Source organism: Bubalus kerabau, chromosome 10 (assembly GCF_029407905.1).
Source record: "Bubalus kerabau isolate K-KA32 ecotype Philippines breed swamp buffalo chromosome 10, PCC_UOA_SB_1v2, whole genome shotgun sequence".
Taxonomy (NCBI): Eukaryota; Metazoa; Chordata; class Mammalia; order Artiodactyla; family Bovidae; genus Bubalus; species Bubalus kerabau.
The window spans coordinates 82,207,355-82,345,320 of NC_073633.1; the positions used below are offsets into that span (position 1 = coordinate 82,207,355).

Here is a 137,966-nt window from a genome sequence, read left to right on the forward strand (position 1 = left end):
CTGTTGGGTCAGCAGTTGCCTTGGCAAATTAAATTCTAAAGGGACTGATTTCCTTGTTTGAGTCCATACCAGGGGAGGGAACAAAACAGTAGTCGGGAGGCAGGGCTAGGAGGAGACTCACATTTCAGCATAAACAAGAAATTGGACCAGAGGCGGCCGTGAGAACACAGTCCCACTGGGAGCATGCGGACATTTTTGGTTTCCAACCATGCAAGTGACCAGAGCCAGCTGGAAGGCTTGGAAACAGCCAGATGGCCCACACTTGGGTTTCCCATAGTATGACTGATGCTGTATGGGGAACATGGTGAAAATATGTAAAAATCATCTGAGGATACTTAATAGTCCATTTTTCACTGCGTGCATTTCCCTGTGCTAGAAGTAAATCTAACTGTGGTCTTGTGCTGCCTGAATTTATCACTATTAATCACTAGTGACAAAAACCAGCAGCAAAGGATGGTGATAGATCTTAACTCAAGTTCTGGTTTCTGCTTCATACCTCAAGTCCCATGTGACTTGGGGGAGAAACTGGCCATAGGCCAAGACATACTCTTAACAAGTAAAGAATATATAATGCATCTTTTCCAGAAAAAAAAAAAATTCAAAGCAACGAGGAACAGAGCTGCTTCTGCCCAGCCAACCTGGCTTTGATCAGAATTGAGTGATAGAGAACATGGGAAGACAAGCAATGACCATTATTTATCTCACCTGACCAGCTGACAACATTGAGCAAATCAGGACTGACTGATAAGTCATTATTTATTTATTTTAATTGGTGGCTAATTACTTTACAATATTGTGATGGTTTTTTGCCATACATTGACATGAATCAGCCATGGGTGTACATGTGTCCCCCCATCCCAGCCCCCCTCCCACCTCCCTCCCCATCCCATCCCTCTGCGTTGTCCCAGTGCACCAGCTTTGAGTGCCCTTTTTCATGCATCAAACTTGGACTGGTCATCTATTTCACATATGGGAATATACATGTTTCCATGCTATATCTCTCAAATCATCCCACCTTCGCCTTCTCCCACAGAGTCCAGCTTTATATCAGTCACTATTTATTGAACACTTGTCAAATATCAGACATTCTGCCAAGCCACTCTCATGTACTATCTCACTTAATAGATTCTACCAGGTCATTATCCCCTGTTTTACAAATTGAGGCTTGGAGAAGTTACACTTATGTACAATTACACAGCCAGTAAGTGCCAGAACTCTGATTTAAACCCAGGTCTGTGCTTGTCTAGCCCAACCTAGTCATGTCTAAGAAAGTCAGTCATGTCTAAGTCAGTCATGTCTAAGAAAATGAATTTCTACTGGCCTTTGCTGAATAGTAAAACTTGTCTTACTCTTAAATGTCCATATCCAGAAGGTACTGAAGCTGCTTAGATATTTTGTTAATTATAGTAACCTAAGATAAATCACTTTTCCAAACAGGAGATGTAAAATAGTGAAGGGGACTGATGGCATGATATCTAATGTTATTCCTTTGTTTTGAAATGTTTTACCTCCAAGGTTAGGGCTTCCCGGGTGGCGTTAGTGGTAAAGAATCCACCTGCCAGTGCAGGAGATGCAAGAGACAGCAGTTCTGGGTTCATGGGTGGGGAAGATCCCCTGGAGTAGGAAATAGCACCCCACTCCAACATTCTTGCCTGAAAAATTCCACAGGCAGAGGAGTCTGGTGGGCTACAGTCCACGGAGCCATCAAGAGTCGGATGCAACTGAGCCCATACACAAAACCCTCCTAGATCGAGGACTGAGGTCGTCTCTTTCATGCCTCATTTTATCCTCAAGTTCTTACGTATAGCTAAGTTAGCTAAGTCACTTTAGTCGTGTCCGACTCTGTGCGACCCCATAGACGGCAGCCCACCATGCTCCCCGGTCCCTGGGATTCTCCAGGCAAGAACGCTGGAGTGGGTTGCCATTTCCTTCTCCAATTCTTACGTATAGCAGTCACTCAATAAATGCTGGAGAACATAATGCTTTGAGGAAAATCTTGAGATTGGTGGTCAGCTTCTTGAAACTTTAGGTAGCTAGCACAATAAACAGCTGTTTTAGGACAGGTAAAAATGACTTGAAAGAATAACCATTAAAAAACAAAAAACACATCTACCTCACCCTTGTCATTGTGTAGCAGTGTATCAATTCCAGAGGGGACAGGTAGCCAGTCTGAGTCTCCTACCTAAATCTCTGGGCTGACTTGCCTGCTGTTTCATTGAGGCTACAGAAGCCATTCACACTCAGCCTAGAAACTTGGGATTTGTCTTCCCCTTCAAGCTCCACATGCAGCCATGGTTAGGCTCTATCATTGAAGTATCTCTCAAATCTGTCGAATTTCTGTGTCCATATGTAAAATGTATTTGGAACACAGACACATCCTTTAAGTATTATGAAAATGAGTCACTCAGTCATGTCTGACTCTTTGTGACCCCATATACTTGTATCGGGCCAGGCTCCTGTGTCCATGGAATTCTCCAGGCCAGAATACTGGAGTAGGTAGCTATTCCCTCCTCCAGGGGAATTTTCCCAACTCAGGGATCGAACCCAGGTCTCCCACATCACAGGCAGATTCTTTACCATCTGAGCCACCAGGGAACCCCTTAAGTATTGTATGTAGCTGCTTTTGCCTTGTTTATGCAGACTTGAGTAGTTGTAACAGAGACCTTGTGGTCAACAAAGCCAAAAAGATTTGCTATCTGGCCTTTTATAGAAAAGGTTTGCTGACCTCTGTGTCAAAGGCACATAGGGATAGACTCAGAGCTGTTCCCCCTCAGAGTTCAGCCGCTCCTTCTCCAGTCTTTCCCTCCTTACCACCTGCTTCAGAGCAAGATGTGGCCCCGGGCTTGCGAAACCCCACGTTACAGATCCTCACTCTCTGTCTCCTCTAGTAACTTGGTCATCAATGATGCTGCTTTTTCTTTATCCTTGCTTTTTCTTGCCTCCCACTCTATGCTCCAGAAATATCAGATGGCTTAAAGTTTCCCCTAAACATGTATTTTTATATTTCCTGCCTTTCCTTGATACTCTTATATTAAAAAAAATTATTTATTTATTTGGCTGTACTGGCTTTTAGTTGAGGGACGCAAGAGCTTTAGTTCCGGCTTGGGGGGAATCTATTAATAGTTCCCTGCCCAGGGATCAAACCCAGGCCCTTGCACTGGGAGCACGGAGTCTTAGCCACTAGACCACCAAGGAAGTTTCTCCTTGATAATCAATACACAAGATTCCCCCTTTCCATCCTCCCAGTTATTAATCCTCCCCCACTCCACAAACTCATATACATCTGCCTAGGGATTTTGTGGGACCCAGAGCAGCTAAAACAAAACTCTAGGAAATCTTTTTCAATTCTACCCTCTCTTACATTTAATCACTGGCCCTCTGCACATTCAGACTCTTCACATACTTGCTCTAGTAAATATCATGTTACGTCCTAGTGAATAGAGCGACTAGCCTTCCCCACATTTCATTCATTAGCTGACTCAGGCGCATGTGCCAGGCAGTGTGCGAGGTGCCATGATTGAGTCAGACATGGTCCTTGATTTGTCTGGCTGGGTAGACAGTTATTAAACATGAAAACAAGTACATAATAATACGTTGTGAGAAATGTCATGGAGGGAAAACAGGGTGCTTTGAGGAGCATTATCTGGCAGGCATGTAAGAGACATTCAAACAGTTGGTTGGATTGGGCTGAGTAGAAAAAGATGAGCTAAAAGAGACAGGCTGGCCAAACCTTTTCCTTTCAAATGAGGATCTCAGGCACAGAGATGTTACACGGCTTTCCCAAAGTCACACAGCCCCTAGCCGTCAATATAGCCACATGCAGCCCATTCATTAAATTCGTTTGGGCCATTCCAAGTCTGGTGGTCTTTATGTTATCCTGTTTACCTTATTGTCCAATGAGTATTCTTATCAGCAGTCATCAAGTGCCTGTGTGAGAACTGTATATGTGTGTTTTAATAACTCACCTGAATTTGATCCCAGTTAATCAGGTATATTGATTAATTAATGAAAGGTGGCCCAAAACAGGGACAATAATAATTTCCGAAGACTTCAAAGCATTTACCAAGCTATCCTACATTCCCACAGCCTTTTCTTCCTCCCATATTGCCATAGCCCTCCTGGAAGCTGATGTGGGTATATTTTGTCATAGTATTTTTCCAGAGATGGTGCTGGAGAGAGAATAGGATAGCCCCAGAAGCTCATTCCCCCAGACCTCAGGTGGCTGGAAGATGCTGTTCCTATCAGAAGGCCTTCCTCTGACTCTCCCATGTGATGACAGTTTCCGTGGGGTCAGGTGGACATGGACTGATCAGCAGCTGATACTGAGATGCAACTAGATTGAGGCAACCAAAGCGGTTTTGAGCAACACCAGGTGAGCAGGCAGTGAAATGCAAGGCTGCAGAGATGCAGGACCTTGGTCTACTTAAAAAAATCTCTCTTGCAGTACACCCGCTATGTTCATAATAGTGTACAGTGTGGGGGCAAAAGCGTGCATCTGGGGGCTGGGATTGAATTCTGGGTTCTTTATTCTGAATGGGGTGACTTGGGCAACTCAGCTTCTGTGGGTCTGTTTCCTCAAATGCTGATTAGAAATACTAAGGGCTGGTGTGAGGGTTAAATGACTTCAAGCATGTAAAGAGATTAGCCTAGGGTGAAGGCCCAGTGGCAAAACCAGATCCATAGAGTATGATGCTCTCCCCTGCGCTGCTGCTGCTGCTGCTGCTAAGTCGCTTCAGTCGTGTCTGACTCTGTGAGACCCCATAGACGGCAGCCCACCAGGTGCCCCCATCCCTGGGATTCTCCAAGCAAGAATACTGGAGTGTGTTGCCATTTCCTTCTCTAATGCATGAAAGTGAAAAGTGAAAGTGAAGTCGCTCAGTCATGTCTGACTCTTAGCGACCCCATGGACTGCAGCCTACCAGGCTCCTCCATCCATAGGATTCTCCAGGCGAAAGTACTGAAGTGGGGTGCCATCGCCTTCTCCACTGCCCTTGGCACTGTCCTGTATTAACATACTTAATCCTTACAAAGCCCCTCAGAAATAAGTACCAATCCCCTCATTTTACTAGATGAGGAAACTGAAGCACAGAGAGCTTAATCACTGTGTCCAGGACACACAATCAGTAAGCATCAAAGCTGGGATTTAAACCCAGATGGACTGGCTCCGGCAACCATGCTCATCAGTGCTACACTAAACAGCCTCTCAATAAAGATGGGTTAGGGTTTGTTTTTACATTGACTATTCCTCCTTTTTCCTTTAAATTGCCAATTCCTTCTGTTCAAATATTCTATGATTACCTTATTATCTGAGCTGAAAATTTGAAATCTATGTTCAAAGAAAGGCTTCTGTGCTGCAGAAGGTAAGACATTTAGAGGAGAGAGGCAGTTTTGAAGGTATGGTTTAAAGACTGCAAAGATGGAATTTCTAAAACATTTGTGGTACCTCAAGGGGACATCACGATAGAATATTTGCAATCAATTTTATTGTTGTTTAGTCCCTAAGTCGAGCTGACTTGCAATGCCATGGACTGTAGCCTGCCAGACTCCTCTGTCCATGGACTTCTCCAGGCAAGAATACTGGAGTGGGTTGCCATTTCCTTCTCCAGGGGATCTTCCAGACCCAGGGATTGAACCCATGTCTCCTGCATTGACAGGTGGATTCTTTACCACTGAGCCACCAGGGAAGCCATTGAAATCAGTATTATCCTGAAAAAGTCAGCATAGTAGATGAAGATATTCTTTTCTTTGCCCTTTAAATTCTTTTAAAAATAGACTGTGTGAGATTCACAGCCTGCATGTGGAGACCTCTCGGAACATGAGTGATTGGTAGACTTCGAGGTAGGGTAGGGCCCCACCTGCCTCCCCCTCCTCCCCTCGGGAGTCAGGGCCCTCTCTCAGCACTCTTGTGGGCCCATTCATCCTACCAGGAGTTCTCGGTCCTTCACTGCTCCTCCCTTCTCAACTTCCAAAGCAGACAGAGTCTTTATTCATGGTATCCAAATGGTTCTCAACTCCATGGAAACACACGAATCCAAGATAATTTTTAAAGAATTTTAGTGCTTTTATTATTTTTTGTATTCCAAGATTTTCTGTAACCCAGGATTCTGCTGCTGCTGCTGCTGCTGCTAAGTCGCTTCAGTCGTGTCCGACTCTGTACGACCCCATAGACGGCAGCCCACCAGGCTCCCCCGTCCCTGGGATTCTCCAGGCAAGAACACTGGAGTGGGTTGCCATTTCCTTCTCCAATGCATGAAAGTGAAAGTGAAGTCTCTCAGTCGTGTCCGACTCTTAGTGACCCCATGGACTGCAGCCTACCAGGCTCCTCCGTCCATGGGATTTTCCAGGCAAGAGTACTGGAGTGGGGTGCCATCACCTTCTCTGAACCCAGGATTCTGGTCCTGTCCAAGCTTTAGTCTTAGTAGATACAGGAAATGAGGGGCAGGTGGTGTGAGACATTCTGGGATAGTTTTGGAGTGGAGGGAGAAGGAACTAGTGTCCTTGGTTGTCTCTGGGGAGGAAAGTCATGGCTGGAGGAGAGGATGAGAGAGGATGATGCAGTCCTTTGTACCTTTTGAATTTGTGCTTATGTGAATATATTACCGATTCCAAAAGAAATGGAGAAAAATGAAGAAACAAAGGTGTACCCCTCTTCCTCGGTGAGCAGGGTAAGTGGTGAAAGGCACTCATGTTGGAATGATAATCTGCCCAAGTAGATTGGGGGGGAGGGGCAGTTGTGATGGACTAGCTCACACACAGCCCCTTTTATGAGCCACATGACAGCCCTACCCCAAATCACTCTTCCTTATCTCTACCAAAGGAAGTACAGCATATAAATTTAAAGCACAGGCTCAGCTCCACCACTGCCAGCTGTGTGACCTTGGTCCTCTTAAATCTCTTTGTGACTCAGTTTCCTCATTTGTAAAGTGGGAACTAATAGTGGGAGTTAGGAGATTAGCCTACTAGGCTCCTCTGTCCCTGGGGATCTCCAGGCAAGAACACTAGAGTAGGTTGCCATGCCCTCCTCCAGGGGATCTTCCCAACCCAGGGATCGAACCCAGCTCTCCCACATTGCAGGCAGATTCTTTACCGTCTGAGCCATCAGGGAAGCCCTGAATAAGACCTGGTATATAACAAATTGTCAAACACCCATTGTTACTACAGGCAGTCCTTGCTTTGCATAGCCCCAGTATGTACAAACTTGTTATCACATTTTAAGAAACACTAGTCCCCTAGTAACACAGATCATATTTCAGTTACCATTGTATATTAAAATAACTGCATAAAGTACAAATTTGCTGCTAGCTCTTCAGTCCACAAATCACTACGTAAACAACAGATACACACCACGATCAGGGAATGACTAGTTGTGCCACTTATTTTAAAGCCTAGTGGGTATTGATAACTACACACCTGTATTGGGTTCATGCACAGACAGAAAAGCACTTGGTTATTTGGCTTCCTTGTCTTCCAGTGATAAACCCACATGCCATTTTACAGATGGTTAATCAAAAAAGAGGACTGTCCAACAAAGATGTAAGTGCAGCAAATAAATGAAAAGTGATAAGACTGGAAGTAGAACTGTGTGTGACCAAAAGATCTGAAAAATGGCAACATCAGAGCAAAGATACAAGATCTAAATGGATAGTCATGATGCAAATTGTATTGAAAAAGTCCAGTGAATATAAATACAGGCTCAAGTCCCTTCAACATCTTGTCATTTAAATTGCACTAGGAACAGAAAGCTGGTCATAGTTGAAATGGAGCATTTACTTCTGCTTTGGATTCTGTGCAGTATGGCAGTAACTTTTACTCCACTGTGCAAATAACCTTGCAGGATTTGAATCTAATGTAAATGAAGGTAGAAAAAAAAAATAGGTGGCCACAGGAATGTTGACACGGCTGCCATTACTGAGACTCTAGATGTATGGACAGAGGAATTTGGTGAAGGTGGATTTGTTGGTATAAATGAGGAAAGTGGTTGTGACAAAAAGGAGGAGGATGTCCCAGAAAAAGTGACATTGAAAAACATCTGACATTACAGAAAACCTTAGAGTGATTTCACAGCATTGAAAGTTCAGTGGATAAATGTTGAAAAGATCCAAAGGACCATGAAAATTCACTAAGGCATGTAAATGATGCTTGCCCTGTATTGCGAATTATGTGACGAGAAAAAGAAGGCAACACTGTTCAAACTACTCTTGATAAGTTTTTTTTTTAAACCAAGAAATAGAATACACTCTCAAAATTCCTAATGTTTTAAATAACAATGTATTATATAAATAATAGAGTTACTATTTTTTCCCTCTACCTTTATAACTGACAGTAAGAGGGTTTTAATTTTGACAACAAATTTAAAGGTCATGGAACAATCCTCATTTTTCTCTTTGACTATTTAGGTCCGTTTGAATGGTGTCAGCTTGCATGGTTATGTTTATGGTCCTGTGCTGCTGTGCAAAGCAAGATTACCTTTACTTCCTCCTGGAAAAGTACAGAATAGCATTTTTTGGTTGCTGTTTTACATTGTGGTAAAATACACATAAATTAACCATTTTAATGTTTTTAAGTACTCAGATTAGTTACATGAAGTACTTTCACAATGTTGAACAGCCATTATCTCCAGAATATTTCCATCATCACAGACTGAAGCTCTGCACCCATTAATAAGTAATGCCCCCTTCTGCCCCTCCCCCTGCCTCTGGTAACCACCTTTCTTTCTGTCTCTATGGATTTGCCTATTCTAGATGAGCTTATATAAGTGGGCTCATACAAGGACAAATCCTTTTGTGTCTGTTTTATTTCACTTAGCATAATGTCTTCAAGGTCGATCCATGCTGTGGCATGTGTCAGCATTTCATTCCTTTTTATCATCTAATAATATTCCACCGTACAAACATGCCACATTTTGTTTATCCACACATTTGTTGATGGACACCTGGGTTGCTTCCACCTTCTGAACATTGAGAATAATGCTGTTACAATCATGGGTGTCCAATAAGAGACTTTGAAGAGTAGTTATCTCTGAATAGTAGGACTTGGGCTTACTTTTCATTTCAGACCCTTCGGTACTATTTGATTAAAAAAAAAAAAACTATGAGAACATGATATATTTATAGTAAATAGATCAATAACATATAATACTGTGGAATTTGGAAAATCCTACCACGTGGGAGTGGGTTAAATGTATACAGTGTGTGTGAAGGCACCAAGCTTGCTGCTGGAACATAGAGGTAGGTACCTGGTAGCTGCTACTTACATTGGAGTTAGAATTGGATGCTTCTCTCTGGGCAGAGGGTATGGGGTGCCCTAGACTTGCAGAAGGGTGGAACTCAAAGGGCTATGCTAGAATTTGCTTTGGTGACCCATTTGGAGGTGGTTACCTATGTTTTGGTCCCTTCCCAAGAAACCCAAGGTCTGTTACTGCTCCATAGTCATTCCAGCTTTCCTTTTGTGCCCCCATCTGGGCTTGTCCTCCTCAACCATGAATACCAGGTCTCAGGCAGCATACCATTCTTAAATCCCCTCTAAGAAAGTCCGTGTTCTTAGACATTTCTCCAAACAAGACAGATGGCCAAGAGGCACATGAAAAGATATTCAACATCACTAATAGAGAAATGCCAATCAAAACTACAATGAGGGGATTCTCTGGTGGCTCAGTGGATAAGAATCTGCCTGCCAATGCAGGGACGGGAGTTCAATCCCTGGTCTTGAAAGATTCTACATGCCATGGAGTAAATAAGCCTGCATGCTACAACCACTGAGCCCATGCTCTAGAGCCCAGGAGCCAAAACTACTGAGCCCATATGTTGCAGCTTCTGAAGCTTTTGTGCCTAGAGCCTATGCTCCACAACAAGAGAAGCCACTGCAATGAGAAGCCCATGGACCACAAAGGAACGGTAGTCCCCACTGCCTGCAACTAGAGAGAGCACACACACAGCGATGAAGACTCAGTGTCGTATCTCCCTCCCAAAAGAAAATCATGTCTAAACAAAGCGTTTTAAAAAACTACAATGAAATATCACCTCATATCAGTCAAACTGGCTATCATCAAAAAATCTACACACAGTAAATGCTGGAGAGTGTGTGGAGAGAAGGGAACCCTCCTACACTGTTGGTAGGAATGTAAATTGGTACAGCCACTATGGAGAACAGTATGGAGATCCCTTAAAAAACTACAAATAGAGCCATCATGTGACCCTACAATTCCACCCCTGGGTACATATCTGGAGAAAAACATGGTCTGAAAGGATACATGCACTCCAGTGTTCATTGCAGCACCATTTACAATAGCCAAGGAATGGAAGCAACCTAAATGTCCATCAACAGAAGAATGGATAGGGAAGATGTGGTACATATATACAATGGAATATTACTCAGCCATAAAAAAGAATGAAATAATGCCATTTGCAGTAATGATGAACCTAGAGATTGTCACACTGAGTGAAGTAAGTCAGAGAAAGAGAAATATCATATGATATCCCTTATATGCAGAATCTGAAAATAAATGATACAAATGAACTTGACACAACAGAAATAGACTCACAGACTTAGAGAATGAATTTATTGTTACAGGGGCGGGGGGTGGAGGGAAGGGATAGTTAGGGAGTTCGGGATGGACATGTACACACTGCTATATTTAAAATGGATAGCCAACAAGGACCTACTGTATAGCACAGGAAATTCTGCTCAATGTCATGTGGCAGCCTGGATAGGAGGGGAGTTTGGGGAAGAATGGATACATGTATATGTATGGCTGAGTCCCTTTGCTGTCCACCTGAAACTATCACAACATTGTTAATCAGCTATATTACAATGTAAGATAAAAGTTAGAATGATAATAACAGTAATAAAGAAAGTCCCTGTTCCGCCTCCTATGCCCTCAAGGCCCTGATATGGTTGTTAGTCATTACAAGTTCACGCATTCTCTACTGGCCATATAGTTGCTCTGTAAATATAAAAACAAAGTGTTTTTTAAGGACAGTAATTCTGTACAAAACCATTGGCACTTCTTTTCCAGTGTCCATTGCAGACACTGCTAATTGATTGGAAACATCCCGCTGAGACCAGAAAAGGCCTGAGAATCTTTCTGAAACAAAATCTAATGTCAATAACTTGGAGTTGGCACTTGCAATAATACCTGTTTGCCAACCCTGTGACTCAAGGAATGACCTTCTTGGTCTAGATGTCAGGTGTTGGGACAGGGGTGTAGAAGGGAGATTTGAGAGCCATGGTTTGCAGCACATCTGAGCTCATGCCATGGAGCGAGGATCACACCTGGATAGCTCAAGCACCTGCCATCCTCTCCGATTTAAAGATTAGGTGACCTTGTGAAAACTGAGCTAAAATGTTGGCCTCAAGCTGGCTACACTTAGTCTGTTTCCTGACACCACTGGTTATGTCCTGAGATGTGGACTGTGTCGTGGCCTCTCCACACCTTCCATGCACACTCTGTGGAGGAGCAGGAAGGCTCATAGCCCAAGGTACAGTCAGGAACAGGTTGGGGGCCCTGGGCCATGCTGGTCAGTGCTCTTCCTGCTTCTTTTGGCCCCTCCTTGTGAATTAATAAGGTCCCCAGGTCTTGCAGATCCCATCTTGGAGGGAGGCAGACACAATTTTGTATAAGAAAAAGAAACAAGAAATAGGGAAATCAAATCGTCTGCTATCGTCACAGTGGAGCATGTCTACAATGAATCTGGCTACACCCTTCATAGATCAAGCCATAGCCACTGAGCACTACAGATGGAGACATTAGCACCCTACCACTGGCTATTGTGAAATTTGTTTTTTTTGTATCTTTGAGATCCTGGGGCTAGACATGCATCTTCCACAAGGTTTTGCTTCGGGAAACCTTGTTTATCCAGATGCTTATCTACACGTGTGACAAAAGTAGCAAGGGAAAGTTTTCCAGGTACCAGGCTCTGTGTTAAATGTTTTATAAACATTACCTGACTTAATTCTTACAACAACCCTAAAGGTAGGGACTTCTGTCATCATTTTATAGATGAGGAAATGGAGGTTTAGAGAAGTTAAGACGTTTATCCTGGTCAACCCCTGGGAGAAGAAGCAGAGCATGGATTTGAAACTATATGACTAACTCCAGATCCCTAGCCTTTAACTACCAGGCCATGTGAAAAAAATGACTTTCTCCTGTACAGCTTTTAAGGATAACTGTGTGAACGTGATGGGCAGCTGTGTGGTGGGTTACACTGGGAAAATATTCCCCTCCACTAAAACTAGGCACTGCCTTCCGGGTCCCCTCCCATCTCTTCCCTTCTCTCCTCCATCCTTTCCCCATCCCTCCCCCACTTCCCTGCCCTCTCTCTGTCCGTCTCCAGGTTAAACCCCCTTCTCCTTCCTCTCCCTTAAACCCACCAGGCCATGTGAGTGGGAGTCCTCAACTCGGCTCAGCTGTCCAGGCAAACCCAGCAGCGGATGAGCGTCCTGGTCCTTCTTACCAACGTCTTTCGTCCTCCAGGTGCTGCTGGCAGCCCTGAGGTTCAGGGGCCCTGCCTCCCACTCCAGGGCAGCCTGCTGACGCCCATGGTTCCCAGCTGCCTGTTGGCCGGCCTAGAAGCGGTGGCCCCACTCTGTGATTCTGGGTCTTGGCTGGAAGTTTCAGAAGCACACGCAGCAGTGACTTCCTCCTTGCGGTGGCGACTGGATCAGCAACTGCCAGGACAGGTTCGATTTCACCTTCCTTGACTCCAGTCTCTTCGTCATCTCCTCTGAGCTGAGAGCTTGGACGAGGGCCTCTTAGACCAGCCCCTACAAGTAATCTGAGCCTTTTGGCTTTTGGCTCCTTTCACTTTTCCAGTCAGAAGCTGCTTCCCTTGGTTCCGCAGCTTTCCTGTCAGCAGGCCTGCGGGACTGTCTGTATCGGGGGAAAGAGACGGTTTAGGGTGGGGAAACCAACAAGAACTTAACCTTAGTGACTGTTCCACGGGCCCACGGAGCTCCCCGTTTATCAGATCAGAAGGTTTGGAGAGTGCTTTGCTGTAACTTTTGTGCTGGCCCCAAAGATGTGAACCCACCAGAGATGTGATGGCTGGTTCCCATTGCGATCTGACTGCACCCACAGGGCTCCGGCTGCTCCCAGGGCTGGGGGAGGGGCCGGAAGTCTGGCTTCCTGAGAGTTAGGAAGGACTCTGAGAAGTTGGCAGGGAGACGCTGTCTGAGTCACATCTTGAGAGAATTTGAGAGAAGAAGTGCTTTTCTAAAACTTCTCCACATGGAAAATTAGGCTTGGCGTTCAACAGGAAATGGGGGACAGGGGATGGTGGGGGGTGTGCTTTTTCAGGGGTGGCCTCAGTGACAGGTGACATCTAAATCTTACAGTGAAGACAGTCAGGATCATGGAAGGTGTCCCACGTTCTGGTGGTGAGAGCTGAAGACCAGATAAAGCTATTTGGATGGTGTTAGGGCTTGGAGCTTCCACGTCTACATTGACTCCTGCCCCTGGAAGCGAGGCTGTGGACAAGCTGGTGGGTGGGTGGCGGGGGTAGCTGGAGAACCCTGCTTTGCAGTAGTTCTGGAACCCTGGACTGGAATCAGAGAATTGCTGTCCTTGGGCGCTGGGAAGTGAGCCTACAAAGAGGAGATCATAAATAGGTGATGTGCTTTCCTGAGAGCTGGAGAAAGCCCACCTTTACCTTTACCTGCTGAGGAAGGAAGTCCTGGTTAAGAGGTGGGAAAGGCCTTGGGGTTACCCACTCAGAAGCACAGCTCAACTGGAGAGAAGAGGAAAGCCCTGATTGGTTGGTGCTGACTTTAGAGGATTGCGGGGGAACTGAGAAAGTTCAGTGGAGACAGGCAGGTGCAACAGGCGTGTGAGAGCAGTGAGACCACCCTTGCTGAGCCTGCCCAGCGGCTCCTACTGCTGCAGCTGTGCTTGGGAGTGAAGTGTCGAGCTGCCTGTTTCAGGAGCCCTGTATCTCTCATCACCATTTCCTGCAAAGCAGTCTTTCACGAATGACCGCGGGACACACTCACAACCCCTTCTTCAAGCTCACAAGGTAGAGACCCTCTCCTGAGGCCAAACTCCCTGGGAAGTGGTGAAGACAGGATTCATGCCTAGGCCCAGAGCCCAGGTTTTTACCATGGACGCTAGGGGACCTCTCATACACAGGGACCCTGAAGGAATATGGCAGGACCTGTGCTCTGCGTGGGGCTACACATTTTCTTAGGAGACAGAAATCACCAAGACTTTTGTTGTGGCAGCAGCAGAAAGGACCAATGGAGGAGGTGTCCTTTGCTCCTTGCATTTATGTGTGTCTGGAGAGGAGCAGTAGCAAGAGGCTGCTGGGCTTGTCGTAGGCACTCAAGGGAAGAGTGCCTGCCCTGGATTTCACACCATCTAGCCTGAAACATCTGGAAATACTTAGTCATAAGCTCTCCTGGTACCTGCACGCCACAGAGAAGTGGCATTTGGGACGTGGCTCTTAGGACATATTCCTTCGTCTCAGTGCATTTACGTTGTGTAAGCATCTGAGGTCCCTCCCAAGGGTTCGGAGACTTGAAGTTACCTCCTGCTCCCAAGTGGATTGTGGGGCTTCCCTGGTGGCTCATATGGTTAAGAATCTGCCTGAAATGCAGGAGGCCCAGGTTCCCTCCCTGGTTCGGGAAGCTCCCCTGGAGGAGGAAATGGCAACCTACTCCAGTGTGCTTGGAGAATTCCATGGACAGAGGAGCCTGGTGGGCTACAGTCTATACAGTTCAGGGTCGCAAAGAGCTGGACACGACTGAAGGACTAACACTTTGGTTTTCTCAGTGTAATGTTGGAGAATCAGGATGAGGTGACTCAGAAGGCCCCGAGCATTATCATAACGGAGAGGGAAAGACCCAGGTTGCTTCTGACAGCCAGAGAAATACCTGTTTTAGGGCAGAAGTGAGGGATAGGATCTTGATAATATTGAGGAAAGCATGACATTTTGTCTAATACCGAGAGAGGACCCAGCGGAACAGATTTGCATTGATGTTCTACATGGGTTCCTCTGGTGATTCATGGGCCAGCCACAGAAAAACGTGTGAGGTTTTCAAAAGTATTTCCTACAGCAAATTCAGTTCCACATTGAAAGGCGCCCAAGAACGAGCATTTGAACAGCAGAGCTGCAGCAGTATATGCTTTACTAGGTGAAAGGCTTCCCAATTAAAAAAAAAAACTTAAAAAAATTTTTTATTGGAGTCTAGTTGCCTTACAATGTTGTGTTAGTCTCTTCTGTGTGGAAAGGGGAATCAACTATACCTACACATATATCCCCTCTTTTTTTGATTTCCTTCCCATTTAGGTCAGCACAGAGCACTAAAATAGCGTTCCCTGTTCTATGCATTATTTTATTCATTCGTTAGTTATCTATTTTTGGCTGCACTGGGTCTTCGTTGTTGCACATGGACTTCCTCTAGCCGCGGCGAACAGGGGCTACTCTTGATTGCAGTACACAAGCTTCTCATTGTGGTGGATTCTCCTGTTGCAGAGCGTGGGTTCCAGGGCAGTCCAGCTTCAGTAGCTGTGGCTCCTGGGCTCAACAGTCATGGAGCACAGGCTTAGTTGTTCTTCATCATGTGGAATCTTCCCAGACCAGGGATCAAACCCGTGTACAGTGGATAATTTTTAAAAATTGATTTTACAAATCAGGGTAAGCAGGCAAGGAGACCCCTAAGGGCATGTGGTCTTTCCAAAATGGCTTGCAGGGCAAAAAGTTTGAAAGCCTCTATCAGGAGGAACAGGTTCAGTTTCCGAGGTCTCCTTATTTGGGATCCCAGCAAGCCCTGTTTCTAGTGAGAGACTAATTGCCCTCTTTCCTTTTGCAGGGGTGGAGAGAAACACCGCTGTCAGGCCTGTGGGCTGGAGAAGGGAGAGATCACTACCCCTGAGTCATAAATATCTGCATCCTTTCTTTTAACAATGGTGTATCTATATCCACGTAGAAAAAAAAGACTTGGGGAAAACACCAAATGTGCATGGTGGTTCACTGTAGGTGATTTGAATTTTTTTTTTAATGCTTAAATTTTTTTTTTCTGAATTCCCGTAGAGAATATGTGTTTGTTTAATAAGGAGAGGAAAAAACCCACATAACTACCTCTCTCAGGTAGACAAATAACAAACATTTATAGAACACTCTGATTTGTAAAGTCCTTCTCACATACATTCTAATTTAATCCTCTCAACAGCACTCTCTGATGACGATTTCTATTTCAGCTTCAGAACACAAGCCTCAGGAGGTTTAAAAACTTTCTCAAGGACACATACAAGCCAGAGTGGAACCTGGCCTTCTTAATATAGGTTCCCTCATCTCTTAGGAGTCCAGAATTTTGGGATGAGAGGATTGAAAGGCTGCAGAGGGAAATGCTAACCTCATGGGAGGTGAAGATTGGCGGCTGCTCTTTGGAGAACTGGGGCCATCATTCTTCTGGTTTCATTTGGTGATGGTTTCTGAGCTGAGTAGAAAACATGCCTTCACGGTATTTGTCCTCTGGAGCTCCGAGCAGCTGGGTTTTGCTCTGCCCAGCTCACCACTCTAGTTGGAGACATTTAGGGAACTGCTCCCTGCAGTCTCCCATGGCCGCATACTTTCCTCCTTTCCTGGGCCCAAGGCAGGGCTTCTTCCTTGTGTTGGACAAAGTGAGAGGCACAAGATCCAGGGTTGGCCAGCCTCTTTACACCCTAGTCCTGGGCTCCTCTAGGAGCCTGGAGGTGCCCTCTGATGGAGTAGAGGCTTCCAGGCTGAGGCAGGGAGTTTAGAGATGAAGACAGGGAGGTGGAGGGTGAGGCAGATTCTCTTTCAGAGCTGGAAAGAGGGAAGGTAAACTGCAACCATTGGCAGAGCCATCAGAGGGTGCTCAGGGAACACTGCAGCTGGCAGTCTTCCTTCTCTGTTGGGTGTCAGCCTCGCTGGGGTGAGAGGCTGGTGTATCCCCGCTCATCAGTGTGGACCAGCTGGAAAAATTCTCAAGTCCAGTTGATTGGGAAGAAAGATGAGAAGGCCTGTTTTTTCGAGAGATAAAAGAAGTGGTGTGTTGGAGTCAGCTCCTTCCAGCTTTCAAGAGGCCAGTTGTTCTGTTTTCAAGAATCTTGTGAATCATCATGTTGATAACAGCTTGAAATTGGTCTTGGGGGAGTATTTCCACCATGAAAATGGACAAACACTACAAATCAGAGTTTCTCCCTGCCAGAGAATTGGTTTACCTGCATTCCCCTGCATTGGGGTACCGTTCACCTCATGGTTTTGGGCTTGCTTTGTCCTTTTAAGGGAGATAGTGACAGTGATGTCTGACTCTGAGCTTCTCTCTGTGATGTTACAATGGGACATGGGGTCACCCTTGACCTTGGCTTTCCTTTTCCTATACCTAAATCACAGAGGGAAGGCTTGGCTGGAAAGGGACCTCCTGTGTCCTCTATTCCTAGTCTCTCTAGGCCACATGGCAGCTAGCACAGTGCCTGAGGCAAAGTACATGCTCTGGAAACATTTGTTCAAGGGGTCCAAGGAAGTCACAATCACCTGTTAGAATTTCACAATTTTCCTGGCTGTGGTCAGTAGAGGGCACTATAGGACTAATGATGTTTGACCTATAGCTTCTGATTCTCTTTAAACGAAAAATCATTAATTTGAAAGAAACAGAAAGGGGCCCAACTGATTGGGTGAATTTTAACTTCAATTTTGAAAAAAAATTGCAGTGATCAAGTGATAGATAATAGTGAACATTGCTCTGGTACTTTACAGTTTACAAAAAGCACCTGGCCTACACCCTTTTGTATAATTCTCACGGACAACCCTGTGATGCAGGTGGAAGCATCACAGTGTAGTGGATACATGTGTGGGCTCTGAAGTCAGCGTCTGGGCTTCACATTCTGACTGTGTTGCTTATGGACTCTCTGACTTTGGACAGGTCATGAAGTTTTCCTGTGCTTGGGGATAACTCTGGGGCTTGACTTGGTGTGAAAATCAAGGTCGGTGTGAAACGGGAGGAGACTTATAAAGCACTTAGGCTGTTTTGCAGGTAATAAGTGGTTTATTACCTATTGATTTGCTTAGTAACTCATTTTTCTTAAGGAACTCACAGCTAACTTCAGCCCAGTGCTCTCCAGGCCTCATGATCTGAACCTGAGTGCTCAAAATCAAGGAGGTTTCCTGTCTTGAGCAGTTTAACCCTGGCACCATAAGCTCAAAAGACTTCAGGGCCAACAGGTGTAATAAGATAGAAACAATGGGGATTTCGGCCCTGATTGATGCAGGAATAGTATAACAGTATAATGCAGAATGAGTATAACCAGATCCTCTGAATTTTCAAGAGAAGCAAGGACTCCAGATTTTTATGTGCAGTATCCCAATTGATAAATCTTGTCAACTAATGTTGTTGTTCAGTTGCTAAGTTGTGTCTGACTCTTTGTGACCCCATGGACTGCAGCTTGCCAGGATTCCCTGTCCTTTACTATCTCTCAAAGTTTGCTCAGACTCATGTCCGTTGAGTCGATGATGCCATCCAATGGACATGAATTAAGTTTTTTTTTTTTTTAACTTTACAATATTGTATTGGTTTTCCCATATATCAAAATGAATCTGCCACAGGTGTACATGTGTTCCCCATCCTGAACCCTCCTCCCTTCTCCCTCCCCATACCATCCCTCTGAGTAGTCCCAGTGCACCAGCCCCAAGCATCCAGTATCGTGCATCGAACCTGGACTGGCGACTCATTTCATATATGATATTATACATATTTCAATGCCATTCTCCCAAATCATCCCACCCTCTTCCTCTCCCACAGAGTCCAAAAGAATTAAGTTTTATAAAAAGCAACACAAAACAAAACACTGTGGGAACCAAGTCAAACATGTTTGTAGGCTGCATCCACCTGTACTTCCAGTTAGCCATCACCGGATAAGCCTGAAGGTAGTGGCTGAGGGGGGTGGGCTGGGGTGGTTGTGGCGCATGCTCCTGGGGGAAGCAAGGGTAATCCCATGATCAATCCTTTGGAGAACCTTGTCAAAAGCCAGTGTATTTCGCGTAATTGATTATTTTCTCCCTTGGGCTGAGTTAAGTAGCAGCCTTTGCTCTTTCTATAAAGAATCAATTCCTCGCTTAAGTAGTGTTGAAAGTTAGAATGACTAGAATCTATCTGCAGCCCTGCAGTGTGACTCCTGGCAAGTTTCAGACTCCCATTCACCTCCAATACAGGCAATGCAGCAGTTTCCTTTAAGATCAGCAGTGGCTGTTGTCTTCCTTCTATTCAGAAACTTGCTCAGAGAAGGAGGCTTCACTTTTTGAGTGTCAGGTCAACAGCCCCCTTCAATGGTCTACATTTGATCTGCCCCACTCCTAACTTTGAATTATTCTTTTCATTGCTTGCTTGTTTCTTAACACTTGAGAATCTTTGGAAACGTGCATACCTGTGGTATAGCCCGTACAGTGAGTCAAAGCAGGCACAAGAGGCATGTCATTTTGGGTCCTTTGAGAAACAGACACCAGGATGGAATGAAGTATGCAATAGATGAATTGGGGAGGACACCTTTTTTTTAAACAAACAAACATTGATTTATTTATTTTGCTGTGCTGGATCTTAGTTGCAGCATGTGGGATCTAGTTCCCTGACCAGGGAGTGAGCGTGGACTGCCTGCATTGGGAGCATGGAGTCTTAACCACTGGACCATCAGGGAAGTCCTGGCAGGACACCTTTGAAGAATAAAGGGCAGGGGAGCAGAGGTTGGTGAGAAGAGCCTTCAGGCAACAAGGCAGGCCTGAGACTTGCCGAAGGAGAGAGGACAGGAAAGAGGATTTAGGTAGAAAGAACCTTAGGCTGGAGCTCAGCTCCAAGAAAGTCTTGGCCAGGCTGATCGGAAGCCCAAGAGCCGAGGCGTTTCCTGACCAGGCTGTGCTCCTCTTGCTGTTCTCTGGATAAAAGAATTATGTGCAGTCTCTTCTTTCTGCCTTGAATGTCTGGAACTGGAATTGTCCTCCTATGACTCTAAAGATGGTGGAACAGAAATGAAGAAAGAGGCTGAGTTCCTGATGATATTACTGAACTGTTGCTTGGTGATGTCATTTATGCCTATTCTGGGCTACTTACTAGATGAGAAAAATAAACCTATCTCCAGATTTCTCATATGAGAAAAACAAACCACACTTCCTTGAAGGCTCTATTAGCTGAGTTTTATGTTATTACAGCCAGAACACCAAAACATCAGAAGAACTTGGTGTGACAGAGAGCCCAGATGTTGATGATGTCATCTGGCTCCATGAGGACAGCTGTGCCTGAAGCTAGCTCAATGCCCGGAACTTTTTGATATAGAGACAGTAAGTTCTCATTTTGCTTCAACAGTTTAGGTTGGATTTTCTGTTGCCTGAAATGAAAAGACTCCTCATATAACTATTGACAGATAGCCAAGTAGACCAGTAGAGTTTTCCAGCTCCTCTCAGTCTCTCCTCTATAGTTTTTGGTGAGAGAGTGAGAACGTTAAAGGAAGGAGAGAAGGAAAGAATGACACACAGTAGTAAGGCTTGAGCTAGTCTGACAGAAGACTGGTATGCCTTTATAGTTCCATGTCCAGAACTTGCTAGCTTCCCTAGGGGTCCTAGCTTCCCTCCTCAGGGTTTTTGTTCCTGACTGGTAAAGGTTTACCCTTGACACCTTGCAAGCACCCTGACTACCGTGAGTACTGAGACTCAGTTTCCCATTCCAAGCAACCCAGCGCCGCATTTCTGGGGTCCTTCATTCTCCATGATTCTTCCTTAGACGTAGCATGACCCATGCCTATTAACCCAGCTCCTTAACCAGTCTGGCTGTCTCCCAGGTTTCCCTTGGTCTAAGGGCCATAACCCCCTGGTACTTATTGGTCTCCAGGACTTTCATCACTTCTGAGAAGGGACCATTTAGTCCAATCTTGGTGTGGACCAGCATTAATAGGCAATTGCCACAGGGAGATAATACAGGAAGAAAAATGGCTAAAAATACACAGTGAATCACAGAAAATTACATCTCTTAAACCCTACAGTGTATTCCTATTGCCATAGCAACCCCCGGCTAGTAAAGACAGAGCTGATTTATTGCTGGCTTTCCCCTGCACTCAGTTCTGCCAGAAGCACCTCCAGCCTGTGGTGGGAGTCCCAGTGAGGAGAGAGATGGGGACATCACTGATCCGGTGTTTTCTCCCCTCCATCCCTTCCAGTGTATTTCTGTAATGAAGGAACCTGAGTTGCTTCCATTGCAACCCAGATTGTCTCCCAGTGCCTTTTGTGAGATGAAGGTGACTGTTTCTAACCTCTGACAAAATATCCTGCATCTTGCCAACACGAATCCCCGTGGCAGCAGAGGGCTGACTTCCTGGAGGAGTCAGTATGGATGGGCACGTGAGGAGGCTGTTGGTACAAGGCTGGTCTGAATGGAGGAGGGGAGGAGTCTGCCTCGTTCCTTCTCTTTTCCTTTCCTTCACCTCTCCATCTGGCATTCTCTTTCCCCCACTTCCCTGCCCCTTCTGTCTCCTCTGCTATTTCCTCAGTAGGTCCACTGTGACATGGACTGCCTGGGAGATGGGAGGAGTCAAGCCTTGACTTAAAATATGAGTCTGGTACAGAGAGAGACAATTCAATGCACTTTAACAAACATTTTGTTATTCCATTGGCACTCTAAAATTCATTGGTTCATAATGTTTATTTTGTCATAATGTTAAAAACGAGATTCCTGATTGATATTGAAATTTTCATAGTTTGGAGGAATATTCTGGACAAGTTCTGGAATATCCTCTCTCAAAAATAGCCCTGCCTGGACATGTCAAAAAGACAAAGGAGAGAGCTGGAAGTCTCTCCCACTGGCCAAATTGCTATTTGACAACCTTCGTAGTAGTAATTGGTTCAGGCAAGAGCTATCAATGGAGGTATAAGCCAGTGGGTAAAAATTTGATGAAAAGCAGTATTTTTATACAATCTCAAAGTTCCTTCTCATAAAATATGTATTGATTTCAAAAAGAAATACAGTAACTTTGCCGTGGAGAGGCTTGACAGTCCCCACCTGAAACAAACAGTCCAAGTTAGCATCACAAGGGACAAATCAGTATCGTGCCTCTCCGGATGTGATGCGCTAAGAAGGGCACAGTATCACCTCCATGGTACTCCTGCCAAAACTGCGCAGCCTGAATCTAATTGTGAAAGAACATCAGAAGGTCTAAAAGTAAGGGCAGTCTATTCAATAAGCGGCTTTTATCCTTCAAAAATGTCAATGTCATGAAAGACAAAAACTGACGAACTAACCTAATTGGAAAAAACTTGCAGAGACCTGACAACAGGAGATCTTGGATTGGATTCTGGATCAAATACTTTTTTGTTTATTGCTGTAAAGAACATTGCTAGGAAAACTGATGAAGTTTGGAACAGATGTGTAGGTTAGGTACTAGTATTGTATCAAAATAATTTCCTGATTTTGATTATGTATTGATGTCATAAAAGAAAGTGTCCATTTTCTCCCCTGGGAATCTCACACTCAAGTCTTTAGAGATAAAAGGGCATCATATCTGTAACTTACTTTCAACCAGTTCAGGAAAAAAGTATGTAAGATAAATGGATAGATGATAGAAAACGATAAGCAAATGAGATGGTTTACAGGAATTCCCTGCATTTTTCTGTAAAAAGGACTTTTCTATAAGTCTGAAATGATTTCAAAATAAAGATTAAAAAATAGCCCATCTTCAGACCGCAAGTCCTTTTAAGTAATTTTCCTCCCATTCTCCTTGCCCCCGTTTCCCCCACTGATAGTGCTTAGTCCTCACAGCTCCTGCACAAAGCAGGAGAATCTTGCCGTAATGAGGGAGTGTGAGGAGGGTGTGTACGTACGTGCCTGTGTGTGACTGAGGAAAAGGCAACATCTCCCTCAGGGTGTCACCGGAGGCCAAACATGAAGCCAGGAGAAAGTCATTTTTTCAATGCCCAGACCAGGCTAGGGAATAAAGTCAAAGGCCCCTTGATGACTTCTTTCAGATTTCTGAGGGAAGGGAGGGTGTGGCCTGGGCGGGATGTTCTGACCTAGCTCAGTGAGAGCTGACAGCCAGCCTATGATGTTAGAAAGCCCGGAAATGAATCCTCGTTCTTTCTCTCTCTCTTTCATGCCTCCCCACCCCTCCCATCTCTTTCCTCTTATTTCATAGAATCTTTCCAAACACTCTGATAACGGGTAAAGGGGCCCTTTCTATGAGGGACAGAACATCTCTCCACAAAAGGGGGCACTTTCTTCCCCTGAGGCCATGGAAGGAAGCTCAGTGTGTAGAAACCTGCTAGCTTCAGGCTTAGAAGGTGGCAAGGTGGACGGGAGGACCACGTGAGGCCTTGTGGTCCATCTTCCTACGTTTGGTCCAGCCCATCCAGAGCTTGTATCCAGGGCCAAAACCTGGCATACAAGTCCCAAAGCACATACCCCAGTGTCTACACGATGGTCACGATGTGGAAAGACACCAAAGGAAGGTCATCCATGGGCTGCATTGACATTCACTCCCCTGCTTTCTCTAATAGCCATTTACGTTAATTTACTCATCTCAATACTGTGAGCGGCAGCGGAGCAGAAAGTGGTTCTGCTATTTCTAAATGATCCTGATCAAATGAAATAATGTCTTGATTTCTTCCCAGAGGTCCAGGGACAATAACTAGAGAATCTAAAGCCTAAGGAATGGGTGGGGTAGAGATGGAAGTGGGTAGAGAGGAAGTAGGGTAGATGGTAGAGATAGATGCCCCTGGAAGTGGGCATCTGTCCGTCTCCTAGCTCTTAGAACACTGCCCTGTGGTGGGAGGGAGGCACAGGGAAGGGGAAAAAATGGAGTCATTTTAAGTTCTGAAAAGATGATATTTGTCTCAATCTACCATCAGCCAGATATGAGTTATACAAATCAAATAGGCACAAGGCTTCAGGCTGGACTGTGAAAAAGAAACTTTAAATATTAAAGAGCTGGTCAGCTCTAATCTGATCCATTTAGAGTGAAAAGTAAAGACACTATGTGTAAGACCTTTTTAAAGAGGCCACAGTCTGTATGTTTCTGCAGAGAAGCTAGACCTCCATGGCTGGGCCCAAGATTGTGCATAGATTATAGACGATCCAACTTCTTGCCATTGTGTGGCCCATTTGTTCACATACTAACCTCAAATGGCTGGCTTTGTTTCAGAGTTACTGTACACCAAGTAGCAGCATTTTTTATCAATCAAGTGGGGATCAGGCAATAAATGACTTGATATAAAATTTAGACCAGCACTAGACAGACCTATAAGAAACTGTAAAACTAACTCTGAGATGGAGGTGGGAGTGACCAAGAAACTCCCTGTTCCATCCCAATAAATGTTATGGGGAGAGCCAGGCTCCTTCTATCTGGTTGATTCGCTTGGACCTCTAGGACCGAATGACCTGAAGGGAATTTTAGTTTTTTTCAAGGCTCCCATATGGAAAAATATTATTTAAAAAATATTATTATTGTTACATAGGAAATTCATTATTTTCATGGGACAACTTATACCTTCTTTGATTTTGCTAATCTAAGGAAGCGTATCTACACTTTCAGAACCAGTATTTGTAATTTCAACAAGGAAGTTTCTCACTAAGATCTCAGAACTCACATTACTATATTTAAGGAATGAATAACTATACTTAAGGAATGAGCAGGGATCTGCAAAAGCAGAAGCAGGTGCCTTGCTGGAGTCCAGGGACAAGTAAGCTCCACAGCAGAGGGAGGAGCTGGGTGAGAAATCCAAGACCCAGAGATTGTGCTGGAGAAGGCTGGAGAAGGCTCCAGCACTGTGGGTGGCGCTGTGGGTCAGGATGAGTGTGTTGTCTCTTGAGTGTGAGTTCTGCCAGGGATTTCATTTCCCACAGTCCACCCTGGTAATAGTCTCTTTGGTTTATTGCTCAGAACTGGGGCAAACTCTTCTTTTAAAGTTAAAAAAAATAGTAACTTTTATTTATTTGACTACACTGAGTCTTAGTTGTAATTCACAGACTCTTTAGTTGCTGCATGAAAATGCTTAGTAGGATCTAGCTCCCTGATCAGGGATCAAACCCAGGCCCCCTGCACTGGAAGTGCAGAGTCTTAGCCCCTGAACCACCAGGGAAGTCTCCCTGGGACAAACTCTTTTAGCCTCTTGAGTCTGCACTTGGGACTTGGCAATTTGCAACATCATAATGGTCCATTTTTTCTTCCTGACAGATAAACCCTATAACCTTTTGTTTTCATCATGTTTACTATGGTAGGTTAAAGATGGATGCAAATTCTTTGCTTCTTCTCTCATCAAGAGTAGAGTCTGTGTCCTCTTTTAATCTAGACTGAGCCTAAGACTGGCTTTGACAAATAGAGTGCCCTCGAAATGTAAGAAGTCTGGCTTCCCTGAGACTTCCATGCTGTTAGGAAGCCCAAGCTAACCATGGGGAGAGAGAGAGGCCATGGGGTAAAGTGCTGAGGTGCTGCTCATGTGAGTGATTGTTTTAGCCCTACCTGCCCGGTCACCAAGTAAAGGAAGCCAGATGAGTGACTCCAGCCAATGGCATATAGAGCAGGACAACCACCTAACAGAGCCCTGTTAGCTGACTTAGAGTACCATAAGCGAATAAGATGGTCGATTTAAGCCAGTAATTTTTGAGGTGATTTATTATCTAGTTAGTTAACTAAAACATATACAATCAAAGCGAATGGAATTAGTGACCAATCCACCATTACCACATGGAAACAACAGATCCCAGATGGATAAATCTTTATGTCATTCAAATAAAAAATTCCACTGAGCTGGGAGCGAAGCCCAGAAAAACTCCAGGATTCCAGCTGTGGTCTACGTGATGTCAGATAGGAATAACATTTTTCTGAGAACAGCTCTTTTTTTCTTATAGTCCCTCTTCTATACTGGGTCCCATGTTTTCTACCCTGTTTGACTGTTATAGCTCCCTACTGTAGCCCCATTATCCAGGGGTACATTCATTTTACTTTTAAATGTCTCCAGAGAATACCATAATAGTAACATTTGTAAATAATCTAGCTGTCCAACAGTAGGGGACCACAAAAGTAATTTATGGTATATTCATATAATTAAAAGCATGAATTTATTAAAATTGATGCTATATAAAGGTATCATAAGCATAGAGAGGTGTTCCCAGTATATATTATGAACCAATTTGATCTCACTTGAAAATCTTATGTACTGTATTTATATATGCCTGGAAAAGGACGTGAAGATTTGCAACAAGATTGAGTAGGATATGGGGACCTTATGCTTCTATTTGAGATTCCTGAATAAGTGTGTATATAGCTTTTCTAATGTGATAAAACAGTAAAAGAAGTTTTATTTAGGAGGTGGAAGTAGTGATAGGATGGTAGGAAGTCTGCCAGGTCCCTAAGCGAAATGGAATTGGGTTGCAATGATGTTGTGGCTTAGACTGAAATAACTGTGTTTTTAAGGGATACCCACCCAGGATTTGCCTTCTTGCACACAGAAGCTGCTTCAGGCAGCCTGCCCACAACATGACCCCTATTAATAGCAGCCAGAAATCTGGACTTATGCAGATTCTCAAGTGAAATAAGAATCAGAGTTAGCATCATGGTTATTGAGTGGTCTTGCCAAAACTTTATCATCAAATACTATTTATTAAAGGGCTTTCCAGTTGGTAAAGAATATACCTGTAATGCAGGAGACCCAGGTTCGATCCCTGGGTCAGGAAGATCCCCTGGCAAAGAGCATGGCAAGCCACTCCAGTATTCTTGCCTGGAGAATCCCAAGGACAGAGGATCTTGGCAGGCTACAGTCCATAGGGTCCCAAAGAGTCGGAAACGACCGGAACAGTTGAGCATGCATTCATGCACTATTTATTAAACGCTGTCCTGCTTTAATGAACCAAGAAGTAGGATTCTGTTTCCCTTTATCATTCACCATTGTGTTTCCCAGCAAGAGGAGGGTTCCTTTCCTGCAATGGCCAGCACCTTCATTTCCCTGAAGTCATATTACTAGGCAGAGTTTTCCAGGGAAAGAAACTGCTGATTCAACCACATGCCACCAAGCAAATGTTTGGTTGCTCTTTGTGACTTCTTGTCTGGCTCTCATTTCTTTTCCCTACGTCCTACCAGAAAATACAAGAGTATATCTGTGTGCGGTGGACATGTGTTGTCCAGAGTCTCCTTCTCCCTTCTGTTAGAAACAGCACCCTGCTTTGCTTCTAAGGAACCACTTCCATCCGTTGTTTATGTGGTTGGGGGTGGAATAACCTCATCACCTGGCATATGACCCATATTTGGCCAATTAGCATATTCTCTTCTCCTGGCAGGAGACTTAAGAGATGTGGGTTCAGTTCCTAGGTCGGGAAGATCCCCTGGAGGAGGAAATGGCAATCCACTCTAGTATTCTTGCTGGGAGAATCCCCTGGACAGAGGAGCCTGGAGGGCTACAGTCCATAGGGTCGCAAAGGACATGACTGAGTGACTGAGAATGCACACATATTCTCTTGGCCACAGGCAAAAGGGCCACCAACAAGTATGGGACATGAGTCAGGCCCCAGAGACTCAATTCTGGGACTTTTGCTGGAACTTTCAAGAAATGGGTGGACGGTTTCTACTTGGGTTGTGGAGTTGATAGATTGCAAGTCCAGAAAGCTTGTGGCTGTCTTTGTCACAGGCTCAAAGGAAAAGCCTACCTGAGAGTAAAGGTAACACAGAGGAAAGCAGAGCTAAGAGAAAGAAAGAATCAGATTTTTGAAAATGTCATCCTTTGGAAACCAGAGCCAGCTACTCCAGAACTTTTTAGTTGTGAAAGCTAGGAAAATCCTTTTTCTCCCCACTTAAGACAGTTTGAGTTGGACTTCATTCATAAGAAAGGTGGGAGAAGGTGGCATCTGAGTGAAACCTATAAGGTTGGGTAGAATCATAACTTTTTATTTTTGCAGTATTTTACAGCTTTTGCAGCATATTCACACATAATTGCATTTGAACCTCACGATGATCTTATGAAGTTGCAAAATCCTTATCATTATTTCCGTTTTACAGAAGAGGAAACTGAGGTTTAGAGAAGTTAGGTGATGTGCGCAGAGGCATAGGGCTGGAGAGTAGTAGAGCTGGGGCACAAATCCAGGCTCCCTGCACTGCCTGGAGGTGCTTCTGAGCATAAATCAGGTTTGGTGGGCAGAGAGGAGACAGAGTGGGATGTTGGAGAATATATTTCTCAGTGACAGGCACTATTTTGGCTCTTTTTGCTTCTCCTATGATTGCCTAATACAGCACTAAATGCATAATAACAATAATAATTAATATTTAGTGTTTGCCACGTGCCCACATTAGGCAAAGTAAGCACTTTACTTGGATTATCCGTCTTCTTTTGCTTTTCCCAACACTGATATGAATAAGGTATTTTTATCGTGGGGGTTCCCTGGTAGCTCAGATGGTAAAGAATCTGTGTTGCAGGAGACTCGGGTTTGATCCCTGGGTTGGGAAGATCCCCTGGAGGAGGGAATGTCTACCCACTCCAATGTTCTTGTCTGGAGAATTCCATGGACAGAGGAGCCTGGTGGGCTACAGTTCATGAAGTCACAAAGAGTTGGACACAACTGAGTGACTCACGCACACAGACACACAGACACACACACACCCTCTTTCAGTTCAGTTCAGTCGCTCAGTCGTGTCCGACTCTTTGCAACCCCATGAATCGCAGCACGCCAGGCCTCCCTGTCCATCACCAACTCCCAGAGCTTACCCAGACTCATGTCCATCGAGTCAGTGATGCCATCCAGCCATCTCATCCTCTGTCATCCCCTTCTCCTCCTGCCCCCAATCCGTCCCAGCATCAGAGTCTTTTCCAATGAGTCAACTCTTCGCATGAGGTGGCCAAAGTACTGGAGTTTCAGCTTTAGCATCATTCCTTCCAAAGAAATCCCAGGGCTGATCTCCTTCAGAATGGACTGGTTGGATCTCCTTGCAGTCCAAGGGACTCTCAAGAGTCTTCTCCAACACCACAGTTTAAAGGCATCAATTCTTCGGCACTCAGCCTTCTTCACAGTCCAACTCTCACATCCATACATGACCACTGGAAAAACCATAGCCTTGACTAGATGAACCTTTGTTCCAAAGTAATGTCTCTGCTTTTGAATATGCTATCTAGGTTGGTCATAACTTTCCTTCCAAGGAGTAAGCGTCTTTTAATTTCATGGCTGCAGTCACCATCTGCAGTGATTTTGGAGCCCCCCAAAATAAAGTCTGACATTGTTTCCACTGTTTCCCCATCTATTTCCCATGAAGTGATGGGACCAGATGCCATGATCTTATTTTTCTGAATGTTGAGCTTAAAGCCAACTTTTTCAACTCTCCACTTTCACTTTCATCAAGAGGCTTTTGAGTTCCTCTTCACTTTCTGCCATAAGGGTGGTGTCATCTGCATATCTGAGGTTATTGATATTTCTCCCGGCAATCTTGATTCCAGCTTGTGTTTCTTCCAGCCCAGCGTTTCTCATGATGTACTCTGCATATAAGTTAAATAAGCAGGGTGACAATATACAGCCTTGACGTACTCCTTTTCCTATTTGGAACCAGTCTGTTGTTCCATGTCCAGTTCTAACTGTTGCTTCCTGACCTGCATACAAATTTCTCAAGAGGCAGATCAGGTGGTCTGGTATTCCCATCTCTTTCAGAATTTACCACAGTTTATTGTGATCCACACAGTCAAAGGCTTTGGCATAGTCAATAAAGCAGAAACAGATATTTTTCTGGAACTCTCTTGCTTTTTCCATGATCCAGCGGATGTTGACAATTTGATCTCTGGTTCCTCTGCCTTTTCTAAAACCAGCTTGAACATCAGGAAGTTCACGGTTCACATATTACTGAAGCCTGGCTTGGAGAATTTGGAGCATTACTTTACTAGCATGTGAGATGAGTGCAACTGTGCGATAGTTTGAGCATTCTTTGGCATTGCCTTTCTTTGGGATTGGAATGAAAACTGACCTTTTCCAGTCCTGTGGCCACTGTTGAGTTTTCCCAATTTGCTGGCATATTGAGTGCAGCACTTTCACAGCATCATCTTTTAGGATTTGGAATAGCTCAACTGGAATTCCATCACCTCCACTAGCTTTGTTCCTAGTGATGCTTTCTAAGGCCCACTTGACTTCACGTTCCAGGATGTCTGGCTCTAGGTGAGTGATCACACCATCGTGATTATCTGGGTTGTGAAGATCTTTTTTGTACAGTTCTTCTGTGTATTCTTGCCATCTCTTCTTATTATCTTCTGCTTCTGTTAGGTCCATACCATTTCTATCCTTTATTGTGCCCATCATTGCATGAAATGTCCCCTTGGTATCTCTAATTTTCTTGAAGAGATCTCTAGTCTTTCCCATTCTGTTGTTTTCCTCTATTTCTTTGCACTGATCACTGAAGAAGGCTTTCTTATCTCCTCTTGCTATTCTTTGGAACTTTGCATTGAGATGCTTATATCTTTCCTTTGCTCCTTTGCTTTTCTCTTCTCTTCTTTTCACATAAAGAAACTAAAACTCTGAACAGTGAAGCCACTGGCCTGAAGTGACACATCAAGTAAGTGGCAGAGCAGGGGACTGGAATCCAGACCTGCTCTGTCTCAGTCACCAGGCTGAAGTGGCCCCTTTGCAAGGAATATGTGGAGGCTGTCAGTAACTCCTGGTTAGTTTTGGCCTTTCAGTTGGAGTTGGGGAAGATATTCTAATTATTCTTTTTTCTTTATTTAAAAAAAATTGAAGTACAGTCGATTTACAATATTGTATTAATTTCAGGTGTACAGCATAATAATTCAGTATTTTTACAGATTATACTCCTTTAAAAGTTATTACAAGATAGTGGCTGGAATTCTCTGTGCTATATAATATATCCTTGTTGCTATCTATATATTTATTTTATACATAGTAGTTTGTATCTCTTAATCCCATACCCTTAATTTGTCCCTCTCTCCTTCTCTCTCCACTCTGATAACCAGTAGTTTGTTTTCTGTATCTGTAAGTCTGCTTCTGCTTTGTTATATATATTTATTTGTATTATTTTTTACATTCCGCATATAAGTGATATCACACAGTATCTGTCTTTCTCTGACTTATTTCCCTAAGCATAATGTTCTCTAGGTTCATCTATCAATACATTGCTAGGCAGCATTTCATTCTTTTTAATGCCTGAGTAATTGCCATACCACATCTTCTTTATTCATTTGTCTGTTGATGGGCATTTAGGTGGCTTCCATACCTTGCCTATTGTAAATAGTGTTGCTATGAACATTGGGGTCCATGTATCTTTTTGAATCAGTATTTTTGTTTATTTTCCAGATATATATACCAAGGAGTGGAATTGCTGGCCTAGATTTTTCTTTTTAATTCTATGTCTCCTCTCCTACATTCTCTGAAATTCCACAAAGACACAGTCCTTCTCTCTCATCTTCTCACACTGGCTCTGCCTGGTTGGCTAGGCAGTGGCAGAGCCCATAGATGCTTCCAAATGACTCCTGCAACTTCCTGTCCTCCAATTTTCTGGCTCCTGTTGGTGCTTGGAAGCCCAGCATGACACTATAGGGAGAACAAGGGAAGGAAGGTCCTGCCAGGGGAAGGCCCCGTGCCTGCAAACCCTCAGAAGCCTTCCCTCTGTGTCTCCTCTCTCCGGCTCCTGCTTGCTTCATCTCCACCCCGCAGGAAAGCAAACACAGCTCGTTATCTGTTTATTTTATGAAGTGCTGCCCTTGGTGTTCCAACCACCTCAGAGCAAAGAGCACATGAGTTAAGAACAATTAAAAGACATAAAACAGGGATTGGCAATGACAGGCAGTTTTTAGAATCAGCAATAAAATGCCAGTTTGAGGAGCCCCAGCTCACCCTGGGCCCTGAGGATCACCTGTGGGGCTCTGTCACCAGGAGGGGCAGGGAGAGATCTTCCTACAGCCTCACAGTTGTTTGCTCACAAAGCCCAGACAATCCAGGCACCTTCCTTCAGACTCTGCCGTCTGAGTCTTTATGACTCAGCTCAGGCCAGCATCAACTGGTTTGTTTATTTCCTTCCTGTTTTTGGCTGTGGGAGGCTTGCAGGAGGCCTGCACTGTATGCCAGGGGACAGAGGGGCTCTAAGTGCCTGGTTGGGGGGACCAGCTCAGTCATTGGCCTGTCACTGCCTGGGCCTAGCTAGCCATTGGTGCCCAAACAATAATAGTAATGATAATGACAGTGTTAATCACAAGAGCTACGCTGGACTGAGGCTTCTGCTCTGTGAAGGAAGGAATGTTGGCTCATCTCTAAGGTTTTTCCCACTTTGAAAGACATGTGGTTAGAACCAGGAGGGAGGAAATAAGGCAAAGCAATCGTGTAACCCAGGTTGGAGGAGAATTTGGGGAAAGGAAAGCACCATGGTGAAGCCACTCTAGCTTGAATGAAGGTCAAGGTGCTGCTGAGACCACAGCCACGAGACACAGAAATGTTGCTAATTGTGGATAAGTTTGCCTAAAGAACAAGCAATGAACCCAGACCCAGGCAGTTGGAGCTACGATTCCCAGCTAATACTTCCCAGCGTTGAGCAGGTCACTTGACTTCTCTGGACTAGTTTTCTACCCGATAAAGTGAAGGGACAGGCCTAGATAATCCCCTTATGTTGTTGCGGTTTAGTTGCTAAGTCACGTCTGACTCTTTGTGACCGCATGGTCTGTCACCCGCCAGGCTTCTCTGTCGGCGGGCTTTCCCAGTCAAGAATACTGGAGTGGGTTGCCATTTTCTTCTCCAGGGAATCATCCTGACCCAGGGATCGAACCTGCTTCTCCTGTACTGGCAGGTGGGTTACTTAACCTCTGAGCCACCAGAGAAGCCCCTTATAGCACTGTATCATACTGGATTGGCCAAAAGATTCTTTCAAGTTTTTCACAAGGTGTTATGGAAAAACTCAAATGAACTTTTGGGCCAACCAATAGGTTTCTGATTCTGAGAACTCAAATAGTCAGGGGTAAACGTTAATTGTCCTGGTTTTATCTGACAGGCACCTGTGGGATCTCCCAGAAAAGAAACATTTGCCAGTCTCTTGGTATCACACAGGTTTCTCTCTCTGGTGGAACCCGGGTCTCCAAGGTGGAGGTTGGTGGGGGTGGGTGTTGAAAAGAAGCATCCTATTGCTCAATTATGCATTTATTATCACGTCCCTCCCTCCCTCTGAGTTGGTGGTTGCCAATCAGTAGCTGTTTCATTGGATCATGCATCCAGGTTCTGGAATTTCCTGAGCACCACTTCACCTGAAGAGCAGCCCCTGCGTCTCTTTGGGCAGTAAGGAGGCTTCCTCTCCAGCCTCACACTGGCCCACTATCTTTCATCCTGCCGAGCCTCCTCCTGGCTGCACTCATTTCTCCCTGTGCCCGGGTTTATTCAGCTGTGTTCTCCTCTGCTCCGCAGGCTATCTGTCACAGGAGGCTGTCACAGCCCAATTGGAATTCACTTGATCTTTCCTTCTGCCCTGTTCGCTGAGCAAACGTGTGCATTTGGCATTTCAGCCATGGAGATTCTCTGACACCACTTTGCTCTTGCCTAAAATGGAAACTTCAGAGGTTTTGCAGAAAAATTCCACATTCTCCTGCAACCTAAAACCAACAGCTCTTTGTTGAATATTTACCGTATGCTGAGTGCTGTCATGCCCTCAAGAAACTTATGATGTTCTTGGAGAAATGAAACAGACACGTGAAACAATTTGAGAACAGCAAAGCGCAATAATGTTGTCAGCGTTATTGCTTTGGTGCTGAAATATGTGTTACAATAGTAGCCCCACAAACACTAGTAGTAAATGCTGACATACACCCAGTGCTTATGCACATCTTGCTTAAACCTCGTAACAAGCCATTGAGTTGGGTATTATTGTCCCCATTTTATACATCAGCAAACTGAGTCAGAGAATTGAGTTGGCCTGCTGTCTTATGCAAGATAAGGCAACCCAACTCTTTTCAACTCCAAAGTGTGTGTGTTTAAAACCCCGACTCTATGTGCGGCAACTGCTCTCTCTGTAAGCTCCATGAAGGTGGAGTCTAGCTGTTTTGCTTATGGCTGTTTTCCAGAGCCACTTTCTCAGTGCTTACCACAGTAAATACTCAACTAAAAATATAGATGTATATTGTGTATTACACCTCTTATGGACAGAGTGACCTATAGGAACAGGTAGATAAAATGGTCTGTTTTCTGGAGTCAGAGGTGGAAGGAATGTTGAGGAGTGTGGAGGATTATGAAGCTCAGCCATCCTCACAGCCAGGCGGGTGGGCTTGATGACAAAAGAGAGGGGGAAGAGAAAGTAAGACAAAACAAAAGAAAAACACACAAAACTAACAGAGCAGAAACACAACAACACTGCTCTTATTTTGGGGCCTTAAGTCCAGCTCTCATGCGCTCCCTATCCCCACACACTTCCCTGTGCGCACACAGGTCCTCCCTGTGATGTGGGGTCAGCCTGCGTTGTTCCACTTACATCTGAGTCTCACAGAACAGTGGGTATCAGGAGGGTGGGTGCTGGCTTTATCCTAGTTTGTATCCCCCAAGTCGGGTTGGTTCCTCAGAGCATATTTTTGCTGAAATGAATTGAAATTAGAATGTGTCCCATGCAGCTCAGTTTTTTTTTAAGCCTTTTTTCCCTTCTTCTTCTTCTTTTTTTTTAATGTATATGTTCTGGAAAGTAGCCATGATATAGGAAGAAAGAACAGTAGGGCAATCCCTTGGTAGTTATAAGGGGAAATGAATGTGGTGGCATTTTTTTTTTTTTCTTAAGCCCTGGGTCTGATCTGTCCCAGATTGAATTCCCAATCTTAGAAGGAAAGAGAAATGAAGCTGCATCTTCTCATCCAGTCAGCCTGAAGGGTCTGCCTCAAAGAGGATTGAGGGGGAAATTCTCAATTTTGTTGGTTTGTTCTGCTGGGTCCTTCTCCCCAGGACACTGTTTAGTGCACCTAGTGAAGTGGAAAATGAAGAACAGGTGGGCAATCAGCTGTGAAAGGCTTTAATGGACCCAGCACCCCTTTGGGAATGAGGCAAGGCTCTTGCTGGTGCTCAGGACCAACTCTCTTCCAGTTCAGTGGGCTTTGTTTTCATAATGGGAATTTAACTCCCTGAGGTGGCCCCGAATGGAGCGGTATCACTGCCGTCAGCAGCAGTGGGGCTTCAACATCTGGAAAGAGAACTGAGGTCCCTGTCCCAGGAGGGGTCCCTTGGCTCCTTGGGTGCTTTGGAAATCTTGAACTTCCTGGGTGGCCAGCAGAGTGGGTCACATGACCCTGCAAACAGAGTGATGCAACGATTGCCTGGGTCTTCCAAGCAGTGGAACAGAGACCGTTTCTGAAGTGGAGAGACTGTGAGCTGGTATGGATCCAGTCCTCAGGGGCTTGGGATCACCACTGATATATCTGTGGGGCCAGTTTGGTGGACAGGCCTCCTTGAGGCTTTTAAGCTCCCTGGAGTGTTCTATAAAGCAGTGGTCCACAAAGGTTTTGGCACCAGGGACCGTTTTCATGGAAGACAGTTTTTTCCATCAACTGGGGCAGGTGTGGAGATGGTTTCAGGATGATTCAGGCACATCACGTTTATTGTGAACTTTATTTCTACTATTTTACGTTGTTCCACCTAGATCACCTGGCGTTAGATCCTGGAGGTTGGGGACCCTTGCTAAAGAGAACAAGGCCATGGATTTGGGCTGGGTGGATGGGAGTGGCTGTCCACCTAGTAATAGTAACGAGGAAGGGCAGGAGTAAGGGCAGGTGTTTGTTCTGTGCTTACTATACTTCCAGACCCTGGGTTAAGGACCTTACTTAGACATGTGTGAGAGCGATGCCTTCACTTCCTAACCCCCCCAAAATTTAGTCTTTGCTCATTAGCTGCGAACTCTCCTGCCTTCTCAGGGTTCTCCTGGCTACTGAGCTTTGGGAGGCATGGAATCAGGGGAGTGGATATGGAGAAGGAGGACAGGAGAGGCAGGAGGGAAAGGAAAGGATGCTTCTTGTTGGGTCAGCTCCATGGAGAAGCCTGGTACTGGGTACAGTGTAGAAGGAAAACAAAATGAAGGAAGAGAAACAGCTAGTTAAGACAACCTGTTGCTGACCTTTGTAAGTCGGGACCCAATAAGGATTCCCTCTGCCCGGTGTCACTGGAGCCAACAGAACAGACTGAGTTCAGTTCAGAAGTGAAGGAAAGCCTTATTCTCCAATCCAAGAATGGAGCAGCATAACCTTGAGCTCTAGACCAGAGGTCCTCAAGATCTAGGATCTAATGCCTGAGGATCTGAGGTGGAGGATGTAATAATAATAGAAATAAAGTGCACAATAAATGAAATGAGTTTGAATCATCCTGAAACCATCTGCCCTACCTGCCTCGGTGTGTGGAAAAATTCTTGCATGAAACCTTTGGTCCCTGGTGCCAAAAGGTTGAGCTGCCCTAGACCACACATGCTGTCCCCAAAGACCCTGGGCAGGGCTGCTCATCAGTATGGAGGGAGCCAAGTTCTCCCGGGATTCCGTGCAGCTGGGCGGCTCAGGTTACAGCTTGTGGTGTGGAAGCAGCGTCTGTACACAGCCTGCGCCTCATCTTGAAGTGTCAGCTGCGCGGCTTCCGTACACGGTCGGTGGAGCTGAGGTGTCAGCGCGGCCAGGTCACACCGCGAATTCTGGCCTCAAGTGCTGAGTGCGAGGCCTCTGCACACAGCACCTTCTGAGCAAGGGAAACTCAATGAAGAACCAAGGAGAAGGGGGGCAAATTTTAGACTTTATTACTCATGTTCTATTTTTATTTTCTAGGAATTGTTAGCTTTAACCGCGACAAACCTATGCAACAAGCATGGGATGGGAGGAATGAAAAGCAGCAGGAAAAAAAAAAACCTTTGTGGGTTGGGTGTTAGGTGGGGTTGCTATATAAATACAGGACTCCACTTAAATTTTAATTTCAGATAAATAACAAATAATCTTTGACTATAATTGCAATCACTCACCTAGAGCCAGACATCCTGGAATGTGAAGTCAAGTGGGCCTTTGAAAGCATCACTAGGAACAAAGCTAGTGGAGGTGATGGAATTCCAGTTGAGCTATTTCAAACCCTGAAAGATGATGCTGTGAAAGTGCTGCACTCAATATGCCAGCAAATTTGGAAAACTCAACAGTGGCCACAGGATTGGAAAAGGTCAGTTTTCATTCCAATTCCAAAGAAAGGCAACGCCAAAGAATGCTCAAACTACCACACAATTGCACCATCTCACATGCTAGTAAAATAATGCTCCAAATTCTCCAAGCCAGGCTTCAGCAATATGTGAACCGTGAACTTCCAGATGTTCAAGCTGGTTTTAGAAAAGGCAGAGGAACCAGAGATCAAATTGCCAACATCTGCTGGATCATGGGAAAAAGCAAGAGAGTTCCAGAAAAACATTTATTTCTGCTTTATTGACTATACCAAAGCCTTTGACTGTGTGGATCACAATAAACTGTGGAAAATTCTGAAAGAGATGGGAATACCAGACCACCCGATCTGCCTCTTGAGAAATCTGTATGCAGGTCAGGAAGCAACAGTTAGAACTGGACATGGAACAACAGACTGGTTCCAAATAGGAAAAGGAGTACATCAAGGCTGTATATTGTCACCCTGCTTATTTATCTTATATGCAGAGTACATCATGAGAAACGCTGGGCTGAAAGAAGCACAAGCCGGAATCAAGATTGCCGGGAGAAATATCAATAACCTGAGATATGCAGATGACACCACCCTTATGGCAGAAAGTGAAGAGGAACTAAAAAGCCTCTTGATGAAAGTGAAAGTGGAGAGTGAAAAGTTGGCTTAAAGCTCAACATTCAGAAAAATAAGATCATGGCATCTGGTCCCATCACTTCATGGGAAATAGATGGGGAAACAGTGGAAACAGTGTCAGACTTTATTTTTTGGGGCTCCAAAATCACTGCTGATTGCAGTGATTGTAGCCATGAAATTAAAAGATGCTTATTCCTTGGAAGGAAAGTTATGACCAACCTAGATAGCATATTAAAAAGGAGAGACATTACTTTGCCATCAAAGGTCCATCTAGACAAGGCCATGGTTTTTCCAGTGGTCATGTATGGATGTGAGAGTTGGACTGTGAAGAAAGCTGAGCACTGAAGAATTGATGCTTTTGAACTGCGGAGTTGGAGAAGACTCTTGAGAGTCCTTTGGACTGCAAGGAGATCCAACCAGTTCATCCTAAAGGAGATCAGTCCTGGGTGTTCATTGGATGGACTGATGCTAAAGCTGAAACTCCAGTACTTTGGCCACCTCCTGCGAAGAGTTGACTCATTGGAAAAGACCTGATGCTGGGAAGGATTGGGGGCAGGAGGAGAAGGGGACAACAGAGGTTGAGATGGCTGGATGGCATCACTGACTCGATGGACATGAGTTTGAGTGAACTCCGGGAGTTGGTGATGGACAGGGAGGCCTGGCGTGCTATGATTCATGAGGTCGCAAAGAGTCAGACACAACTGAGCGACTGAACTGAACTGATGTCCCAAATATTGCATGGGAAATCACTGTACTGAAAAAGGGATTTGTTGTGTATCGTAAATTCAAGTTTAACTGGGCATCCCTTTCTCTTGTTTGTTTTGTTTTGCCAAATCTGTGAAGTCTAGTGTTAGGGAGAATTTTGGGAGATTTCTAGAGTTGAGATTCTAGAGTAGTAGTGGGTGAGAGGTAGGGGAATTGGACAGAAGAGGAAAATATTATTTTAAGAAATGTTGCTGTGGTTTATAAATTGAATCCCCTTCTATGTTCTTCAAGTGAATTGGATCCCCTTTTATGTTCTTTGAGTGCTGCTAGTAAGATTAGAAAACTTTATAGATTACATTTGGTTTTAGAAATGTCTTCAACTGTAACTCTGTGCAGACTCTGGGGGGTGTGAGATCCTGGCTTATATCCAGGATGCATAGACATTATCTCATATAACCCTCACAGTTGTGCAAGCTGGGAAGCATTTTCTTGCTTTAGAGATGAAGAACTTAAGGATCAGAGAGATTAAATAACTTTCTCAGGGTCACCCAGTAAGTCGTGGAACTGGGTTCCAAGCCTGAATTCATTTGACCTCCTGTGCTCTAAACCTGAAGTCTAAATAACCCACATCAAACTGAATCTCTACTTCCCAACAAGATGCTATTCAGATAAACATTTAAAAAAATACTTGAATGTAACATTAAATATGTGTAGAATAGACTCATGGATTTTCAGCATTCTGTTTTCAGTTGAAGAAACCATTATCTGAAGAAGATAAGGATTGCACAGGTAGTTAGTGGCAGAGCCAAGGTTAACACCTGGACCCACAGAGGGAACAGGGATCAAGAGCTCCAGGGAACAGCTGCAAAAGAGTAACATGAGTCAAATTGACCACCCCTTTATTGTCAGCTTCATCCTGCCTCAAGTTCACCCCACCTCTCCCCTCCTACCTCCTTCCCCACTCCAGGCTTTGAGCCATGTCCCATTTCTGTGTGTTCCTGCTCTGAGCCAGCTGTCATAATCCCTGCAAGGTGTTAGCTGATAACAGTCTGTGGGAGGATCATACACTGTTAGCAGTGGAGGATATTAAAGGCTGTAGAACTCTAAAAGCAAGTGTGTGCTGAGACAGACATCACAGGAGACGCCTGGAGGAGGGCCTGGCTACCAGGAGGCCTTGCAAGGTGGCACTGACCTTTGTGCATTCCCTGTGGTCTGGCGTGGTCTGTTTCCAGCTTTAACAGTTCAGACACTCTTTCTTCTTATGCCCCAACTTTGATTGGATGCAGCAATGATGACTTATAGTAACATAGCTCAAAGAGAACTATAACCCCCTCCAAAAAAGCCAATTTATTAATGTATAATAAGACACAAACCTGCTAAGCTGACTTTAGCCTGACCAGTGCCTTCTCTCGAATAGGGTGAGAAGCTTCATGGAGAATCAAGATAGGGCTGGTTGTTCAAGGCTCCTAGAACTGCACAGGGGAGACTACAGAATGACCAGAGCTCAATGGCATTGAGTGTGAAAGTCTGAGGCACAATGGCTAGGCACATCCTCTTATCAGAAGGGGTAGTGCCAGGACAAGGCGGGCATCAGACAAGGTCTAGGAAGAAAATACTAACAGCATTCTCAAAAGGGAATAGTAATTTGAGAGTGTGAAGAAGGGACTGTTCTTTTCAAGCATATTTCAAAACCAACAAGGGATGATGAATCACCCCTAGTCTGTCTCCAGTCTGGCAACTCTGGAAGTAATGACCACCTCCAGTGGTGTTTTCCACTGCTTCCTTTTTGGAAGCAGTTACCAGAACCTGGAGAGAGCTGTACCTGCAGCTCTAAGGGGAGCATTTCCACATGATCCATGGCCTTTGATGAAGGAAGAGAGTCCCTGCCAAAACAGTCTCGTGGGGAGGGAACTGGAAGAAGAAATACTCCTGCCCATCTCTCCTGTGGCCTTCTGATCCCACACATGGCCTCCAGTTGGCTGAACACAATTGGAAGACAAAAGGCTCGACAAAGACCAGCTTTTTAGATCACAGAGTGAGGCAGAGAAGGCAGAGAGTGGATCTTGACGGGTGGACAGTGAGCCTGGCACAAGGCCTGTGAGCGTTGTGCCTCTTCATTCCCATGCTTCTTTGTCAGACCACTTTGCTTCTACTTGAGACATTTCAGGGTAATTCCTTGGATCTGGCTACACAGGGGGCTTCCTGCTCATTTTCTTTCTTTAAGGTGACTCTGGGCATCTCTATCTGATCAGTTTAGGGATGAATTCACTTATATAATCTTATCATCTTATTTTCTTCATTGTCTCATGGTTTTTAGGGCCAGGGTGGGAGCTTCCATAAGCCAATGTAATTCAGCCTTATTGGATAGCAGAATTAAGAGCAGAGGGAACTCAAGAGCAGGCCAGGGCTTTCTCCAGTACTCTTGGCATCACCTTTACCAGGAGTGTTTGTGTTTTAAAAGAGATTCTTAAACAAATGAAATTTAAGACCCAAAGCAATGTCTCTCAAGTGGCATGAAAGAAAGTGAAAGTCATGTCTGACTCTTTGTCATCCCATGGGTTGTAGCCTGCCAGGCTCCTCTGTCCATGGAATTTTCCACGCAAGAATACTGGAGTGGGTAATCCTTCCCCTTCTCCAGGGGATCTTCCCAACCCAGGAATAGAATCAAGGTCTCCCACATTGCGGGTGGATTTCTTACCATCTGAACCACCAGGGAAGCCCAAGAAAACTGGAGTCAGTAGCCATTTCCTTCTCCAGGGGATCTTCCCAATCCCAGGGCATTGAACCCAGGTCTCCTGCATTGCAGGCAGATTCTTTACCAGCTGAACTACCAGGGAAGCAGTAGGGAGGTGTGGTGGACTGAAGATGGTCTCTCAAAGATGTACACATCCCATTATCCAGAATGTGTTGCCTTAAATGAGAACGTTCAAAAAGCTAATGGCATCCTGTCCCATCACTTCATGGCAAATAGATGGGGGAAAAGTGGAAACACTGACAGATTTTATTTTCTTGGGCTCCAAAATCACTGCAGACAGTGACTGCAGCTGTGAAATTAAAAGATGCTTGCTCCTTGGAAGGAAAGCTATGACAAGCCTAGACAGCATATTAAAAAGCAGGGACATGATTTTATCAACAAAGGCCTGTATAGTCAAAGCTATGGTTTTTCCAGTAGTCATGTATGGATGTGAGAGCTGGACTGTAAAGAAGGTTGAATGCTGAAGAATTCATGCTTTCAAACTGTGGTGCTGGAAAAGACTCTTGTGAGTCCCTTGGACAGCAAGGAGATCAAACCAATCAATCCCAAAGGATATCAACCATGAATATTCATTGAAAGGACTGATGCTGAAGCTGAATATTCCAATATTTTGGCCACGTATGTGAAGAGCCGACTCATTGGAAAAGAGTCTGATGCTAGGAAAGATTGAGGACAGGAGGAGAAAGGTGACAGAGGATGAGGTGGTTGGATGGCATCACTGACTCAATGGATGTGAGTTTGAGCAAACATAGGGAGGTAGTGAAGGACAGAGTAGCCTGGCGTGCTGCAGTCCATGGGGTCGCAAAGAGCTGAATGTGACATAGTGACTGAACACCAACAATATGGGAACAGGGACTTTGCAGATGGATTAAATTAAGGATCATGAGCTGTGGTGATCAGCTCAGCTTATCCACGTAGAGCCAATGGAATTACAAGTATCCATGTATAAAGGAGGCTAGAGGGTCACGAGCTGAGAGACGAGAGGTGGGATTGATGCACTTGAAAGACAGAAGGGAAGGGTCCACAAGCCAAGAAATTCAGGTGGCCTCTAGAATCCAGGAAAGGCAGAGCTTCTTGCCTCCAACCTCCAGAAGGAGCATGACCTTTGATTTTAGCCCCATGTGACCCATTTCAGACTCTGACCTCCAGAACTGTAAGAGAATAAGTTTGAGCTGTTTTAAGCCACTAAATTTGTGTAATTTATAACAGAATCAGAAAACTAACACAGAGGATATCTGGGGGTAGAGGTTCCTTTCCAACACCCTTTGATCACAGGCTACACTAAGACCGCTTAGGGTCGCTTTTTCGCCAACCAGAGTTGGGTCTCTACACAGACACCAATGGACTGGAATCCTGAGCATAAAGGTCACCTTGGTTATCTGTCCCATAACATGCATAATTGATGCTAAAGTGAGCTTCCACTCCGATAATCGTGTTCCCAGACCTTGTCCTTCACTGCTCACCAGGCCAGGGATAGTTGGGGTCCTCCCTTCCCCAAGACCTTGAGTTGAGAGCATGGCATTTTCAGAAAGACAAGTAAGAGAGGCAGGCAGAGGTGGCCAGGAGGTCTCTCCAGGCAGGGATGATTGGTGAAAAAATTAAGGAGTGACACAAAGGACCCCTTTCCTCTTGGCACTCTACTGCAAAAACAGTCCAAGGAAAGGGATTTGAATCTGCTTTGAACTAGAACATTTTGGGGAAAAAAATCTACAATGTGGACTTCATGTCACTGAGCAGATGTTTTAGTTATATTCTCCACCCCTGCAGTGACCCCAACCGGCTCTCAGGAAGAGGTCTTTCTCTGAAAAGCTGTTTTCTTTCTTCTTCAATTAAGTCACATACACTAAATGGGAATGAAGAGGACATCACTTAAAATGTGTCTTTAGAATGAAATGGAATAAGAAAAGGCTCAAATCCGTTTGAGAGATGGCCTCTTCTATCAGAAATCAATACAGCCCTGCTTTCTACAGTGTGCCAGCTCATAACGTGAAAACTGCTCAAACTCTCAATTTAACATTTTCAAAGGTGATATTAAATTCCAAGATTTTATATCTGTTATTGCCCATTTAGGTCCAAGTTATAAATCTGAATTCTCTCTCCAGCTTAGAATCTGACAGTGCTCGATAAAAACTTTTATAATCAGGTTCGATAAAGAATCACAAATCTCCATCTTGTGATTTTCAGCTTACAACAGTCTTTGTTAATAACATCTTTCTGCCTTGATGTTTGTCAATATTTGTCATTTTTTAAAAGGGATGAGATAGAAATACCGTAAGCTCTCACCTCTTGGACAAAAAAATGCTGTTAGTAAAGCATCATGAATAAGATGTTTTCATAATGGCAGTTATAAAGAATGATCATGAAAAGCCAGAAGGTGAAATCTTCAGTGACAACCATGGCCTGCTGCTGATGGCATTCATAGGGAAACAGAAGACAGGCCATCATCTGGAAGTCTTCAAAAAGACTTCCCTTTGCTCGTTAGCATTTATTCCAGTCCAGAAATGGGCGGTTGTTCACCTACTGTTCTAAATTGTCCTTAGGTTAGAAATAAAGCTTCCCTGGTGGCTCAGTAGGTAAAGAATTCACCTGCAATGCAGGAGACCTGGGTTCGATCCCTGGGTTAGGAAGATCCCCTGGAGAAGGAAACAGCTACACACTCCAGTATCCTGGCCTGGAGAGTTCCATGGACAGAGGAGCCTGGAAGGCTACAGTCCATGGGGTCGCAAAGAGTCAGACACGACTGCGTGACTTTCACTTCCATTTTTTCACTCCCAAGCCTGTTTTGAGTGAGCTCTTTTCTTCAGACACTTAAGAAAAAAGTTAATAAAAGATATTTTTATTCAAGCAAGTTGGACTTTGAGTTCTGTTTTCCTATCTGTAAAAAGAAACTAGAAACAATACTATATACATATATGTATACACACCTGTATATCCACACGTACATATATACACTATGTACTAAAATAATGACGATAAACCTGGGAATGTTAATCACCAAATTCAGGACAGTGTCCCCTCTGAGGAATAGGGAGGGGGATATGATGAGGAGGATACACAGAAAACTTCCGGTGAGTTTGCAATGTTTTATCTTTGCAAACTGTGTAATTTGCAAATTCTCAATATATATGGTCTATGCAGTTTTATTTGCATATATGCTATATTTTATACTTAAAACAAATTTTAAAGAGGGGTTTTGTTGTATGACAATTTTATGTGTCAACTTGACTGGATAAAGGAATGCCCAAATAGCTGGTAAACATTATTTCTGTGTGTCTGTGAGGGTGTTTCTTGGAGAGATTAGCATTTTATCGAGCAGATTGAGTGAAGCGGCTCTGCCTGCACCTCGTTGGGCAGGCGTCATCCAATCTGTTGAGGAACTGAATGAGCAAGAAAGCCAAGCAAGGGTGAATTCTGACTCTCTTCCTGATGTGGAATGTCCATTTTCTCCTGCCCTTGACATCAGAGCTCCAGGTTCTTGGGCCTTTGTACTCTGGAAATTTTAGCAGTGACCCCTGACTCTAAAACCTTTAGCCTAGGACTGGGAATTATACCTTTGGCCACCCTGATTCTTAAGTCTTTGAACTTGGACTGACTTATATCACTGGCTTTCCTGGTTCTCTGGCTTGCAGACAGTGGATTGTGGGATTTTCTTAGTCTCCATCACTATGTGAGCTAATTCTTTTAATAAATCTCTTCTCTCTCTCTCTCTCTCTCTCTTTCTTTCTGTCTGTCATCTATGTATATCCCATTGTTTCTGTTTCTCTGGAGAATCCTGACTAACACAGATTATGTCATCAGAGAAATAGAGATATGAAGAAACAGTCCAAATGCCATTCAAATTCAACATGGCCTTTTAACTCTGCCCACGGCTGCTCTCCCAAGTCTACAGTGAAGTGGGGACTAAGATACGCCAGTGACAGGCAAAATGGTGTGCTGTCTTGTACAAGCTAATGAAAGCTGATCAATTTTCAGAAATTTTGCAAGCCATCAAACACTTATTATTAAGAACTAAATTATGTAAGCTTACAATTAAACAAGTTATATTAAAAGCAATGGTAATAAATACATAAAGGATCACATCTTAACTATTTTGCTACATATACTTTTATCCTTGCTCTTGAAGTTATTTCTATCTATTGTATCTGTATGGTGGGGACACTATATAATGCATATCTCTTTACAACTCTGTAGTCAGTGACATCATGTTGGTCAGCTTGAAACAGGCCAAGATGGGAGTATGCACACCACAGAAAATGGCAAATGCTGCTGACTGTGGCTCCTGCTCCCCAAACTCCACACACAAGACAGCCTGCTGTTAAACCTTTACCAGCACGCCTCTGGGCAGAACCCAACTTTCTCAGCTGCTTCTGAACTCTCCCTTGGTTCTGAACATTCTAACTGCTCAATCACCATGAAAAACTCACCGTGCCACTAGGTATGTGGCTGTGTAGATTCTGGAGATATTAGGCAGAATTTTCAGGAAAGAAATGATCTGTTTTCTTCTATACACCCCCAGACCCCAAATTAGCAACTGTCAGTGTCCCTGATTGTCCCCTGCAGGGGTGTATTTGTGTGTTGGGATATTCCAATCCCAGATGGCACATGATTGGCCAGAGGCCTCTGGTTATCCCTTTGACTATCCCTGCTCTAGTCTCTTTCTCTTTTCAGTCCTGACTTGCCTTTAGCTGGTGACTCCCTGGAGGCCTGTGACCTTGATTTATATAACATGATGAAGGGGCAAAGGGGTGGGACACTGGCCTGAAGAAACTTGGGGAAGTATAGGCTTGAGCAACTGCCTGCTTGGCTGTGTCCCTGCTGCTGGCAGCTCCTGGGGATTTGGAGTTGAGCAGAGCTGCTTGATAAACTATTGCCCTGCCCCTCATCCACTCCTTCCATGACCTTGAACAATGCCTGGGCCTGGGGCTTCAGCCACCCGAGCACTAGTGAGAGTCAAAGAACAAAAACTAATACAGTTATGTAAAGTTTAAAAATAAAATAAAATTAAAAAAAAAAATAAAGGAGGTAGGAGGAGGTCAGAGGGATGCTGCGAAGAACAGTCAAAAATAGAGGTTATCTCTTGAAGTATATCTTGATTTTTTTTTCTCTCTCCCTCAGTTCTTCTCCAAGCCATTTTGAAAATAAACTCCACGAAAGAAGGAAAACAATCTAACTATCCATTAATAGGGGACAGATTAAGTATATTCTATCTTAAGAAGGAAAATCATTTATCAGTTAAAAATCACCTTTCTTTTTGACTGTTGTGTCCATATAATACTTGTTAGAAATGTAACATTCGAAGAAACAAAACGAAACAATTATAAGTATGTTGTAGAGATTACATGGCACATGAAAAACCTAACTTCTATTATTTAGCATTGTATTTCAAAAGAAAAGCAGAACTGTTTTAGGTGGAACTAACTGTCCTACTTGTGGTTTAGGATAAAATTTCCAGTGACAGAAAGTAGATCCAAAAAGTGCTATAACTCAAACAATTTGGATGGAAGAGAAGATAATGTACTCCAGAAAATGGTGAGATGACTCAAAAAGTGGCTCTGGGGAAGATAGAGACGCTAATGTGAAAGAGACATGGGAAGATTTTGAATACATTATGTCATGAAATGTAAGAGCGGAAGAAAGTTGTATTTCTACCTTAGTGTGTTGTTTTATGCAGTACGTGATTTTAAAGATGTATGTGCAACTAAACCAATATAGAGTTTAAGTTAAAAATCATGGTTTAGAAAACCAATAACATGGGGAAAAGGTCAAGGCAGTGATAAATCAGTATAAAAATTCTTGGTCTATAAAACTACCCAACTGTAAATACAAATACACATGAAAGAAAATAAATGTATATAGATCCTGAAGGAAAATCACTGAAAAGAATCTGTGGTTATATTCATATGTAAGATTACAGGTGACTTTTGTTTTTTTTCTGTATACGTTTTCAGTTTCCAAACTTTACACTATGAATAGTCATTACTTTTACAACAAAAAGAACCTTATTTTAAGACCAGTATGATAAAACATTTGCTGATAGTGCCTGCCTTCACTGTACACTGTGGATCCTTCTAAGTACACTAGTGTGGAGTAGAATTGAAATATTAGCTAAATTTTATTGAGTGTGACTCATGTACTTGGAACTGTACTAAGCACTTTATTATTATAGTGGGTTATTTATGTAATTACCACCCCATCCCTATGAAATTGGCATGAATGATTTCATAGGTGAGGTAACGAAGGATCAGAGTGACTTGGTTCTTTGCCTAAGTCACACAGCTAGTGAGTGGAGGTGCTGGCATTTAACCCAGATAGACTGACTCCAGAGGCCACATTCTCAGTCCTGTGCTGCCTCCTACCACCCTAGTACAGATCTGGCAGGATTTCAGAAGTTGTTATGGGCCAGATTATGGGAGAATTACTACTAGCCAAGTGTCCTGAGCATTTCTTCTTGGCTTTACATACACTTAATGGAGTTGGAAATTGTAATGGAGTTATGCACGTTTCTTACCTGGGACTGTCATGTTTGCACGAGTAAAGGAATGGGATGAATTTGTTGGGTAACATGTTCCCACCCACTTCATTAGGCAGGAAGACTTCTAAAGTAATGAAACAATTGAGTGTGCTGTTTTAAACAGTGTCTGTAAGGATGTTTGTGGGGCTACTTAGGTGACAGGGAAGAGACATAGAGGACTGACCAGACCAGTGGTGAAGCACCAAGATAGGAGCTTTAAGTAAGGGCAGCAGAACTGGGAAGCAGAAGGAGGCTGGGAGAGTGGACAAGGAGCAGCTTTGCCCAGCAAAAGAAAGGGAATTAACATTTGCTGAGCATATACTGTATGCTGGGCATTCACGTTTGCTCTTTCATTCCATCCTCCCAAAAGCCCTATTTGGTAGGGATCGTTACCTCCGCCTGCCAGCTGGAGAAGAGGAGGCTCAGACAGTTGAACCTGCCCAGGAAAGAACCAGTAAAAATGTTAGGTGTGTGCTAAGTTGCTTTAGTCATGTCTGACTCTTTGTGACCCCACGGATGGAAGCCCATCAGGCTTCTCTGTCCTTGGGATTCTCCAGGCAAGGTTCTTTACTGGTTATTGAGCGGTAAAGCCAAGTCTTGAATACTGGTCTTCCTGTCTCCAAAGTGTTTTCATTTCTATCAGTCAGTATTCCAACAGGAAATGTTCAAATGGAGTTACTGAGGAAAGTTTAACAAAGGAGCTGCTTATAAAGCTGTGGGCAGGTGATGGGGTTCAGGACAAGCTACCCTAAAATATGGCACCTTAGCATTTTGAAGTCCTACCTGAAAGGTACTCTTCATGTACCAGGAGGAATATTTTTATCACTAGAGATGGGAATTGGGGCTAAGAAATCTATACCAAAACTCTCGTTAAACTAGCCCTTACTTCCCAGTTACTTCTTCACTATTTACTACCCCAAGCCCAAATCCCTATGCTTTGTCAAATCTTGAAAAATTTACTGTTTCTTGATCTAAAAGGTTATAAAAGCTTCCTGCTCTATTCACTCCTTCAGGTCTTCATCCTCTTGTGACGACTCCCAGGTACATGTAAAAATTTAATAAAATTTCTATGCTTTTTCTCTTCATCTGTCTTTGTCAATTTAATTTTCAGAGTCACCCTGAGAGGGTCCCAGAGGAGGCTTTCTTCCCCTGCACAGGGTTAAGGAAAACTAATATGCATGGCCCAGTATCTGTGAGCTAGTAGGGAGTCATAGTAGGGAGTAGTAGGGAGTCATTACTGCACCTAAAGCTGAAAGGCCTTAAGGTGGAAGAGGGTGAGCCAGCTTCAGACCTAGAGACAGGAGAGCCGCCTGACGGGAGCTGCCACCTTTGGTAGAGGCTCAGCCAACCTGTGGTCCTGCAGGTCTCCTGATGGTATCTCCTGTTGACCTAACACAATTGGGAAATCAGAGGCCGAGGGAGTCAAACGTAGCTGCACCTAGAAGCCAGTCACCTGGTGACAGACAGAGGGTGGAAAAGGCTGGAGAGTAGATCTGAGGTGGGCAGGCCAATGCAAAATGTCTTGCGTCCTTTTTAGGCATAAGTAGTCTGCTATGTTAGTATTATTTCTTCAAAAACCTCCCCACTATATGTATCAAAGGGCACTAACAAAAGGATGAAAAAGGAGTCCACAAAATGGAAGAAGATATTTTCAACTCATATATTTGATAAAGGACTAATATCCAGAATATATAAAAAAACTTTGAAAATGCAACAACAAAGGTGCAATTCAGAAATGGTAAATGGCCCATAAGCACATAAAAAGATGCTAATGTCAGTAATTAGAGAAATGCAAATCCAAACCACAATGTGATACTACTTTACACTCATTGGGACATCTGTTATAGACACAAACAACAAAACAAAACAAAAACTCCAAAGATAATGTGTCAATGAGGATGTGGAGAAATTGGAACCCTTGTGCTGGTGGGAATATAAACTAATGGAGATGTGGTGGAAAATAATTTGATGATTCTTTAAAAAGTTAAACACAGAACTACTATATGATCCAGCAATTCCACTTCTAGGTATATACCCAAAGAAATCAAAAGCCAGGACTTGAACATATGTTTGTATACTAATATTCACATATTATTCATTATTCACAATAGCCAAAAGGTAGAAACAACCCACCTGTCCATCAACAGATGAAAGAATAAAAAAAAAAAGGGATGCATACATACAATGAAATATTATTCACTCATAAAGAGGAATGAAATTCTAATGCATGCCACAGCATGTATGATAAGTGAAAACATTATGCTAAGTGAAATAAGCCTGACACAAAAGGACAAATATTGTGTGATTCTACTTACGTGAGATACCCAGAACAGACAAATTCATAGAGACCATCAGTAGAATAGAGATGCCCAAGGGCCGGGGGAAGAGGGAATGTGAAATGATTGTTTAGTGGGAATTTCAGTTTGGGATGATGACAAAATCCCGGAAAAGGATAATGGTGATGTTGCACAACAGCGTGAATGTACATAATGCCACTGAATGTACACTTTAAAATGGTTAAACTTTGTGTTGCATAAAAATTTTACCCTCCCTTCCCCCTCAGCACACAGGCTTTCACATCTGCCCAAATCAGAACCCACAAAGTGCCAGAACCCTTAGGTTTTTACCATGGGCTCTCAGGACTCTGAACTACCTCATCATTCATCATCAGATAAATAAAATTTCCTAGCCTGACTCAAAATTTTTCTAAGTCTAGTGGTATTTTTTGATAATGCAGTTTTATGAACTGATAGCCCTAGGGAAAGAGATGAATCCTAATTTTTTCTCTTTTTTCTTTTTAGTAATGAGATCCCCCAAGAACGGTTGCTGGCAGCCCACTACCGCTGTTGCTGGGGGCTGAGGGTTGAGTGGGTCTGAGTGCTTGCCTGTGAGCAATTCAGGGCCCCAAGAGATTCCCGAAGGAACTGCTGCTCTGAGGTTATTCATCTGATGGGAAGACGCTGGTGAGAAAAGACAACATTTCTGGTAAGGTTTGGCCTGAATCCTGCAAGAAGACATGACCTGGGAGGCAGGGGCGATGTTGACAAAAGTGGAATTTATGCATCCCCAGCTGCAAGGGTGGAGATGGGCAGGCCCCAGAGTCCCCAGGCCCTGTGGGCTGAGTAGAGTTTGTGGTCACGTGATCTGAGCAGTCACACAGACCCACCCTCAGAACAGCCACACCATTGGTTTAACGTTCTGTTGTTGCCATCTTGAAATTCATAATACTTTTTTTTGACAAGCGGCCTTGCATTTTTACTTTGCACTGGGATCTGCAGATCGTGTAGCCAGTCCCGCATGTAGGGCATCAGAAAAGAGAAATTTCACCTGAAGTTGCTGGGCCAAAAGGCCCCATGGGAAGGGAAAGGGACCTCCAAGGTGCAGGTCTGATGCAAGCAAGCATCACAGAGCAAGGCGCTGGAGCCTGGAGGTGCCAGCTTCTCCATCAAGCCCTTTAATGAGAAAGGTCTCACGGCAAACCCAGACTGGGGTGGGGGAAGGATTGGAGGTGGTGATCAGCCCCACTATCTGCCTGTCCAGGTCTGTTAATACTTGGTTTTCTCTTTGGCTTGGTCCTTGGGTCTTATTTCAACCCCACCCCAGACCTGTGGCCATTATTTGATAATAGAGCTTTCATAGCCAGCATTGATTGCTTGATCCCCTGGAGGAGGGCATGGCAACCCACTCCATTATTCTTGCCTGGAGAATCCCAAAGACAGAGAAGCCTGGCAGGCTTCTGTCCATGGGGTCGCGAAGAGTCAGACATGACTGTAGCGACTTAGCACACACCTGACATGCAATGGCAACCCCACTCCAGTACTCTTGCCTGGAAAATCCCACGGACGGAGGAGCCTGGTGGGCTGCAGTCCATGGGGTCGCTAGGAGTCGGACATGACTGAGCGACTTCACTTTCACTTTTCACTTTCATGCATTGGAGAAGGAAATGGCAACCCACTCCAGTGTTCTTGCCTGGAGAATCCCAGGGACGGGGGAGCCTGGTGGGCTTTCCGTCTCTGGGGTCGCACAGAGTCGGACATGACTGAAGTGACTTAGCAGCAGCAACATTTTTACTGGTTCTTTGAACTTCTTGTTTAATATCACTTTTATCTTCTATGTTTCATTCTTCTTGAGTCTTGTTTTGAATGTTGGTCTGTTTGCTCATGTTTTAATCCTTCTGCTTCAGGTAGTAGCGTGTGTGGGTTGCTGTTTTCCTTCTGCAGGAGTGACAGTGTCCTGTTTGGGAGCACACATCCCCCAGGAGCACTGGCTGCTTGTCTGGTGTTGTGTACAGGAAACTGTGCAGGCCAGGCCCGTGTCTGAGCCATCCCCCTGGGGGCTTCTCATGCCTTGTTGCTATTGTTGCTGTTGTTGTTGATTCCTGGAATCCCTGTTTTCCTCTGTAGTTGGTCTGGCCTTGATTTGGGAAAGAGAGCCAGCAGCCCTCCTGGTATGCCAGGTTGGCAGAGACTGGAATTCTCTTTCTGGCTCCCTTCTGTTTCTTGTGTAACCTCTCCAGGCTGGATCCTCCCTCACTTGTAGATGGGTAGAAACCTATTTTATTGCAAGTTGCTAGGTATGGATATTTCTCCATTTCAACTGGTCCATTTCAAGTCATTTGCAAAAGGCCTGTCAATCAAGCCCTCAATCAACTGTAATTGCCATTAAATTATAGGATCCAGATAACCTAGGCTTACAAGCAAGGTGTATGTGAGGGGAAGGCAGTCATTTCTGAAATTTTATTGGATGAATTTTCTTGCTGTCTGGTTGGCCAAAATGTCAGGGAATTATGCAGGAAAATGTTCTTTTTAAAGAGAGTATTTGGGAGTAAAAATATCATAATATCTATAATTTATTTCAAAATACTTCAGCATTAATTAAACAAGTTTAAAAACAAGAATTGTTAGTTCATGGTATTACATTCACAAGACCATATGTTGCAAGAATCATTCTTGTAGGGAAGTATGTTTCTATTTTATAATTGCATAGAGTCATACATATTATATAAATGCTATGATATGAATGTTTCTGTCTTGCCAAAAATCGTATATTGAAATCCTTAACCCCCAAATGATGGTACTATATGAGGAGGTGGGGCTTTGGGGAGGTGCTCAGATCATGAGGATAGAACCCTCATGAACAGGATTTGTGCTCTTATCAGAGACTCCAGAGACATCCCTGGCCCTTTCTACTGTGCAAGGACATAGTGAGAAGGTACCAGCTATGAACCAAGAAGTGGGCCCTCACCAGAACCTGACCATGCTGACACTCTGATCTTGGGTTTCCAGCTTCCAGAACTGTGAGAAATAAATTCCTGTTGTTATAAGCAACATTCCTTTGACAGACGAGAAAATGGACCTACTGACTTTGTGAATTTCCTGAAGCCACATAGAAGACGAGATCTTAATTCTCTTGGGCCTAGATCCAGGGCTCTTTCCAGCCTGCCCTACTCTGTCAGGAGTCAGAAAGGAGTGCAGGCTGACCTGCTCTCCTCAGAAACTTGCCTGCAGAGCCACAAAGTCTTCTCTCACAGATTCTTCCCCTGTGTTGTTATTAGAACACACATTGCAGAAGGGGATTCAGAAGTTTCAAGTCAAACATCACAAAGTGGTTGTAATTGATGGATATCCATAACCCAGGATGGTGGGTGGCTGTCCTTTTGTTTATTCTTTCTAGTCTTTTAAGGCAATGGCCCCCCACTACAGTACTCTTGCCTGGAAAATCCCATGGACGGAGGAGCCTGGTAGGCTGCAGTCCATGGGGTTGTGAAGAGTCGGACACGACTGAGCGACTTCACTGTCACTTTTCACTTTCATGCATTGGAGAAGGAAGTGGCAACCCACTCCAGTGTTCTTGCCTGGAGAATCCCAGGGACGGGGGAGCCTGGTGGGCTGCCGTCTATGGGGTTGCACAGAGTCGAAAACGACTGAAGCGACGTAGCAGCAGCAGCAGCAGTCTTTTTAATATGTTATTTTATGTGTACTTGTTTAGATATACAACTAATATAGGTTCATTGAAGAACTATTTGAAGTTACAGGTAAGACAAAAACTTAAAAATGAAAATTCCCATAATCTCACTGTGACTAACATTTTAGGGATGTATTACTCATCTGTTGCTGCATAATAGATTACCCCAAAACTTAGTGGTTTAAAACAAAAGATGTTCATCATTTTGCAGTTTTTATGGGTCAGGAATTTGGGAGCAGCTTAGTTGAGCGGTTCTGGCTCAGGAGCTCTCATAAGGTTGGAACCATATGAATGAGATTAGCCTAGGGCTGGAGGATCTGATTCCAAGGTGACTCACTCACCAGTCTGTTGGCTGGAGGCCTTAGTTCCCCAGAACATGGATTCTCTGTAAGACTGCTTGAGTATCTTCACATCATGGCAACTGGCTTCTGCCCGAACAAGTGATCCAAGAGGAAGAGCCAAAAGGAGACTGCAGTATCATTTATGACCTAGTCTTGAAAGTCACACCCTGTCCCTTCCACCACACTCTTATTTGTTAGAAGAAAATCACTAAGTCAAGTCCATACTCAAGGGGAGAGGATTTAACTTCCAACTCTTGAAAGAAAAAGAATTTTTTTGGAAAAAGAACAAAGGACATATATTAAAAATATCACAGAGAAGCTCTAGTCATCACGAAGCAACTAAGCCTGTGCGCCACAACGATTGAGCCTGTGCTCTAGAATCTGGGAGCCGCCTGGGAGCTGTGACTACTGAGCTGGCGTGCTACAGCTGCTGAAGCCTGTATGTCTAGAGCCTGTGCTCCACAAGAGACGCTACCACAACCAGAAGCCCTCGAATGGCAATGGAGAATAGTCCCTGCTCACTGCAACCAGAGAGAGCCCATGCACAGCAGCAAAGACCCAATGCAACCAAAAAAATGTGTATAAAAATATGTGCATACAGCTGCCAATCTTGTTAGAAACAATTTCAGACATAGTAAATAAATAAATATATATATATATATATATACACCTGATATGGTATTGGTATGAATCACATGAGTTAATATAATTAAAGAACTTATATCTTGACTGTCACAGGATAAGCAGTATGTGTTAGCTTTTACCATGTCAGCAAGGTTATTTAAAAAATATATTAATGGCTTCTGAATACATTATTATATATACATTCTGTACTTTAATCCTATTATTAGACATTTAGGTCATTTATCATGTTTTTGTTATTGTGACACAATAAAAAATATCTGGTCTCCAAACACATTTGGAGTCAGAAATGTTGTGAGTAGAGAGACAGTTTTTTCTTTTAATTGCTAATACTAGTAATGCTGTGATAAACATCCTGGAAGCTAAATCTGTGAGCTGGGAATGGAACTGTCTGGAATGTATACACAAGTTTGCATGTATGATGCTACTTGTGGAGAAAGGGGCCCACAACTTTCATCATATTCTTAACAAGGTCCCTAATCGAAAGGGATGAAGAGCTAGGCTATGGTCCTCGTCCGTCCAGGTTCAGGTCTTGGAGGAAGGGATTGGAGACGTGGTCATCAAGGTCAGGAGCACAGACTCACACCAACCAAGCTCCTGGGGGAGTTTTGGAGACACCTTAATCACGTTAGCAGCGCATTCATGTATTGGATTTCACGGTAGTTTATTTCTAGGACAATATCTAGGTGACTAATCTGACCACCTTATTATTCTTGTTATGAGATCTAATACCTTGTAGTCTCAAGATCTGTGGTTCTTTGGTCCCTTGTATCTGGGCTGATTCCACTTGAGGGTTATGGCTCTTTTATTCTAGTAGGTATTTGCTATGAACTAAGTGTTCTATAATATTTGTGGAATAAATGGAAGTGTTGTGAAAAATGGAGATCTGTATGAGGAAATGCAAAGAGGAAGTGGCCTGAGTTTGTTATTTGATTGAGTTTTTATGATGCAGGCCTACAAGAAGCCCTAGAGAGGAGCTGGGGCCCCAGAATCTTGGTGGAAAAGGATGTGGTGGCAGGTGCTGCAGGGAGATGTTCTGAAGTGTGGGTTCCTGAAGAGCAGGCTGAGTGTGAGGGTGATGGGCTGATGTGTCAGATAAGGAGTGGAGGCGCCTAACATGTGGGGCCGGCTCCTACACTCATTGCACTCACCCCACCCCTGGGGTTACCACAGGACTCATCCTACCTGCTGCTGAGAACTTAGTGTTACACCGAGGGCCGCAGCCTGCTGGTGTGTCAGAAGCTCACTTCCCACAGGTGGTAGATTTTCTCTGAGTCTTCACAGCAGCAGCCGTCAGGAACTGGCCTTCTTCCAGGCCAGTGGCCCCTGGCTCATGTGGGCAGCTCACCCCCAGGTGGCCCTGCCAGCCCTGCCTCTGAGAGTGTGGCTCAACAAGCCTGAGATAGGGTTCAGGATTCGGCATTTCTAGTCCTGGTGGTTCACAGGCCACCTATGTTCATTCAGGTCCCCTGATAAAGAGCTATCAAGATGGGATGGAACACAGAAGAGATTCTGGTGGGGAAATGCCTGAGTGCAAGCCCAGGGAGGAGGTGAACTTGAGCTCCAATGCAGATCTGGCCCCTGGGAAGGAAAGGGATGGGCAGTAAAAAGACTTAGGGCAACAGTGACGTTCAGAGGAAACAGTGGCCACAAGACTGCTCTCATTTCAGATGCCAAACGCTCCCAAGACCACCCTCACATTTCAATAATGTGCTAGAAGGATTCATGCAGCTCACTGAAAGCTATCATACTGGTGTTTACAGTTTATTATGGGGAAAGGACACAGAGTAAAGTCAGCAAGGGAACAAGTACATAGAATGCAGTCCAGGGCAGTACCAGACTCTGAACGTCCATGGTCTTCTCCCCGTGGAGCCAGGGTGTGCTACTGTCCTTGCATTGATGTGTAACAATTTGCATGAAGTATTACAAACCAGGGAAACTCTGGTATTCAGAGGTTTTACTGGGGTCCAACACGTAGGCATGACTGACTGATTGTCCAGGTAGTTGTTCTCAGTCGTCAGGTCGACCGGTATCCCATGACCTGAAGCCCCGCCCTAAATCATACTATGGCTCTCTCTGTGGCCTGCCCTCACTGTAAGTCACACTGTCACTCAAGGCCCCAGGCAAATGGAGATTATCTCCTGGGAGCAAAGGGCAAAGGCCAGACCTCTTTGGGGTTAGATTTTTTACTGTACAGGTAGGAAGAGTCTCAGTACTGCAGCTCTGAAGGTTCAGGCAGGTGGACGGGAGTCCTCGAGCCAAAGATGCCCATTGGAGGACTTCTGGGGACCTGGGGGGAGCACCCCCACCTCCATACTCAGCATCAGCTGGGAGTAGGCCTGGGGAGTATGGTCTCAGAGTGAGTGTGGGCGTAGATTCGGGGGATCAGCAGCTGGGGCCTCCAGCCGGGCCTACTCCCTGTAAGAGGAGTGCTGAGTGGTGAATGTTATGGCTGTTCATGCCACCAGAGCTGACTGGGAAGGGGCAGTGGTGGGTGGGCTGGGGTGGAGTGACGTGAGATTCGCCACAGCCAGAATGACTCTCATGGCCCTTGGAGTTGACTGTTGATTTCTTCTTCTTAAACTCCACAAGCTGCTTGGGGAGGAAACCAGGTGGATGAAACTGAAATTACAGAGAAAGTGTGGCGTGCAGACCAAGCATGTGAAATCAGGAAGGGGGTGACTCAGAACTGGACACCTGTGCCGTGCGCGAGCGCATGTGTGTGTGTGTGTGTGTGTGTGTTTTCTGCCAGGTGCAGCTGGGCTTGCCCCTTATTCTGAAGCCTTGTTCCTACTTCCTCTTTGCTTTCATGTTGTCTTAGTCTGTTCCTCGCTGGCAGTCAGAACCCAGCCCCTGGGAGGGTGCACGATGTTTTTAATTGAAGAATGAGGATGAATCTTTGCACACTTAGAAAAGTTCCAGCTAGGGCCAAGCCCCCGCCAACAACAGCCTAAGGGCAGGGACAAGTGGCCTCTGCAGCCACACACATGACAAACCTCATCCCTGGAACACTGTGTCACTGGGGACATGACGCTAAGACATGGAGGCCAGAGCTCTGGGTCCTGTCCTAACTTTGCCATTGACTATTATTACTGCATTTCCCAGATTCTCAGACACCACTGATTATAAGATCCATCATCACTTTAATAACTGCTTTTATTGAGGGGGAAAGACACATGGTCACATCATAGGTACACAACAGTTCAAACACCTATCTTGATTCCATAACTATTCACATGTGAAAAATACAGTGCATCTTAAAAAATGACATTAAAAAAAGCGGAATTAAAAAAAACAGAGAGGAGACTTTTCTAATTCTGGTATTGAGATGTAAAACCAATACCCATATTTTAGAGTAATTTATTAATAGGCTTTTTAACCATGTGTCATTGCTATTTTTATTTTGACAGGAAGAGGACAGAAGTTGATTTGATATACACCTATCTGAAAGAGTGATGTATTAGTGATATTTATATTCAGCAAGCTGTGCAGGGCTTAAATTGGTTACTAGATATTTGCATCTTCTACCTACACAGCCGAAATAAGAGAACTAAAGGGTATTTCAGTTTGAGAATAATAGCTAATGTTTGTGGAGTGCCTTTTATGCGCCAGCACTGCTCTGGGTACTTTACATGTATTGACTTGTTTAAGCCCATGGAAGTCTTGTAAGAAGGTGCGTGTACTACTTTGACCCTGGAGACGGGAACAGTGAAGCACAGAGATCCCACGGTGCTCAGGGTCACACAGGTGGGAGGTGGACTTGAACCCAGGTGGTGTGTCTCACCTCTTAACTGTACTCTACAGTCTGTCTTAAAGCATCAGTCAGGGAAATAAACCAAACAGAGTTGAGAGTTTCTAGTCCTTCTCTGAGTGCAAGGGAAAGGTTGGGTTGGGCTAAAAGCAGTGATTTGCTGGTCAACATTTGCCAATTTCCTGTGTGTAAGTACTTCTGTCTGGGCTGATTTCAAGGTACCTACTTGCTGGTAAAATTCCAGAGTGCTTAGCAATAGCTTCTCAGGAACTGGCACAGGCCAGCTCTAGCACCTTCCACAAAGAAGAGAGCGACAGAGGATGTGATGGTTGGATGGCATAACAGATTCAATGGACATGAAGTCGGGTGAACTTCAAGAGATGGTGGTGGATAGGGAACCCTGGTGTGCTGCAGTTCATGGGGTCACAATGAGTTGGGCACGACTTGGCAACTGAACAACAACAAATCTCCAGCACACCACCAGCTGAAATTAATCGTTCAAGTCGGTGGGGAATAGTTTGGCCAGGAATGTGTTTTGCATGGTACTCAGTTAAATCAACCATGGATGGGACTCGGCATGTATATTCAGGGCTTGGAAGTGGTTTTCCCGTTTCCCCGCCTTCCAACCAGGGGAGACAGCCCTTTGCTGGACTCTGGGGAGGCTGAGTGTATGCTCACCATGCATCGTTGGCTTCTCTGAGTGTCGCAGATGAAGCTGAAGACCAAGGTTCCCACTCACACGGAGGCAGTTGCCTGACTCATGCTCAAGAAGGGACACTTCGTGGCTGCCTAAGTGCCTTCCTCCTGAAGCAGAGTGGCAGTCGTGAAATGAGGTGTAAGGGAAGAAAACCACCAGGTTTAGACAAGAGGAAAGAGGAACTCTGAAGTGTGGAGCTAAAGGGTTAAGAAGAGGCCCATGAGCTATGATCAATGAGGGTGAAGAAGGACAGAGAAAATCTTATAAAACTAACTGGAAAACATTTTGGTTACTATTGGGACAGCTCTAGAAACAGTCATGGAATAAAAGGGCCGGGCAGATGACTTTATGTGGGCAAATTAGACAGGGTATAAAATGGGGCGTGGTAGGGACTCTGACCAATTGTAAGCACATGCTCTACTAGAAGACATTGAAGTACTGTTTGTGAAAGTGAAAGCTGCTCAGTCTTGTCTGGTTCTTGGAGACCCCATGGATAGTCCATGGACTTTTCCAGGCCAGAATACTGGAATGGGTAGCCTTTCCCTTCTCCAGGGGATTTCCCAACACAGAGATCGAACCCAGGTCTCCTGCATTGTAGGAGGATTCTTTACCTGTTGAGCCACCAGGGAAGCCCTCTTGCAGGAGACCTGGGTTTGATCCCTGGGTTGGGAAGATTGCCTGGAGAAGGGAAAGTCTACCCACTTCAGTACTCCGGCCTGGAGAATTCCATGGACTGTATAGTCCATGGGGTGGTAAAGAGTCAGACATAACTAAGCGACTTTGACTAACTAACTCTGTTGGGAGTCTTTTTTCCTTTAACATTGTTGTTGTTGTGTTTGAGTCTTTGCGACCCCACAGACTGCAGTGCACCAGGCTTCCCTGTCCTTCACTGTCTCCTGGAGTTTTCTCAAACTCGTGTCCTGTGTGTTGATGATGCCATTCAACTGTCTCATCCTCTGTCACCCCTTTCCTCCTGCCTTCAATCCTTCCCAGCATTAGGGTCTTTTTCAGTGAGTTGGCTTTTTGCATCAGGTGGCCAAAGTATTGGGACTTCAGCTTCAGCATCAGTCCGTTCAATGAATATTCTGGGTTGGTTTCCTTTAGAATTGACTGCTTTGCTCTCCTTGCTGACCAAGGGACTCTCAAGAGTCTTCTCCAGCACCACAATTTGAAAGTATCAATTTTTCAGCACTCAGCCTTCCTTATGGTCCAACTCTCATATCTGCAAATGACTATTGGAAAAAGCATATCTTTGACCAGAGAGACCTTAGGTTTTGTTTTTATGTTTGTTTGTTTGTTTTTAACATTATAGACTGGGGGAAAACAGGTTTATAACCTGGTTGTAGGCCTCTACTTTGTGAGTTCTCTCACCCATCCTTTCCTTGTAAGATTTTGGAGGCAAGATTCATAGGTTGATCTGCTAATGGTCAGGGGCTGCAATTACCCCTGGCACTCATCTGAGCAGTGGGGCACTGGGGTGGAGCAGACAGCGGGATCCATCCATCCCATGTGTAGGCAATAAGGGATACCTTGTAGCACACTTTAAACAATAATAAAACAAACAAATTCAGTCTGCTTTCTATTATCAACATGTGTTGGCAATCCTGAACAATGTTAGTGATAAAAATATCCTCCTTGAAAAAAAAACTTCTGTTGGTCTAAGTTCTAAATAATTGCTTCAGTTGTTGTTGAGTTTTAAATATATCTCTGTCTATCTATAGCTGTATGCTTCAAATTAACACATTTATATAACTTATCTATTGATGAATATTGTGCTCTACATGGACATTAATCTGAGAATTAACCCCCAACTCACATGGACTCACCTACAAGTATTTGTTTCCAGAATAAGTATCTAATGATTTGAAAACACTTTAGTTCCAAACTCTGTGGAATTACATATTCCTGTGTTTAAACAATAGAGTCAAAATAAACAATGGTAGCAAATGATTATGAACATGATGAAACAGAATACAAGATAGTTCCATCTTGCTGTCCATGTGACTATGTTAGAAGAACTCAAAAGAACAATGGCTAAGTGCCTTGATTGTTTTCATCGAGAGCTGGATGCTTGTTCTAAAGCAACATAGTGAATAGTTCCAATATTAACTGTCACTCAGCCTTTTCCTATGAATTTTTTACATAAGAAAACCTTCAGAAGTTTAGCAACTATAACAGCAATTTATGGTGAGTTTTCTGATGAAGATATTTTAGCTGAATTTTTTGACTGTGGAGACCATTGGAAAGCAGCTAAAGTAGATTCTAAACAAACAAATAGATGGACAGCATTATAACTTCTGAAACTGGTTGTGAAGTGGGATCTTTATGAATCTCTGACAAATCTTTTCTGGCCATTATTATCATTTGTTTCATTTCCCGATTGTTGCTTAAAGTTGTCACGTGGAATAGGAGGTTGTTAGAAATGATCTGCCCACAATGTTAACACACCATTGCTCTGAGGTCTGCTTAGTCTCTCAGGTGGAGATGACCTCTGGGCTGCAGGAACTCTTGCATCTCTTCAGGACAAAGATTCAACATTTTATTAATATTTAAAGCTTTTTCCAACATAGGGATGGTTTTAACACAACCTGATCTTGACTATTTAATGGCCTGATTAAAGAATCTGTCTTGGTAGCACGGAAAGGGCTTTGGAGCATCCATGGAAATCCCAGTATTTAAAAGTTTGATCCTATGGCTGAGGAGTGGTGGGTCTTCTTCCCACTTAAGAATGAAAACTTCTAGCCACCATTCCAGATGGGCAGCTTGGGGGCTTTCACAGGCATAGTACCCTGACGGTGGGTAGAGGTATGGAGGGCCCTTTACTTTCCTGCTGCCTCCTGGCCGGTAGACAGACCATTTCCCTGCTGGCTCCAGTGTGTTGTCCCTGCAGGATGGGCAAGTGGAGACTCACCAGTCTGATGAAGGGACACAGTTAAGGCAATGAGGCTGACCCCTAAACCAGTCCTGGCAGACAGGGCCAGGCGGGGCCCTAGGTGGACAGAGATGCTGCCTTTCTCTGAGATAGACTCCCCCACCCAAGACCTGAAAGTCTTAGCGCAGCAGTCACTCCACTGTGGTCCTACCATTGCATCTGTTACCACCACTGCCATCTTCACTCCGCTTCCTAGATACACGTGTAAGGACACAAAAGTGCCACATGGAGGGGTTATCACATCCCCATGAAAATGACAAAGAGGACCAGCCCCTTGGGAATCAGCCTGTTCATGCAGGGTCTTGGAGCCCAGGGATGCAGAGCAGGGTGGGTTTATGGGGGGTGGGTCTTGGATGGGGAGAGGTCTGGGACAGTGGGACAGGAGAAGAGAATAGTGAACGGAGGGGAGAGGTCTGGCCTGCAGGGCTGGGAGGAGGACCTGGTGCCCAGGATCAGGACAGGCAGAGGTCTTAGTGCTCACCACTCTGCCTGGTTCAGTCCAGGAATCTTACATTGTCATGTGCTGGGGAGAGTGGGTGGTGCACAGAGACGCTCCAAAGGCAACTGATTTCTTCTTGGAAGCTGTTAAGGTTATTGATTTAAATCAGGACAGGCTCAAGGGCACTAAGAGATTCTCTTGAAAGGAAATCAAACTGCTTCTCTAGGTGAGTATTGCTTTTTATTTAGGCAAGGGTCTGAATCTATTGAGGGGAGAGCAGCTGGGTTTCACCCCTAGAGCCATCTGGGGAGACCTATAAAGTTTATTGATTGACTTACTTAACTTACACTGGCTAATAATAAAACAACTAGACCCATCAATCAGCTCCCAGGCCCCCCTTGACAATGATTACAGCATGGATTGATTCCTCCTCAGAGATGGCATTTTACGGAGAAAGTACCGAGGGGGTGGGGACGCAGATGCTACTCAGCGACATTCCAGGGCAGCACCGCTGGGAGCCACTTCTTGCCCAGGTGGGAGTCCCGGGGGAGGGCCAGGGAATAGGCTGCCGTGACCTCTCTGGATAGAAAAGAGCTAGACAGTCCATCAGGAAGGTGGCAGAGGGCTGTCAGACTTCTGTTTGCCAGGTGACAATGGGCAGTGAGTGAAGATATTGATGAGGGCAAGGAAGGAGAGGTGTAGGGAGGAGGGCAGCCAGCCAAGATACCTCAGGGGCCAGCACCCCTACCTTGAAGTCTGGAGCAGGGCCCTTTGGAGGGCGTGCTGCAGGCTTGCCCTTGTGCCAACAGGAAGGATCTGGAGGAGGAGTTATTCATCCAATTTACCAAGTGTTTCTATCAGCTTGAGAAGTAAGGCATGTCCTTACCTGAGGTTATTTGCAGCCTTGTTGGAGAGAAAAGCTGTTGCCACTTGAATGAGATAATGACCTGAGACCTTGGATGATGAAATGCTATCAGTGACACACGTTCTAAGTGCTATGAGATTTCAGGTAAAGGGTAATCTGTGAGGCCTTGAGGGGTTGGGAGAGGTCTCAGAGAGATGATAAGACTTGAACTGGGCCTCCCTAATTCAAGAAGAACAGATGGGTAAATCCATCTTGTAGAAATGTGGCTTCCATTGTCTAATTGGGCAAAGAAATACTTAAGGACTGTGGGATAATGTGCACAGTAGTTAGATGTTAGAGCTCTGAAGTTAAAGTTTTGGTTCCAGCCTGGGATTTTACCAGTTATTATTCATATGGACAAATAATTGAACATTTACAAGTTTTAGTTTTCTTGACTATAAAAGGGGGATAATAATAGTACTAACACGGTAAAGTGGTTGTAAAGATTAAATGAGACTAATGTTTGTAAAGCATTGAACACAGCGCCTGGAGCAGAGAAAACATTCAGCAAATGAAAATCATGACCAATAGTATTACTGTCAGTGCTGGAAGTAATAGTATTCTATTACCACCAGGCTCCTGAGTGCTTTGATTCCTTGTAGAGTACTTGGAGGAATGGATAAAGGGTAAGAAGAGATTCTGTCTCTGTCCAGAGGGAAAGCGTGTGTGTGTGTGTGTGTGTAAAGTCACTTCAGTCATGTCCGACTCTTTGTAACCCCATGGACTATAGCCTACCAGGCTTCTTTGTCCATGAGATTCTCCAGGCAAGAATACTGGAGTGTGTTGCTATTCCCTTCTCCAGGGGATCTTCCAGACCCAGGGATCAAACCTGCATTTCCTATGTTTTCTGCATTGGCAGGCAGGTTCTTTACCATTGTCTTCCCTAACAGCTAAGTTGGTAAAGAATCTGCCTGCAATGCAGGAGACCCTGGTTTGATTCCTGGGTTGAGAAGATCTGCTGGAGGAGGGAGAGGCTACCTACTCCTATATTCTTGGGCTTCCCTTGTGGCTCAGCTGGTAAAGAATCACCTGCAATGCAGGAGATCTGGGTTTGATCCCTGGTTTGGGAAGATCCCCTGGAGAAGAGGAAGGCTACCCACTCCAGTATTCTGACCTGGAGAACTCCATGGTCTGTATAGTCCATGGGGTTGCAAAGAGTCAGACACGACTGAGTAGCTTTCACTTCATTTTACTTCTTTTCCTCTAGAGCCACCTGGAAAGCCCGGGAAAGCACATAGGGAATGATATTCAAAGTTTGAGCTTGCTTTCATCCAGTGGAAAGAACTTTCATGAAATTATTTCTTTATTTTCTTAGACTCAGAATATCCTCCTGGCCAGCTGCCCCTCCCGTCCAGAGCCCATTCGAGCTCCCATCCTCATGAACGCTCTCCTCACAGCTCTGACCGTCAGGCTCCCTCTTTCCCTATTGCCTGTGCCTCTCCAATGGCACGAACGGGGGCTGAACAAGGGCATCAACAGGGGTTGACTCCTGTTAATCTCTTCTGTGGCTTTGTTGCATTTCCCCAACAAGGTGCATGTGTCTCAGAAGTAGAAACTTAATAGAGTGCACGCTCCACGGACCTTAGGAGAATGATCGAAACTTGCTGAGGCTACAGACTTTCTTCTCTGCCTAGATTGAAGTTTCTGTGCTCTCTCTCCCCTCCCACCCCCATTCCTTTTCATCAAGTCATGCTCAATCCCTGGACCCCAGACACACTGTGGGGTTCTGCTCTGGATCTCTGTGAATTTCTCAGGATGCTTGAGCCTCACCAGTGAGGAGCCCTACCGGGTAGGAATGGTGCCACTGGCCAGGCTGGGCTTCTGTGAATGACTGGAATGGAAGAAGTTGCCACTGTTCTGGGTCCATGTTTTGGTGTAATTTCTAGCTTCTTTGGGCTGGAAGAGAAGTTCCAGAGAGGTGGCCAAATAGGTGTTAATAAGTTAAGTCCCAGTCGAGCCTGACAGCAGAGACAGAGTGTGGTCTATGCTGGGAGGCTGGGGAATGAGCCTCGTCTTGCATTTCTTGTGGCTTTCCTTTAGGACTGGGAAGACTCCCCTGCACCTCCACATCATTTTTTTGAATCTTGTTTTTCAACAGTCTCCTGGAAAGCAGATTATTGGAACCATTTCCGTTCCTCTCATCCCTGTTTTATTCTCTAACCCCTAGGGTTAGGCTTAGAGGGAAGATTAACATGGAGATACATGGCTAGGTGAAGAGAGAGAGGCTTCTGGATTGTTAAAAGAAATGAAAGCCAAATGGGGAGCACATACATCAGAAATAAGTGGCTTTCCTGGTGGCTAAGTGGTAAAGAATCCACCTGCCAACAAAGGAGATGCGTGTTCAACCCCTGGGTTGGAAAGATCCCCTGGAGAAGGAAATGGCAACTCATTCCAGCATTCTTACCCAGGAAATCCCATAGGCCACTCCAGTATTCTTACTTGGGAAATCCCATAAGCAGAGGAGCCTGGTGGGCTACAGTTCATGGAGTCACAAAGGAATTGAACATGACTCAGCTGCTAAGCAACAACAACACAAGGCCAGGTACACATAGGCTAGGGACAACCAGTCATATTAGCAAGGACAAACTGAAGTCTGGCCCAAGTCTCTGCTTCTTTAAGGAGAGGCACTTTGGCCCAAATATCATGGTGATTATTCTATATATGGTAGATATTTCTGCAAGCTCATGCTGTCCTTTTTAACTATGTGAGGCCCTTACTTAGAACCCAAAGGGCAAGGAGAGGAAGCCCAGGAGCCCACTGAGGAGGTGGACAGTGGCATAACACAGCCAGCAACCAGCCAGTTTAGGGCTTGGAGGGCAGAGATAAGTGACCCCCAACTTCTGCAAGCCCTCCTGAAAGGCACCATTAGAGATGGAGCAGGGGTGCCATGAGGAGAGTGTGCAGCGTCAAGGTGTGAACTTGAAGCAGCCTGGAGAATGAATAGGTTGAAGAAACTCTAAGAGAAGACAACCCTTTGGGGATCCAACAGAGGCATATCCAGGAGCAGTGGCCTTCCACAGAAATAGTTACATAAAGGGCTCCTAACCTTTCAGGAGATGAAAAAGAAACCAATCTCCAATGCAATACCAGAGTGCCTTGGGTGGTATTCACAGAACCTCCAGAGGTGGGGAAAGGAGCACGGTTCCTCACTCACCCTCTAACTAGTTCTCCTTTGCTTTTTCCTGTGCAGACAAATGTGGTAGGACTAACAAGCCCTTGGAATGGGAGAAAAATGGAACTTCCATCAGCAATACTTTCAGCTAGTTGGGTGAGGATTAGGCAAGATCTCTTAGAGAACAAGAAAGACATGGGCCACTTTCATTTTTTTTCAGGTATATTAAAAAAAAGAAGAAATGTCAAAACAATCACAAGAATTGTGATTTTTTTAAAAAGAAACTTTCATTTAATAAATTGGTATAATTTAGCACCAAAGGCACTGAGTTATTCACAAGATAATTATAGGGCTTTTAAAATTTATGAATTTATAATGTATGATTGGCAGTCTGAGTTAGATAATGGGACAATGTGTTTCAGTTGTGTGATGAACATCATCATCTTTCAGCATTGCTGCGGAGTAGCTCTGAGACTGTATGTGTAACCTCATTTGGAGATGAATCAAAAATTTAAATCTGAAGCCTTTGGTTGACTTGGGATAAATAGTATCCCCAACACAGTACTCACCACCCCAATAGCCCTTGGATTAGCAGAAATAAGGAGTTTACGTAAGTGCAGCATTTTATAAAGACTTAGAAGACTTAGATAATACTTAATAAAGATCCCTTTGTTGAATTAGGGAGATTTTAAAAAGGGATTATTATAGCTTTTGGGACAGTATTTTGGGGGAACCTTTTACCTCTAAGGGCCTAAATGTCTTGAAAGCATTGCCAGTGAGATTTAGTTAGACACATACATTCATGAAAAATCTAAAAAGATGGAGATAAAATTGCAAAATGGTGAAAGGAGAATTGTCCCTTCTCATTTGTGTGTGTATGTCACAAATCTTGTGACTCATTTCCAAGGTTTGGGCCTCACTTGTCCCTTATTCCTGCTGTGTCCAGTTCTGTGGGGTGCCAGCTAGTTCCCACAGGTGCAGCTGACCATGCTGACCTCAGATCCACTCTGTATGGCCTCACTTTCTGCCTTCAGGCCTCTGAGTAACATTGTGGGTGGGGCCACACGGTAATGTGCTTAGCACTCACACATGGGTGACCGCAGACGTCCATGGGGAGAATCTTTGTCCAGGGGTCTGGGTGGCAGTGGAGAGCTGCGGACACCCGACTTCCCCCTTTTGGTTGTTGCTGAGTCATCTTTCAGACAGAGACTCTCTGGTCTTCTTGGACAGTACAAGCCGAAGACTGGAGGCATGGCCACCTCCAGACACAGCTCTGTCTTAGTTCCTTTTTCTTCCTGCATCAATTTCCTTCTCCCTCACTTCCCCTCCTTCGATTGCATTCCCCAGAGAGCTTGCACTCAGGTCTCTGTTTTACTCTCTGCGACTCCCAAATCCTTTTGTACGGGAGCTAGTGGTGCACTTGATCTGTTTACTATTTTTTTGCATTTGATTTTTGGAATCTCAGTGCAAGAACTGACACGGGAATTTGTCACAAGCCATCTATTGAAATTTCTTTTCTTTTTAATTTCTGATTATGTCATTTAACAGTTATCTCTCCTTCCTAGCCTTGAGTAACCTATAAATTTGATCATAAAATTTATTGGCTTTTCACAAAAAGCCATCAATAATCAACCTCTGTAACCTGATCTCAGGCTTCATTCTTGATAATTACCCTCCTGCGGCCTCACCTCCTACAAGTGCACAGATGGCCAAGCTCTTCCCTCTTAAGCTCTTGTACGTGTTCTTTTTTCGGTGTGGAATCCTCGTCCCTCAGATTTTTCATGTGGGTAGTGCCCTATGATGCTTTGTTGTTTTATTTAGTCGCTAAGTTGTATCTGACTCTTTGAGACCCCATGGACTGTAGCCCACCATGATCCTCTGTACATGGGATTCTCGAGGCAAGAATATGGGATTAGGTTGGCATTTGCTTTTCCAGGGTATCTTCCTGACCCAGGGATCAAATCCATGTCTCCCGCATTACAGGAGGATTCTTTACCACCGAGCCACCAGGGATGCCCCTATCATGCTTTAGGACTCAGCTTAACTCTCACGTCTCAAAGGGGACCTCCATGACCACTGTGCTTATGTCATATGGCACTTATCCCACTCCATGGGTACCACGGATCCATTCATTAGTTTGCCTTTTTATTGTTAGTTGCCCTAATTGGAATGAAATCTCCAGGAAGGCTGGGATGAATTCTCCAGGTAGTCTGTTTTCTTTGCTGTTGTTTCTAGCACCAGTCCAGGTTCTGACACCTGAGGTCCAGGTTCTGACACCCGACAGGGGCTCAATCAGTTTTTGATACATCCTTTCCACTTCTGCCCTGGATCCCCATCCCCTCTCACCTCCTCAAGGGCGTTGTGCCACTAACCCTCCTTCCTCTCCTCTCTATCATCATCATCCCTTATTAGGATCATTCCCATCAACAGACAAATACACTGTAATTTCTCCTACTTAAAAAAAACAAAGCAAAATGAACAACTGCTCTTAACCCACATCCTTTTTCAGTTGACACACTATATATTTCATTTGTTGTATTTGTTGTCCGTCTTCTCCATGAGATGAGAATCTCCACAAGGAGAGATTCGTGTCTGTCTGTGGCTGCATCTCTAATGCCTGGAAAATAGTAGTCACTCACTAAAAATGTGGTGCATGTATGAGTCATTTTGCAGAATGAATGAATGAATGTATAAAACAAAAGAGACTTTCTTAATCAATGGAGAAAAAAAATCAGTCTGTATCTTGACCAATGTCTAGATAACTTAAAAGATAACATTCAACTAATAAGCAAAATACATAAGACAGATTTGCAGGGGTATGTGGTAGCTATCTAATTGTGTCAGTGATGTGGGGAAGAATTTTATTCCCCTCTGAGGTACTGCCTTCTAATGTGGAAAGCTCAACAAGGCAGTTTAATGGAGAAAGGAAAAACCAGTGACAGGCTTCTGAGCATTAAGATAACAGCCAGCCTTGTCTTAGAGACAAAAAACTGAGGCCCAAAGGTAGTAATTTTTCTCAGTCTCTGTGTTCTCCCCTTTAATGGCCTAGGACATAATTATCTATAAAACATACCCAGATAACTAACTCACAGTAAAAGGAAAGTTGTTGTCCTTAGAAATTTAACACCACCAATTGCTTTTTAAGGCTGAGTGCCAAAGAATTAATGCTTTTGAACTGTGGTGCTGGAAAGGACTCTTGAGAGTCTCTTGGACAGCAAAAAGATCAAACCAGTCAATCTTAAAGGAAACCAACCATGAATATTCATTGGAAGGACTGATGCTGAAGCTGAAGCTCCAATACTTTGGCTGCCAGATACCAAGAGGCAACTCGTTGGAAAAGACCCTGATGCTGGGAAAAATTGAAGGTAAAATGAGAAACGGCGACAGAGAACGAGATGGTTGGATGGCATCACCAACTCAATGAACATAGTTTGAGCAAACTCTGGGAGACAGTGAAGGACAGAGAAGCCTGACCTGCTACAGTCCATGGGGTCACAGAGAGTCTGACACGACTGAGTGACTGAACAATTGCTTTCCAGAAACTTGACATGCAATAATAGAGCCGCCCAGGAGGTGGCGACTCGCCTTTCTCTCCAGGAGGTCTCCGCAGTAGCAGGCCACTGAAGGGTACACAGCTACTGGGACCTGGCCAGGTCAGCTGGCTGGGTCAGCCAGGCAGGGCCTCTAGGGAGCAGAGCCCCCAAACAAGGCTCTGCCTCAGACTGCTTCATTCTTGTTGGCTAAACCCCCATAAGTAATATAATTGCTACTGAAAAAGATACAGTTTTAAAGCTTCAGATGCAAAAGAACTACAGATCCGGGATGGCTGGCAGGTCCACAGTCGGGATATTTATCTCAAATTCAGGGAGTTTGAAAATCTAGGACAGCTCCTTGGCAACCCAGTACTGACGGTCCTTTTGTTCGACTTTTCTGAGGCAACAGCCTCTGAGAGCCAACCGGATTTTCTCCATGAGAGAGACTCAACCTGGCCAGCATTCTACCACAGGAATTATGAACCTGAGGTCTGGGGTCCACATGGGGTCGCAAAGAGTCGGATACAACTGAGTGACGAACACACAACCCCTATAAGGGGGCGCTAGTGGTAAAGACTCTGCCTACCAATGCAGGAGATCCGGGTTCTATCTCTGGGTCGGGAAGATCCCCTGGAGGAGGAAATGGCAACCCACTCCAGTATTCTTGCCTGGAGAATCCCATGGACAGAGGATCCTGGTGGGCTACAGTCCATGGGGTTGCAAAGAGTCGGACACGACTGAAGTAACTCAGCACGCACACACACAAGCACACACAACCCCTACAACTGGGTGTAGGATTGTGTGTGAGGGTTGGAGGTGGGGGGTGTGTTGACAGATACTTACAGTTTCTAGAGAAAAAAATGCATTGTTTTCATCAGTCTTTCACAGAGCTCCATGATTCAAAAAGAGATACTACTCTGAAAATCTTCCCAGAATTTCTCCCCAGAGGCCTTGTGGACTCTACCCAACTCTGTCCCCTGAGATACTCAAGTTCTACAGTTGTCATTAAGAGGGGTATCAGGGATTGGCAAAGAGACAGAAATATCAGTTATTTAAACAGAGAGGTCATCTAATGATTGGAACTAAGTGTAAAGTTGTTAACTAGGTAACAGAAAAGGCAAAGAATGCACTAAGGTATCAGAGTCAGCAACTGCAGGAGCAGCCCCCACCCCTAAGACCAGGTGTGGGGAGAGGTGGGAGCTGTTAAAACTTAGAAACCTGAAATCAGATGTTGAGGAGGAGGTTCCGCTCAGCTGAGCTGGAATCTCTGAGCTACAGAGGGGTCCAGGTGGTTTGGAAGGGGGGGGAGCGGGTAGGGTGTGGGAACCCGGTGTCTCCTGGGAGGGGGGAGTGTGATGAGGCTGTAAGTGATGGGGAAATGGGGAACTGCAAACACATCCTGAATAAAAACTGCATACAAATTTTGCTACAAGATTCACCTTCACTGCCAGGGTGAAGAGGGGAGACTAGGCTGACATGGATAGGATTGTGAAACCCAGGCAGGAAGGAACAAGCCCCTTCTTACTCCTCCAGCCGTGCTGTCTCCCTCTAGGGTCTCCCATTGGAAGAGCGAATTTGGAGCCAGTTGGCAAAGGTGAAATCTGATTTGCAGAGTCCCAGCTCTAGATCACAAGGCTGAGTGCAGAAAGCTAGGTTTGAAGCCCAAGCTGACATAGCTTCCTCCTCTTGACCTTCCCTCTACTTTGCAATCAAAGCCATAGTCAGCCCATCATTTGTCCTTTAGATTTTCTGTATCTGTGCACAGGGTCCGTTAAGCTTCGAGGGACACATATTAAGTTCTCTCAGTGGACAAGTTGATTCCCATTTTTCTTGGCTTGTGACAAGGCCCCTATATTCCCTTCTCTCCCCCAGGGATGGGACTGGACTCACAATACAGCAAAAACTTTGCCCAGAAGCGCTCTTTTTTAATTTCCAAACTCCTGGCTGTTTTGTCACTATGAACGAGGGGTAAGATAGTAAACTGGTTTTCTCTGGCTTCCTTTCTTCCAAAGCCTGAACCATGGTCTGAACCTCTCCTTGGAATGTGAGCTCTACTGCCTTCAAAATTTCTAACATCTTGTTATATATGTACTCAGAAAAATGAATAGAACAACTGGGTTGCCTTATTATTTTCAAAGCGTCAATATTCTTAAAAGTTTTCAAGCCTGAGGACAGTGGACCTTTTAGGTCCACTGGGGACTATTCAGGTAGAGAAGAGATGCTATGAAGCTTGCCTCAGGGTCTCAGAATTGTGTGTCAGCTGAAACCACTAACCTGTTTCTAATCCCTGGTAGGAGGATTGACAACTCTGGGATTGCTTCGGAGGACTATCATCTACCTCACTGCTTACTGTGAGGATTAATGAGATCATATATGCAAAAGTATTTTGTAAACTAGAAGGCACAGTGTGCAGACATGAGCTGGACTGTCATGAATATGGAAGCTTTAAGGGGGCCTTGATTATCTAGAATTTCTAAAGACAGTTCAAAGCAGGCACTTGTAGTTCAAAGAGGAAACTTTGCTTTTCAAAATTAGATCCAGAGCAAACAAAGGGATTGTTTGGCAAATGTATTTGAGGGAAAAAAAAAAATACCCCAAGAGTATTAGCAACGGAGTGATTACAGTAAAGCTGATAAGTACGGCCCCACCCATATGTTCCTGGCCTGTTCCAGGGTCATCTACTATGTGTTTCTCACTTACAACAGCTTTCTGTTGCTTGTTGCCTGCAGGTATGCCCTGGCACCTGGGGCATGCTTAGCCCTGAGGTCGACAGGGACCGAATGCCCCAGGAGCAACCTTTACCCTTGGGGTCTGTGTACTTGGGTCCTCAGGGGAGCCCAGTCGGATAGAGCCCCCCTCCCCCCAACCAGTGGTGAGCGGCTCACTAACTCCCTTTGTTGACTTGTTTCCTTTCTTGTCTCACTTTCTCTACTCTCTCAAAGAACTTTCTGGAATCACCACCCCCATCAACTACTTGCAACTTGAATCTTTGCCCCAGAGTCTGCTCTTGGGAAGAACTCAAACCGTGGCAGAGAAGTCTGGAGGGCTTGCCTTTGGCAGGCAAATGTAATGTATATTAGCTGAAAATTTCTCTGTCAATACAGCTATTGGGTGCTAAGCAAAATGGCTAAGTAGCAAGAATAACTTCCATTTATTGATAGTTTTCTTCATGCCAAGCATGATCCTAAGCTCCTTTCACATACCTCATTCATAGTGACCTTCAAAGTGGGTGCTCTTCTTATTAGATGAGGTAACTGAAGTGCAGAGACTTGCCAAAGTCATGTAAGTTGTAAGTGAAAGAGCTGGGATTCTGACTCTGGGAATTTGATTCTAGAGCTCATACTTTTATCTGCTCAGCATAGTTTTCAAACTGTTGGCCACTGAACAAGCAAAGAGCCAAGGAGCCTGGCTCCATTCCTCATGTTGTTTTAAAAGGCCTAACTCAAGGGTTGCTGAAAGACAGAGGGTATAGTAAGATAAGTGTAAGTTTGAGAATTCAAAACCACATTCTACCTCCACTTATCAGCTTTGTGGCCTTGAACAAATCACTTCTCCTCTGACTCTCAGTTTAAATCGTGTGTGTAGCATGGGGTGGCAGAGGTTGGTGAAAAATAATGCCCGACTCATGGGACTACAGTCAGCGTCAAATGAGATGATGTGTGTGGAGCACTGGCCAGACTCCAAGCATGATGGACAATTTTGGATGCTATGGCATCAGTCATGGGTTCTCAGCTCCCTCCTCTGCAGATTACCATCCCTTTTAGCCCAATTCCCAGGGCCCAGGACTCTCACCTGCTGCTTCCTTAAAGGAGTTAGGATGTAGGTGACAGAGGGCAGGACTTTGGAATCTGACAGGTAGGGATTTGAATGTCATAGTCTTTGCTGTCTCTATCTTCAAAAAAAAACTCTGGACAGTTATTGAATGTCTCCATGCAGTCCTCTATTTTCTCATCTATACAATGGGGATAATAAAACAGGACTGTGGAAAGGGTTAAATAAGGCAATGCATACAAGTACTTAGCACAGTCCAGCACATCTTAGTGCTCAAAACATTGTTCAGTTCAGTTCAGTCGCTCAGTCGTGTCCGACTCTTTGGGACCCCATGAACCTCAGCACGCCAGGCCTCCCTGTCTATCACCAACTCCTGGAGTTTACCCAGACTCATGTCCATTGAGTCGGTGATGCCATCTAACCCTCTCATCCTCTGTTGTCCCCTTCTCCTCCTGCCTTCAATCTTTCCCAACATTAGGGTCTTTTCAAATGAGTCAGCTCTTCCCATCAGGTGGCCAAAATATTGGAGTTTCAGCTTCAACATCAGTCCTTCCAGTGAACACTTCCGGATGTTCAAGCTGGTTTTAGAAAAGGCAGAGGAACCAGAGATCAAATTGCCAACATTTGCTGGATCATCGAAAAAGCAAGAGAGTTCCAGAAAAATATCTATTTCTGCTTTATTGACTATGCCAAGGACTTTGACTATGTGGATCACAACAAACTGTGGAAAATTCTGAAAGAGATGGGAATACCAGACCACCTGACCTGCCTCTTGAGAAACCTGTATGCAGGTCAAGAAGTAACAGTTAGAACTGGACATGGAACAGCAGACTGGTTCCAAACAGGAAAAGGAGTACATCAAGGCTTTATATTGTCACCCTGCTTATTTAACTTCTATGCAGCATACATCATGAGAAACGCTGGGCTGGATGAAGCACAAGCTGGAATCAAGATTGCCAGGAGAAATATCAATAACCTCAGATATGCAGATGACACCACCCTTATGGCAGAAAGTGAAGAAGAACTAGAGTCTCTTGATGAAAGTGAAAGAGGAGAGTGAAAAAGTTGGCTTAAAGTTCAACATTCAGAAAAGTAAGATCATGGCATCTGGTCCCATCACTTCATGGGAAATAGATGGGGAAACAGTAGAAACAGTGGCTGACTTTATTTTTGGGGGCTCCAAAATCACTGCAGATGGTGACTGCAGCCATGAAATTAAAAGCCGCATACTCCTTGGAAGGAAAGTTATGACCAGTCTAGACTGCATAGTAAAAAGCAGAGACATTACTTTGTCAACAAAGGTCTGTCTAGTCAAGGCTATGGTTTTTCCAGTAGTCATGTATGGATGTGAGAGTTGGACTATAAAGAAAGCTGAGTGGCAAAGAATTGATGCTTTTGAACTGTGGTGTTGGAGAAGACTCTTGAGAGTCCCTTGGACTGCAAGGAGATCCAACCAGTCCATCCTAAAGGAAATCAGTCCTGGGTGTTCATTGGAAGGACTGATGTTGAAGCTGAAACTGCAATAGGTACTGTTATTAATATTATTGTTATTACTGTTGATTTTATGAGAGAAAAATAGGGGCCGAATGTACAGGCAAAGTCTGACTGATTTTACATAATATATAAGAAGAGAATTATTAGCGGTTTCCATCTACTTAAGAGAAAGTGAGAACGCCTCAATCTGTCATTGCATTCCTGTTTACGTTCAAATTCTGTACATCTTGCTGGAGAAAAGGATAAAGTTCTGAAGAAAAAATAGTTTTGAAAGCAACAATGATACATCAAATGATAATGAAACAAATGATACACAAAAGATAAAATCTGTGACAGTGAATTCACTTGCATTCCTCATAAGTAAACAGAAGCTTTTCTTTCTGAATCTTGCTCCCTCCCCTGACTCTCCAAATCAAACAAATGTGTGTGTATATGTATGTAGAGGGAGGGGGCCAGCTGGGGGAGTGCAATGTACTGACTTGGGAAGGCGAAAACAGGGCTAGAAAGACCTCCCTCCAAAGCCAGGCATGGACTCTGAAAGGAGCATGTCAGGGCAGAAGTGTGGGCAAGGAGGGCCAGAAGACTGGAGACACAGGCAGTAAATGGTGAAAAAGAAAGCTGGTGAGGGCCTCCTACCTTGTGGCCGGCACTGGAGGGATTGCGTCCCTCCGCCTGGGCACCAGGCCTCATGGGAGCGGACCTGCTGGGTCTCCCCACCCTGTGCTTAGCGGGGCAGAAGTGCCTATTGGAGACTCAGCACTTGTTAACTTGTCACCGCATCAAAGAAGAGAGAGAGATCTGACATTTCCCCAACCCCCGAAAGTGAAAGAAGAAAGGGTTCTTTACTTTCAGGGCCATATCCTGAATGACAGAGGTCATTTTTTGCAACTGATCTGTGTGGGCGCAGGCTTCTAATTGTTTCCTGAATTACCTGCTATCTATTAGCCATCTGGCCGCTTGCCAGAATATGCTAATGTCTCCAGAGTTCCTGGCCTGGAGTTTTGAGGAGCAGATTTCTTGTTTTGTCTTTGGGAATGTAGGACTTGGAGTGCAGGTCCTGTGAGCCCAGCTGGCAGAAACTCTGTCCTCTCCTCTGCCCTTAGCTGTGCTGAGGGCAATGCCCAGGCACAGCGCACAGCTCCCAGCTGTGCCTGAGAGAATGCCCAGGGACCTAGTGCACGGTCGTGCCGATGCCCAAGAGGAGCCTGGCAGTGTCTCCTCTTTCTCCTGGGTCCTGGACTCCACACCTGTAGGAGATCTAGCTTCATCAGAATGTCCTGGAAACCCTTCTGAGAAAAAGGTTTTTTGGAGTTGATGTCATTTGCTTAGAGAACAAGGAAACTCTTCGAATAATCTTTTGTTTGGGGAGAAGAGGGTAAGAAGGGTGTGAGAATTCAATAGGCCTGTTCTTCTGTTGAGTAAGGGCAGAGCTTGGCCATCACCCAGGAGGGTTGAATATCCTCAACATCAGTTACTCCCATGACCTTAAAAACACACAGGGAAACATCATCATGTGGGAGGGTGCAAAAACATATGCACCCTTTTCATTATTTAAAAATTTAGAAACTCTAGAAAAGCAAAAAGAAAAAAACATTCAAAATTTCATTTCTCTAAGATAATTATTGTTAACCTTTTGGTGTATCTTTTACCTTTCTTTTTCTATTCTATTTTATACCTGTTTATGAAAAAAAAAAGTGTTTTTTGATAAAAAAAATACTTTGTAAATACAGAACACTTTGTCTTGTTCTGTGCCCCACCCCCTCTCCGCCCGAGCTCTCCTCCCCATCATTCCTTCCCAGGTGTCTTTGCTTGGTCCTCCCTCCTTAGGCTCTGAATTCCTCCTGGGTCATGACCCTCCTATTGAAGTCTAACTAGCTTTCTTGATGGTATCATCCAGACCCATGTTATTTGGTACAATCTTATGCCATGGACTGCTAGCCCCCAGCTATACTCCAGATTAGGAATCAGCAAACTTTTTCTATGAAGGATCAGATGGTAAATAATTTAGGTTGTGCAGGCCATATACAGCTCTGTTGCAACTACTGAATTCCGCTGTTGTAGCATGAAATCAGCCAGAGACAAATATGTAAATGGATGAGCAAGGTTATGTGCCAATAAAACTTTATTTATGGATGCTAAAAAAATACAGTGGTGCCATCTGATTTTTCAGAAGTGTCTGAAGGGTATATCCTTTAGCACCAGAGTTTATGATTAGCTCTATGGTAATCCTCAGAGAATTTCTTTTATGGGGCTAAGATAGAACAGGGCTCACATACCAGCCGGACTGGTTCCAAAGGACTAAAATCCAGGACCTTTGGTTTTAAGCATTTATTTTCATTTATGTGCATATGGAGAAAGAGGAGCAGGTGGAACTGCCTAGAAGTAGAGAAAGTGTACCTGTCAATTCACTTGGTCAAAAACCAAGCAGGCAAATATTGGACCAGCTCTCCAACGGTAAACATTTAGAAAACTAGACAAAGTGTATGAAACTACTGTTTTCACAAATTTCAGACATTTGCTGAGAGAATGGAAGCAAAATGAGGTGATCCCTAGATTGCTTCTGCATTTTGCCTAGAAGCACATTCCAGACCACAGTGCAGGGATGGAAACAAGCAGGACGTAGGAATCAAATCTTACTGAGTGGAGGAGACAAAGACCAGGGGAGGCTGAGTCAGTTGGAATTTGCCAGACAGAGAACCAGGAAGAAGAGCACCACTCAGAGGAAGAACTGCAGAAAGCTTTGCCCGAGTTCTTAAAAGGATTTGGCTGAATCCTAGGACACATGCATAGTTTTCATGATTTTGGGAAAAAAGAAACTACGGGGGAAAGAACAAGTACTGGGGAGCTGCAGACTGAACGCCTCCAGAAGCTTGTACATGGTTGGAGTTGCTGAGCTCTAATCAGCTAGAATAAAGAGACCACTCTGAACATCTGGAATATTCAGTAAAGACCTTAGAAAAGCAAGACCTTGGGAATGAGACCCAAATAGCCCTGAAGTAAAAGTCACTCAAGATCAGCCCCAACAAAGCTTGCAAACTCATAATGATCTGTAAAAGACTTTGACTACCAGAACAAAATTCAAAACTCTTTGAAGGAAGAAAAAAAAAAATCGGTCCCTCAATGGTGTAACATTTACAATGTCCCGCATTTCTTAAAACAGTTACTTGACATACAAAAAAGAGAGAGAGAAGTCAAAAAATGAGAGATATGAGGCATTAGCAGGTGAGACCCTTTTAAAGCATTATACGTATGCTAAAGGATTTGAAGGAAAACATAACCAAGAGAGAAATAGAAACTATAAAAAGAAACCAAATGGAACTTTTAGAAGTAAAAAACACAACATCTGAAATGAAAAATTAGACACTGCAAAGGAAAAATATTAGTGAAATTAAAAACACAGCAATAGAAACTATTCAAACTGAAGCACACCAAGGAAAAAAATGAACAAAAATGAACGAAGTTTCAATGACCTTGGAAAAACATCACAAAGTCTGACTTACATACGTTGGTAGTAACAAAACAAGGGGAGGGACTTCCCTGATGATCCAGCAGTTAAGAATCCACCTGCTAATGCAGGGGACACAGGTTTGAGCCCTTATTCAGGAAGAGCTCACATGCCTCGGGGCAACTAAGCCTGTGTGTCACAACTACTGAGCCCACGCTCTAGAGCCTGTGTGACGCGCTACTCTGTACGCTCACACACCGTGGAGAGGCCACCACAATGAGAAGCCCACACACCACAACCAGAGAAATCCCTCAAGCAGCAACAAAGACCCCACACGGCCGAGAAAGTAAAATAACTAATAAATTAAAAAATGATAAAACAAGGAGAGAAGTGGAAAATATTTTTGAAAAAGTAATGGGTGAAAAAAATGTTTAATTTTGACTCACAGATTCAAGAAATTCAACCATGCAGGATATACATAACTGCAAAGGAACACAAGAAGGACTTTATGGGGTGATAAAGTGTTTTGAATCTTGACAGCAATGGTAATGGTGGCAGTTGTGGAAGTATGTGTGTTTGGATTTTAGAAGTCATGAATTCATGTAACACATTCAAGTCCAATCCAGCGCATCCCATAAATGTATCTCCATGGTAAGAACACTTCTCCATGGTAAGATTCCTGGCTCCCAACAACATTGACATATATGCTCATTTGCCCGTTGTTTCAGAATTTTGCTGTATGACTAGAAGATATAATACTATAGAAAATAAACTAAGAAAATGTTTAAGATTTTGTTTTCACTAGATTGAGTGTATATAATCAAAATGTTGTGCTCAAAAATTCTTTGGATTAATTTTTCCCCTCTCACTTCAGTAAGATTATGTTATACTTTTAAAATATATTTATATATCTGTCAGGGTCCAGTCAGGAGGCAGAAACCACAAAAGTTATTTTAACAGAGAGAATTTAATATAAATATTTGTTAATTAGGTATTAATAAGTAGGTACCTAAACAGATTTTAAAAGAACTTTAAGGCAGCAGTTCTCAAACTTTTTAGTTTCAGGAGTTTTTAAAATAGTTTTACAAACTCACTGAGGACCCCAAGGAACTCATATGTTGGCTAAAGCCAGTGGTATTTATCACCAGTAAGCTCAGTTGGAGGTAAAGAATCCCACTTCAGTATCCTGGCCTGGGGAATTCCATGGGCTGTATAGTCCATGGGGTCTCAAAGAGTCAGACACTACTAAGCAACTTCCATATTCAACATTCACATTTATCACCAATGTTAGAAAATAAAACTGAGAACTTTTCTACAACATTTATTTTTTTAAAAAATTTGAAAATAACAGGCAAGGTAAGTGGGGAAAATGTGTAGGGAAAAGATGGATATAGGGTATAAACTTCCAGTTGTAAGATGAGTATGTTCTGGAGGGCTAATGTATAGTGTAGTGACTTCAGCTAACAATGATGTTTTCTATACTTGAAAGTTGCTAAGAAAGTAGATCTTAAAAGTTTTCACCACACACACACACACACACACAATGGTGAGTATGTGAGGTGATGATGTGTTAATTAACCTTATTGTGGTAATCATTTTGCAAGATATATGTATATCAAATCATTGCATTCTACCCCTTAAACTTACAATGTATGTCAATTATATCTCAATAAAGTTGAAAATAAAAACATCTGGCTCAAATGGTAAGGAATCTGCCTGCAATGCAGGAGACCTGGGTTTGATCCCTGGACTGGGAAGATCCCCTGGAGAAGAGGACGGCTACCCACTCCTTGGAAGAAAATCTATGACCAACCTAGACAGCATATTAAAAAGCAGAGACATCACTTTGCCAACAAAATTCCATCTAGTCAAAGCTATGGTTTTTCCAGTAGTCATGTATGGATGTAAGAGTTGGACTATAAAGAAAATTGAGCGCTGAAGAACTGATGTTTTTGACTTATAGTATTGGAGAAGACTCTTGAGAGTCCCTGGACTGCAAGGAGATCCAACCAGGCAATCCTAAAGGAAATCAGTCCTGAATATTCTTTGGAAGGACTGATGCTGAAGCTGAAATTCCCAATATTCTGGCCACCTGATGTGAAAAGTGACTCATTGGAAAATACCCTGATGCTGGGAAAAATTGAAGGCAGGAGGAGAAGGGGATGACAGAGGATGAGGTGGTTGGATGGCATCACCGACTCAATGGACATGAGTTTGAGTAGGCTCCGGGAGTTGGTGACGGACAGGGAAGCTTGGCATGCTGCAGTCCATGGGGTCACAAAGAATTGGACATGACTGAGGGACTTTCACTTTCACTTTCCAACTCATTGCATGTTAACAGAAATAACATATTTTTGGTGATGGCACCCACTCCAGTACTCTTGCCTGGAAAATCCCATGGACGGAGGAGCCTGGTAGGCTGCAGTCCATGGGGTCGCAAAGAGTCAGACACGACTGAGCGACTTCACTTTCACTTTTCACTTTCCTGCATTGGAGAAGGAAATGGCAACCCACTCCAGTGTTCTTGCCTGGAGAATCCCAGGGACGGGGGAGCCTGGTGGGCTGCCGTCTATGGGGTTGCACAGAGTTGGACACGACTGAAGCGACTTAGCAGCAGTAGCAGCAGCAGCATGAAAAACAACTATATAAAAATTTAGTGGGGAGAGTGACATTATTTAACATTTTTGCAAATCTTTTTCATATCTGGCTTAATAGAAGTCAGCTGGATACTTGTATCTGTTTCTGCATTCAGTCTATTATATGTTGTTTTGGTCAAACTATGTGAAGAAAATCTATATCTAACTATATAGATATGTAGTTAGAAAAGGGAGGATATTTTAATAGACTTTTCAGATAATAATTATTCTATTTTTTGATATGACAGCAAAACTAGACAAATAGTTGTTTCTTTTTTTTTTTTTTTTTTTTATATGTGAATTTATTTTTACTTTTTTTTTTTTTTAATTTTATTTTATTTTTAAACTTTACATAACTGTATTAGATTTGCCAAATATCAAAATGAATCCGCCACAGGTTTACATGTGTTCCCCATCCTGAACCCTCCTCCCTCCTCCCTCCCCATTCCATCCCTCTGGGTCGTCCCAGTGCACCAGCCCCAAGCATCCAGTATCGTGCATCGAACCTGGACTGGCAACTCATTTCATACATGATATTTACATGTTTCAATGCCATTCTCCCAAATCTTCCCACCCTCTCCCTCTCCCACAGAGTCCATAAGACTGTTCTATACATCAGTGTCCCTTTTGCTGTCTCGTACACAGGGTTATTGTTACCATCTTTCTAAATTCCATATATATGCGTTAGTATACTGTATTGGTGTTTTTCTTTCTGGCTTACTTCACTCTGTATAATAGGCTCCAGTTTCATCCACCTCATTAGAACTGATTCAAATGTATTCTTTTTAATGGCTGAATAATACTCCATTGTGTATATGTACCACAGCTTTCTTATCCATTCATCTGCTGATGGACATCTAGGTTGCTTCCATGTCCTGGCTATTATAAACAGTGCTGCGATGAACATTGGGGTACTCGTGTCTCTTTCCCTTCTGGTTTTCTCAGTGTGTATGCCCAGCAGTGGGATTGCTGGATCATAAGGCATGTCTATTTCCAGTTTATTGATTGCAATGTGGAATCTAAAGTGAAAGTGAAAGTGAAGTCTCTCAGTCGTGTCCCACTCTTTGCGACCCCATGGACACCAGGCTCCTCCGTCCATGGGATTTTCTAGGCAAGAGTACTGGAGTGGGTTGCCATTTCCTTCTCCAGGGAACTTCCCGACCCAGGGATCGAACCCAGGTCTCCCACATTGTAGACAGACGCTTTATCGTCTGAGCCACCAGGGAAGTCGTGGAATCTAAAACTATATGTAAAAAACATTTTGTTAATCTGTTATATTAAAACCCATTGGTTAGTCTTGCAGTTTGAAAGGATCTTTTCCTCATGCATCATTTAGTAATCACATGCATCAGTCATTGGAAAATATCAGTCGACTTCATGATACAGATATTTCAAATGTTGCCGTATTTCATTATACATCATTCAAAAAAGTTCCCATTTGTTAATATCACCACGAATTTCATCTGAAGAATTTTTAAAGTATTGGAAACTATCAGGCTCCCAATGGCAGATGCATATATTCCAAATTTTAAAATTTAGTTTGGAAGCTCATATTTTATCATTGGCAACAAAAACTGTCGGTTGTTTTCCTTGAAGTGACAGGCTTACTTTGTTCATTTTTGAGAAAAGTCTGCTTAATGTCCAAATCTGAGTAACCATAGTTTGCCAGTTCATTGTTTCTGAAAGTAAAATTGGTGTGCAATGAAAAATACGGCTAGTTCCGCTAACTCAAACAATTGTGCAAGTGCTATTCTTTGAGACCGTCCTAACATCACATTTTACTCTACAGCACAAATGGTTCAGTTATCATAAGAATATTGAAGTTGTTGACTAAAAAGATGCACAACATGAGAGTTGTTAGTTAAGTTTTATTTTGGGCAACGTGAGGACTACAGCCAAGCAGACGGCACCTCAGATAGCTCTAAGAGACTGCTCCAAAGAGGCAGGGCGGAAGGTCAGTAGATAAGATTTTGGTGAAGGGGGGAGTTCAGTGCAATTAATACTTACTTTACAAAATGTTTTCTGCTAGTCGTGAGGAGCTGATGTCACCATGAAGGGATTTAGTGCTTTTCTAGATATGGAGAGATGCAAGGTCATGAAATGAGTTCCTGAAAATGTCTAACTGTCTAAAGACCTGCTGCGTCAGTTTGGTCTTGGCAAGTGCCAATTCGTAGTCAACTAAAGGATCTGAACATAATCATGATTTAATAAAGTTACTAATTTTACTGCTTTGTCACGTGTGATTCTTAAGTAAAACTGGATTTTTTCCCCTGAAAGTACAGAATGGTAAAAAACACAATGACTGCTAGTGTGGCACTGCCTTTATTCATAAAGGCTCAACAGTCCTACTCACTATGCCTTAGGCACCAACAGCGCAAACGTCAACACACAAAAAGGAGAAGAATGTCTTCCGATTATTCTGAAAATATTTTCGACCTCATGGATCCCCTGAAAGGCCTCAGGGACCCTCCACAGGGATCCACAAACCGCACTCTGAGAACTGCTACTCTGAGTTCTCATAGTAGCAACAATAGAAAGCAGTTTCCACCCCTACTGCCGAGAGAATAAAAGGAGGAAGTTGAATTTTTAAAATTGGCTTTACAATGTTGTGTTAGTTTCTGTTGTAAAATGAAGTGAGTATATATGTATATACGTATATCCCCTCCTTCTTGGACCTCTCTCCTACCCCCGCCCCCCGCTGCCCCATCCCACTCCTCTACGTCATCACAGAGCACCAAGCTGAGCATCCTGTGCTTTACATGGTAATGTCCATATGTCAATATTTTTAGAACTCAGAAACTTAGAAAGGAATTGTGGAATTGAAACTCAGAGCTCCTCTGAGGGAAAGGGGACACTTGGCTGGGGCTGGCTTCTGTGACTTCCTTGAAGGGGCCCTTAGGATTGGAAACTTGAAAGCTTGAAAAGAGGGTGCCTGCTGGTTGGTGCTGGCGTCTCTAAAGTGATGTAATGAGGCTGGTTTTTTAAGTGTTGGGAAAACTGTAAGCTGTGTTTCACTGCTGCTATGAGAAGGAACTCTGCTGCCAGGGTGAAGACGGGGCTGCAGTGAGACCCACAGTATTGCCACCAGAGAGGCAAACAAGTCCTCTCTTGGGTCTATTAGGTGGAGCTCAACAGAGAGGCAGCAGGCAAATTGGAAATGTGGTTTGCAGAACTTTTGCTCCAACCTCACAAAGCAGAGTACAAAAGGGTGGGCTTGGAACTTAGAGACACTAGCAGGCATATTTGGACATATTTGTTCTTGTTAGCATTCAGTTCAGTTCAGTCGCTTAGTTGTGTCTGACTCTTTGCAAGCCCATGGACTGCAGCATGCCAGGCCTCCCTGTCCATCATCAATGCACAGAGTTTACTCAAATTCCTGTTCGTTGAGTTGGTGATGCCATCCAACCATCTCATCCTCTGTAGTCCCCTTCTCCTCCCACCTTCAATCTTTCCCAGCATCAGGGTCTTTTCCAATGAGTCAGTTCTTCACATCAGATGGCTAAAGTATTAGAGTTTCAGCTTCAGCATTTGTCCTTCCAATGAATATTCAGGACTGATTTCCTTTAGGATGGACTCATTAGCTCTCCTTGCAGTCTCAGGGACTCTCAACGGTCTTTTCCAACATAATAGTTAAAAAGCATCAATTCTTTGGTGCTCAGCTTTCTTTATAGTCCAACTTTCACATCCATACATGACTACTGGAAAAACCATAGCTTTGACTAGACACACTTCTGTTGGCAAAGTAATGTGCTCTGCATTTTAGTATGCTGTCTAGGTTGGTCATAACTTTTCTTCCAAGGAGCAAGTGCTTTTAATTTCATGGCTGCAGTCACCATCTGCAGTGATTTTGGAGTCCAAGAAAATAAAGTCTCTCACCGATTTCATTGTTTCCCCAACTATTTTCCATGAAGTGTTGGGACCAGAGGCCATGATCTTAGTTTTCTGAACGTTGAGTTTTAAGCCAACTTTTTCACTCTCCTCTTTCACTTTCATCAAGAGGCTTTTAGTTCCTCTTCACTTTCTGCCATAAGTGTGGTGTTATCTGCATATCTGAGGTTATTGATATTTCTCCCAGCAATCTTGATTCTAACTGTGCTTCACCCAGTCCAGCATCTCTCATGATGTACTCTGCATAGAAGTTAAAGAAGCAGGGTGACAATATGCAGCCTTGAGGTGCACCTTTCCCAATTTGGAACCAGTCTGTTGCTCCATGTCCAGTTCTAACAGTTGCTTCTTGACCTGCATACAGATTTCTCAGGAAGCAGGTCAGGTGATCTTGGTATTCCCATCTCTTTCAGAATTTTCCACAGTTTGTTGTGATTCACACAGTCAAAGGCTTTGGCATAGTCAATAAAGCAGAAATAGATGTTTTTCTGGAATTCTCTTGCTTTTTCAATGATTCAACAGATGCTGGCAATTTGATCTCTGGTTCCTCTGCCTTTTCTAAATCCAGCTTGAACATCTGGAAGTTCTCGGTTCACATACTATTAAAGCCTAGCTTGGAGAATTTTGAGCATTACTTTACTAGCGTGTGAGATGAGTGCAATTGTGCGGTAGTTTGAGCATTCTTTGGCATTGCCATTCTTTGGGATTGGAATGAAATCTGACCTTTTCCAGTCCTGTGGCCACTGCTGAGTGTTCCAAATTTGCTGGCATGTTGAGTGCAGCACTTTCACAGCGTCATCTTTTAGGATTTGAAATAGCTCAACTGGAATTCCATCACCTCCACTAGCTTTGTTCGTAGTGATGCTTCCTAAGGCCCACTTGACTTCACATTCCAGGATGTCTGGCCCTAGGTGAGTGATTGCACCATTGTGATTATCTGGCTTGTGAAGATCTTTTTTGTACAGTTCTTCTGTGTATTCTTGCCATCTCTTCTTAATATCTTCTGCTTCTGTTAGGTGCATACTATTTCTGTCCGTTGTTGTGCCCATCTTTGCCTGAAATGTTCCCTTGGTATCTCTAATTTTCTTGACGAGATCTCTAGTCTTTCCCATTCTGTTGTTTCCCTCTATTTCTTTGCATTGATCACTTAGGAAGGCTTTCCTAGCTCTCCTTGTATTCTTTGGAGCTCTGCATTCAAATGGGTATATCTTTCCTTTTCTCCTTTGCCTTTCACTTCTCTTCTTTTTACAGCTATTTGTAAGGCCTCCTCAGACAATCATTTTGACGTTTTGCATTTTTCTTGGGGATGGTTTTGATCCCTGTCTCCTGTACAATGTCACTCACCTCCGTGGATAGTTCTTCAGGCACTCTGTCTAACAGATCTAATCCCTTGAATCTATTTGTTACTTCCACTGTATAATCATAAGGGATTTGTTTTAGGTCATCCTTGAATGGTCTAGCAGTTTCCCCTACTTTCTTTGATTTAAGTCTGAATTTGGCAATAAGGGGTTCATGATTTGAGCCACAGTCAGCTCCCAGTCTTGTTTTTCCTGACTGTATAGACCTTCTCCATCTTTGCTGGAGCTTCTCCAGCATTTAGATTTTCTCCCATCTTTCTTTATTAAACTTTATTTTTTACTATATAGAACATTAATAAGCTTCAAAAGAACCAAAAATACACATAAAAGTGTGCCCGGAGACATATCCTCACTATAGTTTTTCCAGTAGTCATGTATGGATGTGAGAATTGGACTATAAGGAAAGCTGAGCACCAAAGAATTGATGCTTTTGAACTGCGGTGTTGGAGAAGACTCCTGAGAGTCTCTTGGACTGCAAGGAGATCCAACCAGTCCATCCTAAAGGAGATCAGTCCTGAGTGTTCATTGGAAGGACTGATGTTGAAACTGAAACTCTCCAATACTTTGGCCCCCTGATGCGAAGAGCTGACTCATTTGAAAAGACCCTGATGCTGGGAAAGATTGAAAGCAGGAGTAGAAAGGAACGACAGAAGATGAAATGGTTGGATGTCATCACCGACTCGATGGATATGAGTTTGAGTAAGCTCCGGGAGTTGGTGATGGATGGGGAAGCCTGGCATGCTGCAGTCCATGGGGTCGCAGAGTCGGACAGGACTGAGCGACTGAACTGAACTGAACTGACTGATGGGTGAGGGTTGCAGGTATGTGAAGTAACAGGGAGGTATTACAGGAATCTCAATCATCAGCCTTTTGGTTCCAGCCAGTCTGGAATCTCAGCATGTAGTTCCCATCTCCCACCTGGGAGGAGCCTTATTTCCTACAGAACAACTCAAAGATCTGTATCAGATTGTTATCTATATCTCTTGAGGAGAAACTAAGATTCTGTTTTGTTGCTTCATTATTATTTCCTGACTGTTTTTCTTTTGTTTCTGCTTTCCCTAACTTCTCTAACGTAACGGCTTGAATCTGCCCTTTGGAACTCAGGGAGGCTTTTCTTATAAATAAGATATGGAGGACACAAACATATTTTTGTACTTAGGAGGGTCCCAGAGGACCCAGCTTCCGTGGTGGCTAAGACAGTAAAGAATCTGCCTGCAATGCGGGAGATCTGTGTTTGATTTGTTGACTAAAAAAAGTTGTACGACTTGAGAGTTGCGAGTTAAGTTATATTTGGGGCAAAATGAGGACTGCAGCCGGGAGGCAGCATCTCAGAGAGCTCTGAGAGACTGCTCCAAAGCGGTAGTGGGGAAGGCCAATATATAACGTTCTGGTGAAGGGGGAGTTCACTACCATGAAGTACTCATTTTACAAAAGGCTTTTTGTTAGTCACAAGGGTCTGATGTCACCATGAAGGGATTTAGTGCTTCTCTAGATATGAGGAGATACAAGAATGGAGATCATAAAATCTGTTCCTAAAAGCATCCAACTATCTAAAGACCTGTCCCACCAGATTCCTTGGAGCACAGAGTGCTTCACTCCACCTTGAATTTCCTTAGGGGTTGTTGAAGGTCAACAGTGTGGCAGCATGGGGTTCAATGTCTGCAGAGGCAGATGGCAAATGCCTTTGTTGCTCAGTCGTTGGCAATCCCTTTCAGATCAGATCAGATCAGTCGCTCAGTCGTGTCCGACTCTTTGCGACCCCATGAATTGCAACACGCCAGGCCTCCCTGTCCATCACCAACTCCCAGAGTTCACTCAGACTCACGTCCATCGAGTCAGTGAGGCCATCCAGCCATCTCATCCTCTGTCGTCCCCTTCTCCTCCTGCCCCCAATCCCTCCCAGCTTCAGAGTCTTTTCCAATGAGTCAACTCTTCGCATGAGGTGGCCAAAGTACTGGAGTTTCAGCTTTAGCATCATTCCTTCCAAAGAAATCCCAGGGCTGATCTCCTTCAGAATGGACTGGTTGGATCTCCCTGCAGTCCAAGGGACTCTCAAGAGTCTTCTCCAATACCACAGTTCAAAAGCATCAATTCTTCGGCGCTCAGCCTTCTTCACAGTCCAACTCTCACATCCATACATGACCACAGGAAAAACCATAGTCTGGACTAGATGAACCTTTGTTGGCAAAGTAATGTCTCTGCTTTTGAATATGCTGTCTAGGTTGGTCATAACTTTCCTTCCAAGGAGTAAGCGTCTTTTAATTTCATGGCTGCAGTCACCATCTGTAGTGATTTTGGAGCCCCAAAAAATAAAGTCTGACACTCTTTCCACTGTTTCCCCATGTATTTCCCATGAAGTGATGGGACTGGATGCCATGATCTTCGTTTTCTGAATGTTGAGCTTTAAGCCAACTTTTTCACTCTCCACTTTCACTTTCCTCAAGAGGCTTTTTAGTTCCTCTTCACTTTCTGCCATAAGGGTAGTGTCATCTGCATAGAGACATACCTATATCCAAACAGACACAAGAGATCCCATAGTTTTGTTTTCCAAAATCAGTTATAAATGCTAATTGTAAAAAAAAAAAAAGAAAGAAAGAAAGGTTGGTATTTTAAAAGGCTTTGTTCGCCCTGTTTTTTTCTTTTGATTTCAGGAATTAGAGATGGTCTAGTTAAGGGATCCAGAGAGCTCTGGTCTAAAGGTATAGGAGGAGTTATTTCTTCAGGGCAAGAATTCTCAAAGAGAATGTTTTTCTTCTAGATTTCTCTGGAGTCTAAAGAATATTGTGACCACATTGTCAAAAATAGTATATTTCTGTGACCATAGTTTTATCGCCAAAATTTAGACCAGATAGTTCTCAAATTGGCCCTTGTAACAAGGACAGATTGGTCTCAGCAGGGATTGTCCCTCTGGAGAAGTGTTGGTCTTAGTTTGATCAGCCCCAGGCTGTTGATTATAGGAGGAAGTCCTGGTCATAAGGGAACTTTAGTCCATTTTCCTATCCTATTGTCAATAAAGATCTAATATTTTTAGGCCATTTTTCTTGTCAGAGCTATAGATGGACCAGTCCAAAAAAATTTTGTTTTTCCAAGGGATTCCCAGGTAGAGTGTGGAACCTTAGAGTTAGCAATTCCCATATTAGCTCGAGCAGTATGTACCAGATGGCTGCATGCTCAAAGCAAACCAAACCAGAACTTCACCAGCCTTAACTAGACCATCTCTACTCTGAAACAAAAGGCAAAGAGATGCCCAGAAATCAAAAGCTGAATGGCATAAGTGCTGAACGTGACTTCCCAGTTTCACTAGACCTGTGACCTGGCAGTCAGTGCTAACATCCTTTTTTAGCTCTGATAATAGTTTCAAGCAATTTCTTGTTTGTTTTCTGTGAAGAAGTTACTCTATTATTTCCTCTTTTAGAAGCTTCTAGATACCAGTCAAAGTAAGCACGGCCAGCCTTTTCTATTTGTGCCCACAAAAATATCAATTTTGAAATATCAAAAGAACCCCAATTTGGCCATTTTAGGTTGAGATCTCTTTTAGTATAATTTCTCCAATTAACTAGATATTTGCAAGTATGAACTCCATATGTATTGTACACGAATCTGGCTGGAGTGTTAGTCAGAGGCTGACTTTCTGACACCCCTAGGTTTCTGTTTTTGAGAGATTCTGTTTCCCATTCTAAGCTGAATTTTTCAGGGAAAAAAATCACTAGTGAACTTGGGTAGTGGGCCCATGTGCTGCTTGTGAGCTTAACTCCTCCAGGAGTTACCCCAGAGTCATTTCAGCTCGTCTTACGTGTCTCGGATTCTGCCTCCAGCAATCTAAGACCACCGTGGCTGCTCAGGTCGCTGAATGGCAAGTTCATATGTGCGACCCCCGGGTGAGCAAGTATTTTAATTAATGAGTGGATTTCCCTATGTGACCACTGCACGGTAAGAGGACTAGGCCTCCACTACTCCTGTAAATTTCTCAGTCACCTAAGAAAACCAAAACCAGCCAGGAGAAGTCTTGTCTCTTTTCTTCAGAGAAAAGCTCTCATTTATTTTCCTCACTTTTATACTGACAAATTCTATAATGGCAGTCAGATTGAGGAAAACTGTCAGAGTCTCTTACTTAACCACTCAGCCAAAAGCATCCAGTCCCTTACAACGGAGCCACCTCAGCATCTTTCAGCCAAGCCCCGGGTATTCCTTGATTTTTTTCTCCAAGTGAGCCCCTCTACCCAGTACCTTTCCACTGAGTGGGTAATTCCCCTGGCATCTTTCAGCCAGCCTGCCACCCACTATCTTTTCAGTGGGTGGGAATTTCTCAGTATCTTTCAACCGAGCCCCACTTGGTGTCTCGACCATGAGTGGGTATACCCTGGATATTTCACCCAGTATCTTTCCTACCAGGAAGGAGCAGGTAACCTGCTCCACCGCCAAATAAAACTCAGAAACTCAACCAATACGGCAGATTCGAGGACCAGGTGAGACTTACCCAAATTTTCCTGCACTCCCTAAGGAGGTAGATGGGCACACGGGGCTGCTGCTGGTACCAAAGGTCTGGTTCCTTGTGGAGTCCAGTTGAAGGAAGGACATCCACTCTGGGTCCCTTTGTGGTCGCCATAACTGTTGACTTCAAAAAAGATGTACAACTTGAGAGTTCCGAGTTAAGTTTTATTTGGGGCAAAACGAGGACTGCCTGAGAGGCAGCATCTCAGAGAGCTCTGAGAGACTGCTCCAAAGCAGCAGTGGGGCAAGGCCAATATGTAACGTTCTGATGAAGGGGGAGTTCAGTGCCATAAAGTACTCATTTTACAAAAGGTTTTTTGTTAGTCATGAGGATCGGATGTCACCATGAAGGGATTTAGTGCTTCTCTAGATATGAGGAGATACAAGGATGGAGACCATAAAATCTGTTCCTAAAAGCATCCAACTATCTAAAGACCTGTCCCACCAGATTCCCTGGAGCCCAGAGCGCCTCACTCCACCTTGAACTTCCTTAGGGGTTGTTGAAGGCCAACAGCTGCAGCAGCATGGGGTTCAATGTTCTCAGAGGCAGATGGCAAATGCCTTTGTTGTTCAGTCATTGGCAGTGCCTTTGGTAAGTGCCATTTTGTAGTTGACAGATTCCTGGGTCAGGAATATCCCCTGGAGAAGGGAATGCAAACCCACTCCACTATTCTTGTCTGGCAAATCCCATGAACAGAGGAGCCTGGCAGGCTACATCCGTGGGGTCACAGAGTCAGACACAACTGAGCAACTAACACTTTCACTTTCACAGGATCCTGCTCTGTTTCATTTCCTAACAACATTAAGCAGTCTCGTATGATGGAGAAACTATTGACCAGTTCAGTTCAGTCACTCAGTCGTGTCCGACTCTTTGCGACCCCATGAATTGTAGCACGCCAGGCCTCCCTGTCCATCACCAACTCCCGGAGTTCACTCAAACTCGTCCATCGAGTCGGTGATGCCATCCAGCCATCTCATCCTCTGTTGTCCCCTTTTCCTCCTGCCCCCAAACCCTCCCAGCATCAGAGTATATTCCAATGAGTCAACTCTTCGCATGAGGTGTTACTTAAATCTCTGACTCTGTACACTATGCTGAATTAGATCCTAGAGGCAGAGTTTTCAGTGAAGTGGAAAAGGAGAGCTTTATTGCTTTTCCAGACAAAGGGAAACATACTGGTTTCTGTATTGGAAAAACTGCCCTTTGGAACCCAGAGAAGGTCATGGAAGCTGGACTCTTGCCTACAAGAGATGGGGGACAGAAAGGCCTCTGTGCCTGGGAGCCCCACAGGCCCCTACTTGATTTCTCAGGGAGGCTTGGATTCTAGATTTGATTTGTCTATAAATGACTGCTTGACCTTAGATAAATTACTCTTGTCAACTACAAATTGGCACTTGCCAAGAGCATTACCAACGACTGAACAAGGGCATTTGCCATCTGCCTCTGTGGGGACTGAAGCCTGTGCTGCTGCAGCTATTGACCTTCAACACCTCCTGAGGGAGTTCAGGGTGGAGTGAGGCACTCTGTGATCCAGGGAATCTGGTGGGACAGGTCTTTAGATAGTTGGATGCTTTCAGGAACAGATTTTATGATCTGCATCCTTGCATCTTCTCATGTCTAGAAAGGCCCTAAAACCCTTCATGATGACATCAGATCCTTGTGATTAGCAGATAGTCGGTCAGTCCCTTCAGTCTCTCAGTCATGTCTGACCCCAAGGACTGTAGCACACCAGGATTCCCTATCCGTCACCAGCTCCCAGAGCTTGCTCAAACTCATGTTCATCAAGTTGATGATGCCATCCAACCATCTCATCCTCTGTCATCCCCTTATCCTCCTGCCTTCAATCTTTCCCAGCATCAGGGTCTTTTCCAATGAGTCAGTTCTTTGCATCAGGTGGCCAAAGTATTGACTTTCAGCTTCAGCTACAGTCCTTCCAAAGAATATTCAGGACTCATTTCCTTTAGGGTTTCCTGGTTTGATCTCCTTGCAGTCCAAGGGACTCTCAAGAGTCTTCTCCAACACCATAGTTCAAAAGCATCAATTCTTTGGCACTCAGCTTTCTTTATGGTCCAACTCTCACATCCATACATGACTACTTGAAAAACCATAGCTTTACTATATGGACTTTTGTTGGTAAAGTAATGTTCTCTGCTTTTTAATATGCTGTCTAGGTGGGTCATAGCTTTTCTTCCAAGGAGCAAGTGTCCTTTAATTTCATGGCTGCAGCCACCATCTGCAGTGATTTTGGAGTCCAAGAAAATAAAGTCTCTCACTGTTCCCATTGTTTCCCCATCTATTTGCCATGAAGTGATGGGGACAGATGCCATGATCTTCATTTTTTGAATGTTGAATTTTAAGTCAGCTTTTCCACTCTCTTCTTTCACTTTCTTCAAGAGGCTCTTTAGTCTTCTTTGCTTTCTACCATAAGGGTGATGTCATCTGCATATCTGAGGTTGTTGATCTTTTTCCCAGCAATCTTGATTCCAGCTTGTGCTTCATCCAGCTGGGCATGTTGCATGATGTACTCTGCATAGAAGTTAAATAAGCATGGTGGCAATATACAGCTTTGACATACTCCTTTCTCAATTTGGAACCAGTCTGTTGTTCCATGTCTAGTTCTAACTGTTGCTTCTTGACCTGCATATAATGTCTTAGGAGGCAGGCCAGGTGGTCTGGTATTCCCATCTCTTTAAGAATTTTCCACAGTTTGTTGTGATCCACACAGTCAAAGGCTTTGGCATAGTTAATAAAGCAGAAGTAGATGTCTTTCTGGAATTCTCTTGCTTTTTCAATGATTCAACAGATGCTGGCAATTTGATCTCTGGTTCCTCTGCCTTTTCTAAAACCAGCTTGAACATCTGGAAGTTCTCGGTTCACATACTGTTGAAGCCTAGCTTGGAGAAGTTTTAGCATTACTTTGCTAGCATGTGAGATGAGTGCAATTGTGTGGTAGTTTGAACATTCTTTGGCATTGCGTTTCTTTGGGATTGGAATGAAAACTGACCTTTTCCAGTCCTGTGGCCACTGCTGAGTTTCCCAAATTTGCTGGCATGTTGAGTGCAGCACTTTCACAGTATCATCTTTTAGGATTTGAAATAGCTCAACTGGAATTCCATCACCTCCACTAGCTTTGTTCGTAGTGATGCTTCCTAAGGCCCACTTGACTTCACATTCCAAGATGTCTGGTTCTAGGTGAGTGATCACACCATTGTGATTATCTGGCTTGTGAAGATCTTTTTTGTACAGTTCTTCTGTGTATTCTTGCCATCTCTTCTTAATATCTTCTGCTTCTGTTAGGTCCCTACCATTTCTGTCCTTTATCGAGCCCATCTTTGCATGAAATGTTCCTTTGGTATCTCTAATTTTCTTGAAGAGATCTCTAGTCTTTCCCATTCTATTGTTTTCCTCTATTTCTTTGCACTGATCACTGAGGAAGGTTTTCTTATCTCTCCTTGCTATTCTTTGGAACTCTGCACTCAAGTGGGTATATCTTTCCTTTTCTCCATTGCCTTTCGCTTTTCTTCTTTTCTCTGCTGTTTATAAGGCCTCCTCAGAGAACCATTTTGCCTTTCTTTTTCTTGGGGGTGGTTTTGATCACAGCCTCCTGTACAATGTCATGAACCTCTGTCCATAGGCACTTTAGGCACTCTATCAGATCTGATCCCTTGAATCTATTTGTCACTTTCACTGTATAATCATAGCGATTTGACTTAGGTCATACCTGAATGGTCTAGTGGTTTTTCCTACTTTCTTCAATTTGTTTGAAGTTTTCAATAAGGAGTTCATGATCTGAGCTACAGTCAACTCCCTGTCTTTATTTTTCTGACTATATAGAGCCTCTCCATCTTCAGCTGCAAAGAATATAATCAATGATTTTGGTATTGACCATCTGGTGATGTCCATGTGTAGAGTCTTCTCTTGTGTTGTTGGAAGAGGGTTTTTGCTGTGACTAGTATGTTCTCTTGGAAAAACTCTGTCAGCCTTTGCTCTGCTTCACTTTGTGCTCCAAGGCCAAACTTGCCTGTTACTCCAGGGATCTCTTTACTTCCTACTTTTGCATTCCATTCCCCAGTATGAAAAGGACATTTTTTTTTTTTTTTTTGGTGTTAGTTCTAGAAGGTCTTGTAGATCTTCATAGAATCATTCAACTTCGGCTTCTTCCACATTGGTGGTTGGGGCATCGATTTGGATTACTCTGATATTGAATGGTTTTCCTTGGAAATGAACAGAGATCATTCTGTTGTTTTTGAGATTGCACCCAAGTACTGCATTTTGGACTCCTTTGTTGACTATGAGGGCCTCTCCATTTCTTCTAAGGGATTTTTGCCCACAGTAATAGATGCAGTGGTCATCTGAATTAAATTCACCCTTTCCAGTCCATTTGGGTTCACTGATTCCTAAAATGTTGATGTTCACTCTTGCCATCTCCTGTTTGCCCACTTCCAGATAATTTTTTGTGAACTCCCCCTTCACCAAAGTCTTATATATTGACCTTCCTCCACTGCCTCTTTGGGGCAGTTTCTCAGAGAGGTGCTCTCTCCTGGGCTGCAATCCTTTTTTTGCCCCCAATAAAACTTAACTCGTGACTCTTAAGTTGTGCAGCTTTTTTTAGCCGACACTCTATGACTAGAAGACTCTTGAGAGTCCCTTCAGACTGCAAGGAGATCCAGCCAGTCAATGCTAAAGGATATCAGTCCTGAATATTCATTGGAAGGACTGATGCTGAAACTGAAACTCCAGTACTTTGGCCACTTGATGTGAAGAACTGACTCATTGGAAAAGACCCTGATGCTGGGAGAGGATGAAATGGTTAGGTAGCATCACTGTCTCAATTGGCATGAATCTAAGCAAACTCCAGGAGATAGTGAAGGACAGAGAAGCTTGGAGTGTGGCAGTCCACGGAGTCACAAAGAGTCAGATACAACTTAGTAACTGAACGACAACAAATAACTAGATCAGTGGCTTCCAATGTTTTTATCACCTCTGAAAACAAAAATGCATTTTATACCATGGTCTAATGATTATATATCTATCTATATATATATATATAAATAACTGAAAACATATAGTGCTCATCTTTATGGTTTAGAGTATTATATTAGTTTTCGAAAATCAGAGATACCAAAGGAACATTTCATGTAAAGATGGGCTCGATAAAGGACAGAAATGATATGGACCTAACAGAAGCAGAAGATATTAAGAAGAGATGACAAGAATACACAGAAGAACTGTACAAAAAAGATCTTCATGACCCAGATCATCACGATGGTGTGATCACTGACCTTGAGCCAGACATCCTGGAATGTGAAGTCAAGTGGGCCTTAAAAGTATCACTATGAACAAAGCTAGTGGAGGTGATGGAATTCCAGTTGAGCTATTTCAAATCCTGAAAGATGATGCTGTGAAAGGGCTGCACTCAATATGCCAGCAAATTGGGAAAACTCAGCAGTGGCCACAGGACTGGAAAAGGTCAGTTTTCATTCCAATCCCAAAGAAAGGCAATGCCAAAGAATGCTCAAACTACCGCACAATTGCACTCATCTCACATGCTAGTAAAGTAATGCTCAAAATTCTCCAAGCCAGGCTTCAGCAATACGTGAACTGTGAACTTCCTGATGTTCAAGCTGGTTTTAGAAAAGGCAGAGGAACCAGAGATCAAATTGCCAACATCCGCTGGATCATGGAAAAAGCAAGAGAGTTCCAGAAAAACATCTATTTCTGCTTTATTGACTATGCCAAAGCCATTGACTGTGTGGATCACAATAAACTGTGGAAAATTCTGAAAGAGATGGGAATACCAGACCACCTGATCTGCCTCTTGAGAAATCTGTATGCAGGTCAGAAAGCAACAGTTCGAACTGGACATGGAACAACAGACTGGTTCCAAATAGGAAAAGGAGTCCGTCAAGGCTGTATATTGTCACCCTGCTTATTTAACTTATATGCAGAGTACATCATGAGAAACGCTGGGCTGGAAGAAGCACAAGCTGGAATCAAGATTGCTGGGAGAAATATCAACAACCTGAGATATGCAGATGACACCACCCTTATGGCAGAAAGTGAAGAGGAACTAAAAAGCCTCTTGAGGAAAGTGAAAGTGGAGAGTGAAAAAGTTGGCTTAAAGCTCAACATTCAGAAAACGAAGATCATGACATCCGGTCCCATCACTTCATGGGAAATAGATGGGAAACAGTGGAAACAGTGTCAGACTTTATTTTTCTGGGCTCCAAAATCACTACAGATGGTGACTGCAGCCATGAAATTTACTCCTTGAAAGCTTACTCCTTGGAAGGAAAGTTATAACCAACCTAGATAGCATATTCAAAAGTAGAGACATTACTTTGCCAACAAAGGTTCGTCTAGTCCAGGCTATGGTTTTTCCTGTGGTCATGTATGGATGTGAGACTTGGACTATGAAGAAGGCTGAGTGCCGAAGAATTGATGCTTTTGAACTGTGGTGTTGGAGAAGACTCTTGAGAGTCCCTTGGACTGCAGGGAGATCCAACCAGTCCATTCTGAAGGAGATCAACCCTGGGATTTCTTTGGAAGGAATGATGCTGAATCTGAAACTCCAGTACTTTGGCCACCTCATGCGAAGAGTTGACTCATTGGAAAAGACTCTGATGCTGGGAGGGATTGGGGGCAAGAGGAGAAGGGGACGACAGAGGATGAGATGGCTGGATGGCATCACTGACTCGATGGACGTGAGTCTGAGTGAACTCCGGGAGTTGGATATGGACAGGGAGGCCTGGCGTGCTGTGATTCATGGGGTCGCAAAGAGTCGGACACGACTGAGAGACTGATCTGATCTGATCTGATCTGATTGTTGTGCAACAAATTGCCACCAATGCAATGGTTTAAAACAACATACATTTATTATCTCAGTTTTCATAGGTTAGAGTTTTAAGTACAGCTTTACCTGGATGCTCTGCTCAACTTCTCACAAGCCTATAATCAAAGTGTCAACTGGTGCTGCCATCTTACCTGTACTTGGGATATTCTTGCAAGCTCATGGGGTTGTTGGCAGCTTGTTCTTTTTTTTTTTTTTTTCAGGGCCAGCAGGAGAACCTCTCTTTTAAAGGGATTACTTAATTAGGTCAGGCCCATCCAGAATAATCTCTTTTGATTATCTCAAAGTCAACTGATTATTGTTGACTGAAGAATAATATACAATGTAAAAGTTTTGAGTTATGTTTTATTTGGAGATCTCATTGAAGACTATAGCCTGAAAGACAGCCTCTTGGATAGCTTTGAGGAACCATTCTGAAGAGGTAAGAGAGGAGACAGGATATATAGAAGATTTTGCCAACAAAACAAAACAAATCATGTAGTCGAAGATAAGATCTCTGCTAATCACAAAAGACAAAAGTCTCAAGTTAATGATTTTAGTTTCTTTTTATCTGTGGTAAGATACAAGATCCTGGGATAATTGATATTACTCCTTCAATGTGTATCTTAACAGTCTGGGGCCAGAACTGGTGTTTTTTCCCATCCTGAATCCCACTCAGGAATGCTGCAGTGCTGATGGGGGGCAAAAGTCATGGTTTGCTGAAATGGCAGACAATGCTTTTGGGTCTGCATTATGAATCTTGATTATGTTGCAAGATCCCTTCCTTTGCCATGTAACTGTTGCAGGAAAGGGGATCTCTTCCAGGGCCTGAGAGCAGGCTCTTGTCTAACATTCAGAAATGAATTGTTGGAGGAGACACACATGTTGACAAAGCAAGAGATTTTATTGGGAAAGGGTGCCCAGACATAGAGCAGTGGGGTAAGGGAACCCAGGAGAACTTCTCTGCCACATGGCTTACAGTCTCAAATTTTATGGTGATGAGGTTAGTTTCTGAGTTGTCTCTGGCCAGTCACTCTGAGTCAGGGTCCTTCCTGGTGGTGGACGCATCACTCAACCAAGATGGATTCCAGCCAGAAGGATTCTGGGAGGTTGGTAGGACACATGGACTAGAGGCTCCTCTCGCCTTTTGATCTTTTCTGAATTCTTCTGGTTGGTGGTAGCTTGTTAGTTCCTCATTCCTTACCAGGACTTCCTGTTTAAGATAACTCATGCAAGTGGTTACTATGGTGCCTGGCCAGAGTGGGCAGTTTTAGCCAGTGGTTCTCCTAACATGACTACCATAATGTTGGGAATGATGTTCTATCATGTTCAGAGGTTCTGCCCACACTCAAGGGGAGGGCAAGACAAAAGGTCACTGGGGATGTGATCTGAGAATTCTGCCTACCACAAATAGGATGTACTCTGGTATTTTCTACTTTTTTCTTTCCTTTAAAAAATAAGATTTTTTTCTTTTTGGTCACCCAACTAATGGATTAGGACCACTAGTTTGAAAACCTTATACTGGATATTTTTAAGCACCAAGAATTCATGTTCTTAAGCACATCTTAGACCCTTGGGTGTGTAGAGGGCTCTGGTCATAGGGCAGGAGACAATTGTATTAATAACTTGTGCAGAGAGCATGAGGTTATCAGTGGTAACTTGATTGAGCTTCTTTGGCTCTGATCCTCACAGAGAACTCCTGTTCTTCCATCTTGGGAGGAGAGCCTCTCAGCATGCTGGTGGAGCTTATCTGGACACCTCTCAAGAGGGAGGAACAATCAGGGCAAGCTCAGAAGCAGTCAATTTTCATGGATTCTGCCTGGCTCATTAGTTCAAAGGAATGCCTGGGAGGCAGGGTGATGTGGGGGAGCAGGAATCAGACCCAGGCCCAACACAGCCACCAACTTTGTGACCTGCTCAGGACAAGTCTCTTTTCTGGGCCTCAGTTTCCACCTCTGAAAAGAGATGCTGAAGGACTGTTCATGTGTTCAGAACATTTGTGAATCTGAAAGGAAGCAGAACTGCCATATTTCTTAGAGGCTGAGTCAGGAAGGGGACCACCTCCAACAGGTGGCTTCATTCTGCTGGCTGGTAACTGAGTGTTGAGAAGTGAGAAGCCAGACTGTGAACTCCCCAGGATCAGGAATGAAGGCCTCCCCACAGAACCTGGCATCCAAATCTTTGTTTAGCCAAACAAGGGAACTCTGGAATGATTTTTGTTGCTGTTTGTTTTTTTAAGCTCTGGAGTCCCAGATTCCACTTTGAAAGCCACCATCTTGCTCATGGAAAGGACTGATCCTGAGTTCCTCAGCCAGTAGGGCTATGGAAATGGCCTTCAAAAATTCTTAAAGGAAACCAGAATTTTATTCAGAAGCTGTTGGGACCATGGGATGGTACCAAAGCTGGGTGACAAGAGACAAGAGTGCTAGCTACCTGGATCTGTCTGAGAGCTGAGGCATCTGCAGGAGATTGTAGCACCTTGCTGCTAAGTCGCTTCAGTCATGTCCAACTCTGTGCGACCCCATAGATGGCAGCAGCCCGCTAGGCTGCCCTGTCCCTGGGATTCTCCAGGCAAGAACACTGGAGTGGGTTGCCATTTCCTTCTCCAATGCATGAAAGTGAAAAGTGAAAGTGACTCCTTTTAGAACCATCCCAGGGATTTCCCTGTTGGTCCAGTGGCTAAGACTCTGTGCTTCCAATGCAGGGGGACCTAAGTTTGATCCCTAATCAAAGAACTAGATCCTACATGCCACAACTAAGATTTTTGCATGCTGCAACTAAGACCTGGTACAGCCAAAGAAATATATAAATAGAAATAAATATTAAAAACAAAACAGAAAGAATCACTCCCAGCTCCTGTCTAAGGTGGGGAAGTGAGATAGGAGTCCAAGAGTGGAGGGAGAGGACTTACCGGCTGAACTGAGAAATGGGGAAAGAGAGGTAAGGTTAGGAGGAGGGAAAGAAAGGAGTGAGAGAGAGAGGGGAAGAAGAAAGGATGGATTTTAAACAATAGATGTTCTTCCCCTGGGGAAATTTTCGAGGCAACCCCACCTCCCATCTCCAAAACTCAATATCCTCTCTCTCTCTCTCTCTCTTTCTTTTTTTTGTTTTTTCCTAACATGAGTTGCTGAGCTACTGCAAAGGGAGCTGAACTAAGAAGCAAAAAAGTCCACTTCAGGATCAATATGGAAAAGTTTAAGAGACATCCAGGTAGTCTTCTGGGCTTCAGAAGTAGATGGTCCCTAAACAGAAACATAGTCACTTATCAGTATTAAACATAGTCTCCATTTGTTGACTCATTTGTGACTCATAAGTCCTCAGCTGGCAGAGGACTTGGTAGGGAAGAGGGGTATTCCTTTCCAGCCTGCTCAAATGTCCCACAAGGTAGGAAACACTGCCTGCCTCTCAGCGCTGCTGGGGCAGAAGAGATGTTCACAGTGAGCCTTCCTGTAAGCAAAGGAAACTCGGTTTAGGATGGCTGTGGGGTAATAAGTAAGTTCATATGGCCTCTCTCTCCCCAGTGACATTGGCCCCCACCTCCAACCGTGGGATGGGTGGAAGGAATGTATCCTGGCCTCTGTGGGAGCAGCTGAGTCAGCCATGGGCCTGGAGGAAAAAGGCCCTCTGTGACTCATCAGCAGCTTTTCATTGCCCCAGGACAGTGCCAGAAGGAGAAATGTGTGCACACAGGGGCTCAGAACCAGGCTCGGGAGCCCAGCCTTGCAAGCCAAGGGCACAAGCACAGAAGCCTGAGAAGAGGGGAGTGCTCCAATTTCTCTGTGAAAAGGGAGAAGGTGATTGTGCAGGGGAAGGGCCCTGGCAACTCTCTGGACCCCAGTGCCTGCCATCAATTCTGGGGGTTACCCAGGGGAACTTCAGTCTTCTGGATCTCTTCCCTCTGCTACTTGTGTGTGTGCTTAGAGATGCTCATTGCTTTCGATATCAACATAAGGAAAGCTAATAAGGAAGGTGAATCCACTGCAAGATAAATGGTGTGACAGATTTACAAAGGAATGAATTATCTATTGTTTGGGATTGTTCTGCACTGCTCTGCTTCCATTAGCACAGCTTGTGGCAAGCCAAGTGGGAACCAAAGTTGTTCCATAATGGAACAGTATGTAGTACGGGTCACAAGAGTGCTGTAGACAACATGCACAAATACGTTTCAAGAGATCGTTTTAGGCAGGGGTGCTAGAAAAGGTTTCTTAGAGTTGGAAATTGAGCTAGGCTTTGAATGTGGGGTGATATTCTATGACATAATTTGTCAGGGCTCCTGTGATGTCATTGTATAATTTTACCATAATTTATTTAATCAGTTTCCTATTGTCAGACATTTAAGTTATTTCCAATTTTTGGTATTATAAGTAACACTATAATGAACATCCTTATAAACACAGTTTTACGAACTTAACCATTTTTTTTTAAAGGATGTGTTTCTTTAAAAGGAGTTGATGAGGCAAAGAGTTTGCACAAATTTTTAAAATCATTTTTTTTCTGATTACCAAATTTATATATACTCATTATAAAACACACTGTAAAACACAACGTGAGGTTATGGTTTTGAAAATGAAAGTCTCCTTTAATCCCATGTCCTGGAAATATTTTCTGATAACAGTTTGGCATATAGTTTTAAAACTTAAAAATGTTTTTAGTGTTTCAACATGTGAAACACTAACATGTTGTAACATCCACACCTCCAAAGATGGACTTTGTGTCATACTTGGAATGGATTCCAGAACCTTGTCTGGCCTGGCCGCAGGCGGCCTCTGTGGTCCCAGGTCCCACTCTCTCGTGCCTTCACTTTGCTCCAGTTGCACAGGGCTCCTTCTTGCTTCTAGAGCCAGCTACATGTGCCACTACTCCCGGTGTTATGTTGGCTAATCCCCCTGATTGGAATGTCCTTTCCCCATATATTCACAAGATTCTTTCAGGTGCCTGCTCAAATGTTACCATTCTAGAGGGTCCTTCTCTGATCACTCTACCTAAAATAACACAGACATTTTTTCATTGTTGTTGTTGTTCAGTCCCTCAGTCGTGTCCAACTTTTTGTGTCCCCATGGACTGCAACACGCCAGGCTTCCCTGTCTTTCACCATTTCCTTAAGTTTGCTCAAACTCATGTCAATTGAGTCAATGATGCCATCCAACCATCTCATCCTCTGTCGTCCCCTTCTCCTCCTGCCTTCAATCTTTCCCAGCATCAGGGTCTTTTCCAATGAGTCAGCTGTTCACATCAGGTGGTCAAAGGAGCTTCCACTTCAGCATCAGTCCTTTCAGTGAATATTCCGGGTTGATTTCCTTTAGAATGGACTGGTTGGATCTCCTTGCTGTCCAAGGGACTGTCAAGAGTCTTCTCCAACACCACAGTTCCAAGGCATCAATTCTTTGATGCTCAGCCTTTTTTATTGTCCAGCTCTCACATCTGTACATGACTACTGGAAAAACCATAGCTTTGATTAGACAGATCTTTGTAGGCAAAGTAATGTCTCTGCCTTTTAATACGCTGCTTCTGTTTGTCATTGCTTTTCTTCCAAGGAGCAAGCATCTTTTAATTTCCTGGCTGTAGTCACCGTCTGCAGTGATTTTAGAACCCAAGAAAATAAAGTCTGTCACTGTCACAGTTTCTGTTGTTTTCCCATCTATTTGCCATGAAGTGATGGAACTAGATGCCATGATTTTTGTTTTTTGAATGTTGAGTTTTAAGTCAGCTTTTTCACTCTCCTCTTTCACCTTCATCAAGAAGCTCTTTAATTCCTCTTCACTTTCTGCCATAAAGGTGGTGTCATCTGCATAACTGAGGTTATTGATATTTCTTCTGGAAATCTTGATTCCAGTTTATGCTTCATCCAGCCTGGCATTTTCCATGATGTACTCTACAAATAAGTTAAATAAGCAGAATGACAATATACAGCCTTGATGTATTCCTCTCCCAATTTGGAACCAGTCCGTTGTTTCATGTCTGGTTCTAACTGTTGCTTTTTGACCTGCATACAGATTTCTCAGGAGTCAGGTAAGGTGGTCTGGTACTCCTATCTCTTTAAGAATTTTCCACAGTTTCTTGTGATCTACACAGTCAAAGGTTTTACCATAGGCAATGAAGTAGAAGTAGATGTTTTTCTGGAATTCTCTTGCTTTTTCAATGACCCAACAGATGTTGGTAGTTTGCTATCTGGTTCCTCTGCCTTTTCTAAATCCAGCTTGCACATCTGAAAATTCTCGGTTCACCTACTGTTGAAGCCTAGGTTGAAGGATTTTGAACATTACTTTGCTAGTGTGTGAAATGAGTGCAATTGTGTGGTTGTTTGAACATTCTTTGGCATTGCCTTCCTTTGGAATTGGAATGAAAACTGACCTTTTCCAGTCCTGTGGCCACTGCTGAGTTTTCCAAGTTTTTTTCTAGCACTCATCATTACCGGACAAAATATGTGGGTGCTCAGTCGCTACACTGTGTTCAACTCTTTGTGACCTCAAGTCCTATAGCCTGCCAGACTCCTCTGTCCATGGGATTTCCCAGGCAAGGATAGAGTAGGTTGCCATTACCTTCTCCAGGGGATCTTCCTGACCCAGGGATTGAAGCTATGTCTCCTACATTGAAGGCAGATTCCTTACCACTGAGCCACCTGGGAAGCCCTGAAATACTATATGTGTGTGTGTGTGTGCATGCACGTAGCTTGTCTAGAAAGCTCTGTGAGAAAAAAGAAGTGTCTTGTCCTCTGAGCATCCCCAGCTTGGAACAGAAACTGGCACATAGCAGGTGTTCAATAAATGCATGTTGCATAACCGAATAAGACGAAACTAAACCATACTTATTATTCTGAAGCCTCCTTTTTAACTTAACAGTATATCAGATATATCTTTTCACATTAATATATGAGTCTTTTTTAGTCTTTCTAAGGCTCTAAAAAGCAGAGACATTACTTTACCAACAAAGGTCTGTCTAGTCAAGACTATGGTTTTTCGAGTAGTCATGTTTGGATGTGAGAGTTGGACTATAAAGAAAGCTGAGCACTGAAGAATTGATGCTTTTGAACTGTGGTGTTGGAGAAGACTCTTGAGAGTCCCTTGGACTGCAAGGAGATCCAACCAGTCCATCCTAAAGGAAATCAGTCCTGAATATTCATTGGAAGGACTGATGCTGAAGCTGAAACTCCAATACTTTGGCCAGATGATGTGAAGAACTGACTCACTGGAAAAGACCTTGATGCTGGGAAAGATTGAAGGCAGGAGGAGAAGGGGACAACAGAGGATGAGATGGTTGGATGGCATCACCGATGCGGAGTTTGAGTAGGCTTCAGGAGTTGGTGATGGACAGAGAAGCCTGGTGTGCTGCAGTCCATGGGGTCGCAAAGAGTCAGACATGAATGAGTGACTGAATTGAACTGAAGGCCTGCAGTTGTAATTTGTTTACCAATTCCTTTTTGATAGGCATTTGGGTTGTTTTCAATTTTTCAATATTATAGACAATGAAGCATTATACATCCTTGAATATGTATCTATGCATGTTTTTAATGTTGTGTATCATTTATGTGGAGAAGGAAATGCAAACCCACTCTAGTATTCTTGCCTGGAGCATCCCAGGGCCAACCTGGGGGCCTTAGTCCATGGGGTTGCAAAGTGTTGGACATGACTGAGCAACTCAGCGCACATCTGAGATGTTGAAAAACCCTCCAAGCATAAATGTTTAGCATAATGTTGGAAATGCAGATGTGGATCTGAGTGATACCAGCCTGTGCGTGGATTGGAGATTTCACACTGACATGATCATTGAAATCATAGGAATCAATGGAATATAAAGAAGGAAATTGAATAAAGCTCAGAAATATGATTCTTAAGCATGTCTGCATTTAGATGGTAGGAGGAGGAAGGCAAGAAATTATTCATTCATTTGACAAATATGTGTTGACTGGTATTTTCTACAAGTTGGGAATACAACAAACACGAGTGACATAGACCTTACCCTTGCCTTGATCTCATGGCTTAGATGCTAACGGAAAGAAGGACATGGAAAATAACAAAACAAATCAGAAAATCTAGTGACTGAACAACAATGTTACAACTGTCAGCAAAATAACATAATGTTGTAATCATAAATCTGCCATTCCTTGTCTGTGAATTTTGCTCTGATCTCTAGCAGGTATTTATACATATTCTGTCCTTTGATGTACTTCTTGCCAAAACCCACGAGAAAGGAAATATAATTATATTAATATTTATTATAATTTAATTTCACAATCGTTATCAACAGTAATTATAATTTTTTATTTTAATAAAACATGTATTAAACTTTTTCAATATGCCAAAAAAAAATCAGAAAGTCATAATAGGGTAAATAGGATAGGGTGGCACCGATGTGCAGAGGTGGGGAACTACCACAGACTAGAGATTTTAAGGCAAGTATTCTAGAAGTAACATTTAAACTAAGACTGGAGTAAGTCAGAGTTAGCCAGGAGAAGGGGTGGAGGTCAGGCATGGGGAAGTGTTTCAGGCTAAGGGAGGCTGGGAGGCATGAGAAAGCACGGCACATCCAGGTCATTGAAAGAGAAAGTCAGGTCACTGAAAGAAAAAGCTTACGTGACAGGAGTTGAGAGTGACGCTGATAATGGGGAGACGTGAGGTTGACAGGTAAGCAGGAACTCTCTGGGCCACGTTAAAGGGGTTGGCTGTTATCTTAAGGGCAACGAGGAGTTTTAAACAGAGAGGTCATGTGACCAGAGCACCCCACTCCAGTACTCTTGCCTGGAAAATCCCATGGACGGAGGAGCCTGGTGGGCTGCAGTCCATGGGGTTGCTAAGAGTTGGACACGACTGAGCGACTTCACTTTCACTTTTCACTTTCATGCACTGGAGAAGGAAATGGCAACCCACTCCAGTGTTCTTGCCTGGAGAATCCCAGGGATGGGGGAGCCTGGTGGGCTGCCGTCTATGAGGTCACACAGAGTCGGACACGACTGAAGTGACTTAGCAGCAGCAGTGGCCATGATGTAGACAATGTATTGAAGGTGGGATGGGGCATGAAAGTGATCAAGACTAGACTGTTAGGAATCAAGGAAGAGCAAGTCATGGTGTCAGGCATGGATTTCAGAGGTATTTTGGAGGATTCAAAGGTATAATTGACAGGACTTGGTTACAGATCAGGTTTAGGAGAAGAAGGAAAATGAAGACTCAAAGATGGTGATGAACAAAGATGAAAAGCACCTTCTGACTTGTGTAGCTGAGACAAGAGGAGAAACTGGAGGTAGGCTAAGGATGAAAAATTCAGTTTTGGAAATACTGAGTCCGAGGTGGCATGGAATAGCCAAGCAGACCAAATGGGCAAAAGAGAGACAGAGAGCAGGGTTTTGCGTCACCAGTATCAAGATGGAATTGACACCCCTGGCAAATGTCGAATCTGCAGGAACAGGGACTTGTTTTACCCCCAGAGCTTAAATCAGTACTGATCTGACTTAGAGTGGGTGCTCAATAAATATGTGTGCAGTGGAGGAGTAGACAAGATCACTCAAGGGGAGTGAGGAAAGGATGAGGCCCAGGACGGAACCTGAGGGGGGCCACTGCCTCTGCGTGGGAGGAGAGATGTTTGTCCCAGTACAGAAGGGAAGCAGCCTTCAGAGTGGGCGTGGTCATGGGGAGGGCAGGGGAAGGCAAAAATGAGGAGGAAGCGGTGAGCAATGTCAGTACTGTCAAGAAAAAGTCAAGAGAACCACGAGGAACCAAAAGCTGTGGCCACAAAGAGGTCGCTGGTAAACTTTGGTGAGGTTATTTTTACTGACACATTGGAAGCAAAAGCCATGTTTCAGAGGACTGAGGAGTGATCAGAAAGGGTCTAAGGGGAGACAGTGGGAACACATAACTCAGAAGTTTGATAGTGAAGTAAGTGTAAAAGGAAATAAAAGCAAGACAATTTAAAAAAAACAGAAAGAAATGGTGACAATGTTTTCTTTTTTAAAAAGAATCATTGATTTTTGGCTGCATTGGGTCTTTGTTGCTGTGTGCAGGGGCTTTCTCTAGTTCTGGGAGAGCAGGGGCTGCTCTTTAGTTTCGGGTTGTGGGCCTCTCGTTGTTGTGGAACACAAGTGTGGGCTTCAGTAGTTGTGTTTTGGGGGCTCTAGAGCACAGGCTCAAGTAGCTGGGGCGCACGGGCCTAGTTGGTGTGCGGCATGTGGGATCCTCCCGGATAACGGACTGAACTGGTGCTCCCTGCCCTGGCGGGAAGATTCTTAACCACTCTACTACCAGCAAAGTCCAACAATGTTTTCTTGATGTTGGGAAAGAATAGCAGCAACATTTAAGATTCAAGAACAAAAGAGGCTAATTTTTTGAGAAAGGTCCCTGAGGTGGTGTGAAGGGATGGGATTCCCTTCTAGATGGAGGATCTGCTGCAGGTCAGGAAAGAGACAAATATTCCTTTTTAATCAGACACGTGATGAATTTTCAGATTTGCAGATGGTAAGTTGGGGCTGTTTGTCTGGTGGCCTGTAATCTCTCTATGACCAAGAAACAATGATGGGAATGGTTATAGAGGAAGGAGAAGCAGCAGATCAGGGCAAGGGGAGTCACAGGAAAAGAGAGGTCCATGAAGGAGACAAAGAAAGCCTCCTGGACACAGTGTCCCAGAGAAGAGAAACTCAGGGCTGATGAGGCACGGGGTTTGGTCAGTTGCAGATGATTCATAACATTTGATAAAGGGTGGGCCTTCTACTACAAGGATTTAAGAAATGAATAGATGTGTGAGAAAGGAAGGCGGCAGTTACATAAAACTAGAGAGAATCCTGGAAGGGGAAGGCAGGAGTAAAATGGACACTAAGGGTAATTTGAACTTGATTCAGGATTTTTAAAAATGCAGGAATGCTTGAAGACAGGGCAGAGGTCACTTCAGAAGGAAGGTTTGAAATCCTGGAGAAGGAACAGAAAAGTCAGACTGAGACGGGATCAGAAGTTTGGGAGAGAAGTTAGCTCTTAAAACGTGGAGGGATCCTTCTGTTTTGTGACAGAGGAGAAGTTGAAGAGGATTGATACACCAGCAGAGAAATATTCTAAGGTGGAAGTGAGTTGTGATTTGTGATAAGAAATATATATTTGGTCTTCCTCCAGGTTCCTGGCACAGAGTTCCTAAAACTATTTGAAGTTTTTGTGAAGAGAGCAAAAAAGTCTTTATTAGACTTTTGGAAAGCCCCTAGATAGCCTTAGGATGAGGCTTGTTGCCAGGGTAACCAACCAAGTGATTACAGAGTTGGCATTTTCAGTTGTACTCCCTGATCTCTAGGGAGGGGAGAAGGGCTGACGATTGAGTTCAGTCTCCAGTGGCCAAAGATTTAATCAAGCATGCCTTTGTAATGAAATTCCTATAACACCTCAGTAAGGATGGGGCTTGGAGAACTTCTGGGTTGGTGAACACCTGGAGAAGAGGGGAAAGTGGCTAACTCAGAGGGCATGGTCTTTGCCCAAAGCATCTCTTCCATCTGGCTGTTCCTGTTATACCCTTCTAGAATAAACTGATAATCGAGTGAGTAAAAAATTTCTCTGAGTTCAATGAGCCACTAAGAAATTAATCAAACCCAAGGTGGGGGTCATTGGAACCTCCAATCTAGCTACAATAATTCATCTAATGTTCTATTTTCTCCAGTGTGAGCCAGTTGATCAGAAGCCCAGGTGATAACCTGAACAACCTTGAACCTGGGTGAAGTGGAGGGAAGGAGGCAGGCAGGGCAGTTTTGTAGAACTGAGCCATTAACCCATAGAATCTGACCCTATCTCCAGGTAGATAGTGTCAGAGTTGAATTGTAGGACACCCATCTGGTGTCACAGAGAATTTCTTTTGTTGGAAAACCTTACACATGTTGGGACTGAGTACAGAATCCTTGGGGGGTATGAACTCAAAATCTTGAGAAAATTGTTATTTCTACATAGCTCATCCAGGAGGAAGGAGGACAAACTTGGTCTCCATCTTCCTCAAACGTCTACTTCACAGGCCACTGGGTCTTTCCTCAAACCTCTACTTCACGGGCCGCTAGGCCTTTGATGACCACTCTGCCCCTAGAAATCTGACCCACTGGTTGGATCAAAAACTTGGGCTAAGGATTCAGTCTTGGCACTCAGCCTAACAGGCTGAAGGCTGTTATTGCTCCTGCTTCAATACCCTCTTTGTAGACTGAAGAGTTATAAAAGATCAGGGCTGGAAGGGACCTGCTCTGTGTGAGAGGTAAAGGAAGGAAAGATGTCATAAGGAAGAACTGGGTTTTTCTTCACATAGGAAGGAAAACACTGTAGGCTTTTTATTTTACACTTACCTACCTCAATATATCCCAAAGTCCTAGCAGAGTTGTTGGTGGTTTTTTTTTTAGGTAGAAATTGAAAAAAGAAATTCTAAAATATGTGAGAAAGCAAAGGATCTAGAATAACTAAAACAATTCTGAAAAAGAATGAAGATAGGGAACTCAAGCTACCCGAATTAAAAATCTATTACAAACCTACAGTATTCAAGAGAGTAGGATATTGGGATAAGAACAGTCATATAGACCAAAGTTGAAAAGAGTAGAGAAAAAGACTTACATTAAAATGGCTAATTTTTTTTTTTTTAACAATGCTAAATTTTTTTACAATGTTGCCAACTCACTTCAATGGGAAAATGATAGTCTTTTAACAAATAGTACTGGAAGAACTGGATTTCCATTTGAAAAATGAACTTGATCCTTAATTCACACCATACACAAGCATTCATTTGAGGTAGGTCATAGACCTAAATGTAAAAACTACACTATAAATCTTCTGGAAAAGAACATGAGAAAATATCTTCACAACCTTGGAGAAGGCAAAAAAATTTTTTAAAACAGCTTACAGAAAACAATAAACATAAAAGAAAAAAAAAAAACTATTAGATTGCATCAAATTTTAAAATTTCTGCACCCTTAAGAAAATGAATAGGCAAAACATAGACTGGGAGAAAGTATATGCAAAACAAAAAAATGTTATTAGCAAAATATAAAACTTTCTTACGACTGAATAATAGAAAAAAAGTCACCCAACTTAAAAAACATAGCCAACACTTCACAAAAGAAGATGTACAGATGGCTGGTAAGCACGTTAAAAAGTGCTTAACATCACTGCTGCTGCTACTGATGCTGCTAAGTCGCTTCAGTTGTGTCCGACTTTGTGTGACCCCATAGATGGCAGCCCACCAGGCTCCTCTGTCGTCAGCAGGAAATGCAAATTAAAACACACACACACCTACTGAATAGTTAAAATTAAAACTCGACAACACCAAATGTTGATGAGGATGTGGAGCAACTGGAGCACTTATATGTGATTTTGGAAAACAGCTCAGCCATTTCTCATAGTAAGACATGCACATACTCCAAGCCAGCAATTAAATTTCTAGGCATTTACCCAGGAGAAAGGAAAACATATGTCCATAAAAAGACTCAAACAAGAATGTTCCTAGCACTGCCACTTAATTAGCTGAGTGACATTAAGCACAACTAGTCTGTGCCTCATTTTCCTCTTACATAAAGTGGGGTTAATATCAAAATTCTAAGTAACTGGAAGGGGAAACTATGATGCCAAATACACAGCCTTCCTCTGAGAAAAACAGCACAACTAGTCTCTTCTCAATGTGGCTGCCGCGGCTCATGCAGCATGTATTACTGGTGGCCCAACAGCCACCAGCCACCTCTATGCTCCCCTGGAGGTAAAAGGTAACAAAAGGTCTAGAGCCCAAGCTGGAGGTTTTGGCGGAGCCAGATCTGAAGTTAGATTTCTCTGGCATACAGAGTATGAGTCACCCTTCTCCTGAGACATTATGTTCTTCTAAGGAGCTGTTTCTTCTGAAGAATCTCTCGGGAAAGAAAACCTGAGCAGCATTCGCATGTGGGGTTCAGAAATGGATAAGCAAATCTGAGTGCCTTCCAGGCTTTAAAAGGGGATGCTAGGGTCCCCAAGAAAGCATTTAACATAAATTAAGAATGATCCCAGATAAACTATATCTGTCTGACTTCACAGTGGGCAAGCCTGCCTTTGGAAGGTGCAAAGTACTTGATTAGTGTTCTTTGTGGTGGACTCTTGAGCTTCCCTTCAAGCCAACCATGGCAATCCCATTCCCCTTGCCAAAGATCAGTTTAAGTGTAGGAATGTACCCAATTCTGCCTCATGAGACATGAAAGGAATTCTACAGGGGACCTTTGGAAAGTTTCCATGCTCCTAAGAAGCAGCCATGGGAAGAGTGTGCTTTGCTTCCTTGGGATGTTATTATGTCTGATGAAGGTGTCTTATTACCACCTAGGGAGCCTGCTGGAGGATAAAACCAACATCTTGATGACAGCAAAACAGAGAGATGAAGACAACCTGAGTCCTTTACACCTTGAGCACACCTTATACTACAGCTGGAACCCACTACTTCTGATTCTCATTAGTGATACAGTGTATTTCTTTACATGTTTGAATCTGAGTTTTCCTTTATTTGCAGCAAGAGAATACTATTACTTGTGTCTAGAGCATCCCAACCAACAGAGCATGGGACTATAATTTCTCCCTTAGCTGATGGGAGCTTAGAGCTAATAAGACTGGGGTATTAAGGTGATGTAACTGGTATCTTTGCCAGGACAATGGGGTCATTCATGTTTCTATGCATGTCAGGATGTGACTCCTACTTTACAACCTAACTGAGCTAAGGATAGTATATTCCTCTGCTTTTTTGTTTTTGTTTTTTTTTTAAATCTTTAATCAAAGTAAACCTGATTCTGAACCCCCAATCCTGTTCAGTGGGCAGATTAATCTGTCACTTTGGGGGCTCAAGCCCCTGAAAGATAGTGCACAATTGGGTGTAAGTGTAGAGGTGTCCCATCCACTCATCAGCTCATAGTCTATAATGAGTGTTCCCTGATGCCTCAGGTCTCTTCTAGTTTGGTGACTTTGTTGTTTTTGAGTCACACTTGCGGCTCAGAAATCTTTGGTGATATTGGAAATTCAATGGGGCTTGTCTGGTGGCTCATATGGTAAAGAATCTGCCCACAGTGTGCGGGCGACCCCTGTTAGATCCCTGGGTTGGGAAGATCCCTGAAGGGCATGACTACCCATTCCAGTATTCTTGCTTGGCAGGCTACAGTCCATGAAGTCAAAAAGAGTTGGACGCATCTGAGCAACTCATACCTAAGGCCTCGTGTGCTCTTGAGATCTGGCCCTTACCCTGGACCCTGGAATGTGTTATAATCAGTTTGTTTTTATTTGCTTATCTTTTTCTATCTTTCTGGTTTCCTGTCTCTCTTGTTTCCTTTCCTTTTCCTTCAAAACCCTCCTTCTTCCTACTCCCAACCCCTTCTCCTTCTATATATCTGCATCATCTCCTCAATGAGCCAGGGCTTTTACCCAGACAGGAAGATCTATTAGCTTCAAGGAGCTTTTGCTTTCTGTTCTGCAAGAATTCTTAAGGCAAGAAAAAACAAAAAGCCTGATTAGCAATGCCTGCCTGAAAAGAGAAGGCAATGGAAAAAAGCAGCAAGTGAATTAATATCACAGTTTTCTTGTCACAGGTACCTCAGAGGTGACAAGGGTGAACTCAGCCCAATAGGACAGCTGACTCCATGGTGAGTGGCAGCCAGCCAGCCAATGAGAATGAGTCAAGGAGAAAGAAGGTGTGTCCTTAGAGCTGCTGCAAAAACTTACTTCATAATTTGTGAAACCTGCCTCACAGCCTGGAATTGAGAACCTGGGAAACCGGCTGCTCCTTTCCTACCTGGGTGTTCTTAAAAATACATTGCCATTCCCATAAGCATTCTTTCCGTCTCTGCCTTGTGGTCACGCCTGGGGCTCCCTAACTTCACTGGGGAATGGGGAGGATCAAGTGAGATAAAATTTTGGAGCTGGGAGGCACTGGTAACCAACTCAGAGCTGGAGCAGCTGCTGGTCTTCCCCACCTCCTCCATGGCGGTCACCCTTCTTGTGGCCGGGAGGTCCTGTCAGCCTGTATCTGCCCCAGTCCTCCAGGCAGCATGGAGCTTCTGGACTTGTCCCAGAGGTAAACAAGAGCAGCAGTATATGCCCCTTGGGTTGAGATAGTGTTTTCCTGCCCAGAGCTGAAAGACCTTTGAGATCATTAAGGCCAACTCCCTAATGTGAGAGATAAGGGCCCAGAGAGGCCAGAGGACTTGGCTCAGGTCACTTGGTTATAAGGGACCAACACTAGGGTGCGGGCTCTTCCCTCCCAACCTTCCCTTATCAGCCTGTTCTCCCAGTCTTGATGCTGTCCCTGGATTCCCAGGTGCTGTTGAATGTTTGTCCTGCACTTACCTTCTCGCTGCCTTGAGGCCAGCACACCTCCTGCCAAAGGCTCTTTCTAGGCTGTTGGGTTATGGGATGATTAACCCAAGGACAAAGAGTCCTTTGTGTGTCTGCAGAGTCAGACACGACTGAACGACTGAACTGAACTGAATCCAAAGACAGTGAGGGCCTGTAGAGCCCACAGGCCTCATGTCTTAGGCTGGGCTCTTGCTCAGTCTGTCTCACCCTTAGAGCATTTTGGGAAGGAAACAGGACTGTGGGTTACTCAGAAGATAGCTGTGGGCATCCCCCATTTTATAGTAATTTTCTGGGCAAGCTCACTTGTGACCGTGACTTGAAGATTTTGGTCTGCAGATGACCTGCAATCAAGCTATGGCACAAACAAATCTAACAAACACCTTGGGGCCTAACCACGGGACAGTTCAGTTCAGTTCATATCAGTCACTCCATTGTGTCTGACTCTTTGTAACCCCATGGACTGCAGCACACCAGGCTTCTCTGTCCATCACCAACTCCCAGAATTTGCTCAAACTCATGTCCATTGAGTTGGTGATGCTATTCAACCATCTCATCCTTTGTCATCTCCTTCTCCTCCTGCCCAGGTAGCCTATAAAATACTCTGTAAGAAATGTTAGGAATAGCCTGGCAGTCCAGTGATTAGATCCCCGGTGGGGGAACTAAGATCCCACAAGATGTGCGGTATGGCCAAAAAAAAGAGAAACATCCATTGATGAGCTTGGGAAAAGCTTTATGTGAAATGAAAACTAAATAAGACGAGGGACTATAAAGTGCTCAGCACAATGTCTTATATGTGGTAAGCTCTCAACAAATGTTTGCTATTATTGCTGTTACGAGTATTTTAATTTTGTCACTATTTAGATGGGCTCCTTGGTACTACGGCCTGTTTCTCCTCTCTTCCTGGTCTGAGAGATCTTCTTTTAGTCTTCTTCCTAAACTTTCTACCTCCTAATCCCATCAAATAGATTTCTTATCACTTCCAGCATAGACTAAAAAATGCCAGGACCACTTCCTCCCCCAGCCATTTCCCAGCCCTCCACACAACCTGTGCTCCAGCTTGGCACATTGCCTCCTGCAAAATCTGGTTGTCAAGGTGTTGAGAGTGTTAACAGAAGTTGTGTTTGAGTGGGCGAGATTGTAGATGGTTTTTTTTTTTTTTAAAAGTCCCTTTCTTTGCTTGTCTATTGTCTATGTTTTTTGATTTGTTTGTCATGGGCATGTATTGAACTTGTACCAAGAAAATATTTTTAATTTTTATGCAATCTACTCACTACTTCTAGAAACCTTTCCCTGAAAGGTTCTACTGCATTCCAGCATTCTTTTTAACTTCCCGCCCCCTCAGCCTCTCTTTCTCTGTGCTCTATAATAGCATCCACTACTGAGTCACCCTATAGATGTTCTTAAAGGGATTCTGCATCCATGAGAGGGCTGTAGTGCCTTGAATGTGAGGCTGTATCGTCTCTTCTGTAGAAATAGCTAGAATGTTTCTCAGATGATTTAAGCTGTACACCGTCTTCTGCACCCCTGAGCCTAGATGACTGAGAATCAAGAGTACTTTCAGAGCTTGGTTTAACCTGCTGAACTTCCTACTGTTCCCATTTTACCCTCTGACACCAGGACTAGCAGCAGAGTGTGGTTTCTGGGGAACCCTGATGGATGAACAGGGTGGTTTTCAGCAGGGACTGGCTGCATCATGGGGCCTGGGGGCAGCGTCTTAATCTGAGCGTAAATTTAATGTCGATCTTGCAAAATCTCCAGAATGCCTCCTGTGACGCAGAAAGTCTCAGCCTAGCCCCAGGCAGGAGAGAGGGAGGGGCACACAGTATGCGACAAGACTTAGCGACTGAACAACAACATGTGATCTTCAGTTCAGGTCCGTTGCTCAGTCGTGTCTGACTCTTTGAGACCCTATGGACTGCAGCATGTCAGGCCTCCCTGTCCATCACCATCTCCCGGAGCCTACTCAAACTCATGTCCGTTGAGTCAGTGATGCCATCCAACCATCTCATCCTCTGTCATCCCCTTCTCCTCTCACCTTCAATCTTTCCCAGCATCCAGGTCTTTTCAAATGAGTCAGTATTTCGCATCAGGTGGCCAAAGTATTGAAGTTTCAGCTTCAGCATCATCAGTCCTTCCAATGAACATTCAGGACTGATCTCCTTTAGGATGGACTGGTTGGATCTCCTTGCAGTCCAAGGGACTCTCAAGAGTCTTCTCCAACACCACAGTTCAAAAAGTCTGCCACTGTTTCCACTGTTTCTCCATCTATCTGCCATGAAGTGATGGGTCCGGATGCCATGATCTTTGTTTTCTGAATGTTGAACTTTAAGCCAACTTTGTCACTCTCCTCTTTCACTTTCATCAAGAAGCTCTTTAGTTCTTCTTTACTTTCTGCCATAAGGGTGGTGTCGTCTGCATATCTGAGGTTATTGATATTTCTCCTGACAATCTTGATTCCAGCTTGTGCTTTGTCCAGCCCAGCATTTCTCATGATGTACTCTGTATATAAGTTAAATAAGCAGGGTGACAATATACAGCCTTGACGTACTCCTTTCTCAATTTGGAACCAGTCTGTTGTTCCATGTCCAGTTCTAACTGTTGCTTCCTGACCTGCATATACGTTTCTCAAGAGGCAGGTCAGGTGGTCTGGTATTCCCATCACTTTAAGAATTTTCCACAGTTTGTTGTGATCCACACAGTCAAAGGCTTTGGCGTAGTCAATAAATCAGAGATAGATGTTTTTCTGGAACTCTCTTGCTTCTTCGATGATCCAGTGGATGTTGGCAATTTGCTCTCTGGTTCCTCTGCCTTTTCTAAAACCAGCTTGAACATCAGGAAGTTCATGGTTCATGTATTGCTGAAGCATGGCTTGGAGAATTTTGAGCATTACTTTGCTAGCATGTGAAATGAGTGCAATTGTGCAGTAGTTTGAGCATTCTTTGGCATTGCCTTTCTTTGGGATTGGAATGAAAACTGACCTTTTCCAGTCCTGTGGTCACTGCTGAGTTTTCCAAATTTGCTTACATATTGAGTGCAGCCCTTTCACAGCATCATCTTTCAGGATTTGAAATAGCTCAACTGGAATTCCATCACCTCCACTAGTTTTGTTCGTAGTGATGCTTCCTAAGGCCCACTTGACTTCACATTCCAGGATGTCTGGCTCTAGGTGAGTGATCACACCATCATGATTATCTTGGTCATGAAGATCTTTTTTGTACAGTTCTTCTGTGTATTCCTGCCACCTCTTCTTAATATCTTCTGGTTCTGTTAGGTCCATACCATTTCTGTCCTTTATGGAGCCCATCTTTGCATGAAATGTTCCCTTGGTATCTCTGATTTTCCTGAAGAGATCTCTAGTCTTTCCCATTCTGTCATTTTCCTCTATTTCTTTGCATTGATCGCTGAGGAAGGCTTTCTTATCTCTTCTTGCTATTCTTTGGAACTCTGCATTCAGATGCTTATATCTTTCCTTTTCTCCTTTGCTTTTTGCTTCTCTTCTTTTCACAGCTAATTGTAAGGCCTCAAAACACTCTCTGACATACATCACAGCAGGATCCTCTATGACCCACCTCCCAGAATATTGGAAATAAAAGCAAAAATAAACAAATGGGACCTAATTAACCTTAAAAGCTTCTGCACATCAAAGGAAACTATTAGCAAGGTGAAAAGACAGCCTTCAGAATGGGAGAAGATAATAGCAAATGAAGCAACTGACAAACAACTAATCTCGAGAATATACAAGCAACTCCTACAGCTCAACTCCAGAAAAATAAATGACCCAATCAAAAAATGGGCCAAAGAACTAAATAGACATTTCTCCAAAGAAGACATACAGATGGCTAACAAACACATGAAAAGATGCTCAACATCACTCATTATCAGAGAAATGCAAATCAAAACCACTATGAGGTACCATTTCACACCAGTCAGAATGGCTGCAATCCAAAAGTCTACAAGTAATAAATGCTGGAGAGGGTGTGGAGAAAAGGGAACCCTCTTACACTGTTGGTGGGAATGCAAACTAGTGCAGCCACTATGGAGAACAGTGTGGAGATTCCTTAAAAAACTGGAAATAGACATGCCTTATGATCCAGCAATCCCACTGCTGGGCATACACACTGAGAAAACCAGAAGGGAAAGAGACACGAGTACCCCAATGTTCATCGCAGCACTGTTTATAATAGCCAGGACATGGAAGCAACCTAGATGTCCATCAGCAGATGAATGGATAAGAAAGCTGTGGTACATATACACAATGGAGTATTATTCAGCCATTAAAAAGAATACATTTGAATCAGTTCTAATGAGGTGGATGAAACTGGAGCCTATTATACAGAGTGAAGTAAGCCAGAAAGAAAAACACCAATACAGTATACTAACGCATATATATGGAATTTAGAAAGATGGTAACAATAACCCTGTGTACGAGACAGCAAAAGAGACACTGATGTATAGAACAGTCTTATGGACTCTGTGGGAGAGGGAGAGGGTGGGAAGATTTGGGAGAATGGCATTGAAACATGTAAATATCATGTATGAAATGAGTTGCCAGTCCAGGTTCGATGCACGATACTGGATGCTTGGGGCTGGTGCACTGGGACGACCCAGAGGGATGGAATGGGGAGGGAGGAGGGAGGAGGGTTCAGGATGGGGAACACATGTAAACCTGTGGCGGATTCATTTTGATATTTGGCAAATCTAATACAGTTATGTAAAGTTTAAAAATAAAATAAAATTAATAAAAAAAAAAAAAAAAAAAAAAGAAAAAAAAAAAAAAAAAAAAAAAAGAAAAAAAAAAATTGTAAGGCCTCCTCAGACAGCCATTTTGCTTTTTTGCATTTTATTTCCATGGGGATGGTCTTGATCCCTGTCTCCTGTACAATGTCACGAACCTCCATCCATAGTTCATCAGGCACTCTATCTATCAGATCTAGTCCCTTAAATCTATTTCTCACTTCCACTAGAAAACTAAAATTTTTGGTTCTGAGGAATCTGGTTCAGAATCCAAGCTACTTGCTATTAAATATCCTTGCTATTTTCAAAGACTCTGGGGAAAACAATGGAAAGACAGAAGTATGAGTTAAACACTGATTCTACCTGTAGAAAATAGTAACCAGGAGAAGTGGTAAGACACAGTGAATTATGCCCTCAGGGCAGTGTGAGCATGGCTGCCTGGAGGTCTGGGTGGAGCCTATGTTGGCCTCTTGGCATGACTGAGTTTTCGCTTATGATTAGCTTGGGCCATCAGAAGAAGTCTCTGTTGCATGGTCTCTAAGGAGACCCCACTAACTTAGTGCATTGCTGATAGCTTGTGGCCACAGTTGGTACCTCCTGCTCCATGGAAGACTGGATGACAGAATGTCATTGGATGGGCATAAATCCTCACAACTGATTACACAAATAACGAAGTACAGAGCCTATTGAGTGAGCTGGGTCATTGCCTCTTGGGGCCATTGTGTCTTTCATTGGCTGGCTATCTATTTTTAGTTCTGTGCTGGTTTTTAGTTCAGTGATGTGACATCAGTAGCTTGAAAGTAGCCATGGTAGTAGTATCTACACCACAAAAGTCAACAAACACTACAAATCAGCACTCACCACCCCCACTACCCCCCACCAAGTTTGTTGTTAAACATTTCTCGGCATCCTAGCCCTAGAGATAATGAAATCTGGTGATTTTCACCTTCCTTCAGCCAAGGAGATCCACTGAGAGTGCTTGGTTGTTGCTTGAAGGAGAAGAAGGGAGTGCTGGGCAAGGTGAGGGCAAATGGAACTCTGTCCTGAGCTAAGCCAGCAATGTGTATGCTTGTTTTTACTATGATCTTTTGTGTAAGACTTTAAGGACAGTTCTTTTCACATTATAGCTCTTTTCACAGTTCTTTTTACAAAAGTTCATTAAAAGCAATGGAAAGTGACTCATCTGGTCTAATCTTACTTGACAGTCAGGAAGTAGAACTTTTTATAGTTCAGAGTCAGAAGAGTACAATGACTTTCTTTAGGTCTCCCAGAGTCAAGTCCACCACCTTATATGAGGAACTTGGCACCATGGTACCCACAGTGGGAGACAGACTCCCACTGTCACTAACTGGGGCTTCCCTGGCTCCAAGCGCCACAAGCTCTCAGCAGAGATTCTCACTGCTCCACTCAGATAGGTGTCCTCCCTAAGCCTCATCCACTGTGCCCCTTTGCCCTGGAAATGGAAGGACCCTTAGCAGAGCCTTCAGGTGTTTTTCTCCCATAATGAACCCTCTCCTGGTACCTCGGGATGACTGGCTGCTTTTCTGAGCCCATCTCAACTGATGAGAAGCCGAGTTGAAAGTCTTACCCTTACGACAAGGTTTTAAAACTTGCTCCCAACTTTTGGCTGGGGAGAGCTACTTAAAGCCTTAAAAGCAAAACAAAACAATAGCTATTTTATCTTTTATTCAGCAAAGCTAGAAATGGATGTCAGGGCTTGCTGGAGGGCAAATGGATGTGGTCGTGTAGGGGGTGCAGTTAATAGGGAAGAGTAGCAGAGGGGGGAGAGAAGAGGATATGGAGTGAAAAGAAAAAGAAACATTAAAAAAAGTCATTTTTAGGGGTAAGAAAATTCAGCTACAGGCGCCAAGGGGTATAATTTCCTGAGACTGTAGAAAGTCTTGCCCATTTGCTTCCCTCTAGCAAAGTCTGCTCTCTCTGCTGTCAGTCAGTTGGGCTTTATTTTGTAATCCCAATCACCCAGATCCAGAGCACTTGAAAGCGTTGCAGAAACTTATCTTTGTTGTAACACCACAGTGAAGCATTCTGTAATAAATGTGGTTTGAGTTTGCTAGGGCTGCCATAATGAAAAAGCGCAGGCTGGGTGACTTAAACAAGAGACATTTGTCTTCTCACAGTTCCAGAGACTGGAGTTGAAGATCGAGGTGTGGGCAGGTCGGGTTTCCTCTGAGGCCCTGCTCCTTATCTTGTAGGCGGGCAACTTTTTGCTGTGTGCTCACATGGCCTTTCTTCTGAAAGTGCACACATCTGGTGTCTCTGTACCTCCGAATTTCGTTTCCTTATAAGGATGGCTGGATTGGATTAGGGCTTTTGTTAACAGACTCATTTTAACTTGATCGCCTCTCTAAAGGCTTATCTCCAAATGCTGTTACGTGGTAAGGTAACTCAGATGTCTGAGATAATTCATATTTTGAGGTTAGAACTTTAACAAATGAATTTTGGGGCACACAATTCAGCGTATAACAAATATTTAGGCACCGTTTATCTAGTATACACGCATAGGACCCAGCTCACATATTTGGATATTAATGGTCCCTCCTCACTGACCCTGAGAACTTTTATCGTCTGCACAAATTAACTGCCATGCCTTGGGTTGAGAACTCATCAGGTGACATGACTTTACAAAAAAGTCTCATTTGACTTAAAGAATTTTGAGTTTCACCTCTCCTTCAAATTCTTTTTGTTTTCACCAGAAATTGATTTTCATAGGTGGGATGTCCTCAGGGACTTTCAATATTAGGAGAAGCTACTGATGACATGGAAACAGATGTACTGGCTGAGTGTAGCTGAGGAGAGACCCCTGGGCAGGGCAGCCAGGGCAGATGAACATGGAATCATGGGAAACTGCAGATAGACAAGTGAGAAAGGTTATCAAGACCCTGCCGGGATGAATTAACAGTTCAGCTGTGATAACTATTTTAAAAATGGTTAAAATAGACACAGTTGTTGCTCTTCAAGCAGAGGACCCTAAAGGGATCATGACCAGCAATTCTCTTGGACCTGAAATAGTGGTTTCATTCAAACTCCAGAAAAAGACTTACAAGATTTCTGTAGATTTTTTATGAGCTGAAGTAAAATTCTTTCCTGCTTCCCCAAACACACATATTCAGATGATTCAGAAGTACAAATTGTAAGTATCCTTTCAGTGAGCGAGGCTGTTGTTGTTCAGGCGCTGTCTTGTCCAGCTGTGCCTGTGCCATTTGGCCACGGGAGCCATTAGAAAGCCATGTGCAATTATCGTTCAGTTCAGTCACACAGTCGTGTCCGACTCTTTGCGACCCCATGAACTGAAGCGCGCCAGGCTTCCCTGTCCTTCACTATTTCCTGAAGTTTGCTCAAAACTCATATCCTTTGATTCGGTGATGCCATCCAACTGTCTCATTCTCTGTTGCCCTCTTCTACTCCTGCCCTCAAGCTTTCCCAGCATTAGGGTCTTTTCCAATGAGTTAGCTCTTCACATTAGGTGGCCAAAGCACTGGAGCTTCAGCATCAGTCCTTCCAGTGACTATTCAGGGTTGATTTCCTGTAGGATTGACTGGTTTGACCCCCTTGCTGTCCAAGGGACTCTCAAGAGTCTTCTCCAGCACTACAGTGAGCTGGGTAGTGAAAAATAAACAAGAAAAATCATTATCTATGCATTTCTTGCCCCTGCTCCAATGGATTATAAATCATTTGAGGATAAGAACTGAGGTATATACTCTACAGCCCCAAGTGTTCTTTGCATGAAGTGAATACTCTGTATATTCACTGATTTGACCTGAATCTCCAAGAGGAAAGATTTTTTAATAGAAATCACTAGAACACTCAAAAATGACATCACCATCTCAGACTAAGAAAAGAGAAAAGATTTGATTACCCTAGAAAAAAAACCCCAGGTGACCATGAGAAAGTCAGCAGTCTCCTTCTTTCAAGGGCACCAGAGGTCTGTGTTCTTCAAGTAATGAGTTGGAGGGGAGGGGTTGGCAGTAAGTTCCACTGAATTTCCTACCACCATTCTAAGATATGGACTTCAATAGCCTATAACTTCAGTGTAATTGCTCTGTGGTCTGCTCTCTATAAATAGTAGCTTATTTGTAGGTAACCCAGGGCTGCCTATGAAACTGCTAGACTCAGAAATTAAATCAATTCAATTCAACGGATATTTATTGTGTAGTTCAAGACAAGAGAACTCTCAAACAGCCTAGATTATAAGAAGAGAAGAACCTAGGAGTCTGGAGGGGTAGCTTAAAAGAAGGTTCGCCTTTGTATGTTGACAATTTCTCTTTCAGTTCTATACACTGGACCCCAAGACAAAGAATAAGTAGAGCTGGGCTGCCAAGTGGGAAAATACAGGTGTAGATAAGTGGAATGCTCATCATTCCAGTCTGGTGATTTGATGATTCATATAATCCAAGCAGGGAACTTGTGTTCCTTTGGCCAGTGATAGTTTTAGGTTATAGGCATGTGACCCAATGCTGGTCAATAAGAAATGAGAAGAACCAATGCAGGAAGATGGGAAGGGGAGAGGGAGGAAGGTTTCTGGGAAAGGCTAATACTGGTAAAATGTTCTTCAACCACTGTTATGTTTCAGATAACAGACACCACTGGAACACTCTAAGCAGAAAAGGGTTTAATTTAGAAAATTAGGTGCTTAAACATTTATGGATGGGCTAGAGGAGAAGGTCTTGGCTCTACCTCCCACAGTAACCAGCAGAACCCTGCAGAAACATTAGCCAGGTGGCTGTTATCTGTATCAGGGCAGAGAAGCTGGGGGAATCAAGAAGGCATCACAGTAAGTGTGACTCCAGAATCACACCCTTTACCCATATTCAGGGATCAAAAAACCACTGCCAGGGCCAGACTGTCCCTGCTTGATCTGGCTGGGCAAGATGAATGTCCCACTTCCTGCTTCTCTGTCCCCAGGAAGTTGGTGGCAGAGCACTGAGACTTTTGTTGGTGGTAGAACAAAAATCCAGTGCCTCCCTGACCGTGTTTGCCAGGAAAGAGCAGGTGAAAGAGACTACACTCTTCTCTCACATCTCAAGATGCTGCATCTGATGTGCATTCTTCCACATGGAAGAGCTCAGCTAGTGCATCCCTTCTGCAACCCCTTTTCCCCTTCACACACTCCTTCCTAGGAGAGGTGGAGTGACATAGCTAATAGGTAAATTTGGGAGAGGAAAGTTGATGTGCATGAACCAGTCCTCCCTTGTCTTTGGGAGTAAGTTGCACACAGGGAGTATGTTTTCTGCTCTGCAATTCCAGGGACAAGATTTCCTCTGGTGTGAGGCCTGGAAGTATGGTCCAGAGGTTCCTGTGACTGGCTGGGTGAACTGGTCATTAGAGTGTTGGAAGTGCAGTGTTGGGAAGCTCACCTGCCTACAGTTACACTTATTGTTACAGACTTATCAAAAATAGGGTAATGTTTGGACCTCTAGATGCCATCTTTTTCTTTTTTTTTAGTTCTTCCTGTTTCTTTGTTGATTTAGGAATCTGGGGAGGAAACTAGGGCTGGAGACGTGAAATCGAACTCTCTTTGTGCTACTGATTGACACCTGGTCTGTCACAGTGCCGCCTGTTTGTATAACCATCAGCAGTTTTCAAAGCATGTCACACATGTGATCCTCACAACAACCTGTGGACAAAGAACAGGATTGTTTAGCTGAGGAAGTAAAGCTGCAACTCCTTTTTAAAAAAAATTTTAAGCATATCTGATATACAATGTTGTGTTAATTTCTGCTGCACAGCAAAGTGATTCAGTTACACATATACAAACATTATTTTTAATATTCTTTTCCACTATGGTTTATCTTAGGATATTGAATATAGTTCCCTGTGCTATATGGTAGGACCTTGTTGCTCATCCATCCTATGTATTCTGGTTTGCATCTCCTAACTCCAAAGTCCCATTCCATCCCTCCTCCACTTCTCTCCTCCTTGGCAACCATGCGTCTGTTCTCTATGTCTGTGAGTCTGTTTCTGTTTCATAGATAAGTGCATTTGTGTCCTATTTTAGATTCCACATGTAAGTGATATCATACAGTATTTGTCTTTGTCTAAAGTTGCGACTCTCAGTGCTTCCAACTTTTTCCATGTTATGATACATATAGAACATTGAAAAAATGTATATATACATACACATATACTTAAGTATACAAACATATGTGCAAGTTTGTATATATCTGACTATGGAAAAGAAATAAGGCTGCTGGCACCAGAGGTGATGGGTTCAGAGATTCTGACTGTCCTGGACCTTACCTGGCTAATCCAAGCATTGAGAAGATCAAATTCTTAGCAGACCTATAACTCATTCCTTACCACCAGTTGGGAATTCTACCTTAGAGAAGTGTGCTCATGTCCAAGGTCACAAGGTTAATACACAGAAGAATATTCAAATCCAAAGAATCTCAACGTAGTCTGAAATGGGGGAGGTGTTTGTTACCTTCACGTGTCTTCACTGTAGCTTCTTAGGTCAGAGAAGTTGCAAAGGAAGGACTTCTCAATCCAGTCTGTCTCTACTGCACTAATCTCTATAAGTATCTCAATAAATATACATAGAATATGCCACTACAGGAATATTCTAGGTGCTGGAGATACCTCAGTGAACAATGCAAGGTCTCTGTAATCAAAGAGCTTACATTCTACTGGAATCTTCCATTTCCAGTTTCTTTAAAGTAGAGTAAGAACTTCAAGGCAATCTGAGTACAGACATATCCTAAGACGTTTATGATTTTTTTTCTCAATATTTTTTCACATGTTCCCACGTTGACTCAATAGCAATTTTCATGTGTATGACTTGTCCTTATCAAGCCTTTCCAAAGTATACATCAGTTGTCACAAGAACAAAGCTTCTTTTTGCACTCACATTTTATTGGTTTTCACAATGATGGAATTACATCATCAGGAAGTATGATGAGCATAAATGGGTTTGGGAACAGATGGCATTGACCCTGGTCAGCATGCAGCTCAATTCGTGGCCCCGGAAGTCCCTAAGAGGACCTCTGCTACCTGAGTTTCTGGTGCGCTGTGAGCTCTGGTGAGCTTTATAGAAGAAATAGCATCTGCTAACCTGGCGACTCGTTAGGTGGATGTCAGTTTTAAGAGTTTCTGCCACACGGATTCACTATTTTCCCCAGACTGTATGCATATCAAATTTTGAGAGTTGCTTATTGGCCACTCTCTTATTGGACGACTCAGGTATTTATTCCAAAGCTTTATGAAGGTGGGGGAGACAAGGAATTGTACTTTTGTTTAGTTAGATTTTGTTTTCTGTTGCTTTTTTTTTTTTAAATAAAATTTCTAAAGGGGAAAACATAACTGTGTTGCCTTTGTGTGATATCTAATGATATGTGAACCTTTTCTCCACAACCCTCTTTCATCTATTTCTCCAGTCAGGGGTTCCAGGCCCTTCCTCAGATACCACTTCTTCCTTCAGGATGATGCAGCCCCAGCACCAATCTTTTCTTCTGCCTTACAAGGCCTGTCCCTCAGGCATCGAGTGTCTCTGCATTTCCCCTAGCTCAGGCTTCTGCAGCCTCTGTAGAGTCTGGTACATGGTTGAGGGTCAGGGAGCAGAGGCAGGGGAAAACTGGCTTCTTTCCAACTGGAGGCAAATGCAAATCAATACCCCCAAATGTAGATTTCTTCAGAAAATCACCCAGTCTGGTCTACTTTATTTTTCATAAAAAATATATGTATTTATTTTATTTTTATGACATGGACCTGATTTTCCTGGCTTGGATTTCCTGAAAAAGAGCATGCCCTTAACTGAAAATGCTCCATCTAGAATCATTCAGGACACGTGACACAGTGTTCAATTAGAGTAGAGGTGGAGTCTTCAGTCCATCTTCTACAAGTGAACTCTCTATGGAAGAACGAGTTGCCCTCCCATCTTGTAAAGAGATAGGAAGAGAATATATGCCCATACATATGTAGTGACAAGAGCACACCAGAAAGAACGAGCCATGCTAGAAACAAACAGGCAATAATACTGATAAGTCAATTATAAAGATTGTTCAGTGTCCCACAGTGCTCCTAAATTGACAGTGAGATGACAGATTATTTAATCCAGCCTGTCTGTATTGCAGTGAATAGGCGGCGCTTGAGTGAAATGACTTGCAAAAGACAGAGCAAGCCCGAGGCAAAGCTGGGGTAAGAAGTGCCTAAGCTTTAGTCATTCATTGCATCTACTGTACCTGCTGTCCTCAAAGTCTAGTCCACAGACTCTTGAGGAATCCCTGAGTCATTTCCCATGTGTTCATGAATTAAAACCCTCTTCATAATTGTATTACAACATTTGTTGCATTTTTCATCTTGTTGGCCTTTGCACTGAAGGTAGGAAAGCAGTGGTGAGCAGAAATCCTATCTCTTGAGCGTGAATCAAACAGGCCCCAAACTGTAGCAGTCACCCTCACCACACAGCTGCCATGAAAACAAATGTCAGTTTCATTTAAGAATGTCCTTGATACTGGATGCTTGGGGCTGGTGCACTGGGACGACCCAGAGGGATGGAATGGGGAGGGAGGAGGGAGGAGGGTTCAGGATGGGGAACACATGTATACCTGTGGCGGATTCATTTTGATATTTGGCAAAACTAATACAGTTATGTAAAGTTTAAAAATAAAATAAAATTAAAAAATATAAATCACACACACACAAAAAAGAATGTCCTTGATGAAGCTGTAAAAATGATGAATCTTACTAAATATTGATACTTTTCAAAACATTCTGTGTAATAAAATGGGCAGTATGCATAAACTACTTTTGCTGCATTTCAGTGTGTGATGGTTATCTCGAGGGAGCTGAGTTTGTGAGTTGAACTAATCACTTTTTTTTTTTTTCCTCATGCAACATCTTTTTTTTCCCCCTTGCTTGAAAGGCTACATGACAAAGAATGCTTTTTCAGACTGGATATTTGGCAGGCATTTTCTCAAAATGAACAAAGGGGGCCTGTCACTTCAAGGAAAAACAACTGATAGTATTTATTGCCAATGATAAAATTTGAGCTTCCAAGCAAAAATTAGAATCTTGAAAACTTGTATCCACCACTGTGGAGCTTGACAGCATTCCAGAACTTAAAGATTTTTCCAAAGAGATCTATGGTGATATTAATGAATGTGATTTTTTTTTTTTTTGGATAGTATATAATGAAATGGGTCAACATTTAGAATATCTGTATAACTCAACAAAGCAATATTTTCCCATGACCAATGCATGGTATTACAAAATAGTACATGGGTAAAAATCCATTCAAGGTGCACAATAAACCAAAGTTTAATGTAACAGAACATGAAAAGTTCATTGATATACTTTACAATTCCACACTGCAATTAACCTTTGAGAAACTTGTTATGTTTTGATGCAGTATCAAAAAAGAATATCCACAATTATCTAAAAAGATGACTGAGTACTCTTTATTTTTCCGGCTACATATCTGTGTAAAGCCAGATTTTCTTCACATACTTCAACCAAAACAACATATTGAAACATTGACTATTAATCCAGACATTTACAAAATTTGCAAAAATGTAAAACAATGTCACTCTTATAATTTTACTTATCTTGAAAGTTTTTTTTTTAACAAAAATATGTAATTTATGTTAACGTCTAATGGATTTAGGGAGCTTCCTCGATGGCTTGGTGGTAAAGAAGCTGCCTGCCAATGCAGGAGATTCAATCCCTTGGTTAGGAAGATCCCCTGGAGTAGGTAGGGGCAACCCATGCCAGTATTCTTGCCTGAGAATTTCATGGACAGAGGATCCTTGCGGGCTACAGTACATGGGGTAGTAAAGAGCTGGATGTCACTGAGCACACACCCACATGATGGATTTATTGTTATTTAAGCTAATTAATAAATACTTTAGATTTTCTACCAATAGATATAGCCTACATAAGTTTAAAAGTAAAAAGGTTCTGAGACCGAAAGGTTTGAGAGCCACTATATTGCACCATTCTGCCTTCCAGAGAGTGCGTTGGAGGAGGTTCTTCCTTCCCCTTTACCCAAAAAAGCCAGTGCTGATACTGTTTTATTTTTAAATCCAACCCCTGCCCTCTTCCTCCAAAACTGTTAAAAAAAAGTCAACGGCAAAAATACTGCAAATACTTGAAACCAAAGGACCCAAAACAGAGAGAAGGCAAAGGACTGAATACAGGTGTTTCTTCGGAGCCTGCAAGGCTGACCAAGGACCACCTCCTGTCTGGCAGTCTGGCAGGAGTCACCTATTTCTTTTTGCTTCATTGGCCTAACCTTACATCCATCCAACCACTCCCATCCTTTAAGTCTCAGCCCTGTCCGGGAACACTACTGTCCTCTGGGGCCTCAAAACACAATGGCTTTATTAAAGCTTTGGGCTGATACCCACCCTCAAGCCCCTCTTTCCTTGTGCCCCCTCTGGGATGACAGTTCAGGGGAGGGCTCTCTCAGCACGAGCCTCTACCTGCTCACTGTCTCAGGCTCAGGGCTGAGGTGAAAAGGGGCGGCCTCTGTTTCTGGGCTGAAAAGAAACTGTAAACCTCTCGCAGGCCACATACCAGAAGCTGCCAGACCATTTCCCTGTTAGTAAACAGGACCGCTGGGACCATCTTTCTCTCCTTTAATAACCTGTGGGGCACCTATTGATTGCACATGCTGGTCCATCATAAATTAGAACAGGGATGGCTTCTGGTTGCTCAGGAGCTGTGTGGATGGAGAAATTGGCTCACTAACACTTAGCTCATAAAGCACAGCTCACGCATCACAAAAACATGGAGAATTAGGTGCTGAGAAGACACAGGAATCAACTCCAGTGGCTGCGGAGGCTTCTGGCCATGCTGCAGACCTTAATCAGGCTGTTTCTTGTGCTCCTACTAGAGACCTACAGACACACAGATTGCATGCCTCCTTCTATAGCATCCTCTTCAAATGAGAGGGAGCAGCAAGCTCCAATGGGTGGGAGACCCTGCTCCCATCTCAACCACCTCACCAGGATGGGAGCCAGCAAGTAGGAAGGAATGTTCAAGTCTTGTACTACTTGAACAAGAGCACTGAGTTAGGAATCAAAAGACACATTCTAAAGTCCTGCTTTAGCCATTTACAGCTACTTGATCTTGGGCAAGTCCCTTAATTTCTCTGAATCTCAGCACCTCACCTGGAAAGAGGAGAAAGTAATAATACCTAAGAAAATATACCAGCCTGGTGTGCTCTCTGTAAATGAGTATCCATTGCTGAACCTGAATTTGAATCAGTTAAAAGATATGGCAATGTGTAGGGCTGAAATGATTTCTTTCTCCCACCTCCAAAATCTGGCATCAGGAACTTTCCACCACTATTCTTAGCCAACACTTTGCTCTTAAGTAAGAAGTGACGTCATGAAACTCATAGCTTGATAAATTGGAAATGTTTCTCTCATCCTTCTGTTTTCCTGAGCCCCACCTGACTTGGTTTCTGGGTTGAAAATTCATTTCACAGGGCCCTCTCTAAAGTGGATAGCAAACACAGAAAAACATGCCAGCATAGCTTACCAAGTTCTACTAAAAAAGCTTGACACCCACATGCCCATTCTTGGAAGAACCTTCAGAGTTTCTCTGACTTTAACGCTCTGGGCTTTGAATGCTTTTCCAAAATAAGGAGTACTATCCTGCGGTTCTACTGTGGTCCCTTTTGCCAGCACTAATTAAAAGGGACCAGAAGGACTGTGTGCATAGTCATATTTCCATATTTCCCTTCCCCTGGTTCTGGAAATGAAATCTGCTGTCCTGGGACAGAGTGTGTAGTGGGTTGGATGGTGCACTTCCCACACCTCCACCAAATATGTCCACATCTTGGAACCTGTGAATGTGACCTTATATGACAAAAAGAGTCTGCATAGATGTAGTGAAATGAAGGCTCTTGAGATGAGATCATCCTGGATTACCTGAGTGGGCCCTAAATCTTCAACACAAAGTGTTCTTATGAAAGACAAGAAGAGAAAATGCAGACACCGAGGAGAAATCCATGTGGAGATGGAAGCAGAGTGATGCGCCACAAGCCAAGGGATTCTCGAGCCACCAGAAGCTGAGAGAGACAGGAGAGGATCACCCAGTAGAGCCTTTGATTTCAGACTCTTGGCCTCTAGAACTGTGAGAAAGTAAATTATGTTGTTTTAAGCCACCTAATTTGTGATAATTTGTTACAGAAGCTCAAGGAAGCTTCTACAAGTGTGTTCCCTGGGATGGACCCCAGCTCAGGTTCTTCCACAGATTATTTTTTCTGTCTATGAGGAGATCTGTCTGAGAGCAGCCTCAGATAGCCTGGTCAGCAGCCAACTCTCAAAAGTCCAAATCCCCATCAGGGGCTGTGGCTGAGGATCCACAGGGGAGAAGCATCCTAGGATGTTTTCAGCATCCTTTGGTGTGCAAGGCATTGGGGAAATGGTCTGAATTTTGGAGATAGATGGACCTTGGTCTAAAACCCAACTTCACCATTGACTCTGTGACTCTAGATAAACTGTCAATACTTTTCCTCTTTGTACTGCAAGTTCCTCATGGATAAAATGAAGATAATAATGCCTGGATGGTAGGCAGCAACAGACCCAGAATCTGTATAAAAGCCAGGTTTAGGGACTCTTTCAAAAAGAAGAATCCATAGTTTCAGTTGGGAGTGGGGCCTTGAAAGGGCCTTGTTAGTGAGGGGCCCTGAGGCTTAAACTAAGCCAGCCTCTGCTTCCAGGGTGTTCTGAGGATTATAGATAAAAACAGGAAGCCTAAGGCAGTGCCTGGCTCCTCTGTGAGAAGTAAAGCTGTTTGGATGAAGACATGAATACTGTCTCCTGAAAAGTACACAGATGTGTTTGCAATGCATAGAAAAGTGTCTGGTAGGATACATTCCACAGCAGGTTGCCAGCTGTTGCCTTGATAAGTCATTTTTCCTTTCTTTTCCAAAACAGACAACTGACTTTTGGGAGGATGGCCATGTGCTCAGCTAAATCCTAGCTTCCCAGTGAGGTGTAGTTATGAGACTAAATTCTTGCCAAAGATAAGCAAAGAGGTATAAGAGACTTCTCATGGGAGAGTGTTATAAGTTGAATAGTGTCCCCTGACCCCCGCCCTGCAATTCACGTGTTGAAGTCCTAATTCCAGTATCTCAGTGCAAGTGAAAGTGTTAGTCGCTCAGTGGTATCCAACTCTTTGTGATTCCACAGACTGTAGACTGCCAGGCTCCTCAGTCCAAGGAATTCTCCTGGCAAGAATACTGGAGTGGGTTGCCATTTTCTTGTCCAGGGGATCTTCTTGACCTAGGCATCAAACCCAGGTTTCCTGCATTGCAGGCAGATTTTTTTTTTTTTTTTTTTTTTACCATCTGAGCCACCAGGGAAGCCCTGGGGATCTCAGGATGTGACCTTATTTGGAAATAGGGTCCTTGTAGGTATAATTATTAAGATGAGGTCACTAGGGTGAATTGTAATACAATATGAATGATGTCCTTATGAAAAAGGAAACTTTTAACACAGACACACACACAGGGAGAATACCATGTGAAGATCAAGGTAGAGAATGCAGTGATATATCTAAAGGTAAAGGACAATAAAGATTGCCAGCAAATTTCCAGCAGGTAGGAGGGAGAATATGGAATAGGTTTTTCTTTATAGCTTTCAGAAGGAACCAACCCTGCTGACATCTGGATTTCCAACTTTTAGCTTCCAGAACTGAGTCGATAAATACATTTCTGTGGCATAAGGCACTGAGGTTGTGGTACTTTGTTATAGCAGCCCTAGCAAACAATACAGAGAGGTTTTCCCTTCTTCACCTCTTTTCCATTCTGCTGCCTGGAATGCAGATAAGAGAGCAGAGTCTCCATTAGCCATCTTGGCCTCGAGAATGAGGACCACGTTCACAACTGGTAGAGCAGAGAGTTAGCAGCCTGGGACCCTAAACACTCCATGGAGCTGCCACACTAGCCCTGGCCTGCCTACCTTCTGGAGTCCCTTGGACTGCAAGGAAATTAAACCAGTCAATCCTAAAGGAAATTTTCAGGTCAGTTTATTTCTCTTCCTCAGATTTTATCCCATCACAGCAAAAATTTCAAATGATGAACTAAAGGGTTTTAAACAGCAGACAAGTTACAGCTCAGTTCAGCTCAAGCAGACAAATCTTTTATTAGACAGATACTCCCAAGACATGGGAGCAGGCCTACCCAGCTCTGCACTCGTCCATTAATCCTTAAGCTCAATGGATGTGTTTAGAGCTGGATTCATTAGGGTCTTGCCGCCTTGCCTATCCCTTGGAAAGCCCAGCCCATTAGCTTCTGGCTGACTGTTTGCAGAAGTCTTGTGCCCTGACAACGTCAGACCAGCCCACTCCCCTTAAGCATACACCGCACCACACCTGCACCCATATTCTGCACCTGTTGCTTCACTTGGCCACCTGCTCAGGATACTCTAGGCCTCTGAGGTGCACATGCTTCTCTGGTGCCTCTGCTGAGACTAACTTTCAAGTACACCCAGTCCTTGCAAGGCCCACCCTGGTTTAGTCAGGATCCCTCACGAGGTTGGCTAGAAGTCCAAGAGGGGTCAGTTGAAGTGTAGTAGGAGCAGGGGCCTCCGAGTGGGAGGCCACTCAGCGACTGAACGTTCTCTGCTGAGGGGCTAATAAGTTGGCCCCCTGGACCTCAGTGGGCTGCAAACTCAGCTCCCCGTCCGAGTTCTGAGGGGCAGTAGGCTCTGCTTTCCAGATGCCCAGGAGCCTGACCAGGGCTCAGATCAGACCAGGGCATCAGCCAGAGGTGGGTAGAAACAGCTCAGGCATTGGGTGAACCAGGACAGAAGACAGCCTTTGGACAGAGCAGTGGAGTGGTGTGGAACAAGAGGGGCCTTGCTATTTTTACACGACACTGTTCTAACCACAACTTACAGGTTTCGGAGGTGGGTGGGTGGTATCTATTTGGCAGAAAGATCTTTGAGATGAGAGCGTGGCAGGGGGCCTGAGCACCACTACTTCCTCTGCCTTGCCGAGTATATTGTTGTCAAGCCACTAATCCTGGTTCTGCTCAATTTGTGTGCCCCTTAAAGGAGTAGAGGGCTTCCCTGGTGGCTCAGCTGGTAAAGAATCCATCTGCAATGCAGGAGACCTGGGTTCAATCCCTGGGTTGGGAAGATCCCCTGGAGAAGGGAATGGCTACCCACTCCAGTATAGTCAGACACGACTGAGCGACTTTCGCTCACTAAAGGAGTAGAATGAGGTGGAATGTGGCCACTTGGGGGGGCCTGGGGGGGCTTCTCTGATGCCTCAGTGGTAAAGAATCTGCCTGCCCATGCAGGAGATAATGGGTTCAATCCCTAGGTTGGGAAGATCCCCTGGAGAAGGAAATGGTAACCCACTCTAGTATTCTTGCCTGGGAAATCGAATGGACAGAGGAGCCTGGTGGGCTACAGTGGTAAAGAGTTGGACACAGCTTAGTGACTGATACTCACTGCTTCCTGGGAGGCAGTCATGGCCGCTGGGGAGTTTCCAGCTGTGAGAGCTGTGGGTGGCCTTACGTGTGAAGTCATTTCCCTCCCCTTCAGAGAAACCGGATGATGTGTGGGTTTGCAACAGCACTTGAGGATCAGAGAGCCCTGGGTTCAAATACTAGTATTTGAGGGTGGAGGACTATTGATTACTCAGAGGGTAGGGCTTTGAGGGTAGGGCTCACCAACAACGGTGCTCCTAGCCTTTGTGGAAATTTGTTTTTGCCTATACACCGTTCCTTCTTCCTTCCTCAATGCCAGATGGTCCTTTGGGAATCCATCCATGTTCCACTCTTTCCATTTTGTTCAGGTGGGGATGACCTCACCCCTATTCTGCTTCCAGAATGGTTGTATGACCCAGACTTGGCCAACCACAGTCACAGTGTTTGGTTGAGGATTAAGTCCTTTGTCCAGGGAGCGTCAGTGAGGACCCGCACTGGGACTGTTGCTGAAAGAGGCACTCTTTTTCCACTGGAGTTGCTAAGCTGAGAAGATGTAAGCCAAAGCCAGTGGTGGCCACCTTTGCCACTGCATGGGCAGAGTCTGACTGAGAATAAAGACAGTAGAGGGAGAAGGCAGATCTGGGAGACGGAGACACATAGAGTTCTTTCTACCCTTGCTGAACACCTGAAACTAGCCATTCCTGAAGCTCTCAGGTTTTAATTTATACCAGCTAACATATTACCTTTGAAAAAAACAGCTTGAACTGGGTTTTTGTTAATGAAAGCCAAAGGGGTTGTGACTAATTCGTCTTTCTATTTACTTTTTATTTTGGTGAAAATTTTGCAATTTTTACATTGTGGCATAAAAACAGAACTCTGACATGTTTGACAACATACTTTTGACGGTTCTATCTCTTTCTGACAAGGACACGCTGGGAAGATGCAGGAACACATCCCCTGGGTCTGTCCCCCTCCTTTCTGAGTATACTTTTATCCAGAGCTACATAAATGTATGCTAATGATCTTATGCTGATGACAATGGGATCTGCGCTCCAAGAAGATTATAGCAGTCATGAGTAGGATTAGAGTGGGGAGAGGCAAGAAGCAAAAAGTCTACTCAGGAGGCCAGTATGATTCAAATAAGAAGTGATAAGGATCTTCACCAGGTGGTAGCCGCAGAAATGGAAAACAGAGACCCTGTGGAGGGGGATTATCATGGTTTGGCAGTAAGTTAGAGGGTAGAAGAGTCAGAATAAAATGTTTTCATCTACACAGCTCTGTGGGACCTTGCCCCCCCCACCCCCCCACACCCCGATTTATCCCTGACTTATCTTGTAGCACTCTTTCTCTTGTCTGTCTGCCCAGCTGCACTAGCCTTTGTGCTCACTGTGCCCTTTGCTCAGGACACTCTCACCCCAGAGAGCTCTTGGTCTATTTCTTCACTCTCTTCAGGGCCTCTTCACAGAGGGGAGTGTGTCAGAAAGGCTTCCCTGAGCTCACCCTTCAACCTGGGGTCTCAGGTGGTGCTAATGGTAAAGAACCCGCCTGTCATTTCAGGAGATGTAAGAGATGTGGATTCAATCCCTGGGTCCGGAATATCCTCTGGAGGAGGGTATGGCAACCCACTCTAGGACAGAGGAGCCTAGTGGGCTATGGTCCACAGGGTCTCAGAGTCTGACATGACTGAAGAGACTTGGCACACATGCATCCTAGCAGTCCTTATATCTGTGTGAATTTTCTCCATAGTACTCAGCCCCTCATTGACTCTCTCTTTCTCTCTCTCTCTATATATATATCTTTTCTATCTTTCTTTTTTTAATTTAAAATTTTATGGGAGTATAGTTGATTTACAATGTTATGTTAGTTTCAGGTATACAGAAAAATGAATCAACTATCAGTTTAGTTCAGTCACTTAGTCGTGTCCGACTCTTTGTGACCCCATGAATTGCAGCACGCCAGGCCTCCCTGTCCATCACAACTGCTGGAGTTCACTCAAACTCGTGTCCATCAAGTCAGTGATGCCATCCAGCCATCTCATTCTCTGTCGTCCCCTTCTCCTCCTGCCCCCAGTCCGTCCCAGCATCAGAGTATTTTCCAATGAGTCAACTCTTCGCATGAGGTGGCCAAAGTATTGGAGTTTCAGCTTTAGCATCAGAATCAACTATACATATACATATATCCCCTCTTTTTGTTAGATTCTTTTCCCATAAAGACCATTACAGAATATGGACTAGAGTTCCCTTTGTTATAATAGTAGATTCTTCAGTCACTTCAGCTCAGTTGCTCAGTTGTATCCAACTCTTTGCGACCCCAAGGACAGCAGTACTCCAGGCCTCCCTGTCCATCACCAACTCCCAGAGCCTACTCAAACTCATGTGCATCGTGTCAGTGATGCCATCCAACCATCTCATCCTCTGTCGTCCCCTTCTCCTCCCGCCTTCAATCTTTCCCAGCATCAGGGTCTTTTCCAATGAGTCAGTTCTTTGCATCAGGTAGCCAAAGTATTGGAGTTTCAGCTTCAGCATCAGTCCTTCCAGTGAATATTCAGGACTGATTTTCTTTAGGGTTGACTGGTTGGATCTCCTTGCAGTCCAAGGGACTCTCAAGAGTCTTCTCCAACATCACATTTCAAAAGCATCAGTTCTTCGGCACTCAGCTTACTTTATAGTCCAACTCTCACATCCATACGTGACTACTGGAAAAAGCATAGCTTTGACTAGACGGACCTTTGTTGGTAAAGTAATGTCTCTGCTTTTTAATATGCTGTCTAGGTTGGTTAGTAGTAGTAGTAGGTTCTTATTAGTTATCTATTCTATATATAATAGTGTGTATGTGTTAATCCCAAACTTCCAATTTTTCCCTCCCCACTCTTTTTTGCTTTTCTTGGCTAGAGTGCATGCTCCACAAAGGCAGTGAGTTTTGTTCATTGCTGAGTCCCTAGAACCTAGAACAGAATCTGGCACAAAGTAGGTACTCAGTAAATATGAATCAAGAAATCTTGAGTTGGGACAGTGATGTGGCACTGACAGAAACAGAAACACTGGGAGAGGAGTGAGGAGAGGGTTAGTGGAGTGGAGGAGGGAGGTGCTGAGTCAGCTCAGAGCTCATGGGATTTAAGTTTAGATGAGCAGATGGTACTGCCCAGCTGGTGGTTGAAGTGCTGGTGGTCTGCACTCTGGAGAGGCCAGAGATGGAGATTTAGTGTGGAATTAAGCCTTAAAGACTGGTGGAAGCTGTAGTGTCAGTGAAATTCCCAAGACTGTGGAGAGAGAGACCAGACCTGGGCCCAAAGGCCTAGAGAAAGCTCGGGGTGACCAACTAGTCCTGGTGTACCAAGCACTTCCTGGGTTAAAAGTTAAAAGTCCAGCTTGGAAACCCCCTGGGGCTCAGGCAAACCAAGAAGGGCCTAAGAAGCTTCTTCCATTGAGGCAGAGGGAAGGGAAGGACTGGTTGGAAAAGGTAGGGCTTCCTCATAGAACTCAAGGAAAGGGAGGGCTCTAGTAAAGACACGTCACCCTTCCTCTCTCTCCTCCCCCAAGAGCAGTTTGGTTCTGCCTTTCTGAGCCCAGGAAGGCTGAGTTACCTCTGAGCTTCCACCGACCCCACCTCCCAGCCACACTTGATGGCTTCCTGGTAAGCCTGG

The 137,966-nt window shown here is 43.8% G+C and overlaps 3 long non-coding RNA genes across 5 annotated transcripts; 2 read left to right on the plus strand and 1 right to left on the minus strand.

Moving 5' to 3' along the window:
• The first annotated feature begins 11,346 nt into the window (after positions 1-11,346).
• LOC129621679 (uncharacterized) lies at positions 11,347-17,540 on the plus strand. The gene is made up of 3 exons (XR_008699606.1): positions 11,347-11,477; positions 12,473-12,678; positions 15,805-17,540. It is a non-coding gene; the product is annotated as an uncharacterized LOC129621679 (long non-coding RNA).
• On the minus strand, positions 11,431-15,793 carry LOC129621678 (uncharacterized). Of its 3 annotated transcripts, XR_008699605.1 has the most exons (4): positions 13,653-15,793; positions 13,331-13,581; positions 12,370-12,868; positions 11,431-11,588 (listed from the first exon to the last, which is right to left on the minus strand). It is a non-coding gene; the product is annotated as an uncharacterized LOC129621678 (long non-coding RNA). The 3 variants fall into 3 exon arrangements; XR_008699603.1 differs by having other exon boundaries at positions 13,331-15,793; XR_008699604.1 differs by lacking the exons at positions 13,331-13,581; positions 13,653-15,793 and adding an exon at positions 13,029-13,063.
• Positions 17,541-17,799: 259 nt separating the features above from the next.
• LOC129621680 (uncharacterized) lies at positions 17,800-114,126 on the plus strand. The gene is made up of 3 exons (XR_008699607.1): positions 17,800-17,991; positions 50,483-50,666; positions 113,421-114,126. It is a non-coding gene; the product is annotated as an uncharacterized LOC129621680 (long non-coding RNA).
• The last annotated feature ends 23,840 nt before the right edge of the window (positions 114,127-137,966 follow it).